General features: G+C 41.6%; 13 protein-coding genes across 20 annotated transcripts; 4 read left to right on the plus strand and 9 right to left on the minus strand.

The window, feature by feature from the left end:
• Nucleotides 1–583: 583 nt before the first annotated feature.
• On the plus strand, nucleotides 584–12,564 carry LOC146979681 (uncharacterized). Its single transcript, XM_085789664.1, has 4 exons — nucleotides 584–1,405; nucleotides 7,402–7,621; nucleotides 8,517–8,801; nucleotides 8,978–12,564. Exons 1-4 carry the CDS (start codon nucleotides 1,076–1,078, stop codon nucleotides 11,521–11,523), a joined length of 3,381 nt encoding a protein of 1,126 aa, XP_085645790.1. The 5' UTR covers nucleotides 584–1,075; the 3' UTR covers nucleotides 11,524–12,564.
• Nucleotides 12,565–12,630: 66 nt separating this feature from the next.
• ttc9c (tetratricopeptide repeat domain 9C) lies at nucleotides 12,631–16,690 on the minus strand. Its single transcript, XM_085789665.1, has 4 exons — nucleotides 16,568–16,690; nucleotides 14,251–14,611; nucleotides 13,610–13,792; nucleotides 12,631–13,219 (listed from the first exon to the last, which is right to left on the minus strand). Exons 2-4 carry the CDS (start codon nucleotides 14,588–14,590, stop codon nucleotides 13,050–13,052), a joined length of 693 nt encoding a protein of 230 aa, XP_085645791.1. The 5' UTR covers nucleotides 14,591–14,611; nucleotides 16,568–16,690; the 3' UTR covers nucleotides 12,631–13,049.
• Nucleotides 16,691–17,064: 374 nt separating this feature from the next.
• On the minus strand, nucleotides 17,065–25,195 carry LOC146979683 (high-affinity choline transporter 1-like). The gene is made up of 9 exons (XM_085789666.1): nucleotides 25,092–25,195; nucleotides 22,531–22,745; nucleotides 19,795–19,908; nucleotides 19,447–19,602; nucleotides 18,934–19,082; nucleotides 18,503–18,646; nucleotides 17,967–18,120; nucleotides 17,673–17,890; nucleotides 17,065–17,573 (listed from the first exon to the last, which is right to left on the minus strand). Exons 2-9 carry the CDS (start codon nucleotides 22,712–22,714, stop codon nucleotides 17,076–17,078), a joined length of 1,617 nt encoding a protein of 538 aa, XP_085645792.1. The 5' UTR covers nucleotides 22,715–22,745; nucleotides 25,092–25,195; the 3' UTR covers nucleotides 17,065–17,075.
• Nucleotides 25,196–26,601: 1,406 nt separating this feature from the next.
• dpf2l (D4, zinc and double PHD fingers family 2, like) lies at nucleotides 26,602–34,857 on the plus strand. 4 transcript variants are annotated; one of them, XM_085789667.1, is made up of 11 exons: nucleotides 26,602–26,716; nucleotides 28,373–28,533; nucleotides 28,692–28,799; nucleotides 29,122–29,318; nucleotides 29,797–29,889; nucleotides 30,372–30,456; nucleotides 30,937–31,071; nucleotides 31,744–31,875; nucleotides 32,008–32,120; nucleotides 32,355–32,436; nucleotides 33,066–34,857. In XM_085789667.1, the coding sequence occupies exons 1-11, from the start codon at nucleotides 26,685–26,687 to the stop codon at nucleotides 33,149–33,151; spliced, it is 1,224 nt and encodes a 407-aa protein (XP_085645793.1). In that variant the 5' UTR covers nucleotides 26,602–26,684; the 3' UTR covers nucleotides 33,152–34,857. The 4 variants fall into 4 exon arrangements, with proteins under 4 accessions (XP_085645793.1, XP_085645794.1, XP_085645795.1 ...); XM_085789668.1 differs by having other exon boundaries at nucleotides 29,125–29,318; XM_085789669.1 differs by lacking the exon at nucleotides 30,937–31,071.
• Nucleotides 34,858–36,166: 1,309 nt separating this feature from the next.
• On the minus strand, nucleotides 36,167–48,792 carry slc24a6a (solute carrier family 24 member 6a). 4 transcript variants are annotated; one of them, XM_085789675.1, is made up of 17 exons: nucleotides 48,263–48,792; nucleotides 47,901–47,999; nucleotides 45,721–45,797; nucleotides 45,567–45,641; nucleotides 44,659–44,743; nucleotides 43,721–43,824; nucleotides 43,438–43,512; nucleotides 43,239–43,264; nucleotides 43,058–43,111; nucleotides 42,816–42,952; nucleotides 42,394–42,482; nucleotides 40,849–41,113; nucleotides 39,506–39,672; nucleotides 39,270–39,384; nucleotides 37,760–37,872; nucleotides 37,262–37,327; nucleotides 36,167–37,090 (listed from the first exon to the last, which is right to left on the minus strand). In XM_085789675.1, the coding sequence occupies exons 1-17, from the start codon at nucleotides 48,369–48,371 to the stop codon at nucleotides 36,980–36,982; spliced, it is 1,767 nt and encodes a 588-aa protein (XP_085645801.1). In that variant the 5' UTR covers nucleotides 48,372–48,792; the 3' UTR covers nucleotides 36,167–36,979. The 4 variants fall into 4 exon arrangements, with proteins under 4 accessions (XP_085645801.1, XP_085645799.1, XP_085645798.1 ...); XM_085789673.1 differs by having other exon boundaries at nucleotides 42,313–42,482; XM_085789672.1 differs by having other exon boundaries at nucleotides 42,313–42,482; nucleotides 42,798–42,952.
• A 1,460-nt stretch (nucleotides 48,793–50,252) lies between these two features.
• LOC146979686 (uncharacterized) lies at nucleotides 50,253–53,829 on the minus strand. The gene is made up of 10 exons (XM_085788718.1): nucleotides 53,719–53,829; nucleotides 52,970–53,017; nucleotides 52,693–52,851; nucleotides 52,123–52,234; nucleotides 51,371–51,421; nucleotides 51,178–51,255; nucleotides 51,009–51,065; nucleotides 50,787–50,846; nucleotides 50,493–50,557; nucleotides 50,253–50,397 (listed from the first exon to the last, which is right to left on the minus strand). Exons 2-10 carry the CDS (start codon nucleotides 52,990–52,992, stop codon nucleotides 50,268–50,270), a joined length of 735 nt encoding a protein of 244 aa, XP_085644844.1. The 5' UTR covers nucleotides 52,993–53,017; nucleotides 53,719–53,829; the 3' UTR covers nucleotides 50,253–50,267.
• Nucleotides 53,830–53,982: 153 nt separating this feature from the next.
• On the minus strand, nucleotides 53,983–58,286 carry zdhhc24 (zDHHC palmitoyltransferase 24). Of its 2 annotated transcripts, XR_015036911.1 has the most exons (4): nucleotides 57,715–58,286; nucleotides 56,337–56,614; nucleotides 54,593–55,546; nucleotides 53,983–54,475 (listed from the first exon to the last, which is right to left on the minus strand). XR_015036911.1 is itself a non-coding variant. In XM_085789676.1 (3 exons), the coding sequence occupies exons 1-3, from the start codon at nucleotides 58,017–58,019 to the stop codon at nucleotides 55,254–55,256; spliced, it is 876 nt and encodes a 291-aa protein (XP_085645802.1). In that variant the 5' UTR covers nucleotides 58,020–58,286; the 3' UTR covers nucleotides 53,983–55,253. The 2 variants fall into 2 exon arrangements, 1 of the variants encoding a protein (XP_085645802.1); XM_085789676.1 differs by having other exon boundaries at nucleotides 53,983–55,546.
• A 989-nt stretch (nucleotides 58,287–59,275) lies between these two features.
• Nucleotides 59,276–64,309, plus strand: LOC146979688 (uncharacterized). Its single transcript, XM_085789678.1, has 11 exons — nucleotides 59,276–59,373; nucleotides 59,628–59,687; nucleotides 59,960–60,113; nucleotides 60,300–60,383; nucleotides 60,517–60,607; nucleotides 60,726–61,238; nucleotides 61,361–61,502; nucleotides 62,777–63,661; nucleotides 63,745–63,912; nucleotides 64,001–64,035; nucleotides 64,147–64,309. Exons 1-11 carry the CDS (start codon nucleotides 59,276–59,278, stop codon nucleotides 64,245–64,247), a joined length of 2,331 nt encoding a protein of 776 aa, XP_085645804.1. The 3' UTR covers nucleotides 64,248–64,309.
• pola2 (polymerase (DNA directed), alpha 2) lies at nucleotides 64,306–71,625 on the minus strand. The gene is made up of 18 exons (XM_085789677.1): nucleotides 71,261–71,625; nucleotides 70,641–70,765; nucleotides 70,429–70,511; nucleotides 70,282–70,339; nucleotides 70,050–70,159; nucleotides 69,507–69,706; nucleotides 69,226–69,314; nucleotides 68,926–69,078; nucleotides 68,509–68,571; nucleotides 67,422–67,473; nucleotides 67,215–67,333; nucleotides 67,036–67,074; nucleotides 66,742–66,815; nucleotides 66,506–66,608; nucleotides 66,308–66,414; nucleotides 65,491–65,547; nucleotides 65,275–65,401; nucleotides 64,306–65,158 (listed from the first exon to the last, which is right to left on the minus strand). Exons 1-18 carry the CDS (start codon nucleotides 71,343–71,345, stop codon nucleotides 65,006–65,008), a joined length of 1,797 nt encoding a protein of 598 aa, XP_085645803.1. The 5' UTR covers nucleotides 71,346–71,625; the 3' UTR covers nucleotides 64,306–65,005.
• Nucleotides 71,626–71,911: 286 nt separating this feature from the next.
• Nucleotides 71,912–79,719, minus strand: top6bl (TOP6B like initiator of meiotic double strand breaks). The gene is made up of 14 exons (XM_085788719.1): nucleotides 79,588–79,719; nucleotides 79,268–79,394; nucleotides 78,324–78,377; nucleotides 78,131–78,252; nucleotides 77,936–78,019; nucleotides 77,778–77,833; nucleotides 77,284–77,355; nucleotides 76,953–77,148; nucleotides 76,013–76,136; nucleotides 73,312–73,458; nucleotides 73,060–73,181; nucleotides 72,601–72,711; nucleotides 72,297–72,395; nucleotides 71,912–72,189 (listed from the first exon to the last, which is right to left on the minus strand). The coding sequence occupies exons 1-14, from the start codon at nucleotides 79,606–79,608 to the stop codon at nucleotides 72,142–72,144; spliced, it is 1,383 nt and encodes a 460-aa protein (XP_085644845.1). The 5' UTR covers nucleotides 79,609–79,719; the 3' UTR covers nucleotides 71,912–72,141.
• Nucleotides 79,720–81,272: 1,553 nt separating this feature from the next.
• tstd1 (thiosulfate sulfurtransferase like domain containing 1) lies at nucleotides 81,273–84,642 on the minus strand. The gene is made up of 4 exons (XM_085788720.1): nucleotides 84,571–84,642; nucleotides 82,655–82,783; nucleotides 81,776–81,938; nucleotides 81,273–81,659 (listed from the first exon to the last, which is right to left on the minus strand). Exons 1-4 carry the CDS (start codon nucleotides 84,632–84,634, stop codon nucleotides 81,605–81,607), a joined length of 411 nt encoding a protein of 136 aa, XP_085644846.1. The 5' UTR covers nucleotides 84,635–84,642; the 3' UTR covers nucleotides 81,273–81,604.
• A 626-nt stretch (nucleotides 84,643–85,268) lies between these two features.
• Nucleotides 85,269–87,641, minus strand: LOC146979692 (LRRN4 C-terminal-like protein). The gene is made up of 2 exons (XM_085789679.1): nucleotides 87,407–87,641; nucleotides 85,269–86,448 (listed from the first exon to the last, which is right to left on the minus strand). The coding sequence occupies exon 2, from the start codon at nucleotides 86,444–86,446 to the stop codon at nucleotides 85,679–85,681; it is 768 nt and encodes a 255-aa protein (XP_085645805.1). The 5' UTR covers nucleotides 86,447–86,448; nucleotides 87,407–87,641; the 3' UTR covers nucleotides 85,269–85,678.
• A 7,372-nt stretch (nucleotides 87,642–95,013) lies between these two features.
• Nucleotides 95,014–117,141, plus strand: slc16a2 (solute carrier family 16 member 2). The gene is made up of 7 exons (XM_085789680.1): nucleotides 95,014–95,741; nucleotides 105,970–106,114; nucleotides 106,732–107,230; nucleotides 109,871–110,014; nucleotides 111,412–111,640; nucleotides 114,353–114,619; nucleotides 114,743–117,141. The coding sequence occupies exons 1-6, from the start codon at nucleotides 95,267–95,269 to the stop codon at nucleotides 114,601–114,603; spliced, it is 1,743 nt and encodes a 580-aa protein (XP_085645806.1). The 5' UTR covers nucleotides 95,014–95,266; the 3' UTR covers nucleotides 114,604–114,619; nucleotides 114,743–117,141.
• Nucleotides 117,142–127,519: the final 10,378 nt, after the last annotated feature.

The raw sequence follows: 127,519 nt of genomic DNA on the forward strand, positions 1-127,519 counted from the left end.
ATCCATCAAATATAATGAGTTGATCACACTGATGATTTTTCAGTCGTCTGTGTTTTCACTATGAAACTAATTAGATCCCGTCCAGTTATTAAATGAAATAGTTTGATTGACACCTCTATAGCCTTTAGTTGATTCCTCTGCATCTTTTGCTAATCTAATTAAAACCAGGCCAGACAGATTGAAAACACCTGTGGGTGAGCAGAAGCAGCTTTTATTTTGTAAAGTGAATTTAAAACTAAATGAGCAGTGGAGTAAAGTTATAGTTTCCTGTGAGATCCATGCAGCCGCACAAGCATACAATGGGGTTTGGCCCCGTCTAATAAAGTGGAGCGGGGTCTGAGCTTTGTGTACTCGGTTACATTCCTCCACTATGGGAACGGTCTGAGAATGGGAGTGTTTGTCCTCTGCCATGATGTACAATCAACTTGGACAGTCGTGGGATTTTTTTTTTTTTTCCTTCTCCGTGCGTCCATTCGAAAAACTTCCCCGACCAATCTGGGTGCAGGTCTGCAGCAGTGGCTCCTCCTCTCTCTGCTGCCTGCTCTCGCCTGCTCCCACATGTAACGCTATCAGCCTCCTGTCTGTCTGTTGCATTGTCTCTTTAGGGGACTGCTGCTGCGTGGTGTGGAGCCCCGGCACCATGGTGACTCCACCGGACCGGGAAGCTTAGAAGTGACATAAAGAGATAGAGAGGACAATGTTGGTAGGGAATCGAGCCTGGATCGATATGAGGCATGGCTCGCTGATGTTCCTCCAGGAAAGCAGAGGATTCATTAATTCTAGTCTTGTGCCAGTCAGCGGGGCTGCTGCCTGAAACTGTGGAGCTGCATGAGCTGCATGAGCTGCATGGCACGGTAGCCTACAGATGGTGAGGATTATATTCTCCTTGACGTTGCGTTAATTCAAGCGGCTGCTATGACGCTCTCGCTCGTCCGGACCCGTGTTGCTCTACCTGGAGCTGCTGGCCCCTGAAAAACCATTTGTTCCTGTCGACCTGCTGCTGGTTGCGCGGCGGTAACTGAGCGGCGGTCAGCGGTGCGCCCTCGCTCCGCCTCGCCGGGGCGCCTCGAGGAGGATGGCCGGCACCGGCCGCCGCGGCTGCACGGTGAACTCGCTCTGGTCCGGCACCGAGCGCGTCCGCATCGGCGAGCGCCTCAAAGCGACGCTGGCCGGGGTGCTGGAGCTGGAGCTGCTCAGGTGCAAACACCTGGAGATGGTGGACGCCGCTCTGGAGGACCGAGCCTCCGCTGCTGCCGCCGCCAAAGCCGAGGAGGCTCCACGGGCGGAGGAGCAGGAGCAGCAGGAGCAGGAGGAGCAGGAGGAGGAGGAGGAGGTGGGGAGCGGAGCCCCGGAGAGCGCCGCCTCGGACGCCGAGCATGGCTCTGCGACATCCCGCAGGCAACAGGTCAGTCAGTGCGTCTGTCAGCTCATAGCCCGGATCTGTACATGACGAGATTATTAAATATGGATGCGGGGCTGATGATGATCTGCCAACAAGCGCCAGTCCCTCTGCGGCTCAGTAGACAGATTTCATCGCTGCCTGGCGGCGCATGGCTGAGCTCAGGGCTGAATACCCAATTGATTGAGATGGTGCCAGAGACCATCCAAGCATGCACGCCCGATCATTATACACAGCGGCAGTGTGTGGCCGTGCAAATGGAGCAAATGTCATTGAGGTCAGGGCACCGGGAGCAGCTCCTGTCTGGCTGGCCCTGCGCCCTGCCTCAAGGTTATGAGGCAGCAGCAGGATGTGGTGGTGGGATACATGCGCTAAAATCAGATCAGGTGTAGCCAAGGTATTAATACACAAGTCAGCAACCAGACACTGCTGCATTGTTTGGCCGTGGCCCGGTGAGCTCATCAGCTGGAAAGGTCACTTTGGCGCCCAGTTTGCATTCAAATCACTCTGACCACAATATGAAGGTATAGACTCCATCACCATGGTGTTATTTATTTTATCTCCATCCAAAAAGAAAAGTGTAGATTTTGATCTTACATGGTGAAATCCTGAATGCTCCAGTGGTGTGTGACCCATGCAGGAGCCATTAAGCTCTACTGGAGCACAACACAACTGACTTTGCTTATTCTTCAAGAATTTAAGTGTAGCTATAGCTATACTGGGGGCTCATTCCCCAGTGAAAGGGGTCTGGTGCCGCCCCTGGTGTGACCTGCTCAGGAAGGGTTAGGTTGTGTGATCTCAGGATCATCTTCAAACGCACAGAGAGAGAAAGACAGACAGACAGACAGAAAGAAAGAAAGAAAGAAAGAAAGAAAGAAAGAAAGAAAGAAAGAACCCCTTTTCCAAGCCGTATCCTGAAATGGATACTCGGGTCGTTTTGTGATGAGAATGTGGGGAATGTGGGTTGACATGTAATACAGGGGGGCAGGATGTGAACCAGGTCTCATCCTGAGGCCTGGATAAGGAGGCTGTCTTGGGTCTGGTCCATTATTACTGAGACTGAACTCACACTGAACCTGTGAGGTCAACAAGATGTAACTGTAACATGTAATGAATATATTAGACTTTTCACTGAACAGCAGGATCATATTGGGATAAATGGAAAAAGAGATTGAAGGTCTATTGGCATGAAAATTCTGACTCATGAACAGGGGATTGATTAATTAAATGAGTAATGAACAGCTATATAATCCAGTTATATTTCCATTTGCAGCCTTCTTTGTCTTATTTGGATTGTTTAACTTATTATGTAGCTAGAACTATGTCATCTTAAACTTTGACATGGGCACATTTTCATTTATTTTCTAACATGTTGTTATTTGAATCCCAAGGGAATACCACTAAATAATGGCATCTGTTCACAACACAACAACAAAAAACACCTTTTCATTGGTGATTGCTCAGAGAACTCAGTGTGTGTGTTGTTGTTGTTGTTTTTTCTTTCGCTCCATCATTCCCAGATATGACAACCCCGTTGAATGACAGGTCCATGTTGTGATAAGTGAGCATTTCACCAACTATCTTGATAATTGATTGATTCATTAGATCTTTTTTAAGCAAAATGAGCCTGAATACAACTTCTCAGTGAGGATTTTCTACTTTGCTTTGCCCTTTCCAAAGGTAAACTGACATACAATATGGTTTTACGCTAAAGGTTGGAGAAAACAAGCTATTTGAAGACATCACCTTGTATGAAACCTTTCTATTTTCAGCAGTAAAGTCACTCTGCAACCAAAAACATCATCAAAAAATAAAGATGCACTGACATTTTCTTTGGACTTAGCAGATTCTCTGCGACGTATGCATAGTAGAGTGCTGTGACGTGTGTGTTTTCTACTGAATCACTCTCTCGTGGATTATCTCTGGATCATTCCCAGATTTGACAAAACAGTGACACGTGTCCAGGATCTCCTGGTGTTGGGAGTGTTTCACCTCAGGTATTACAGTAAATGGGTCATTGTTGGCTGCATTAATAACACTCCATTGTCCACAGAAAGTAGCAGATACTTGATCACTTTGCACAGTGGGTTTATTACACTTTGGATACGTGCGCTTGGTAGCAATGAGTGGTGTGAGTCAGCACCCTGCAGCACATTAAAACATGTTGTGTTTGAACCAGGCCACTGTGGAAAGGTAAACTTATCTTAACAAAATTACATGAAATCGTGGGCTGCGCTAGAGAGAGGAAAACAAACTTGAAATATTAAAAATCTTGTTGTTATCAGTGCAGGGACTCAGATCGCAATCCCATCTGAGCGAGGGCTTCTGCATGAAGGTACGGCTCATAATGTGCTGCCTTCCCCACCCGCCCACCCACCAACATCTCCTCTGTAGTTCCCCCTGTGGTGTTGAGATATCCTGCGGAGAGGCCGGGCAGCATTGCTCATTCTCACCTCTGAAGGGAGCTGCCGGTGTAGCAGAGCGGGCTGGCACTCTGCCCTCTGCCCAGTGTCAGCCTCCGCCAACACACAGGCACATACTCCACTCCACATTTGCATAAATGGAGACAAATTGTTGTATTTGCTGTTGAAAAAGTGGCCACATCTAGTTTAAACACTGCAGCAGCTGGAGAGAGAACATGGGAGAGACGGCAGAGAGATACCTGCTGTTTTATTTACTACCATTAGGGTGGAAAGGTTAACTGGAAAATTAGAGGTTTCCTCCTCAAACACATTATATTTGTTTTATCTGAAATTCATTACTTGCTTGCTTCTAAAAACCACGGATTGTTCTGCTTTCAAAATATGACTCGTTTGTAAGCTGTGGATTAGGTGACTCATAATATAATGCGCTCTACTTTAAAACCAGCTTTTTTTTTTATTTTGAATTAAACTCTTGAATTATGATTCACCTTTCCTCTCCTTAATAGCAGAGAGAGAGAGATTACGGCTGTATGGTGTCATCTGTGAGGGGAAAATATGACTCTTTTTATCTTTTGTACCATGTGTTGACTCCCAGTATCTGTTAAACATGCAGGGTTTGGAAACAAGTAGCAACACCTGTTGGAAAGCGAAGCCTCTTGGAAAGAAAGAGCATTTCATTTGCATAGATATGTTTTCATATCATAACTAATTCAGTTTTGTGCAACGGAGCCTGTTTTTGTATAAATAGAACAAGCTTTGATTTCCATATGAAGTATTCTGCATATATTAAAACAGTCCAAGAAGAACTTCACCCTCAGAGGAGTTCACAACTTTCAGTAACTCTTCTTGCCTTCAGAGCAGATGTCAAGGCCAAGCTGGCGAAGTTGTCACTGTTGTGTTCAAAAGTAAAACTCTCTATCTAAGATAAAGCAGCTGCCAATAATTCACATATCCATCAGAGCTGCAACAATTGGTTGATTAATTGAGACGACAGAAATGTGCCTTTTCTTGTTTTAACAGTGTGGTATATTAAATGTTTTTACAGTTTGTGTCTCCGCTCCATCTGCAGCACTGTGTGCGCTCTCACTGAAAACAGTGTGTCTTGAAATTAGGTTTGAGTATTGGGAGGCATCATCTTACACGGAGAGCCATTACCCTGACCTGTGGAGCATGACTGCCTTTGTCTCTAGGTTTAGCCTCAGGATCCTTCTGAACTCACCCACACACAAAAAAAAAACTGTCTGCGTCGTTGATGCAACTTGAACGATTCACCTGAATATTTGAGGAAAGTCGGAGCACGTTGTCGCCCCACATGACGATCAAGCAAAAGATGCACAACTTGGCCTGTCTAAAAATTTCAATAGCACATTAATGATACATGGCACAGTAAATAGCGTGCTGTGTAGGATGAGGAAGTACTTCATCCTACACTGTTTAACCAGTTTATCCAGCCTCAACATAACTACGAGTGCAATTTGTCTCACTGTAACGATATTATGGCCTCAGTGAGAGGAGGTGTGTTGCTTGGGTGGCAGCGATCACTGTTGAGTTATTATCCAATCGACCCATGCATTTCCTACATTAAAGAGCCGCTGTGCTGCTCTCTCACATGAAGGCATATCATATAACAGTGCTCAGAGCAGACCCCCACCCACTTGTCTGTCATCTGCCTATGATTTGATCAAGCACTGGTCTCTGTGTAACATTATACCCTGAAATGCATTATACTGTTGAGGGGATAACACAGAGGAGCAGGGGTTTGTGTAAGAGAGGAGCAATAATGGATGTCTTTGCAGATACTTGCAAATTCAAGGGACTTTTTTTTTTAGAGGATTTATTTGTATCTTTTAATCAACATATTAAAGAGGAGAAGGAAAAATCCTGATTTGGGGCTTGTGCAAGTGCAGAATGATAGATATATGAGCTTTTATGGCAGTTGAGAGACGAGGCAAAAAGTAGGATTTAGCAGCGGAGAGAACATGGATTCAAGTGACAGTCGCAACGAGACTGGATTTGTGTGCGTTCAGGCTGAGGATGAGTTAAATATTTCTCTGGGCCTGTTGTGCTGTTGTGGTTCTGTGTGGGAGGAGAAGCGAGCGAGAGTTAGAGAGCGAGCAGCTGTAGCTATGGTGAGTAGGGGGCGGCTGGCTTGAAGGATATTACAGAAGCGGTGGGGGGGTGGAGGGGGGTATTTGTCATGGGGACTGTGGGGGTGGTGGGGGTCCTTCAAGATGCCCTTCTCTCTCACCCGGCAACCGCTCACCCCTCCCTCCCTCCCTCCCTGCCTGCACCGCCTTCACTCAATCAGTGACTCACACTCTTATTTCTCAGTCTCTGTCTTTTTTTGTCCCTCTCACTCGTTTTGGTCACCCACTCAGCCACGTCTCACTTTTTATTCACCAATAATAAAAAAAAATTTAAAAGAAAGAGAGGAAAAAGAAGAAGAAATAAGGGACAGGAGGGAGTCAAAGCTCCCTAATCTGTCAGAGCTGATATAAGCCTAAAACAGGTCAAAGTCTGAAAGTCTATCTATCTCCCACCTCTTTTCCTTCCTCCCCTCTTTCCTCCTTAGTCCTTAGCCCCCACCCTTTCCTTTCCCTTCTGTCGCTCTGCCTGCTCTTTGTTACGTCATCTGTCTTCCCCCATTATCTTCTGAATCCCCCTCCGCTCCCGTCTCCCCAGCAGTGAGTCACTACCTGTATTGTTCCCTCGGTAACAAGGGGGATTGATCAGTGCCACTCACAGTGTTTCTGTTGTCTGGGCTCGATCAGTCTAATGCAGGGGCTCTTGGCTGCTGTCCTGCAGGGGTGGGTTAGGGGATTTAGAAGATAATTGGAGGAGGGGGTTTTCTCCACCAAGCCTTTACTAATTTGGGAAATGGAGGCACTTTGCTGACATGACGGGGCGACTGCTATTCTTGTTATTGTGTGTGCGGGGGCCTCATTCTTGACTGTTCCGGTAAGAGTTGTATGACGTCATTGCGTGTCTGGGAAATTATATCATGGACACACAACGCTACAGGTCCAATCACACTGGTATGAATGCGTCTCTGCTGCTCCATGGGGTTGTGTGTTTAACTCTGTACAAGTTCTTCACTCCAGTTAATTCAGTTTTTACTGAATTGGTTTTTACTACCAATACCTTTATTTGACAGCTTTAGTTAATAGTTGCTTTTGAATATTACGATTCTTTACAATAAATAGTAATAGTGGTATATAATTCTGGACAAGAACTTAAACTTTTGAGATTACATGAACGTCTTCCACTGTTGTGAAATTTCAGTTTTAACAGCGAGGCTCTGTGATGTGTGTCACAGGCAGTAATTCCTACCATTAAGCCCTTGGGTGATAACGCCCATTGCAAATTAGACCAGATATCATCTAGGTAATTTTGTCACTACTATTTTTTAACAGCTTTTAAATATTGTCTTGTAACCACTTTATGATTGTAATTATTTTCTTAATTTGAGTTCAGTTATTCCCTTCAAATATTTGTCGCACATATTGTCATAATCACAGTATTTTGGTAAAAATTCATAGATTAGAAAAACTCATAGATTTTGTCACTTTTTTCCCCCAGGCCCCCTCTCCTTCAGATATAACGGTGTTGCCCTGTCAGAGCAGCCCCGAGGACTGCGTCAGTAACTCAGGTGATGGGATGGTCCACTCCTCATCCGCAAGGGGAAGTAATTCACGCTGGTCTACTCTGTCCTGGGACGCTCCCTCTGACCTGCTCTCTCCTCCAACCCCAGACCCCAGTGGTATGGTCCACCTGGACAGTGACTCCAGACCTAGTTCAGGTAAAAATGTTTGTTCAGTGGAAAAAGTGGTGGGTAGTGTGTGATAAGAGCACTGACCTGCATGATGACCAACAGTCTGTCACCTTCTGTGAAAACCAGAGCTCACCTTGTGTAAGAGAAGTCCCATTAAATATTAACCATACTCTTTTTTTACTTGTGTTTACTTGCACTCTTTGTGACTTGGCACTGACTCTTTTTGCTGTCAGCTTTTCAGCCTTTCTTGCCAGACTCTTATCCAGTCTCATTGTTACTCTGCTCTCTGTGTCTCTACACCCATCTCAGATATTTCTCTCTCAGCCATGCACTTAAGACACACCATCTATTCTTTACTTAAAACTGTAAGTGAATCAAGTCGAACCTAAAGCTCAAGTTTGTTTTGACAGATAAGTCTGCTATTATAAATCCAGACTTAACTCAGACTTTTTACATACAGGTACCTACATGTCCCTTGTGCTATGACGCCTTTCTCCTGGAATTTATGCTAATGAAGTTTAAGTTTCTGTTGGTGATGTCGTCTCATTGTCGAGCTAGTTTTTACTGACTCCACTTCATCCAAATCAAACACTGTTGGTACTGAAAACATTCCTCAAGAAAGACATACCACCAGATAACCAGTGCCTAGAACAGAAAATGCAAACCTATTAGTTGACTGCACAATAACACACAACACTACAATGTAGTAACATTGTTGACAGCCATAACTTTATTTTTTTTTAATTATATTCAAGATGCTAGTTTAAAACCAAGCAAAAAGTACAGCTCCTGGTAGTTGTATTAAATATGCGCAGTATATTACAGAACAACCACAGAGGTTAGGCCTTTACCATTAATGTCAATGAGTGTCACGTAGAAAAATCACAGGAATATTGCATTTTATCTCCTCTCATTTGTCAAGGTTTCTACTCGGTGAGCGGCAGCTCCCTGTCAGACTCTTGCTACTCTGTGTCCAGTGAAGCTGCTCAGGGAGGATTGGCGCCACCAGCCAGACCTCAGAAGCTGTGGGAGCAGGTTCCTCCATCTACTGACCACACTGACACCGTGTGGTCAGAAGGTGCGTTGCTGCAGCAGCAGCAGCAGCAGCAACAGGACCACAACCAGCAGCAGCAGCAGCAGCAGGACCAGCCTGTGCTGCAGAACAGTCAGGAAGAGGCCGAACCAACAGAAGGGACCCCAGTTTCAGGTAAGCAGGTGCAGGAGTACTGTCTTAATCTTCTTAATGTTCAGTCAGAAGGGGAACCCAATGGTCGTTCTGGTTGTAAATCTTAGTTGGGTGTGTTTAGTCTGGGAAAGGTTTGATATGTAAATATTTAGAAAATTATGATATTATGTCTGAAATTCTTCTCTTGTCTTTCACAGTACCAAGTGACCTTGAAGAAACGGGTCTGAGCTTTTTGTCCAACCTCTGTTCAGCGCTTGGTGATTCCCTGCTCGTCTCCCTCCTAAAACTTTTGGACCCAACCTCCTCTTCCTCAGCTTCCTCACTCCATCCGAAACCCCAGCTGGACCCCCACTACTGTACTGACCTGGTGTCCCGTCGGACCAAAGAAGTTTACCCCTACCCCAGCCCACTGCATGCCGTGGCTCTCCAGAGCCCCCTCTTCACCTCACAGAACCAGGACCAATCAGCCTCTCAGAGTCCTGAAGGAGCTCAAAATGATGAACTACCAGAGTCCAACACTGACCCTACGCTGCCTTTCCAGCCTCAGCCGCCCCCCACCCTAGCCTCTTTCACCCAACTGGAGCAGTACATCACCCGTCTGGCTCATCAGTACCGCAGTCGGGCGACCTCTTCCACCTCTGATCTCACCTCAGCTGTCGCTCCTGGTCCCGTTGCACACAGAGGCCTTTGCACCCCTGGCAAGAGTCATGGATCCACGCAGTCTCTTTCTGCCTTCGAGAGTCGCAGTACCCCCTCCACTGTGGCAGGGGGCAGCATCACTCCCTGTAAGTCGCTGTTGGGAAACTCAGCCAGAGTCAGCCTCAGCACGACTGGGAAAAAGGCTACGAGGAACTCAATCAACCTGGGTAATCTTCCTTCAGCAACCGGAGAGGACTTGAACATCAATCTTCATCTCAACCTTAACTTGAACCTGGCCCCTGGTTTAAACTCTAGCCGGGGACTTGTGGATAATCACAAAAATGGCAGTTGTGGAGCATTGAGAAGCGACTTCACCACAACCGCTACTGCCTCTGCTTCATCGCTCTCCTCCACGACGCCCACCCCAGCACTTCGGGCTCGCCCTCGCATTTCAACTTGTCCAAGCAGCCTGAGCCACCGCAGTTCCCTGGAAGTCACATCGGGGTCTGGACAGACTGCTGGTTTTGGGTCGTCATCAGCTTTCTGTCGCTCGTTAGACTGGAGCAGCGGCGCTCCACCCGAGGCTGCACCATCAGCGTTTGGTACAAATGCTGGATCGGCTCCGGGGTCTCAGCGTAGCAGCCTGATCCAAGAGTCAAGCTCTAGTCCCAAGTTGTGCGAAGACTCGCCCATGGTGGGAGAAATATCCCGCCTCTCGGGCTTGTCGAGGGCGGTTGTGGTCGGACTGATGGAACAAGGAGTGGAGCTGGATATCGACTGTTTTCAAACAGATTCTGCCGGCGAGGTGAGGAGTCACAGTAAAACTCACCTGACTCCCCAACCAGATCAGTCACATGACTATACTAGACTTACTGACCTGAACCCCCAAAGACCGATACAGCTTTCCCTTAGCGTCACCCACTCCCCTCAGTCTCAGTCCAGTCTCACCCCTCCTCTCTCACACTCGAGCAGCCCCATACACCCGTACCAGTCCATCCATATTCCCTCTCCTCACTACTCCTCACACTGCCACTACCAGCAAATCCCTTCCCCGTCCGACCTTCCCTCTTCCACTGCGTCCTCCCCCGCCTCCCGCGCCACTCCGAGGGGCCGCTCACCTCCACGGCCTCTCCAGCCCTCCCCAATGGGGGCCACCCCTCTCTCAGTTTTCCGGCGAGACATGCCCTTCCAGTGCTCGCTGCCCCGCACCGGCGCCAGGACCTCCCCTTCAGAGCCCAGCGGCATCCAACCAAGAGGAGGATCGCTTCGACAGAGCGGAGGTGGCGGCGGCGGGTGGAAGAGGACAGAGGGGGAGGGGCTTTACAAAGGAAAGCATACCTCTCATAAGTTGATCAGGGCAGCCACGGTAAGCAGTTACGCCAAGAGAGAGGACTACAGCTCCGTTTGGTGCGAGGAGGAGCAAAGGGAGCGAGCAACTTCTCAAACACCAAGAAAGACCTCCAACAAACTCTGGAGGGGCTTTGAGGGACGCTTGTGGGGCAAAGAGACAGAGAGTGAAAGGGAGGAGATGGACAGAGCCGAGTACGGCTACGGATGGAGGAGGAACAGTGTGGGCAGCTGGAGGAGGGAGCACCGCAGGGCGAAGGCTTCATCCAGCAGTCATGACAAGAGGCCAAAAGTAGATAACTCTCCTATCTTCTCAAAGAAGAGGGGGAAAGAAGACGGGGAGAGACGCAGCTCCAGCCTCAGGCTTTCGAGAAGGGCTTTGTTCAGGAGTGAGTCGCAGGGTCTGCTGGTACCTCGTAACCATAGCGAGGGCCCCACAAAGCGGGGACACTGGGTCTCCTCGTTAGACGTGGGGCAAGGAGGCATGGGCATCAGCAAAGACGAAGGAGTCAGACTGCTGAGAGCAAAGGAGGAGGACAAACGCCTGTCCTCCACCGCCAGCCTCTTTAACCTGTCTCGCTCTCAGAGCCTGGAGGGCAGCTGCCACTCGCTTTCCCCTCTCTCTTCCCCTTCGTTTTCTCCATCCCCTCCTCCACGGATGCCTCTCCAGCGCTCCCGATCGCTGAGGGACTTGGGGAGGAGAGTGTTTGGTTCCATGAGATCTCTGAGTCTCAAACGGAAACCATCCAAGAAGTGACATTTGTACAATAAGTGATCATGACTATAGATGATTCTTTCATGTGTTACACCAGTGACGGTTGGTATTATACAGTATTTCATGTGAAAGGACGTGCCATCGTTTCTTGATTATTACATGATTTGTGATCGTTTAGATGGAAAAACTTGCTATGATACTGGCCATAAGTTATATACCAGTCCTTTCATCACTCACCAACATGATGGAAGTTCCTCTCAGGCGTATAAGTCTGTAAAAACCTGCTGTTAATTTTGTTCTTGGTTTACCACATTCATCCCTGTGAGGATTTTGTAAATTTTTATTGACATAGCCACTTTTTATACCCTCCCATAAAACTCTCGAAATTCTCCAAACAGGTTTCTACGGCTTAATCAGAGTGCAAATAATTGCACTGCCTCTCCCAAAGTCTTTCTTTACTGAGAATGTAAATTAATTGCATAAGTGAGCGTGCTGTTGAACATAGCATGACCTATAGAGGAATATCAGTGAAGAAAATGTATGGGTGAGGAATTTATTTTGGGTGCTGCAAAGAACTACACACCTTTATAAGAACTGTGTGTGTAGGTTTCAGTGGAGTTTTTCAGTGTGATTACTGTTTTTAAAAAGACTTGACATCTTTACAGGATCAGTATTCTGGGTTCCTTTGGTGACTTAATAGTAGCCTAATTTAAAAAAAAATCCTATATGATCTTATTATTGGCTATGAACAGCATTGTTAGATTTTGGTTGAATCCCCCTTTTACCATGAGTATGAATGTGTATGTGTACACTCCCCCTCTGCATGCTGCTCTGTGACTTGTTCAGTGATTATAGCTATTGTGAGAGTGTGATATTCCTCTTTGTTTATGGGCAATATTGCCTCTGAAGTACAATCATATTGGCCAGACAATGACCAAAACCAAGCAAATACTCTTTAACTTGATATTGTGCTCAGGATTTTCAAATAAATATTGAATGATTAAAATATTGATGAGTTATTTGAGACAACATGTGGCTTCTCATGGCTAACGAATAATAAAAGAAGCTGATGACTAAAACTTGTGGTGTGCCTGGACTATCTACATTACATGTTTGTTAAAAAGACGCCTGCGCTTCGACATTATTTATAAAAAATACTTTACTTGAAAACTCACAAAATCAACATTCACAGCACTGACCAGACAACTGCAATCTTGGAGGCGTTATCAGAACTTAGTAGTAGTGCATGAAGAGTCACATTTTTGTTCAACACCCAAACTCTTGGACTTTTGAGCTGAAAAATACTGAAAAAATACAGCTCTGTTTCCATGTTGCTAGGAAACTAATGTTCCTCGCATTTCTATTTTCAGCAGCGACATCTTTACTTTCATACCAACTACATCCCAGTATTCTGGATATGGTACAATCCTTCCTCCTCTGCGCTCACCTGATAAGCGTCTACAAGAGACACAGTAACCTTAGTGTTTCAGGATGTGTGATCATTCTTCAGTTGCTTTGTCGTCAGTTGAATGCAGTCTCCTTCAGGGTTGAGGCTTTATTTGGTGGCGTTAATTTGCAGGCTGAACTCCTTCGCCAGCTCCGTTGGGTTGGTCGATCCCTTCCCTGGAGCTGCTCTTCAGGCCAGAGGAAAACATGCCTCGATACATGGCCTTCTCTTTTTGTAACTCGCGATTCAGTTTCTCTTCGGCTCTCTGCAGATGCTTCCTCACGTTTGCATCTGAAAGATGACAGAAGAATGAAGAAGATTTATTTGGGAGAGGCCTACGTCAAATATGTCAGAGAAAGCTCATACTGAGGTGTACAGATTTGATTTATCCAGCTATTATTTGACAGAATGGCCTTGAGTGAAAATACGCAAGAGACTGACTATATCAGTCATACAGCGGCTTGCACGTCTAACAAGTCTATTTTCCTCCAAGTGACTCATGTGACTACAGGTTTTGAGAGTCCTCTGAAACTGTGCACAGAGCTGAAGCTGTTTATATGCTGCTTTAGTTGCCTTACAAAAGATAGAAATTATCTACATGAATGACTGTTCACACGGATCATGACCCAAGCCTGATGTTGAGGTTACCGATGTGCTGGATTTTTTCTTTTCTTTTTTTACCATTAGGCTGCTCTCTGCTGGCCTGGATGAGGTACTGTTTGGCCGTCTGTGCATCTCCCATCTCCAGAGTGGCTACTCCCGCTCTGTACAGTGCCTTGACATCACCTGGCCGCCACCGCAGCACCCGCAGGCTGTAGTCCCGCACACGAGCATAGTCAACACTCTGTCTCTGCAGCAAACAGGCTGAAAGAGATAAATACGTACATTTTTACATATATATATACACTGTTACTCAAAACAGTTTTCTGAAGTGCCTCTACTGGAGCTGGATGTTCTAGTGCAGGAGTGTCAAACATGCAGCCCGCGGGCCAAAACCAGCGGGATGAATTTACCAGATGTAAAAATGACATAGAAGACAGAAGAGGCATTACGTTGTTGAAATTGCATGTTTTTTTCTCATGAAATTTCAGGTTGGTCATAATGTTTTGTAAAAGGATAGTTCATTAATGTAAACATCTTAATAATGCGCTTCTTTGCACTAAAACGAAGGGAAAAGTTTTGAGTTCTTATTATTCATAAGGATATTATGTTGTTATTTTCCAGTCCGGCCCACTTGAGATCAGACTGCACTTTATGTGGCCCCTGAACTAAAATTAGTTTGACACCTCTGTTTTAGTACTTATTTATGATATTCTATCTACCAGCCAAGTTGTTGTAGCAATCCACTTGTGTGTTCCTCAGTAAAGCGTCCTGTTCAGGTGTGAGAGTAGGTGTCTCGGTTCCAAACCCTTTCACGGACGCCAGCACTTCAGAGTCAAGGCCTCGGAGGACGAGCAGAGCGCGGTGATAGCGGCCGATGGCTGAGCGGATGTTCTTCTCCCTGTAGAAAGCGTTCCCCTCAGTTTTCATCTGGGCTGCTTCCTCGAGCAAAGACCAGACCGGCTTTGTGTAGGACTGTCGGTGTCCAGAAGTGCTCGGCTCTGCTGCTGTCGCCGCTGCCCCCTGCGTATCTGGACTCTCCTCCCCACCTGCAGCCTCCATTTCTGCAGTGGAGCTCCTTACCTGGAAAAATTTGAAACTTAAGGTATATAACAACATTATAAAGATGCTATAGAGTCCTATTGCCTAAGGGAGCTTTTAAAAAAGTATTTTATCCCTAATGCCACCTGCCTCTTCAACTCAACTAAGTAATGCACTTACAATGAACTGCTCTCAACTAACTTAAAGTTTTTTACTTTATATTTATTTTAATATTTTATTAATTGTTTAATTGTGTTTTTGAGTGTGTTATGCCTGATGAAATTTATATTTACATATTGAGCCGAAGGCAATATTCTGTTAGCAACCGTTGTTGTACATATAGTTCTCTATTCAATAACACACCGATTGACATCAGTAACAGTAGAACCGTTAAAAATAGGCATTCAAATGACTAATATGTCAAGTTTACTATTTTAGCAGTTTCAGCTTTTAAAATGTATACTGAAGACTATTCTATGGTCACGGTCATTAGAATGATATTATAAATCATCCAGGACAATAAAATTAACATTTGCAATATTTTACATAATATTTCTTAAATCCATGTCTTACACTACTCACAAAAAGTTATGGGATTTTCAACTTTCAGGTGAAATTTATTGGAAAATGTAAAAAGTTCATGCTACAGTGATATTATATCATGATAGTAGGGCAGTGTATGTAATGGTAATTCATTCAAACAATGTATTGAAACAAAAGCCAACACTGCTTTTATTTCAATACATTGTTGGGGTATACCACAACAAAAAATGTCAACGTGTCAATAACTTGTCATTTATCCAAAGGCAGAGACGTCCTATATTGCCTAGAAGGACTTTGTCCAAAAGACGTCCACTTCTCTGTCTTTCTGTTCAACCTGCTGATGACACTCTGTGACATACTGAGCTCAGTGGACACGTCCCTCTGACAACATCCCATTGTCTGAAGTCTCGACATGTCTGTTGACGGACTGTTTGGTGTCGTCTTGGTCTCATGACGTCAAAATATGAACATGATGATGAAGAGGACTGTTTCAATACAAACTGTCATTGGACCAGGACATTTTGTGGCTGATTCATGGATCAGACACTTGTTGTGATTTTTGTGGTTAATCACCTTGTTAGAGAACAGGATGTTATGTTATACGTACTGAAACAGTTCGACAAGTCCATTCAGAAGTTTAGAGAAGGTCAAATTAAGTTAACCTGTGCATTTTAGGTGCTTTCTGAAATTTCACCTAAAAGCCAAATATCCCTAACTTTTTGAGTAGTGTATCTGTTTGGTGGCATCTAGACTAGAATCTTTCTTTTTTTGTTAATGCACATGAACATGCAGTACATGCACCAAGGTGTGCTGTGCATGAGAACATTAGGCTACCACTGAAAACTGTCCTGAATGTAAACACACAGATCAGACAAAAAAGTTTAAAATCCATCCATCCAATTTGGCAAATATTTTACTCGTAATCCAAATATATATTTTTAGAATTAGCTGCACATTTCCAAAAAAGGTTCCATTCCATGTTCCTCTGACGTCACTGGAAAACTTAAACTTTCATCCGTGTTGAACACATACAAACTCATGACACTAAGCTACGCATTAAAAATATATACAGTAAATTCGGTTTTGTACATCAGTTGCCACTTCCACCTCACAGTGAGAAAACTTGACATGAAATACTGTAATGTTTTATTTCTTTGCATGACTGTCACTTTGCGAATGTAACGCGTGTGTACTGATTGTACGTGTTTCTATGGCTACAATGAAGTACGTTCTAACATAACGACCAAACGTCATCCCTTAGCAACATTGATAACGGTTAACGAACTCGGACGGGTGACGGTTGGTGGCTACAGCCAGCGAGCTAAAATTGCTACCAAGCGATCTCCATCTGCTTCCTCAGACTAGCTTACTTTCGTTCATCAAGGCGTGTCTGCGCGGTTTTAACGGTGTTGTAAAATAAAATGTGATGGATAAAGTGTAAACACATCAACTCACCTTCCAAACTATGGGGCGATATTTAACGGAGAGCTAACTATTAAAACACTTCAACCATTCTCCTCCTCCTCCTGCTGCTGTGCTGCTGCTGCTGCTGCTGCTTGTAGTCACTTCCTTGTTTTCATTAAGTCGTTTAAACTTCGGCCACACGCAGCGCTACTGCCGCCACCAGGCCGAAAGAGGAATTACAGGTGTTAGGCTACATACAGTAACTTTACAACATATCTGTAAAGGACATTGTTACAAATTTAAAGCAGTCGTTCATCCAGTGTACAATATATAGGCTATACAGTTTTACATACATTTTCATATGGCCTACCTATGGTATTTGGACCTTTAGTTATTCTTAAAATCAAAATTAGCCTAGTCTACATCACAAGTAGGCTAGCCTACCAAAGCAGCCACAGTTGATCCCCTCAAATCCCCCCAAATTAAGGGTTAAAGTCACTGTAATTACTGCAAATGCACTTTATGCAGGTGATGAATAGGCTGCGGTCTCATTTTGAATTTAAAGTTTCTCTTCCTCCTCTTGTCCGGTGGTCTCATTATTCTCCAATCTGAATTTGTATGTTTTCACTTTGAACACATCCCACTCCTCGGAGATCAGTCCTTTGTTGAAGAGCAGTGAAGCCAGGAAGGAGAATAACAAATTGGCAAAAATGTTGGACAACATGCAGATAGTCATGACGGGGGAACGCTGGACATACACACCGTCCTCAACAGCGCAGCCTGGAAATGGGAGAACAATTGGCAGTCCTATGGCAGGATCTCCACTCAGCACTCTCAACAGCACCCCAACAATAAAGCCCATGATAGAGCCGTAGCCATTGGAGATGTTACAGAAGAGGACGCAGACGAGTTGAGGGAACATGATGGTGTAGGTGATGCTTGAACCCAGGATCCAGAAAACCATAATGCTGTTGTGTAAGAAGGTCAATGATGTGCCAGCCAAGCCAACCAACACCACGGTGACACGGATTACCCACTGGAGCTCCCGATCTGATGCCTGCGGAGGGGAAGATTTTAAAAAATAATTAAAAAAAAAAAGCCTATAAAATGCGGCATAAATTAAATTGTCTCATCTTGCTTTGAAGTGTCCTCTTACTTTGGTCCTCAGGATGTTCTTATAGATGTTGGATGTGAAGATGGAGGCGGCCGACAATAAAGCCGAGTCTGTTGACGACATCACAGCAGCAGCTATAGCTCCGATACCGATAATGGAGATGTAGCTTGGAGTGAGGTGCTGCAGAGCAATGGGCAGAATCTGACCAGCCTCGCCTCGCTCGTATGGGGACGGGAGGCCATAGGAGGTCATGTTCCAGTCTGGTACCAAAATATAAGATATGTAATAAACCATATTTTCACATTACTATTCGACTAAACTCTCTGTGGCTGTAACCTGTTGATGCTGCAACTGCTCCAATCAACACAGAGGGGATTCCAAGTATGAAGATGAGGGGAGCTGCAATGAAGCAGGTGAGCCTTGCTGTGGCCGAAGAGGAAGCTGACAGCGTCCTCTGGTGGAAGTCCTGATATCCCAGGTTACCTAACGACTTCCAAAAACAATCACAATGTAAATATTTCCCTGCCATCACATTGTCACTGTGGGCATAATGTGTAGCTACTCCACTCCTAAGTTTATAAGCCTGTGAGCCGGTATATGAACACAAACACAACTGGAATTATCTGAAATTCAGCCACCATTGACTTTTGTTTTCTGTGGCCGTACCTTTCCTGTTAACACCTCAAAATGTTTATAGGCTTAGCAGATAAACTATTGACTATTTCTTTTGTGTTTCATGAACAAGTAAAGCATCTCAAGTACAAAGTGACAACATAACCAATTAATAATTATAATAATACTGTAATAATTCTATTTATAACACGCTTTTACAAGTGCTTAAAAAAGACACACTGCAGGAATGCAGTCCTTACCAGTACTAAGAAATTATCAATCCACCTCCATGCTCTTTCTTTCTCCACCGTACCAATCCAGGGGGCCTGGAAGGTAAAGTTGAAAGCGGTCTTGGTGATGTCAACCGAATGGGGGTTCGTCATGATGAAGGGCACACAGAGCCACTGCAGAAAAGACAAACAAATTAATTAAACATTACAATGCGGATTTTTGGTATGCAGGCATAAACAGAGAGAGAAGCTTGGAAGGGTACGTGAAAGGAGCCATAAACTTTTTCAGTATAGGGAACATTGTGTTTTCTTTCTCAAGGTGAACTGAACGCTCAGTGCAGTTATTGTCAGGCCAGAAAAAGTTTTTAACAGAGATGTTGTAGTTGAATCATCTCAAACTTTTGTTGGAGTGGCATCTCCAAATGTCTTATTTATTACCAGACCCTACACAAGGAACTCACCAAACTGAAGAATATGAGAGTTAGCTGTATGATGTCTGTGTAGGCCACAGAGTAGAGGCCGCCCAGCAGCGTGTACACGATGGCCACAGCTGCAGAGATCCATATGCAAAGATCGTAGGACAAATCCAGGATCACACTCATAGTTGCACCTACAAAAGTAACATGATTACATATATATTTTTTCATACTTTTATATTTAAATGTGTGTGTATCATATATTTCCATATATTTTTTATATTGTGCGTATTTATTTTGTTACATTTAATCTGCACTGTGAACAGAGAGAAACACAATTTCAGTTGCTATATATCATGTAAATCATATAGGATTGACAAATAAAGTTGACTTTGATTCAGATTTATATTCATGCACAGAAAGATCTTCTTTTTTTTTTTAAATTAGGTTAGCTGCTCACTGGGTTTGGCATAATACCCAAGATGCATAGGTATCAGTATGATGTTGATGGATCGCTTAATAGGTGGTGTTATTATTACAGTAGTGACTGTCACTTACCTAAACCAATAAGAGTTCCTGTCACCCAGATTATGTCTGTGATCACCAGTATCACAGACAGAACTCCTCCTATAATGTTACCGTACTTGATCTGGAACGGGTCCATCATTGTCACATATTTTCTGTGTCTCATCACCTTGGCGAAGAAAAGTCCACCTTAACATTTGAATTACACAGAAGAAGACAGGTTTGTGTCTCTGTATATGACATCCCTGCATGCATTGCATTTATTTCTGTTCAAAAAAAGCTGTCTTATAATACATATTGGTCCACCCAGTGTTAGATCTGCTATGTTTCCCTGGTTGGATAAATAAATATTTCACAAAATGAAATTAAAACCTGTCTTACCCAGAATGAAAGAGAGGGCTGCTGTGACTGGCATAACAGCCCAGTTTAGGCCCATGGTTGGAGTGTACACAGCCTCTGTCAGACCAATGATGAAGCCTCCTCCGACAAACGTGGCTATAGAAAACACAGCACACACACAGATTCATGTAGTTGATTCTCATGAATCAAAAAGGCTGATGAGAAACTCAACACACTGCAACCTAAGAAAGCGACAAGACACAGACAAATTCAGAAAACATCTCCATCAATTTGACAACACATGTGCTACAAATACAACACATCCTAACACACAGCTTGTGTTGTTAGATACTTTAATAATCCTTTGAAGGAAATTATATGGTTATAACATGTAATGGAACATTTTGGTGTAACCCATTGAATGTTTCATGAAGTGTTATTCAGTTAATTCCTTGGGTGATAACAGTGTGAGGTACACCAGACACAGAAATAGATTGAAGGACAGAAGCCAGAGGAGCTCTGACCTCCAGGGCTCTGTGTGCTTTGTAAGGTGCCATCAACAGATGATCGGCGCCGAGCATGAGGTGGCGCAAAGTTATGGCGTATGGCCTCCAGACAACTCCTACAGCCCAGGGAGGATGCCATTCACATGACAGGGGATGAGCAGTTACACACACAGATGGAATGTATGAATTTGGTTGGTAAACAGCAAAGACAGTAAGTCTCTGCACCTAGTGCCTGAGAACATCTTCAGGCCACTCACTCACTGACTGTACTCCTGTTCGGTTGTGTTTGTGTGACTCCATTCATGAATGCTTTTATTAAAACTTAAGAAAGACAGCTGACGTGTTAAGTTATCCTTTTTTAAATACCTAAGTTGACGGAACAACATTTTTTTTGCCACCACAATCAGCAGCAACAGCATACATTCATCACACAGGCAACAGCAGGAAATGAAGGCAGAAAAACAGATCTATCTAATACAAGTTTCTAAAAAAAATGATAAATTAAGCTAAAATATTATGTGGTCTAAACAATTACAAAAAAATTATAAATTTAAGCTAAAATATTACTGCTAAGAAACAACATAAAATAACAACAAATAAAACAATAAGATAGCCTACTGGTGAGATAAAATAAATAAGATAAATACTAAACACACAAGTGCTGGAGACGGAGTTACTGCACTTAATGGGGTTGAGAGTAAATTGTAGACTTATTGCACTTGAAAGAGGTTGGCGGTGGCTAGCAGGAAAGACTTGTTTCGTTCAGTCTTACATCTTGATGGGATCAACTGCCACTGAAGGTGCTCTGCCAAAAAAACACCCAGGGCGTGAAGTGGGTGCACATCATTCCTTATTTTGGCATTCATTCTCCTTAGCATCGCATAGCAGTCATCTGTTCAACCAGTCCTGAATGCCAATGGTGGTGCTCACCTTTTTGATCCGTTTATTGAGTCTGCTCCTCTCTGATGTCTACAAAGCATCTGAGTCAAATTATGTATCTACAGCACAGGGAGATGATCTGTCATACTTTGTTTCCTGCAATAAATGCAAACTTGTCAGCCAAGTTACCTATGGAGGCTGATAAAAACGAACATGCAGATACTGTATATGCAAATAGGCATATACATAGATAGATCATATAGTCATAAAAAGGGTATAAGTTAAACTTTGCAAAAAAATTTAAACAATCTAATAAATACTATCCTTATTATAAAGTTTAAAAAGGGATAGTAAAGATTGTGGCCAAGAGCCCGAGGACTGCTTGCACAGAATAATGTCATTAAATAGCTGAGAGGAGCTGTTCATGCCTGTTTTATTGTCACTGTGTATTTTTACTGCCTGATTGTTGATTAATGTTGTTTTTAATTGTTTGATTTGTTTAAAGCACCTTGAGATGCATTTCATGTATGAAAGGTGCTATATAAATAAAATTATTATTATTATTATTATTATTATTATTATTCATGATGCACGTGAGAGAAAAGCACATATTTACACTTCTTCAAAATGACTGGAGTCTATTGGCAGTGGTTAAGGGGGGCTTGCTTTCCTAGTCTCCACCAGGGAGAAATTTGGCTCGAAGATAGGGAGCAAGTTGCAACACATAAGAAAAAACATACGGTAAAAGCAACATACTGTACATATTAAATACCTTTAGAACCAAAACATTTCTTATTCTTCCCAGCAACAACTATTTTTTAGAAAGAGGCCTGTTGTTGTCATCGCATTATGGACTTGAGCATTAACAACTCCTCTGCCCTTAGAAAAGATCAGCACATAGCCTTTTACAACATCTTTAGGGGGTTTCTAGCAAATCTCATATAGCCTAAAGCACCTGACCTGATGATCTATAAGCAGCCCCATGAGTATGTGTAAGGTAGTTAGTTCTTAGCCTATATGTATACAAATACACTTTTTTTTCTTCTTTTTTTGTTTTGTTACTTTTTTCCTTATTGTGTATGTAGGCCGATTTAAGTTTTTTTTTCTTTTTTATTATTTTGTCTAATTCATTCATCTTTCGTGCTTGTTTAATCTTTATTTTTCATGTATGGCTGGGTGGGGGAGATGTTGAATGCTGAATAAAATAAATAAAAAATATTGATGGGGGAAAAGTGAGATCTAGTAATTATCAGACACTATTCGCATGCAATGGGAATATTAAACATGAAAAAAAAACTTTTCTGGAAAATGTAGTCGGAAAAAGTAAGGTTAGTCACCTATAGCCTTTATGATCTCCAGTGTGTTGAGTGTGTTTGCGCTGCGCTGCGCTCACCTGTCATCGTGAACACTCCCACCGCCAGGCTGATGCCCCTGTTCCCCAGCAGAGTGACCGCTGTCCGGTCCGCCTGGCTGTCCGACTGCATCCGCTTGGACCTGACGGAGGCCCAGATGCCGGTGCCCAGCACCATCAGGTAGAAGACGACCATCACCAGCAGCCCTGCCACGTTGAGCGCCATCGTGCAACAACGAGACTGTCACTCCTGCGCCCTGATAACAGCAGCACACTGGCTGTCACAACGTGAAGGACTGGATTTAACCACAACAATCCACCACAATCTGGGCTGATAAACTCGCATAACAACAATTTTCAAGAGCATGATACAGGAAATAGCTTTAGGCTATTCATTTGAATTGTTTTTATATTTTAGCTACTTTGTGTTAAGAAATGTGAAGGTTCTCCTGCTTAGTTCTTGCACACGCAGGTCAAGACTAGAGATTTCGGTTTCAGTAGGGGTTGTTGCTGGAAGCGTAGTTTGCCCCACCCGCCCCGCACCTCTTATCTCATTTTGCGACTGCTCTGAATTCATTCACAGCCAAGTCATGCTTTAGGGCAGATACTGCGCTTCATGGGGCCACTGCTCTGAGGGCAGTTTCGGAAATGAGAAGGAATAAGCGCCACAAACTTTTTAAAATAAAAAAAAACAAAAACCAGCTCTCTCTCTCGCCCGGTTTGGGAAGGAGGGCAATTAAGGTCAATAAATATTTCCCTTCTCCTGTTTCGGACACAGCAGATCTCTTACTCACCACAAATACAATGTCCTTCAGTGTGAGACCCGCCATGATGGTAGCAGTCATAGCAAAGGAGCCAGCGTGACTATTAAAGGGAAAACAACGCTCCTTTGGTTTATTGCGCCTTTTGGTGTGTGCTTCGGATCATGCACTTTGGACTGATCCGATTGAAACCTCAGGCTATGTGCATGATTTTGAACTCTAATGAAATTTAAACCACCTGATTTATTAAAATGCAGTTGCCACAAAGCAGATGAATAGCCACTGAGACAATTGGTTAGATCAGCTAGGACTTTTTTTTGCTCCCTCATGGTTGTTGAAACATTTCATTTGGTGCCAAAGTAAGGTGACAGCTAAATGTAAAGACACAACTGTGTTACAAGTATGCATGATATTTTTGTGTCCCTGCAAACACTTTTGGTTGTGTTGTGTGAGTTTTTGCACCACATTTGTAAATTTGCAGCTGCTGCAAGTTTTTTGCAGCACATAGGCTATGCAGATAGTTGAATTTAAGTTGTTGAAGTTTGTTTTCTTAATTAGTAGCACATTTATTACAAATATTACATTGCTTTGTATTTGTATATTTGTGCACTCTTTGTGCTGATTGACTGCTGCTGCAAGACTGTAGCCTATATTTTCCCATCGAGAGACAAATAAAGGAACATATTATCTTGTTGTTATATCTTATCAGGGCAGCTGAGTGACAGTGTTGTTGTGTAGGCTATTTGTGTTTCACCTGTTTGTTTTGTTTAACTTGAATGACAAGCACGCAGTTCCTAATAGCCTACCTAAGACAGGTGTTGTTGACTGATTCAGCCCTGCCTTAATTCCTGCTGCTTCAGTCAACATCTGGTTTCTGGTTGGACCAGCAACCCCCCTTTCCTACACCTGCCAACTTCACAAGAAAACTTTATTCGTTTGGCAATCAGTGAGCATTTTGACACTTATCTTATCCTATGTTTTCTTAAACTGCAGTGGTTTGAGCCCTCAAGGCCACCGTACTAAGGGGGTGGATAACCTCTACGCCCGTAGAGCCACAACACAAGCAACAGCTAATGTTCTGACAACAAATATGAAATGGGACATGGCTTGCATGGAGGCTCAAAAGCAGCTGTTTGGAAGCAGGAGAATTGTCCCATAACCATCATCTCAGGCCAGAAAAACTGAGTTCAGTTGTCATCAAGTATTTCTGAATTCTACAAAATTAATGGTTACATGGCTATCTAAATTTGAAACCGTCTTCCTGTGCTTTTCGCTAAATCCTTTCTAAACTACATTTCCCGTGTTTTCTTTGCTGGATCTGAGTTACAAGTTACATATATTTTTGGAGTATTTTTGAGGTCAGTAATGGTCCAGAAAAAAAGAAAAAGAAAAAAGAAATTGGCCGGTTACAGGTCTCACCATGAATTCTCTGTGGGGTCATGATTTCATGTACAAACATTGCACGTGAAAGGTTTAACTAAAGGTAACCCTCAAATCTCAAAAGTATTGGCTGTGAAATTAATGTGCTGGGATAAAAAAGAATGATTTGCCTGTGGAATGCGATGTCAGCATAAACAACAATGAAATGTAAATACTAAAGGTTGTACTCTAAAGTACTTAATTTGAGTGAATGTACTTTGCTCATATTATACCACTGTTTACTGGGTTGTGTTGTGTAGCCAAAGCCCTGACACAAAATGTTTGCAAACATCTGGCAGGCAGTAAATCTAATCCACAGTCAACTACATCTGCAATTACATATATACTGTATATAGTAGGCTAATATATCATATATTACATGGTTAACTGGCTGCTAACTGTGACAGGTTTAGATTTTCTTACCGGTGTGCTGTGCTTCTGGTCATCCGTCTGTGTGGATGAATGTAGAGTCATCCAGGACCAACTTCCTCCTCACTCCTCCTCCTCTGTCTGACTGTCAGTCATTAGTCCACTTATGTTCCTTGTAAAATCATGCCATGCACTGTTGCTTAGCTAGTAGAAGAAGAAGATTACAAATATTTTGGTTTGGCTTTATCTATTTGGCTCAAGACTCCTTGCCAGGGGACAATGTGCACCAGCAGCACCACCACTGCATATCAGAGATTTTTGTATAGCCTAGTGAAAGCAAACAGAAAGTTCTTTGTTTACTGACTGGATATTGGCTAGTAAAAGAACAGAGATTTTACTGGAATGAACTGGTGTTTTGCAAAAGAGTCAGCTAGTTAAAGTGGTATCACTTCCTGAAAAGTTTGTAAAAGTTGCAGGCTAAAGTTTTTTTTTTTTCAATGAACAAGTTGTAAAGTTATTAAAACTTTCACTAATGATTTACTCATCAGTTAAAAACCATAGACAAACCCTCGGGCCATGTGTGAATGCAACGTCAGAGAGTTTTTATTACCAAGTTGTTATTAGGAATTTGACTTTGTATTTTAAAAACACAAAAAACACGCATCAGAAACATTTTTGATAATTATAAGCAGAAAAATACAATAACACCTCGGTAAAAAAAAGACAAGAAATAAAATACAGTAAAAACAACAACAAAAGAACAATGTATAGCATATTAGTGGTTAGAGTAGTTATATGAGTGGTTAGTAGGCTAGATTTCATTAAAGCAGAAGTAAGCGATCCAGTCGTTTTAGCTAATGCTGCGTTCCAGGCAGGCTTTTGAAACCGTAAATTACAGCTTCAAGTCACAATTTACGACTTTGTAGCGCTCCAGGCAACCCACTCGTGTTTTTCCGACCTGTTTTACCGGTGAAAGTCACTATAACGGCCACTCGTAACTTCCGACGCGTGAACTCGTACCAGATCGAACTGGTACCACTTCACAGGTTGGAAAAAACACGAGTTACGAGTTGCCTTGAACGCACCATAACAGTCCTCGTCCCTACGTCACCACATTCACGGCGTCCCTTGGCTGCACACACAGCCCTTTATGCCGTTCTCTCTCCTCACTGGATAAAAACTGTAGGATACGATAAATGTTTTCTCCTCGGCTCAGAGCAGAGCAGAGGGACTGACAGACCCGTGTTTCAGTCCAAACACTCTAAGTGATTGCTGTCGGAAGATATAACTATTTAAGACTTATATTAACACAAATATATCACTTACTTCTGCTTTAAATAAAAGTAAATAAACTTCATGCACACATACACAATCAATGTAGGCTATTGATTGTAGCTCTATCAAATGAATACACTACGGGCTAGAAATGTGTTAATATGCTATTGCTATGTTAAATTTATGTCATACTGTGTGTCATCCATGATAATATAATACATCCATGGTGTCATCATCGTGTGAAAAAGGCCGCAGTGTGTGCGTGTGTGTGTGTGTGTTGGCTGTGGTGCAGAAACGCTGCACTGCACCTTTTCACCGTCGCGGGGCAGTAGCGGTCACTGACGTCACTTCACACAACCGCAGTAAGCAAACATGGCGGCGGCCGTCGACAGTGTTGTGAAAGTGTAAGTTTACCTTTATTTTTGCTACAGTAAAACGAGCGGCCACGCAGAGGAGGCGACGCGCGGTAGATTAAACACCACATCGCGGCTAAATTTAAGAAGAAACCCGTCGTATCCTCAGCGCCGAAGAACAGGAAAAAAACTGTCCCAAGAGGATAACGTTCACCACTGAGCTAATGCTAGCCTGTTAGCCGTGGGACAATATAAACGAGACGAACCCACTGTGGAAACGTGTTTTAAACCACCGCTCGCCGATAACGCAGACTCTCCTGGGTGTATATTTAAGGCGGTGCTACACACACGACCACCTAACTGTTGCTGGTCAGGTGGAGGAGAGCTGGTTTTCGACCAGGGAGCTGTCAGCTTGGCGGGCGCTTTGTTGTGGCGAGGAGCTTGCTGCTGCTAACAATCAACCTTTTGTTCTGGCATCCCTCCGTCGGTGCTGCTGGTGTTAGGGTGATGATGAAGTTATGAAGTGAAATAATGATAATCAGAAGAGGTAAAACGGTCTGTACGAAGAGCATAAACTGGGTCGAAACACGGATATAGTGTATTATACATGTAAGGGAAGACACTCTCAAGTCGTGTTACCGTGGAGTCATTACTCATTTTAATTAACGTTGCCTCGAAGATGGCTGCCATTCAGGGATATTGTTAAAGAAACTCTTATTTTTTATTTATTCATTTTTGCAACTGAGAATTGTGAAATTCAGTGTGTGCGAAGTGTACAGCATTAGTGTGTTTTTCAATGGAGAACAAAGTCGTTGATACATTGCTCCTTTGTGATGGACTGCTACACCAGTTGTTGTCAGTGAGTCCTTTTGTTTGTGTCTCTGCTGTGCACTAAAACCATGTTCATGGACTTCATCTGGTCATTTGATCAGGGTGAAATTATCGTATTAGATATAAGTTTGCATATAATGAAGAAGAAATTGGTGGGTACTATTTTACAGGCAACGGACACCCATATGGTTTTGTCAAATGTGTCACGTAGTTCATGCCTGGGTTACATAAAAAAAAAAACTGAATGGATACTTAGGATAATTTCTCTTTAAGAGGATTGTCTTAAAGGCTGAAATGTGGCAAGTAGCTGTTAATGTGTCAAACTACTCTCCTCAATTAAGATTGGCAATCAAAATTATGGTTTTCTTAGGAAATGCCATATTTAGAGCTGCAGTGGCTAGTGGATTGATTTTTAAAATATATTTTATAAGTAGTTTAAAAAAAAATCATTTTTTAAAGAAAGCAAGTCAAAATTTGAAGATTTCAACTTTGCAAATGCAGATTAAATTGTTTACTCTGTCTATGTAAGTAAAGTTGGCATGTGGTCTGGTAATCAGGCAAGATATGACATTTGAAAAAGTCACATGAGCTTTTAAATGTTTGGCATGGAGGTTCAGGCTCATCAAAAAAAACAAAAAAACTAACTAGATTAATCAAGAAAATTATATAAATAATTACCGTAGTGATATTTTCATGTTTAAAAACAATGTTTAGAGCAAAAAGTGTGGCCAGACATAAGTGCATGGATTCACATTTACATACTATGTGTATTAGTGACATTGATATCATTGTACCTCTGTAATCCAGCAGTGAGGATTAATAGTCTGTCCCGATCTGTGTTATATGACGTGTCCGTGTCCAACTTGCACATTTCAGGCTGGGAGAGCAGTATTACAGAGATGCCATGGAGCAATGTCACAGTTACAACGCTCGCCTGTGTGCTGAGCGCAGCATCCTCATGCCCTTCCTGGACTCTCAGACCGGGGTGGCTCAGTCCAACTGTTACATCTGGATGGAGAAGAGACACCGGAGCGCAGGTAGAGAATCACACCAACACTTTAAATACTGTAATATAGATCAATGCTGGAGAAAAATGTAATTACGCCACTGTAATTTATAGTGTGTCACCTAAACACACCTTTTTTTCTTTCTTTTTTTTTTTTTTTACATTTTGTGCCATTCTGTGTCACATCAGGCGTCGCTCCAGGGCAGCTGTACACTTACCCCGCCCGCCGCTGGAGGAAGAAGCGGCGTTCTCATCCTCCTGAGGACCCTCGGCTGGCTTTCCCTCCTCTCAAAGCAGGTGGGGTATCTGGTTGTATATAACGTCAATCAGAGGTCTGGGAGTCATTCATGCTGCACATTTTAACCCATTAAACTTAGAAAATACGCAGCATGTAGTAAATATCTAGTTGCGGAGCGAGTGGGCTCTTTGCACAGCTCCACTACTTCCTGAACTTAAGGCATAATAATAAAGGAGCTGCCTTAAGTTCAGGAAGTAGTGGAGCTGTGCATAGAGCCCATAGGAGCCTGTATTGTGTTCATTAATTAGTTACGTTTGCGTGTCTTTTTTCGTGTTCATGTCATGTTTGTGCATGCATTACTGTTGTGCTCGGTGTGTGCAGCAGATATCGAGCTGGGCCTGAAGCGGGATGCTTTGGGGGCGGTGGACGGCAGCAGTCTGGAGGCGCTGCTGAAAGGCGAGCCCCTCGACAGGAGAACCGGCGTGTCGGACGCCCGCGGCCCCGAGGACGACACAGCTGCTGTGGAACCTCCCGCCACGTCGACGGCCACTCACACGTCCTCCGGGCGCATCCGCAAGGTCAGGCTCAAACACTTTTTTTTTGCTGTCATCAGTCATTCTAAAAATATTGACTTTAATTCGATGACGCAGGTTCATTTTGTGTGTGTGATTATTACTGGAGCTCTGGATGCTGCACGTTGACACGTTAAATGATTATTTTCTGTCATGATGCAGCTTCAGGTTGAGATTTTCTGCGTAAAATGACTGTTTGTTGAGTCTGACTGTGTTTTAATGTCAGCTTATTCCGCTGCAACATAATCATAGACTTCATCTTAAACCTCCCTGATTTCTTTTTTCTTTTTTCTATTTTTTAACTTTAGCTCCAACTGTAAATAAGGAGCCACACTACTCAACAGTTAGACCAGTCAGTTCTTCCAGTGCCTCCCATCCTAAACATTCACACTCTTGAAAATCAGTTTATTCAAAGAATAGATGTAGTCAGGACGAATCTAACAGACATCATGAGGGCACTTTCTTATAATCCGTCTCACTGCAGAGAGTCCTGGACCATGACGACTACCTGGATGACTTGGATGATGAAGACTTTGAGGACGAGACACCCAAGAGGCGAGGCAAAAGCAAGTCCAAGGTGTGTGTGTTTGTATTTATGTCTCTTTTTGTTTTGGTGTTTGGTGAATGCTCTTGAACTATGTGAATGGTAAGTAGCCTTCCTTTTCTTGTTTCCCCTGCATCACCTCCTTTCTCCTGCTGTTAAACCAGTCTGCCATCCAGTCCTCCCATTAATCTGGCCTGCTCTCCCTGCCTTTCCTCCCACCAGAAGCTGCTTTCATCAGCTCTTGTTAACCACTTGAGGGATCCCTCCTCTGTTGCTCACCCTGAGGTTTCTCTAGCTTTTTCCCCTGTGAAGAAGGTTTTCTTTCTCTGTCAGTGTTAGAGTCTAAGGGCAGAGGACGTTGTCATGATGCCATGTAAAGCCCTTTGAGACAAACTGTTTGTAAAAATGGGCTATACAAATAAAATTGCCTTGCCTTGCCTTTCACGCGCTAATGCTCTTGGTTGTGTTAAAAGTGTTACAAACACTAAAAGGTCACTGTTTAATGGGTTCTGCAGGGTCGCAGCGACAAGAATGGCAAGAAGAAAACCGAGGCTGCAGCTGCAGCGCTGGAGGAGAGGGACAAACCGTACGCCTGCGACAGTGAGTAGAAGCTTTTTTTTGAGAGTGTGTGTGTGTGTGTGTTGTGCATGTCAGCAAGAGAGGCTTTTGCTTTTTCCCCTGAAAGACAAAAACGAGGCTTCTGCCATGCATGGAATGATCTGAAAGACCCCATCGGAAACTGAAGTTTCACAATGTATAATTTGGAAAAGTTGACTGATTAAAGGCGCTCCTTTTTTCTTTTCTTTTTTTTTTTTCCTGAGATGCGCTGCTCCGTGTGTGCTCTGTAACTCCCTGCTGGCCGTAGCTCACTGTGCAAATGCTCGCCTCCGCTGTATGAGTCTGAAATACGTGTCAACATATGTGAAAATGATTTTTTTTTTTTCTTCAAATGATTAAAAAATGCGCTTTTGGGGCGATCGGCACAATTTTGTGGTTCCATCTTGGGCCAATTTTGGACGGTATTGAGAATCAGCCGTCTTTCCTATAACACTTTTTTATGACCGTGTGTGTGTGTGTCAGTCTGTGGGAAGCGCTACAAGAACCGTCCAGGCCTGAGCTACCACTATACACACTCTCACCTGGCCGAGGAGGAGGGCGAGGACCGCGAAGAGATCGAGGCACCACCCACTCCTCGCCAGCCTGAGGAACAGAAGAGTGAGTCACTCTCTAGTGCTGAGAGAGAGGCGGAGAGAGAGGGGAGGGAAGTTTGGTTGCATGCCATGTAGCATGTGTGTCTTTGCTCAAGGGAAGTCTCTCTCTCATTATTATTATTTTTCAATACCCCCGCTATTTTCATTTTTTGATTTTCATACTGATTTTGAATCCCAGCTTCGGGCACAGAGCCCATGCTACTGACTGAAACATGCTTGCACAGTCGGGATTCCTGGCATTTTTTCTTTTTTTTTTCAACATATCATCCATCTTTTTTTTTTCTTGTGTATTTTTTTCATTTTTCTTTTTTTTTACCAAAACATATCCATCGCATTGCTGTTTTTTTCTTTTGTGCACGCGACACCGTGTTAGCAAATACATTCAAGAAGTGTGCTGTTTGTCAGTCATTCATTAGTTTTTGGATCATGATTCAATGCATCATCAGCCTCTTACTCATAAATAAAGGTTTGTTTTTTGTTGGCAGACTTGACATAAACAGGTTTGTACTTAACCTTTTTTAAATATTTGATTGATACAGCTTCCTATAATTTGAGACAGTGACTCTCCAGTTTGACATATTCATCTGCGAAGAGACAGCTGGGATGTTAAACTGGTCTTTGTTGACAGTTTGAAATGATAATACTGAACGGTTTCTTCACTCACTCTCCTGCACAGCTACTAAGAAGGGTCCTAACGGGCTGGCGCTGCCCAACGATTACTGTGACTTCTGTCTGGGAGACTCCACCTTAAACCAGAAGACCGGCCAATCAGAGGAGCTGGTATCCTGCTCAGACTGCGGACGCTCAGGTATGAACTGCTCACGTCTTCTTTCGTTAGTAACGGCCTTTTTTTCCTTTTGTAATTCCAGCTTTGGAAAGGCTTGACAGATGTTTTGTGCTTGTTACAGATGTTTTATCCGTGTCCTCTCCTTCCCCACAGGCCACCCCACATGTCTGCAGTTCACACCGGTGATGATGGCCGCAGTGAAGACCTACCGCTGGCAGTGCATCGAGTGCAAGTGTTGCAATGTCTGCGGCACTTCAGAGAATGATGTGAGCCCCCTTTTGTTTTTATAAAGACTCTCTATATAAATATGCAAAGAAACAAATAATAAAAAACATGGTTTTAGTCTAAAACACTTGAAATGAACTGATGAGCTGTTATTGTAAATGTTATTTGCACGGCAGCTTTCAGCCAGAGTTGTTAAATGATAATTGTAAATTTGTGGTTGGGTTTCTTTCCCTTGTGTAATTAGTAGACTCTACTTGTTGACTTTGTTCTTACAGGACCAGCTGCTGTTCTGTGATGACTGTGATCGAGGCTACCACATGTACTGTTTATCTCCTCCCATGACTGAACCCCCTGAGGGTAAGCCGACAAATCAACACTTAAACTACACAAGTTGGCAGCTATGAGGACGTTTATGTTGTTACAGCTCATTACTGCTCGGGGTGAAGGCTGGTGCCACGTCTGTCACCTTTACCCGTTATATCCAAGGTCGACCTCATCATCACCCACTCTGCCTAATGCGGGTGTACTACAAATGTACAACACGTAATGTTTACAGCTCTCAGGAAGAGAACATTACACGTCTGGTAAAAGTTAACTAGCAATTGCATTTTTATAGATCGAGGTAAAAACATTATCGTAAAATGGTGATCGTGATCGAATTTGTGATCGTGCAGAATGAAATGTTACAGTGTCGTTCATTTTCTTGCACAGAGACACGTGCAGTATGTGACATCGCCAGCTGTGCTAATGATGCTAACATGCTAATGATGTGTGAAGCTCTGAAGTTAACAAGCCTGCTACTTGATGTTAACACAAATATAATCTAATTTGTATAATGTCACTCTGGGTATATTTCCTAAATTAGACGCTAACAGACAACAAACTATAGCAGCACATACTCTCGTAGTGTAACCATAGTAACACTTGATGAATTTCTGCACCTGCGTTTCTTGATGTCCGTCTCCCTGTGTTCGTGTGTTTCCCAGGGAGCTGGAGCTGCCACCTTTGCCTGGCTCTGCTGAAGGACAAAGCCTCCATATACCAGCAGAACCAGAGCTCTGCCCCCGAGTGACATCCCATCAGCCCGTCGCACCCCCTCAGCTCCGGGACCCCGACCCCCCGATCGGAAAAAAAACGTCAGACCTCCTCTGCAGTTCGGAGCGCCAAGGCTCTGTCCGGATGTAGCTGAGCCAGATCGCAGATCAGCTTCAGAAGTCTTTCATATCTACAGCGACAACGGGGGGACACGAACCAAAACAGACCTCACATCAGTCAACATAGGGATCAAAGTATCACTACCAACCTGCCTGCAAAGTCCCTGAGGCTTGCTGTCAAACACATTCATATTACACTGTTACACACACACACACACACACACACACACACACTATATACAGAGAGCATGCAGTAACCATAGTAACTGCTGTCTCCATGGCAGCTCCCAGGAGCAAACGGATTAGCATCACACGCTAATTATCTGCACCCTGTCACACTCAAAGACACAGTGTGGACTGTCGAGACAACACAGTCTTTTTTTTCTGCCAAATTATCTATTTTTACTCCCTGAATGTGGGGAAAAAGAAAACTTCACCATGTATATGGTCTAAGAATATTATTATTATTATTATGATCATTATTATTATTATTGTTATTGTTCTAGTGGACTTTTGTAGTGGCATTTGTCTGTGTACTTTTGTCTGATCCATTGCATCGATTATCTTTTGAAGAGGTTTCCCTGAGGGGAAGCCGGTCAGTGCCAAGGTTCATCATCGTTTCAAATACACAACAGTGACCCACCGAGCTCATTATACTCACTCAAAGCATCATGTTTCATTTGAAATCAGTGGGACAAAGACTATGGCTTCGACTCGTTAAGCTGTTAGCACAAAAATCTTTGGCCTTGCTACTTTGGGGTTGCACCAAAACTTAACTTTTCATCACTGATTCTGTTACCGGATAGATTAGTTACTTTAATCAAACACTATACAGCTGAGCATGTACTGTAGGTTGGGGCTCATGAGATAAACACTTTAAGTACAATGTCGTTTTATTTTAGTAGTATTTATCCATCACTGCTAACACTCACTTTATTTTGAAAAACCTGTCAGATAATACTGTCAGGGAAAACTGACAGCAGCTCCATATTTTTGCCTGCTCTTAAGTCCAAACTAGTAACTATAAAGGTGCATCCGTTCTCAAAGGCGTTTTTTGTGGTAGCTTTGTAGAAACCGTTTGGCAGTGGCATCGTCCTTCTCCAGTGATTGTAAACAGCCGCTGTCAAGACGATGACGCAGTCACTGACGGACCGTAGCTGCTTTTTATCATTTGTCACACTGAGGCAGATTTGCATGCAGACTGCACCTGTATGAATGCACACACACTCACATCACAAGTGGTTTTTTTTTTTGGTTTTTTTTATTTGATGTTTTTGTTTTTATTTTTTGTCGTATTCTTTGTATTTTTTTTTTTTTTTTTTTACATTTTATATTACCTGATAATCCATTGGTATTGGGAGTTTTTTCTAGTAGAATTTTGTAAAGTCTATCGTATAGCAAACACTTAAAGTATATAGCTCCTAATGCATTCTATGTACTGTATTGACTTTTTCTATTTTTGTTATGACTGTGACATGTTTGAATTTATTTGATTATTCTGATATGTCAGACCTCCATTATGAGTATTTGTAAAATGATGTACTTTGTTGTACTATTTTTATTTTTACATTTATTTGGTATTGAAGCCAATTTAGCCTGACTGAAATAAAAATCACTTTCAATTTCATGTCCGATGTTATTTCTTTAAAAACTAGATAATTGTCAGCATATTTATAGAGACACACTGAGAGAACATGTATGATGATATATATTGATATGTTTTGTTCTGTGTATGGTCGTGGTGCCTCGATTTGACTGTGTTTCTGTAGTGGGGACATTCACCTTCTTCATTTTTGGTGCATGTGACAAAACACAACATCCATACTTTCTTCTCATTCAATGCAAACCTTGAATATATGATGACTGGGACATGAGAGGGAAGAGACTGAGGGGGGATTAGGAAAACAAACCAGAAGCATTAAATCTATTTAAAAAAAACAATTTGATTTTTGAGGTTTTTTTAACAGGTTTCAATCCAAAATGATTCAGATTGATGTAATATACTGTACGTAGAGCAATTCCCAACGCAAAAGGATAAAAGTAAGTTGTATGGGACTGAGACATTAGTTAAAGGCAACTAGATGCTGCAGGGAGCTACAAGAGCTTTGCTGTGAGCTCCCACAGGCCTGCTGTTTCTGCTGTGCTCTCGTTGCAGCCGATCATCCTCTAAATCGGTGAGCTGGCTGCTTTAACTGGCAGTGATCTGCGTCCTGCTTTCAGAACTTGGACAGCTCCCTTCGAACAGCCAGTCGAGCTCTTGAGGAGCTGTCTGGTGCTGAAGTGATGCAGGTTGGCAGCATCTCAGCATCAATGCCTCGTCTCCAAATTTATTCTGGAGCTCTCAGACTCGGCTCTAACTTCCTTGTTACTGCATTGTTCTCCTACTTTCCAATCCTATAGTATTAAACATAACTGCAGGGCTTGATGCCCAGAGTTGCCATGGAAACATGATGTATATTGTATTATATAATATGCATAGTGGCAAGTTTCATGCCAGCTTGTATAATAATAAGGTTGTATCTACTTCAGCTAAACTGCCAAACCTTTATGTGAACAACACAACCCAATGAGTTTATTACTTGTCTGAGTTGTTTTATTGTTGAATGGACTTTTAACTAGACTAGCTGCCTGAGGAGCTGCAAGTAATAAAAAAAATGCTGTGTAAGCTGGTGTGTTATTCAGTGAGGGACGTGGTGTACCATGCACCAGACCTGCCATGCATTGCACAGATAAACCAGCCAGGCTGAATCATTGACTTGTTGATCTGAGAAAAACTCATGGTCATGCTCATCTTGTTGTTATGTCTTCGCTCCAGCTGGCACATTTGTTAACCTCAAGTGTAAGTAAAGAACATTCCAAAAAAGGATCAAAATAAGGTTTGTTAAATTTTTGAAGGTTGTTTTTTGTGGCAAGTTAAAAACCAGAAGCGAAACCTCACAGAACTAAGTGTTTTATTGCACTCAACAAACATACACTCAAGGACTGTCTCCAAACACAGACATTCAAAAACACTTCGTAGCATACAGTCACTTTTGTTCCAGCACAGACACACAACGTCTGTGCTGAGAAGCTGATAGGAAAGAGGGGTTGAGGAAGAGAGAGTGGGAGTGCTGTGTGGGGTGAGGAGGAGGCCGCGTTATGAACAAGGTCATGACGACAGTGGCTTAGTGCAATTGTCCAGAGCGTGATGATCAGCCATGCGATGCCATTTACAGCTACAGACACAAAAGCGTGATGAAAACCTGACGGTAAACTCTACATAAACGTAACTGCACAGACTGAGAAGCGACTGTATAAACATACGTGTATAATCATCTGGTCGTTGAGGTTACTTGTGGCAGTCATAAAGTGATAACAGGTAAACTAACACACTTTGGGATTCCTTGGTTTCAGAATAAAAACTCAATACTTTATAAATTTGTTGTGAGACAGTGCATCATCAGTTTGGGTTTATTTCATAAAATCTGGGCTGGAAGTGCGTGGTACAAAACTATGTAAAATACTCAGTTATCAAAGGTAAACAATGTTGCTTTCAGGCAGCAGGTGTGGCGGTAACACTGCTCAAACATGTAACAGCCACCGTGACACAAAATGAAAATTCATCTGCCCATACGTATATGGTTTACAATGGCAGCAGTGAAGGGGGAAAACGAGTCCAACCACTTCTTTGAGTCTGAGTGTTTGACCATACAGGTGTGTGTCTGTAAATGTGTGTATGTGTGTGTGTGTGTGTGTGTGTGTGTCCTTTAGAGTCTCTCAAAGCCGACGGAGCAGAGGAGGAAGATGGCGTAGAGCAGCAGGAGGCTGAATCCCAGCCTGCGGTCCAGCCTCCAGCGGTTCAGATGGACACACAGGACCTGAGGAGGGACAGACCGGAAGAAACACAGGCTCTGTTCAAGTTGAACTTCATCCAGTTGCTCTGAATATATAATCTTTGTGTACAATGAAGAAACAAAAAAAAAGGCAGCTGATGTTGGCTTGGACTTGGACTTTGTGTAATCATGATTAGACAGATCCATTCAACTCACAGTTAGTATGACTGAAGCCAACAGCAGAATCACTGAGTACACCAGACCTTTGCTGTTGATTGTCACCTAAAAACACAGAACAAAACATCATCGTCAGCTCCATCGCAACATGTTTACTGAGCTTATTCCAGGTGTTGTTTTACACTAATATGAATGCAGTTATTTAAATTATTCTAGCCACATATGCTTCTCTAATACATAAAGATTCAGCCTCAGTTCTTCTGAGCAGTATTAAGATTTAGCATTTCTAAAAAGTTGAACAGAAAAACTAAAACTGCAATACTTTTTAAAATTACACAGCAAAGCTATTAGTCATTTGGAGTAGTCTGTGTCCAATATTCACTCTGCTGTAGTTACTTTGGTCTCTATCAACTCCAGGAAACAGCAGATGAATAAACGGTCTCAGCACTAGTACACAGTTCATCGGGTGTCTAAACAAAACATCAGCTTATGTTATTATAGTGTAAGACATTAGGTAAAGAGAACGGCTGGCATTACCACTGATCCATAGCTGACTATGAGAGTCCTCAGCGCCCAGGGGAAGCCCAGGCCCAGCAGCACATCAAAGATATTACTGCCAATGGAGTTGGACACAGCCATGTCACCCATCCCTGCAACATTTGACAGACACACAAACACAAAGTGGATATACGTAGTATGTTTATTAGATATCCAGTCAAACAGTGTTAGGTTTTGAAAATGTTCACATCCAAATAAGCTCATGAACCCAGACGGATCAAATTACATGCCCTGCCTATCTAACTGTGCGTTCACACCAAAAGCGTCCAAAGCTTCAAAAATGCCAGAAGTCATTCATTTTCAATGAGAGCCCGCCCCGGCGACCTGAGCGTCAACTGCCGTCAGCCGTGCTTCCAAAAGCATCACCAGACGAGAAGTTGAGTCTCGGTTAACTTGATGGTAATTAGCTATGCCACGGTTCGACGGCAACCAGTCAGAATAGAGGTGTCCTCCGGCTCCTTTAAATGACCAGCATGATCGAACTTTGATGTTAAGTCACGTGAAGAGCAACAGAAGCGGCTAAAGATATTTAGCCTCTTTGGAAGCTTTTGGTGTGAACGTACAGTAAGGCAAAAGTTGGGTGATATTGGCCACCTCAGTTGAAGTGTGTAAGCGTGCATGGGGGGTGTTCAGATGCAGTGTCTTTTGCACACATAAATCCATTATATTACTTGCATCATCAGAACAGACATGTCTTGTGATTTTCAGCCTGCTGATGACTGGAGATTGTTTTGTTAAACAAGTGTCGTGGAAATGTTGGTTCTGCCGGTGGAGAGTCAAAGAACAAGACTGGAGAGGTAGCATGTTTATTCTCCATTCTCCATAGAGAAGGGGAGAAGGGGACAGAACACAGAACTACATGGCAGGTAGCAGTTCAGGGTAGTGCCCCAAGAACAGAGATTGCAGTCCCTTCTTATACCCCACTTTATGACTCTGGTTACTTCATTACTACAAGCACTTCTAGATTTCCCAGACAATGAACCAAGTCAACAGATGTGTTACTCAACGAACGGCTACCGCAATTGTTGTTGTACCTATAGGAATTTACAACGTAGATCAGTTAGTAAACAAGATTGTACGTGGGTCATCCTAGTGTCCTTCCTCTGCCCCCAGGTTTATTGTAGTCAGTACACAAATGTCCCCTCTAATGGAGTTAATAGGATTGCTACAAGATTTTACTACAACTACTTCAAAGACTATGTTACCACTTATTACAAGGAGAATACCAATCACAGTAAATTTCCCACCACACAAGTATACCCAGGATCATCAGTGACTATGTGGTCAATAATATTCTGATTTGGATTAGTAGCAAACCAAAATGAGCAAACAACCAAAGCCAGTAAGTGATTTTAATCAGGACTGTAAATGCATGTCGAGGCAGGAGACACACACACACACACACACACACACACACACACACACACACACACACACACACACACACACACACACACACACACACACACACACACACACACACACACACCTTGTCGGGCGACGATGAGACTAGCCATACAGTCAGGGACACTGGTGCCAGCTGCCAGAAACGTGATGCCCATGATAACATCTGGGATTCCAAGTGTGTAGCTGATGATGGTCACCTGGACAGAAGGAAAGAGGTGGGTTATACATATATACGTATGTGTGTGTGTGTGTGTGTGTGTGTGTGTGTGTGTGTGTGTGTGTGTGTGTGTGTTGCCCCTGTGACCATGCGTTTCGTACCATCCAGACCATGAGGTAGGAGAAGAGGGCTATCCAGAGCGTGGAGGACAGGAAGGTGAGCAGGTACCACTGCTCCCACCGCGGCAGGCTGCAGTCGGGGATGGAGCAGTGAAGCAGGAAGCTCAGGGGCCAGGAGAGCAGCCACTTCAGACGCATACACCAGCCCTCTGATGAAAAGACACACACGAACACACACAGACACACACACACACATGCAAGTTTCCCCACGGGGATCATTACAGATTCATCTAAACTAATAAATTATTCACATAGCGCAGCCTGGATATGACTGAGACAAACTCTCATCCGTTTCTAATTAGCTCCATTAACTATGAATCTATTATTCTGAAAAACATTAACAGTGGATGAAGCAGGAGTCGATCTGTCATGGTTCCTTCCCGAGTTTGATTTATCTGTCGAACGTTAGTGTGAGTTACAGACCAACTACTTGTTGCTACATGTTCAAAGAGGAGTGAGTTACAGTGTAGATGCAGCAGGTATTTGACAGTTGAAAGCACATGTAGGTAGTAGTTTGTTTTGTTAAAGCAGCCATAACAAAATGTATTTTTACTGTCTACATTATAAATATAATCACTATAGTGTTTTGTAGTACTTATTAATATTTTTGCACTTTGGTGTTGCTGCAATGCTGAGGGTTTCCCCACTGCGGGATCAAAACAAAACAAAAATTCTTGTATCAATTTGTTTGTCTAGTGTACTTTTCTATCCAATGGCACTTTTCAACCTCAGGGATTTTTCCCAGTAGCCTAGTAGGAGACTCAAGATCTTGATCTGCATTTTGACTAATTCGACTAATTTAGCTCCTGGTACCTAAAATGTCCCCATCACAGCAGAGTCATTCATAGCATCACTTCAGCACCTCTCTGTGGCCTAATTTGTCTTTCCTCCATGGTTCCTCAGATGCAGCGGTAACAGGAATGTGCAAAAATAGCTTTACATTTGTAGTTTTGTTGCCTTTGTTCCAGGTTTAGTGGAACTACTGAATCAAAAGATGTGCTGGGGTAACACTCTCCCCCAGCCAGGGGTGTGATAGTGCTAAAAATACAGGGACAATGGTGCTTTTTAAAAAAAATTTTTTTTAGATGTTATCTCTTGGGAGACACTCAGAGTGTTGCACTTCGTGGTGATAGAAACCTCAGCTCATTTCTCACTGAAGCACCGACAGCCAACCGGAGCCTGAAGTGTTTGTGAATGTCAGATAGCTGTTTTTGAAAAGTTACAGATAATGATCAGAGACCACCTCAGAGACTGACTGAGCTCATGAAATGAAGACGGGTGAGTGTCTGCTCTCGTTATCCGTTATATTCACTTGTTATATTCACCTGGCAGGGTGAAGGGTTTGAACGGAGAGTTGTCCTCTCCTTCGTCCTGCTCCTCCTCCTCTTCCTCTTCTTCTTTAGGTTGTGCTCCCCCACCCGTCTCCCCCACTATCTCTTTACCCCTCTCCCTCTCTCCCTCCAGCATCTGCCTGTCTCCGTCAGCCACCGTCCCGTTCTCCCTCCCCCACGCCCCGCCAGCACCTGGACCCTCCTCCCCTGCGGCTCCCCCGTCCTCCGGGCCGACCCGAGCCCGGATCAGCCTCTGCCTCTGTGGGTCGGAGCAAAAAAAGGTAAAGGAGAAAAAACGTAAACAGAGGAAAACAAAGTGACGTGAGAAACGCTGCTGCAAGCTTATTATGGAGGAGACTTCATCTGACTGTGGGCTAACAATGTGGGAACTGGCAGGAGGAGTGATTATGCAGCCAGGCATGTCCTTGCATTCACTGGAGGGGATTTGGAAGCGTTGATCAAGGGGGAATGACACAGAGCGGGGGCAGCATTGGCAGTCACACTTTAATTTGGCACTGGAAATGGCAAGCACACATGCAGGAGAGCCGAGGGAGTGAGGAAGCAGATTTGGAGATTGAGTTCTTCTCTGCTTTTGTGTCTGAAATAATGTTATGCATTAGGCAGCAGTGCGTATGTGTCTTTGTTGTTTCTTTGTAGGTTTTATTATCCAGTGTCCGTCCGACAGCAGATAACAGGATGCATCTTGATATGCTACATTATCTGCCCAGCTTTCAGTCTATTTACTTTTTCTCTCTTTCAGGATTTCAGTGTCTGATATCTGCCGATGCTGAATACCGACCCTAAACCAAATTTAAAATCTGTAAACATCCCTGTGTGAAACTCATTGGAGGGCTTTTTTTATGCAGAGAGACACAAGGACAGGGATTGCTGTGGCACTGAATCGTAAGCTAGGCAGCCTATTGTGACTGAATGAATATAAATGATAACACATTGAATTTTATGACATTAGCAAATAAACTGTCTGATCTGCTTAGTGTTGTTCAGAATCAGATAAGGACTCTGATGGGTCAACCAGCGTGGGAGGGTGACACTTTTAGAGCTAAAGCTACAGGTTTTCTCATCTGTCACATATGATGGGAGGACTAAAATAAAATTTTGTTTTTGCTAAGAATACCCCTGATGTGACACACCAGCCACCTCCAGTCACTGATTCTAAATTAGTGTAAACTGGTTCACATTAAAATAAATATAAAAGAGGGAGGGTTGATTTGAGTGCAGTGATATTTTTTTCTGTTTACCAAATTACAACATTTTAAAAATAATTACTAAATCTAACTCCAGGTGTAATGGTGCTGCTTTGATGCACCAAGTAAACAAAGTGTGTGACATGTTAAGGATTAAATCACTGCACATGCACGTTTAAATACCCACCAGTTCTAGCCGAACAAACCGGGCAGACTCTGCGTTATGTGAAGGGTGCGAGCGCTTGCAGTGTACCTCATTGATGATCATGCGTCCTGCCATGCGCAGGCGGGTGTAGGGGGGGAAATGCGGGGTGATGAGAAGGCGGAGGCTTGCCTCTGAGAAGGAGAGCTGGTGGGGGTGTAGGTGCAGCAGTTCATCCACCATCACCACCCCTGAGTCCTGACCGGCCACCACGCTCGAGTCTGGGGAGATGGGTGAATATTACCAGGACATACAAGGAGAAAAGAGAGGATAGTTTGATAAAATACAGGTGGTAGAAGACAAAGTTTGAGATAGAAGGAGGAAGACAGAAAGGACAGGGTGATATAGAGACATAAGATGGAGATGAAAACTCGTCCATCAAAGTGATCTAGTTCTGTGTCAGCCTGTTGGGGATCCACAGAGGAACAGAAATGGGTTTGACTGGCAGCTTAAACCGTGTCACTAGGTCCTTTGAACGCAGCTTAGAGAACTGAAAGTACTTTCTGATGAATGATGATGCACACACGCGCACGTACACACACGAGCTCCTGCACCTGGCTTCAGCGGCACCATGTCGTTGTCACAGTCTGCAGCGTTTCCAACGGCGGTCGTCCGTCGCAGACTGCCCAGACACGGCTGACCCGCCCTACTGCAGTGTCTCTCTACCAGGCTGCACAGAGATCTGTTGAACCTACACAAACACACACACACACACACAAAGATAATGTAGCTTTAGTGGGTTTGGTAGGTTGATACTTATATGAGGCAACTGTGAAGGGAAGAGAAACACACTCACTTCATGATGATTATGTAAATTCCATACATAGAGATCAGGATGATGGTCTCCCACCTGAGACATGATCACAGACACCAATTCGTAAACACCACATTCACCTTAATGACAGTCAGCTATCTGATCTAATCTGATATTCAGACTGCAGAAGCCACCAAGTCATAACATTTTATTACAGTCTTACCACAGGACTTTTTCATCATAGATGACCTGCAAATAAAATCAAAATATAATTAAATTTTTATGTCTAATCATACCTGTATATCTTTACTGGTTTAGAGATAGACTGATTAAGAACCTAGACACCACAGCACAAGAATGAAAATAAGTTTGCTCGTCTCACTAGATGTATAGTTTTATAGTTTGACTGGAGGATTTCTCACCAGGATAAGAACCAGTATGGATAAGATGTAGAAAACAGCGTCACGAAAGAGGGGCCACCAGCTCAGGGTGATGGGCTGGAGACAATGAACACACAGGGTGCATTTATATTAGTTTGATGAACCACCTTATGGGCCAAAAAAATGTGACTGCTTTTGTTTTGTAGAAAAATAATCCCTCACAAATCTATTTCTACATTGGTAACTGGTTAGTTTCTATTGAGTGATATGGAAAAGGTGAGGTCAGTTCTCCTTTTAGTTCCTGGTTTGAACACAGTGTATGTACCTGTCCGGAGAAGATGCCACAGATGCCGATGATGACCAGGATGTTAAAGACAGCTGATCCCACAATAGTTCCCACACCCACATCTCCCTTAGTGATAAACACCCCTAAAAGAGCAATAAATCATAAAAAATATGTCAGTGTACAATAGCTGATGGACTGAATCTCGCTCCGACACAAGCTAGGTGAACAAAGTGAAGACATAATAGAAGAGAAATTGCATTTTTGGTTTATAATCACATTGTCTGGACAGATGGGTTTTATCCCATCCCAGTCACCCCAATACTAATATATTATTTTAGTGACAATATATGAGGAAATACTCTTTTTTCATATTATAAATCACAGAAAGACATTTGTTTGTGTGTTATGTTATGTTGTCACATAACCATTTTAATAAAATGCATCTTACATTCTGGATCAAAGGGAACTGGAAATGTGTCACTTGGTGAGGTTTTGATTGTATCTGGGATAAATCTCTAAGATTCAGTTTCTCAGATTTACCAAACGTGTGCAAGGATTTCATTTCTAGGACAGTTTTGAAATACTTTGAACAACACTGTCAACAACAAGGGCGTCTTTCAAAAAACAACATCTTTTATCTCGCTGACTTGACTTGACTGTTCTTTTCTACTGAGACTACTCACTCCACATTTACTGAAAACCGCTTTGTACAAGCAAAAACGAATGCTTGCTGGAGTATCTGGGCCATTAAGTCATTTATCTGTGCCCTGACAAACCATCAAGAAATCAATAAACCATCCTTGTTGTCTATGTTCAGGTCTAATCAGTGCCTCTGCCTACAGTATGTACACTTGACTTCTGTTAGTCCTCATCAGGGGACAACGTATATGATTGCAGGTAATTGTGGGAGTTGTGATGGAACAATCACTGGGCTAACACATTAAGAGTGAGTAATTGACTAGACAAGCATTACTGACCAATCAAAGAGGTGAAGAGCTCGGGGGCGGAGCTCCCAGCTGCCATAAAGGTTGCCCCAGCAACATCCTGACTGAGCTGAAGATTCTGGGGGACAGAGACAGATTAAAGAGCAGAGCTGGAAACACATGGTTTTTGATATTGAAAATAAACACACTGTACAGTTAAAAGGGATAGTTCAACATTTTGGCAAATTGGCCCATTGCCATAATCCCTATAGTTTTAGGAGTAGGTTCGTTACCTTTAATTGTCGCTGCAAGCTATTTTTAGAATGGCGGAGCAGAGCCGCGAGCTGCTCAGAGCTACACTACAAAGGCTAATGGGATTTCTTGGTTTTCCAACAACATCCAACAACTCCAAAACGCTCTCATGGACAAGTTGTGACTTGCACATTCACCACGCTATGAGATAATAATGGAACGTTACGAGACGGAGTTGTTTCAGAGGCAAATGCAGCGACTGCTTGCTGAAAAACTGCCCCCAACGGAAATGCGCATCAGCGGTTTTGCATGAATTTGCCTAGAAAACAACTCTGTCTTGTAACGTATCGTTAGTTTTTAGATTGTGTATTTGATGAGTTGAAAAACCAAGAAATCCCATGAGCCTCTATAGCGTATCTCTGAGCAGCTTGTGGCTCTGCTTTAAAGGTAAAAAAATAAAGGTAACAAAACCTACTCCTAAAACTATAGGGAATATGGCAATGGGCCAATTTGCCAAAATGTTGAACTATTCCTTTAATATGAGTCAATATCATACAATGCTAAATGTGACTTAATCCACAACTGAAATGAATACCTAACAAATGCGCAGTTCACTATATGGCATAAACAGTGTCAAGCTGCTGGATGGAAATCCAGATCAGAAATGCGTGGCATCTTGGCGGGGTGTGTACTGTATCTTTCACTCATACCTCTGATACTTTTTCCAGTGATGGCACAAAGTAAACATCACACACGATGGCCAGTGCATGAAACATGTAGATAGCCTGTAAAACACAGTAGACACTCCATTGACCAACTGATTAATCTTTGAGCTTTAATGCAACAAAATGTACTGATACTCACACAGAGAACATGAAGGAGCACAGCTCCGTGTCTCCTTTGCTCCAGAGTAAAGATATCTTCAGGGAACTCATTGATAGCTGGAGAAGAGATGGACAGAGGACGACTTGGTGATAAATGAAAAGAGGGAATTCTAAATAATTCAGAATTAATAATTCAACAGCAGGATTAGTCCGTTTCTTGGTTAACAGATAATTGATTAATCATAAACAAACCTCTCAACTGAGCAAGAGACACTTGAGTGCAGGAGGAGGTGACCCTTACACAGCTGCATGAATATGAATGGCTGTTAATGAGTCACACCACTGCTATTATGAAGCATGAATGAAACAAATGAAACATTGGTGCTCTGCCTAAACTCACACTGTGCTTTATTTGTGAGATTTCCTCCTGTCTCCCAAAACTGGATCCATGTTACTCTTAGGATTTATTTTGACAAAATCTTGAAATTATAAACCAATTAATCAGTTTGTTTAAGTTTAATCTAATTCATAATGAAACTAAAACAAGGAAACACTTCATGGATTTCTGCATTTGTGTCAACTACACCACTGCATATCTTAAAAAATCATCTAAAAGCACATGGCATTGCTTTATTAATTCTCTTTTGTCTCCCTTCCTCATGTTTTATGCCCTTTGTAACTTCTGCTTTGAAAAGTGCAGAATGTATAAGTAAGCTTGCCATTTGTCAGAAGATATGATGAGACTTTAAACTGAAGGCTTTGGGGTGTTGGTCAAACAAAACAATATATTACTATTTTTATTGTCTTTTCTATTTTATCAATAGAGAAAAATAATCAACAAATATGTTATTTACAGCCGAACCATAAACCATCATTCACTTGTGTTCGTGTGTGTCATAGTTGTGTGACTAAGCCGGTGCTGTTGCACTGTAATCGAGTTTTTCGCCAATTTTCTTGTAAAGTGCTCCTCTTGTGACCGAACATCATCCCCCATGCCATCTACACTCTGGTAATACTATTGACATTTTTTCCCACATCTTTTACATCGCATGCACTGTCCTCTCTCTCCCACTGTACATTAGCTAAGATAAATGGCACAACTCACTGCACCATAAAAAACAAAAACAAAAACAAAAACAACCCCCTTCACACACACACCTTTATTGTCTCCACACTGATTTTTCTGATTTGGTTGTGAGCCAGACTGCAATGAAGATTAAGGTCACAAACAACAGAGTGAAGCCAATGTGACGAGACTAGATAAGATCCTGCACACAGGCAACATTGTGCAGTAAACAGTTGCAACGTTAGCTGTGCAGCTAACACACATCACATGTAGTGATGTAGAGTGTGATATAATGTGATATCGTGACAACCACCAGTCACTGATCAAACAGCATATTTTCATCATCAACAGCAATGTTGGAAGCCTTGTGTTTCCCCTGGGGCAGAAAGCCTTTTTCAGCTCGATATATGGAGCTCGACATATTCGCTGTAATTGGCTAGAGATTCTCTTCATCTCAGTATCAGACTTCAAGATGCAGCCACTGTTTTGCTCTTTCAAACGGCCCAACAGATCCAAGCCCACACATGCGATGACAGAGCTGCTGATGAGAGGCTACTAATCAGCAGGTCACTACGACAGGACACTTTGAACAGATGCACACAGCATCCAACCACGGATTCAGCATTCAGTTTCCTAGCAACTGGGTCCCTCAAAGACCCAACTGTGTTTAAGGATCTAGATATGCAGTTGGAACAAATGAGGGATGAGGTGGAAGGGAGAGGCTGATCGATGTACTGGGGAGATAGACTTGGATTAAACACTTTAATGGAGATGGGACCGCACACTAACACTGCCAACACACGCGCACACAAATTAGGGTGTTACCAACTTCATCACAGTAATGGTTTACATTTATATAGCGCTTTTCTAACGTTACCCGATACCCAAAGCGTGTACAGAAACCATTATTCATTCATACTACATTCACTCCATTCACAATGACCATTATGGACTACAGAATTATTATGCTATAAACAAACAAACCCAAACTTTAGTCCATGTTGGCGCTATGGCTGTATATGGTTACAGGGATCCTCAGCCAAACCCAAAAGGCTGAATAAGTGATTATTTATATATTTTATGTGGATAAAACAGAATAAACAATCTCTCCCCTGTTTCATACACACATAATAAAATCACATGGTATGTCTCACCAGATGTAGAAACAGTGTCATTCTGGTTGTTGTATTCTTTTTGCTGGATGAACTCTCTCTTGGACAAGATGTCATGATCCACAGTGGGTCCATGGGAGCCTTAAAAAAGGAAATGAAATATTAATAGATTTGCTGATGATAAAATTGTTATTCTATTGTATATCAGTAGGTTTATGAAATTTACATAACAATATATGCTTATAGCAAAAGTGTTCATTTGGGGTTACAATCCTCCACTATCGCAATAGCCTGCATAATTTAGGTATTGTTTTGATGATGTGCATAGTTATAAACAACATGTAAGTAATGGGTTTAATAGCAATAAAATAGTGAGTTTATGTATTTTTTCTTCAGAGACGCACCTGTAACATCATTGAGGTGAAAGATCCAGGCGGCTGCGAGCAGACCGACTCCACATACGCAGAAACGCGGGAGGAGCCGCGTCTGCCTCGGTCTCCTCGGCGCCTTCATGCCGCCAGCCGCAGCCACTCGCCGGCTCTCCACTCAGAACATGTCGCCGCTGTCGCTCTGCCTTCTTCGCTTCGCCGGTTCTCTCCCTTTATTTACAGACTGGAGCAACCCAGCCTGTTGCTCTAGTTTCCTGATTTAATGCCTTTCAGCTGTCCGGGCTCTGGTCTCCATCCACCACACAGCAGGACCGTACGTAAAAAAAGCTCGGCCTGTCATCAGCATCTCAGTACCAGTGTGTCAGTTAGTCACTCATTCACTCAGCGCCAACCAACGCAGCATCCACGTCCACAAGCCTCAGCACCCACAGATGAAAAATAACGAACATCAGTCAGCACCTAGACAACACTAGCCCTCGGCTCAGACCGTCCACACATCCCTCCTGCCCCCCAATCTGATCCCCAGTTGATGAATCTCTCCGTCTGGGAGGGGGGTGTTTTCCTGGAGTCACAGACAAGACCACCAGGGCGCGCCGCCTTCAGCTGGGTGGGGCGACTGGAGACGAGGCTGGCAGCATGGGCAGCCATGGAAGAGGTGGGCTACAGTATGGACACAGACTGATACATACATGATGTATGTAACACAGCGGAGAAATGTAGATGAATCTAAGGGGTTAACCGCGTGTACCCGAAAATAAAATCTGTTCAGTGTTTCAAAGTCATTAATACTGGACCTTTTCACAGCTTTGGACTTGAGCTTCTCCTAAGATTTGTCATGGTTTATGTTGCTTTTACGGAAATTAGTTTGTCGATCTATTTGCATAGGCTATATCATCATCGTTTTCCGATTCAGAATTTTTATACAAAACCCTTCATCTGCATTTGATAGGCAAGCAAGTCAGATTTTTACTTGTGGTATAAAGTTTGAAGTAAAACATTTCCTAATTTTGCTAAGTTTGAGTTTCACCAATATCAATTTGAATATTTCATTGAAAAAGTGTCGATGCTTAGAAAGAAAAACCAGACATGTTGACTATTGTAGGAAAAGCACAGGCATTACTAATAATGGTAGATGACTGTTACAGTGTCACAGTAAGCCATGACCATGTGGTAGTGTAAACAACAACACAACTCTGAAACCAAAGCAGCTAAACTGTATTCAGCATTACATTTTATTTATGCTGTTTCTCCAATCATCCATCAGAATGTATTCTGTCAAAAGCTACTTTGGATGTTTTATTAAGAAACCGAATCTAGTTTTTTTTTTCTTTTTTTTAGAGGTTTAAGCAGAAACAGAAGAATAGACTTTAGTTCATAAGGGGTCAAATAGGGGGTAGGGCACCGTAGTGCACTCTGCAGTACGGCTGTAACAATTGATGTACATGGGTCCACAAGTTGCTGATGGAAAGGGAAGAGCAGAACCCTGCAATGTTTCCCGCCATAAAGAGAAAAATAAGGACAATGAAGATGCACATCACATATAATCCTGCTCTCTGGACGGCTGTCTCCAAGACGCCTTCACACCTTAGACAAGAGAGACGCCAGAGGGACAGTGACAAGTGAAGAAAGAAGAAAAGTGCGTAAATATGATACAGGAATACTGCCCCTTTTTAACAGAGAAAAGTCCCCACATATCCCCCCTTTCATTCATCATAAACTAAAATACCTTGTGTGTTTGTTCTGATGCTCTACTGTGAGACTTCGTGGTTTAAGCAGCAGCTCCTCCTCCTCCTCCTCCTCCTCCTCCTCTTCCTCCTCCTCCTCCTCCTCCTCCTCTTCAGTGTCCTCCTGTAGACACAGTGCCAGACATCATTCATCCTTATTTCTATATCAGTAATAAAGCTTCCCTGTGTGGTCCTCGTGGTAGCACACTCTAGTGGTCACTTGTGGAATTAAAATAACAATCAAAAGGTCATAAATGTCTTGGTTTTACATTTTCTAAGAGAATAAGAGAGAAAATTCATACATTGCTTTGATGTTTCCAGTCAGACACGCTGGTTTTCTCTTCATCTGAAGGAGCCAGCAGCTTAATTTCATCTGCAAGTGACAGGGGGGGACTGAGCGTTCCTCCCTTTTTTTCCATCAAAGAGCTGGAAACCAAAAGCAGACACAGTCCAGTGTGAGATGACTCACTGTGCATCATTATATTCATTTAAAGCAAGAGGATTTTGTGTGTCAGGGTTACAGTAGGTCTTCATCTTGTCTGTTCTCCAACTGTTCCCTCAGCTCCTGATTTGTCAGCCTGAGATCCTGGAGCAGAGAAAACAAAACATCTGACAGCGATCAATAACTAGTGATGGAGGTGTTCTCCTGCACTGCACATAAATCTGACAACATTTCAAAGCTTTTAAGAGACAACGCCATGTTTCAAATAACAGCTTGCAAGATGGAATTATATGATAAACTATAAACAAAAACATGTTGTTTGACTTGTCTTTAAATTTCTTAAATGAATAGCATTGGATGAGAACAACTTTACCTTGATGATCACAGAACACTCTTCAACTGTTTCCTCTGAGTGCTTGAGCTGCAGGTTTTTCTATCATAAAACACATTTGCATTTTAAAAAGTAATGATAAAATAATGACACATTAAAAAAAAACTTTTCATAAACTCATGGTGACTTCAAAAGAAAAGGATCTAGATGTGTTGGAAAGTCTTTTGCTCAGTCTCTGTCTTATGCTAATGTCTCTGTTCCTACCTGATGAATGACTTCATCCCTATGCAGCAGTCCTAACTGAGCCTCCTCCATGCCAGACTAAAGCAACACGAGACATTAGGAGCCGGTTGACTATGTAAAATGACTAACAGAGGAATACATGGAGAGAGAAATGCAACCGAATGTCTCCAAGTTGAATCAATGGTGTTACCTCCAGGACATGAAGAGTAACCTTGAACTTGCTCAAGCTGAATTTGTCCTGTTCTCTCTCTTGCTGGATGTCCTTGAGCTGAAAAATAAATTAAATGTGGAAAGTGTTTTAAAATTTCTATACTACTTTTAAATGTAGTATACTGACTGATAATGGGTTAAAAATACTGTGTGAAAAGTAACATAGACTATACCTCTGCAGTTAGTTTCTTATTTTGCTCCTTCATTATGGTGGATTCCTCCTCCTGCACAAAAACAAAATAATATGAAGACTCATCTGTCCAGGGGCCATTTGTTGCACAAACCATCAGCCTATGTTTACTTGTTTGTCTACCAGAGAGATGTGTGTATGTGATGTTTCATTTAGATCTTGTACTCTCTGTGAGCACTGTGGTGGCAGAGCTGAGCTGTGATTCAGATGAAATCCATTATATAACGTCCCCTTCTGACAAACCAGGGCAGTTAGATAAATGCAAATGTTAATCAGTCTCACAACTAGTCTTAAATTGCATATAAAATATCAAGCTGTGGAGGAAACAATAACATAAATTCCCTACTTTGCCAAACCTCCACAAGATAGTTGTAATGTAGCCTGCATAGCGTTACTGTATCAACAAATTTGCAATCTGCGAGAGTTCTCAACTACAAAATCTTCTGGAGAAATTGCCTTTTTTCCATCAAATCTTTCACCAAGGACAAGGTGATGGTTACTGAAAAATGATAAAAATCATTTAAGTGTTTGCTCAAGGTACTGGCAGCTTTGAGTCTGGTGAGGCACGGATGAACAACTAGGAACAGAGCTGGGTATTGTGCCAATGTACTGTATATAATAACATGCCACATGTTTGACAGGTTAGTTTATGTTATGTAATTTCTTGAACTTAACTAACTTTAACAGCTGAGTAACATCACCAACTGCAGAACAGTTACAATCCTGTTTACCCACCAACTTCCGAATCTTTTCATCACGGCATTTCTTCATATCAAGGTCATAGATTAGGAGTGTCCTGCTGGGTTCTGCTTCAACCTGCTTTGTGTCACTGATGGTCTTTTCCAAGCTGCACACAAAAATACAAGACAGCAGGAATAATCAAGGGGTTACAATTAGGCAAAGATAAAAAGCTATAAACCTAATGATTTAGTGGAGAGTGGGGTAAGATGAGCCACTTTTCATATTTAGGATCACTACATCGATTACATCATTACACTGAATTCACTTTCTAGAGTGAAAAATGTTGTTTTTGACAAAAACGTCTCACTTCACCCATGTGGTTCTTACCTTCACAGACGAAATGATGAATGAAATGATGAAATGATGCCTTCCTCCTAAATATTTGGTCACATGTCCAATTTTCCTTATGGTTTTCAAACCAAAATATTTGGAAAACCCTCCCTAAAGTCCAATTCATGAATGTTTAAAATAGCCTTTGTTAAGGCTTGAAAGTTTGAAAGTTTGAAAGTTGGACCATACAGGAACCTTTCTACTAATGAATAAAGACCACAATGTGTGACTTACGTTTTGACTTGTTTTCTGAGGGCTGTGTTCTCTGAGCGCAGCGTCGCCATATCATCATCTGCAACATCCAGCCAGCGCCTCATCTCAGCGTTCAGCTCCTTCAGCTGGTTTTGACTGTAATCCAGCTCAGCTATTTTCTCAAGCATCTCCTTTGGTGTTCTACATCCATGGACAGATATGCACAACAAACACAGACAAATCTTTATACGCTGCCACTACAAAACTTAACCAACCAGCTTTTTTCTGTGTGTGGCTTTGTTCAGTGAACATCACTCACATATTTTCCTCTGTGACATCCATCCTGCTTGTTTACTTCTTATTCCTGCTTGTGTGCAACATATAACATATATAAGGAAAATTCCCATTAGGCATTATGAGACACAGCTTTTAGGACACATTCTTCATGTCTAATCTTGATCCATTTAAAAAAGAAAAAGTGTTGATGCTCTGCATGAAAACTCGTAGAGAAAAAAGAGTTGATGTACCTGGTACAACATAATGTGTTAATTATGAAAACGCTTTGCATAGATAATACAATGCAATGATATGTGCAAAATTATTTGATTTCATCACAGTAGACCAAACACAGTACACAGTGCTACCAAGAAAAGAAAAGAGAGAAAAAAAGTATTTCAAACAAGGTAACTATCCTCCAACTCGGTTTGATTTTTTTTTCCTTTTTATAAATTGAAAAAACAAAACAAAACAACAACAAAAAAACATGATATAATATAGTATTTAACGTGTCTTTGACACATTTACTCGGTTATATAGGAAACAAAGTCGGTGTTATGTATTTCAAGACTAGTTATCGACACCATTCAAACATCTTTTCAATCAACTTCGCCACATGATAATGCTATATTGACAGCTAACGTTTCCAGTTAGCTAACTTCACGCAACGCAACTGAACCTTTGACAGATTAGTTCTCAACTTTATATATATATTTTTTAAGTTACACACACCATAATGGCAATACTCTGATAATGTTTTCCCCACGTTAAACAGACAAGAAAATGCCTTACCAGTAAGAAAATGTAAACTAATCAGGAGGAGCAGCTAAACTAGATGCAGCTGCGCCAAACGCAGGAGACCTTGGTGACCGGTTGCTAGGGAACTGGTAGTTGTGATGAACAGTTGAACAGTGCATAATACCGTAATGTCCCTGTTCATGAGATGGGTCCAAAATCTGGTTAATCACATTTATAATATTTTATTTACAATAAAAATTAATATGGATGAATAAACTTAATTGTTTTTTGAATGAAATAATTTCAGCTGCAGGAAACTATTTTCAAACTCATATTTAATTATCACAACACATTACACCACACAAATGTTCAGCGTACAAAATACAAAATCATTGAACTTTTTTTTTTAAAAGAGTGAACATTGAACTTAACCTCATCACTCTGAAATGGCAAAAAGAGAATCAAATGGTGCGAACCATATGGAATAGCAGGAAAAAAGAAAGTAGGCAGACATGCATATATTTAACAAAAACAACTAACAATATTTTCTGTAAGAGCACCTGTGGTAAACGGGACTGGGTAAGTGGCTGGAGTGTTAAAATGAGGCAACAAAAGTTAAGTGAGCATCAAGTGCTGTAGGACATAACCGTGTTCTTGATACAATTAGTAAATCAAAGAAGGTTTCCTAGTTGTGAGTCCAAAAAAGTGACAAAATAACATATACCGGTAGTTAAAAAAGAAAGAAAGAAAGAAACCCAGCAGAAAGAGATACAGGAACACAAAAGAAATTATTTTTCGTAGATTTCAAATACTGCATTCACTGTATGGCCCGACATTAGTCTGTAAACTGAAACCAAACAATTTTACACCACGTACAATTTCTTTTGATTGTTCCCAAACACATACGTTGTCCTGCAGATCTTAAGACATGCTTGTGATTCCCCTGTAATTGCTCTCATTGTCCCATGTGGTGAAATAATACCCAGTAAAATGTTGTGTAATAAACTCAGTTGTGATGGAAGGTATACGCACAGATAGGAAGCTAATAGTGGTGTATTTAATAAACCTACGTTTTTTTTTTTCCAGGAACAGTGCAAGCCAAGTTTATTCAACCTTCAAATTTAGGCATCTCGTTCATTTCAGGGGATAACTACCCAGAAATCATCATCAGCTGTCATGAGTTTCCCTTAAGCACATTTAAAATGGTACATTTCCACTATCATTAAAATACATTCTCATTTCAGTGTTCTTTACATATATATTTTAGTGCTGAGTACTCCAAAGTACCACTGCTCATATCTCTGGTAATGACCTGAGGCCAGCCTCAGTGAGTGGACAGATTACCTTTAGATCAAGGTTAATGTATCTTCCGAAGTAGGCCCACGATTTCTTCCTCAGCCCAAGTGAAGGATGAGAAGAAGACACAAGGTCGACAGTTATACCTATTAAAACCTTTACCATCCACACACCATTCAAGCTTCTTCCCATCCTAAGCTACTTCCTCTCCAACTGAGGTGATCTGCTGCTCCCTGATAACATTAACCATCACCACTACAGCAAAGACACAGCCCATAATGAGACGCAGCCCATTACCGAGTCGGCTCCAGTGATCCTGTGACCTGGAAAGTTATACCATCCCCAGGCAGCGGTGATGGGATGAGTGGGCAGAGCCAGCCAATATACCAGTAAAGTCCTAGGGTGTGGCGCATGTTACCCAGGAGTCCCAGGCTGTACGGCCGGCGGGTCGAGTACCACTCCCTCGTGGTCTGTCCCCGAAAGAGCAGGAAGAGATGGAAGAAGAAGAAGGCGGACACCAGCAGAAAGCCGACCACGCATGTGTCAGCAATGAAGGCGAAGGCGAAGGCACGAGCTGAGACCTGGCCTGGGAAACGGAGGAGGGACACAGTCGGTCAAAACACTCCGGCTTCAGAAAAAGTAACCTTCAATGTTTATTAAATTAAATTAAATTAAATACAAGAGTACAATATCCCTGACAGTAAGAGGTGCCATCTTTTTGTGTCAAGAGTCATTGAGTTCAACTGCTGATCCCTGTGGAACAATGTGGTGGATTAATGGGACATTAGGACCAGAGCTCTCTCTCAAGTGATTTCTAGCAGATTAAAATAGAGCAAATAGAGCAGAAGTCAGCAGCATGAGGCAAAGGGCATGTCTGTAATACGTCAGCAAATGTGTGTATCTGATAGCATGTTTAAAATACAGAGTTTTAGAAGTGCTCAAATTATTCTATCTCTATTTTTTATTTTATTTAACAAAAACAGTCTGTCCAAAGAAACCTGGGACAGAGAGGAGACACATTGTCTGATTTTAAGAGAAATGTAAAACTAGGGCTGAAGACTTAATTTGATGAGCCCCAGATAATTAATTAGCAACTGTTTTGACAACTAATTGATTGAATCTTTTGGAGACATTTCAGAATCACAATACTTTATTAATCCCCAGTAGGGTTTGCCTGAACCGACTGCTCTGATTTAGAGCTTTTCTTGATTTTATATAATTGTAAATATAATATTTTTGGACCATACTCTGCTTTAAAAGCACTGTGAATTCATAAAGGTTTGTAGGTCTGTGTATAGTGTGCTACTGAGGCTATAAAAATATATAGATATATGCAGGAAATGGGGGCAACCAACGTGTGAGACAGCAGATTGTACCTGAAACCAGCATGATCCATGGTATGAGCAGCAGCAGGACGCTATGCACAGTCACCCCCTCCTTCAGGATGACGATGAAGACCTCGGCGTTCATCAGCGTGGCGTACAGCAGCCCGGACCACATGAACAACAAGCAGCTCAGGAAGTAGCGGTAGTTACGGAAGCCCACGCACTGGCCGAAGAAGACGCAGTGGTGATCCCGCCGCAGCACACACACCTTGCAGTCGTAGCAGTGGGAGCAGCGAGGAGGAGTGTGTGTCTCGCATGTATAACAGTACCTGTGTAAGGAAAAGGACAATACCAACATCTACTGTCACATAAACAAAACGGTTACAGGTTGCATTTGTGGAACGGCAGAGACGTTTATTTGCTCTGGTTACATTAATAATTTAAAGTATGTCATATTTTAAAGAGACTTTATAAATCTTACAATAAACACCACTCAGTGGGAGTTGTTGAGAAAGGCAGGGCTCCAGACCAACTTGTTTTACTCAGAGCACAGTGGCCCCTAACTTAAAATTTTAGGAGAGCACACTGTAAATCGACTTGCAGCAAATATTTACATTTCCTTTTCATTCATGATCCTCACACACATTGGCCTGACAACCTGTACAACAAAATTTTTAAAAGCAGCTGCTCTAAGGTGCACTCAAAGGGAATTAAATAATAATAAAAACAGCAGAATACACATAAACACAATACATACGGAATTCCTATTTAAATATTAAGAGTAGGAATAGATTAAAAGAAAACAAACCACCATAATATGAAATTGCACATCATGAGGTAGTACCAGTGTTACAAAAAAAACCTGCAAATTTATTCGCACTTGACTGTCTCAAATATTAGGGGTGAAATGCCCTCATTTAGGTGCAGTCTGGAGCCTTGAAAGGCTATTTCACCTTTAAACATTCATGACTTGGACTTTCGGGAGGGTTTATCCAAATATTTTGGAGCCTGGCTGCAGATCCAGGAAAACATTTGTGAAATCTGGCAATGATGTGGAGTTCACAAGAGTGAGTAAAAAAAGTGTGTGTCCACCATCACTTTTTGGTCATGTAGGGTAGGAGAGACTGGGGTAAGCTGAGCATAGGGGCAAGTTGAGTCACCCTTTGTTGCTTGAAAACCATGAGGAAAACTGAACATGTGACCAGATATTTAGGAGGAAGGCATCATTTCATGGATTCTGTGAAGGTAAGACCCACTTGGGTAAAGTGGTTTAGATATTTGTGTCGCAAAAAACTTGTTTCCACCCTCGAAAGTGAATTTGTTGTAATGATGTAATCGATGTAGTGATCCTAAATATAAAAAAAGTGGCTCATCTTACCCCACTCTCACCTAACAAACACGGCTGTGGAGGTTGTTTGCTCCTTCTTACCTCCAGCCCTGGCCCACCACCTCTCCCCCCAGGAACACGCCCTTGATGCTGGGGCTGGTCCTGACGAAGAGCAGCGCGTTCCAGCAGATGTTGCCCAGCATGAAGTACTGGGCCAGCAGGTGCACCACCTTCCACCAGGCCGACCACTGCGTCTTCTGCTGCTGCGCCTCCAGCGGAGCCTCCACCAGCACCAGGTAGCTCACCTCCCCGGTGATGGAGAACACCAGGAAGGTGTTGAGGGCCACGGGGAGATGGCGGCACAGCTTCTCCACCCTACAAAACGCTTTGCTGGCAAAGCTCGTCATGTTTCCAGCTCGTCTCCCTCTCGGGGATGTTTGAACCACAGCTGGAAACGGTGTGGTTAGTGGGGGGGACGGATTTCACAGACGCACCGTTAAAAATAACCGTAGGTTGGCTTAGTTTGCTGAATAACCACACCTTTAGTATTTTAACTAAGGCGACAACAACTATATCATCTTAATTAAGACAATATAGTGCAATATGGGGGTTGAAATGTGACGCAGTTTCTCCATAAAAAACCTCTTTTTACCACGACGGCATCGAGCTTCTGCTTCCAGGAGTCACACAAAAATACTTCCGTGCTGCTACAAGACACTGTGGTTCCGCTGGAAACGTCACTAATGCTGCGACCAAAGATACAGAGTAGGCTACATTGAGGCTACGTGTGCATCTCAATAAATTGGAGTATCATGGAAAAGATTATGTCATTAATTTAATTCAAAAAGTGAAACTAATACATTATAGATCCATTACACACAGGATGAAACATTTCATGTCCTTATTTATTTAATTTCTTTTTTGTAATGAGTATGGCTTACATTTAATGAAGACCTAAAACTCAGTATCTCTCTCAAAAAAAGACCAATTAAAAAAGCATTTTTTAATATGGAAATGTTGGCCCTCTGAAAATGATGTCCCTCTATATGCACACTCAATACATGGTTGGGGTTATTTGACTTGAACTACTGGAAATTGACACTTCCATGATATTCTTATTTATTGAGATGCACCTGTATATTAAGTGCCATACTTAAGCAAAAGATATTTGAATTATAAATATAAATACCCAAGTCTTTTATATCTAGATACAAAATAAAAGGGCACCAGAAGGGCACAAGTCATCATAACCCATTGCTGCCTGGGTGGGACCACTCAGCATTTGCCCACAGCCTCTTCTCCTTTTTACCATCCAGCAGGAAGTATCAACACCTCCTCTAACAGGCAGTACAAGACAAACAGTCCACAAGAAATTATATAATCAATATACTTAGTAATAATCACAAGTTTCAGTCCAAGCATCACAAATTCCATATTGATGATTGTCAATCTTTCAAGTACAGAACTATACTGAATGTAAGTGGATGATTTAATAATTTGATTACATGTGCAGCACTAAAAAAAACAAAGAAAAAGCTGTCACTACTCTTTAACCCCATCACTGTACCCATGTGGGGATTGGCAGCATGTTTCTGGTCCCTCCCCCCCAAGAGGGTAGACCTTAATCCCCGATAATCTCTGCACTCACTGAAAGCCTGCAGTCATGGCTGCACCGAAGGAGAATTTACTGTCTCTTGGACATATGACCAGCACAGACAGAAATACTTTCACAAAACAAAAGCCGCATAATCTAAAGAACAGGTAAGATTCTTGGATGCTGCCCTGGAGTCAGGGAGTGGTGGTCATGTTGGACTTTTTCTCTTCAAAATGCTAAATCCAGCAAACACACGGATCATCATCTCCAACAAAAATGACAGTAATACATGGGTTTTTGTTTGGAAACTTGAAAGTTTAGTACTGTGAACTCTTTGTTGCGTGTGTTTGTGAGTGTGTGTTTGGTATGGCTTACTATGATGTTGTACTGTAGCGTGGTGTGACGTCTCCATCTTTTACAGTGTCCACAAACCATCGCTGATGCAAACTGACTTTTCAACTCAGCAGAGTCACCAACATCTGTAAGTACACAGCCAAAAACACAACACAAGATTGTTGCATTGCACTTGTTTTTGACTGAGGATGTGGTGGAGAACACAAAACACCATGTCCACTATGAAAATGCATGTTAGGTTTTATCAACTCCTCTATCAAAATACAGGAAATATGTGCAATTTCCTACTTCCTACTTAAATAAGGTGCACATGGTTCTTAACTTAAAAATATTTTCATTAAACATTAATGTGTTAATTCAGTGTAAATGTATCTGTGTGTGTGTGTGTGTTTCCTGCAGCAGAGTGATGCACCTGCAGCAGCGCTGGCAGGAGCTGAAGGAGAGAGAGCTCACTGCGCAGCAACACAACAGGCAGCTCCTGCAGCAGTTTGAGAAAGCCCAGGACACACTGAGAGAGATGGTGGCCCGCAACGCTGCCATGAAGACGATCAGGGTGCACATATACACACAAATACACACAAATACGCACAAAGCACACACACACACAGGACAAGAAGAATTTAGGAAGATGCTGTGGAAAGAGACCCTGAAGTCTATGTTGGTTTTTAACAGTCACTACTGTTTTCCTTTTGGGAAGATCCTTGTGCTCAACCTTTGTCTTAACCTTTGGCCCCTGCAGATGGAATATGAGAGGTATCTGGAGGAGAGCGCCCCCCGCTGGCGGCAGCAACTCAGGGAGAAAACGCAGGCTGCTCAGAGGAAGGTATGCAGCAGCAGCAGCAGCAGCAGCAGCAGCAGCAGCTTTTCTTTAAATTCTACACTCTATCTAAAGGTGAACCATCTTGAAATGTTTATGAAGCTGAATCAGTGTGAAACAGGCTTCGTTTCTTCAACAGAGGATGGAGGAGTACGTGAGATCATGTTTAAACAATACAGAACAAGAACAAATGACTAAGTCCTCTGCAGATCAACCTTCACTCTCACAAGGTTTGTTCACCTCCTCACCCAGTTTAAGAAATGCTACTGTCACTTTTACTCATAGCATCGCACAGCAGACTTCCTTTACCTTCATGTTCACTCACATTCAGATTGTGTATATTTGTAGGTCTTGCCAAAAAGCCTCAGAAAGTGTCTGCACCTCAAGAGAACTACCAAAACAGCCACTACAGCCAAGGTGTCTCCTCTCAGCCCCCCTACGTGCAGTCGTCCTGGCTCACCCACCCTGCATCTAGGTTTCCTATCAGAGTGCCCTCTCAACCTCAAGGCTCCTCTCATGCCCCCCCATCTTATCTCCCACCACCCTCCATCTTCCCACATCCTCATCAGTTCCAGCTCCAACAACAACTTGCCTCCTCATCCAGTCATCGTTACCCCTGGCCCGGACACGATCCAGCAGGCTGGGCTTCTCCTCAGCCCAACTACCCCTGGATCTGGCCTACAGGTGCTGCTGCGATACCCTCGGCCTCCGGGGCTCTGTGGGGTCAGCTCTACACCGAGGAGCCTCCTCATCACGGGAGGGGGGCGGACGGAGAGACAAGCAGAGTATCGAGCTCAAAGAGAGAGAGAGGTGGTGGGAGCAGGAGCAGCCGTTTATCACAAGAGCTGGACATCAAACCAGGTGGGGAGAAGAGATTTAACAGAAAGCAAGCGCCTGTTTCATGTCAGTGTATCTATGTATACAGCATGTGTGGACTATAGTGTTTTTTTTAAAGAGTAGATGTATCTGTAATGTGCGTGCAGTTCGTCTGTCCAACGGCCACACAGAGAGCAGCGAGAGCGGCAGGGACTCCAGCCTGGCGAGCAGAGAGAAGACGAAGAAGAAGGAGAAGAGAGGAAAAACACAGCGGACCTCCTCAGACAGAGACAGGAGCAGCTCTCAGGAGTAAGGACATTTATTATCTTATCTTTTATCTGCCTGTCAGCTCTTACCTGTTTACTTTCCTCGGGTTTCCACACGCATCTTGTCACATTTCAATGGTTTTAAGAAGATTTGTGTGTGTGTCTTATATATACAGTATATAGACTAGAGAAAAGAAAACATTTACACATATTGTGGCAGATACTACATTAAGCTTTTTTTTTTCTTAATGCCTTCTGGGTTAATCTTGTGACCTTAGGTCCAATCACCAAGGTAGGGAACCACTGATCTATGTTCATCTCTAATCAGTGATGGAGACTAAGTACACCCATTAAGATGTTTGTACACTTATATTTAATGCTATTTATACTAAACTACATTTATTACAGGAAATATTGTAACATGACACACTATGGTGGATTCATAAGTGGTCAGGCTTTTCCTCATCTCCCACTGTTAAAGTGCCAATTTGATGTTAATACATAAACAATAATTAATGTTAATGTTAATTAACCCTGGAAGTGATGTTTAAAAATCTGGTTCAAAGTGTTCTTAATTATAGGAGGTGATGTGAAAAAAATGTAAATGTATGTAATTGGATCCCTACACTGAAGAGCAGCAGAGGTTGAAGTGATTTTCCACACCCACGCAGCACTCAACGCACGTGTTTTATGACGTGCAAAGCTCAGATGGAGAGTGACAGATGTGAATTGACCTATAAGAGCAAAGTTGCATAGAATATGTTCACCTAGTATTTATATAGCTTTAATCGTTATTTGATAATTCTCTGTCTTTTATTGGACTTAACTGTTCAATATTTTACACAACACTGACAGGCCTATTCTACAGTACCGGGCTCCAGACTGCCCCTAAATGGGGCATTTTGTCCCCAAAATTTGAGACAAGTAAAAATTGCATCTACTTGCGCACGTGCAACCAGTAAATTGCCGTTGTTTTGGTTTTTAACACTGGTGATACGTGGAAGGGCCAATGTGTGTGAGGATCATGAATGAAAAGGAAATGTGAATATTTACTTTGCATGTTGATTTACAGTGTGAGACCCTAAATCTTTCTGGTTAGGCTCGGCCACTGAAAGTTAGTCTGGAGTCCTGCAGTATCATCTTTGGTACATTTTTTTTATTTCCTTTACCTTTGTATTTCTACTTTAATGTGAAGTACAGCACAACTTTTCCACATTATTATTATTTCAAAGTCTCATACTGATGCTACTGTACTGTAATTTCTACCATCATTTTACCTTTCTCTGTACTGAGTGTTTTGTTGACTCCTCTTTCAAGGTCATCATCAGTTTGCTCCAGTGCAATTGTTATTGCTGGAGTTGCTGTGGCCCAAAACTCAGACAGCGACACCTCAACAGAGCAGCGCAGCACGAGCGGCAGCAGGAGAACAAGGACGAGGAGTGGAGGATTTGCTGCTGGATTACCAAGGATGGAGGAGGTGGCGAATGGAAGGAGCCGGAAAAAGGGTGGTGGCTCTGGGAGTCACAACGAAGAGAGCGAGTCCACTAGTGAAGAGTCGGCGAATCGAATCAATGGATCTAGGAGTGAAAATGTAATGAAAGGAAATCCTGATGACAAATCGGACAGCCGCGGAGAGGAAGAGGAGTCAAAAAGTGTCAGTGCAGAGGTTGAAAATGGAGATACAGATATAGAAAATCAAGAGAGGAGCATAAGTGCCGAAGAAAGCAATGACGAAGAAAAGAACGAGGAAGAGGAGCTTGAAGATATTGGAGAAGGAGACGATGGTAATGATGATGAGGAAAAAGAAAACAGTCAGAGAAATGAAGAGCAAGAGGAGAGAAATGTGGAGGAAGACGATGGTGATGTTTCTGCCAGAAAGAACACAGCAGATGAAGAGGAGGAGGAGGAGGAGACAGGAGCAGAGGAAGAGCTGGAGGATGAAGGAGATGAAGAAGATGGGGATTTGAAGGATGAAGATGGCGGGAACAGAACACAGAGTTCTGCCACTTCTGAGGATGAAGAGGAAGAGAGTGAAGAAGATGAGAACAAGAAGGGGGAGGATAAGGGGGGGTCTGCTGAAGAGGAGGATGGAGAGGGTGAGGAGGAAGAGGAGGAAGAAGAGGAAGAAGAGCAGAGGAGCAATGAAGTAGAAGAGGAGGAGAGAGATTCAGAGGACAGTATCATCTCACCGCAAGAAACCAGGTGAGATGATCGGGAAATAAGATGAGCTTCTGTACAAATGTCTGATTCTTAACTGAATATGAAATATTCTTTTTTTTTATCAGATTGAAAAAGATTCACATTATTCCTGAGGAGGCAGCTGAAGACGAGGAGGAAGAGCGGAGAGGGAGTAAAACTGGATCCTCAGACAACGACGAGGAGTCCATCAGGTTTAGCGAGGAGGATGATATCGAGGAACTCCTCGCACCTCAAGAACAAACCAAGAAGAAAGAGTGAGTACAGTTTTCATTTCCCGCATGGCGACAAAACACAGCTGCATCTTTTCTCCTCTCACGTATTTTTAACCACGTGTGTTTTCAGAGAAAAGGAGCTGAAAGCCGACGACAAACCTGAAGGTACAGCAGCAAACAGCCATCACGAGCACAAGATATGTAAATAAATGTGAAAAACTTGGATATAATACCGCAACATAAAACTTTCTGATTCTGTTTCAATTTGTTTTCCAGCAACTTGTGACAAGGTCGAGGCTTTCCAGGTGGAGCTGGACAACTCGACAAAGACAGATCACCAGAGCGACTCAGATGAGTTTGACGACTTTTATGACTGATGTGTTGTTTTTACGGATGAACCCTGGCGATAAGGGACAATAACCTACCTCAGTCAGAGAATATTAGACCAGCTTTATTTTTCATTTACATAAAAAAAAAAATCTTATTTCTGAGGTTTATTGTGTAATACAAAATCAGCTTCTATTTTGCCTTTTTTTAATGGTTTATTTAGGTTGACAAGCCTGATTGATTTGGTGATGCTGTGTGTTTGTGCTTGTTATTTGGTTTGTGTTCAATTCGATCTTTGTTTATTACTGTTCTTTGTCCTTTTTGTTCAATTTAAAAGAAAAAAAGGCAAAACAGCCAGAGAGATGAATCTAAATGCTTTCATTAAAAATCATGAGCAATATCAGTACATTTAATTACATCTCTTACATATCATTTACTCCTTTTTTTTGGTGACAATTTATAGGTTTTTTTTCTCCATACAATGGAGACCACAGGTTAATAGTATTTGAAGAAGTAGAAAATACAAAATAAAGTACAAAGTGTGACAATAATTTATTGAAAAGAGATCCGAGTATCTGAGTGACTGATATTCCTCCAGAGAGGACAGTACAACCCCAATATGTTTTGTCGTATGAAAATAAACCAGTGGGTGAAAAGGTTTCAACAGCACATGAGTCAAATTCTGTCTTTTACATATTTTACATCCGAGTGTCTGGAGGCTGCAGCGTGGAAAGCTGCTGGCAAACTGGTCCCGGTTAAACCAAGTCATTTGTGGGTGATGCTGAGAATTTAAAGTCTTTGTTACTGTTCAGATTTTCACCACCTGAGCAGCCGAGCAGGGGCTCACTCTCTTCCCGTCCTCTGTCACAGCGCTGCGCTGAATGAGCAGTCTGCCGTACGTCCCGCCCACCTGGCCTTTGGTCAGTCGTCCGGGATTGACACAGACGCAGCCAACCACATCCTGAGGACAGGTGGAGATGAGGATTTAAGGAATAATCAATAAAACATACAGGTTGATATTCGGTGCAACACATATTGAAAGAGACAAAACATTTTTTGATATTAAGGCATCCGCACCTTTACGAAGTAGCGCAGCTCAGAGGGAATGATGAGAACATCTGGGGTGAGCGGCAGCTGACCGAAGCTCTGAAACTTCTCATAGTCCATGTTGACCTCCTCCACAGGCGGGTACAGTGGGTAGTAACTTCACGATAACACAGAAAACACAGGTCGCGTTAATGTTGGTCAGCCTCGGAAATACAAAGAACAGAGAAGCTCTTCCGGGACTCCTACCTCCTCTGGGTCAGGATGTGTTTCAGTATCCGTGAAAATCTGTCTGATCCAGTTCCACTGCAACACAAACCAACAACACGTTTTTACACAAAACTCTACAGCGACTGCATCTAGAAGATCTCTATGTGCTCAGTTGAGGTCTGGGATTCTCCGTCTGGCAATAGAAGTAGGTCGGTTTAACTCTGTACCTGAGGAGGGAAGACTGTGTACTGTCTGCAATCTAAATGTGATTGAGGGTGAACTTCATTTCTTGTTTCATTTTCCATTATATGGCAAAGCCAGGCAGTTGTTATTTCAGAAAATGCAGAGTGTGAAGCCTGAGTTGTTTTGGACTGATGATGATGAGGTTAAGTTGGAATGGTTTTTCAGAGAAGAGGTCTTTACTGTAGCTACTTTCATAAAAAAGTGCTTGGAAATTACAAAAGAGTGAATTATTTGTGTGAATTCTACTTGAAATGTAAAATCTATGTGGTTTGGTTTACTCTGCTGATTGTGTTTGCTGGCTATGAGTAGGAAATCTGTGTCTTGTAAGCCCTTATAGGCTGGTGGGCACCTTAATTGGTTTATGACACAAATAAAATTCATTCATTCTTTAAACATATTCATCAGTGCAATGCAACTACAGCTTCAAATATAGAAAGTAGTTGTGGCTTGAAATCATGTTCAGTGTTGATCTGAATGTCACAAGTGGGTGTCAGCACTTCATTTGCCAGGTTTTCCAAGACACATGTGAAACTGTTTGTTCCCTTCTTGTGCTCCACTGCTGGATGAGGGTGTGTGGAGATTACAAATTGCAGCACCAAGTCTTCTTCCTCACCAGCTGATCTCCTCCGCGCCCATGTGGAACAAAATGTCAGTGGAGGTCAAACCAAAGGTCACACCGTCGATCAGCAGGGTGCAGGGGTCGGGGACCAGGGTGACGCGCTGTGAAAAGATGAGTAGAAATTGTAGTGAGATGCTGAACTACTTGTAGTTTGCATGTAAAATTCTAAAGTCGGCTTGTTTAGTGTCTGACCTGGTCCTTGCTGAGGTTTGGCAGGTTGAAGGGAGGCTGTGGGTAGATGAAATGGTGGTGGATGTCTCTCTGCGAGGGCACAAACACTAGACGACAGCCGACACTGCACAGAAGAAAACATTATGGATTTTAAAACAGAAAGGTTAAGGTGCACGTGAGGGGAAATGGTGCTTTTTAAGGTCTTAAGGAAATGAAATACTGGAATCAGTGACTGGGTAGTTGTGAGACATGCAAACCTTCTGGTGCCATCCACGATGCTTTCAATACATCTTGCGAAAATGGCTTCAAAGGTCTCAGTCACCTGAGCTTTCTGTCAGAGGAAACAGAAAATAAAAGGATCACATGTCTTCATTTAAAACAAAGTCAAATATATAAATGAATCACAGCTCAAAGGAATGATTAGAAAATAAATCATCATGTTGATAAAGAGGGATTAATAATTCTATATTTTGGATGTGAATTTCAAATAAATTCTAAAAAACAAAATATGAGAATATAGATAAACTGGTCATGTGCACTGGTAAACCCACCTCAATCTGTTCATGTTTGGAATCCACAAATGGGCCGAGCTGGTGAAAAAGAGGAAGAATTTGAAAACTCACAACACTGAATAAAATAAGGATTGTGTAATTATAAAATGTGCATCCAGACACAGGCACATCTGGATCTGGATTATAGTTTATATTTATAACAACAAAAGTTACTGCACCAGTATGCAGACATCAGGACGGTCCCTGACGATGACACTGATCAGGTCCAGCAGAGGGTCAAAGTTCAGACTGTCCGATGGGGTGAACGGTCCACAGGCCACCAGCACGTTCAACGGCTCTGCAAATGCATTAGATGAGCAGTGTGTTTTGATTACAGTTTACAGTGATTCCTGTATGATGCTGTTTAATCCCACATTGTTCCTGACCTTCATCTGCCTCCATTTTCACCTCTGAAGTGTAGAAAGGAAGAGGGACACTCTAAAAAATATAATAAAATACAAGAAACAAGATTATTAACAGAAGATTAAAACAGGCTTTAAAGGACAATTCCAGGCGAATTCAACTCGGGGGTGTATTTTCATATCATTTTAGGTCTAAAAGAATGAATCTGAAGATTTTCAGTTTAATCGCTCCTGTTTTGCGGTAGCTGCGTCTGTCCCCGCATCGCCACGGCAGCAATGAATGGGAGTGGATGTAAGTTCTGCTGTTTAGGCTGTTTCCAGCCCTCAAATCTGCAATTTTTTTCCACAGACAGCGTCAGATGGCTACTCAAACATGCACCGAGAAGTTTATTTACTTCAAGCAAGCCGACATGTTTGTAAAAGTCGATCTAATTCAAAGTCTCCCGGAGTCTCGCGCGAGCCCGAAGTTGCAGTGCTGGTGTATTCAGGCGCAGTACGAGCTACCGCTTGTGTCATAAACACAGGAATATCAACTCTTTACTTGCTTTAAGTGTACATTTTTTTCCACAGACAGCGTCAGATGGCTACTTAAACATGCGCTGATAAGTTTTTTTTACTTGAAGCAAGTCAAGCGTTGATATTCCTGTGTTTATGACACAAACGGTAGCTTTTCCCACTGCACCTGAACACACCAGCACGGCAACTGGGTCTCGCGCGAGACTCCGGGAGACTTTGAATTAGATCGACTTTTACAAACATGTCGGCTTGCTTGAAGTAAATAAACTTCTCGGTGCAGTCGCCATCTGACGCTGTCTGTGGAAAAAAATTGCGGCTTTGAGGGCTGGAAACAGCCTAAACAGGGAACTTACATCCACTCCCATTCAGTGCTGCCGTGGCGATGCGGGGACAGACGCAACTACCGCAAAACAGGAGCGATTAAACTGAAAATCTTCAGATTCATTCTTTTAGACCTAAAATGATAGGAAAATACACCCCCGAGTTGAATTCGCCTGGAATTGTCCTTTAAGTCACTTTGAATTTTTGCCATTTGAAGTAAGTGTGACTCATTGTTGACTCTCTTATGTGTCCAGTTTTATTAACTTAAACTGACCTCACAGAGTTTGGAAGCCATCAGCTTCCTTCCTGTTGTGTTCATTCCCTCCATCACCACCACCTGTAAAACAGAGGACAGTGTCTCTGTGTCTTATCCATCGCAGGAAGGCAGTTGTTAATTCCTAAGCGTTGTCGTTTGTGTCAGAGTTCTCGGTCAGACACTGGGCGAGTCTCCGGCCCAGGTCCTTGGCATGCTCTGTTACTCTTGGTGGACGTATAACCTGCTGCACACAGACTTCAGTGCACAGGCAAAGGAGAAACCACCGCTTAGTGTGTGCATTACAATCTAGTGACTAGTGACTGATGATGTGTGTAATAATAGCAGCATAGAGCTACAGAGGTGGATGCATTTCTTAGTGGGGGAAAAAAAAAAAAAGACAATCCCAGCAGAGCCAACATGTGTCCCGGTGCTCACCTGACCAGGAAACAGTGAGTACTCTTTGAGCTCTGATAGGTCAACAGGTACTTGCTGACCGCCCTGCTCTGGTCCCGCCTCCAGCAGAACCGACTGTGCGTTCAGTTTGCCGTTACTGTCGCAGCACACCTGTCCCAGCACCGTTACACTGTCCTACAGGTGGACAAACAGACACACAACAACCTGAGTGGTCAGGTAACAGTTATACAAAGACATCCAGATATCTATTCAAAACCTTTGGAAACCACAGTTTTAAACTGTTCTGAGTTTGCAGAAGTCCACAACAAAAAACATCTGTACCTGTGCAGGCAGAGAAACGGGAGAAAACTCTTCGATGCTGAAGTGAGACTTGAGGCTTTCTCCCAGCTCCTCGATCTTATCTGTCAACACTGCGGAGGGAAGATGCAAAAATCTGTGTTAAGGGCTCCAGGCATTTCTACTGTCTCCGTTTGACTGATGAGAGTTACTTATGTGCATGTTTTTACAACTATACATATGGTGAGCATTTGATGTGGACGAACAGCGAGCGTCAATATGTCTGACGACCTGATAACCTTGAGGAAATCTGCACAGCTTCGTACCGTTTCGAATGTCTCGCAGCCTCTGGAACATGTACTTGTAGCTGGAGCGGAGGGAGTCTTCAGGAGCTTCCAGCAGGTCCAGCTGGACGCCGACACCTGCAGCCCTCCGGCCCACCCAGCGGGTGCCCTGCACCGCCCCAAACGTAACCACCACCTCCCCTTTCCCTCCTCGCTGGCTGTACTTCTGGGAAGGAGTTGCACTGCAGAGAGACAGAGGGCAGAAGGAGCAGAGTGAGGTCATGTGCAACAAATTCTCTATTTTATCAAGCAATTCACATTTTCTATTTTGGTTTCATGGAGCCAAGATTGGGTTAAGTTAAAGACTTTTTGGCTTCTTATATTTATTAGCTAACTTGTGGTCATTTAATTTGCAGATGTGTTTTGGAAGGTGATACAAAAAGTTTACTCTTCCTGGGAAATAGAGAACAAAATCAAGCCCAGTTGAATAACTCTTTTCCACGTTGTTTCAGCGTAACAGTGGACCACATTTTAGAGCTAGAAACACAATATGTTTGTGGGAATTTGGTTGCTGATGCTGAATACCTTGGGGAGAAGCTGGCAGGAGAGAGAAACAGGCCCGGGCTGGTCAGCAGAGCCGCACTCCTCTTTGAGCGAGGGTGTTCGGGGGTGGTCAGTGCTCGTTTCTGAGAGCCCTGTGCAGGCGGAAACAAATATGGTGAGAACAGAAAATACAGAGAAATATCTAATGGAATATTTCTAAATACAGAAAACATGAGCATGAAGATCAGACATAAGTGGATAGGATGAGTTTTACCTTTGCAGGTGTGGAGTAGGAATCTAATAGATCGTCCTCCTCTTCCTCAGCTTTGATTCTGAAGAGATGATGTTAGGGTCTGTAACACGCTGATAGTGTTACATAGTGAAGAGTGTTTTTGTTATGAGAGTTTACTGTGAAGGATACAAGTCCCGCAGATCGTTGATGTCTCTGTTTCTGTTATGAGTATCTTCTCTTTTGGAGCTCGGCTTATTCTTCTTGTTCAACGCCTGCAAGGAAGACACAGACTGTAAATTGTTTTCCTTTTAAGTTCTAACCACTTCAGGCACACACAAAAGGTACAATCGGAAATAAATGGTTACTTTAAAGACTGGAAAAATATAACATGAACCTGTCACCTCGTGTTCAAATTGCTCCAAGTTGTCCAAGGTGAGTTTCAATCCATTTTTCGTGCTGCTGTAGGCCATCCACTCCAACACAATCCTGTCTGCTGGTATCCTGTTGCAAATACACTGCTCCACCACTGATGGACGGAGGAGGCGGAGGAGGGAAAGAAAAGAAGAGAGAGCAGGTGAAGGTAAAGCAAGCATCAAATACACAAGAGGGAATATAATTATGACACTGCAACAGTGACTTCTGAGGATTGCAGGTTGCATAGTTGCTGTGCGAAGTCTGCTAGTCTCTGTATTTCTTGTTAATATCTTTACATATTAAATTTAATCAGATGTTGTTCATTTAGAAAATGCTGATTTAAGATGTTTTTACACTGTCTTTATGACGCTCACTTACACTTCTTTACTTTCTATCCTGTTTTCACTTTTCTTGGAAATAATTTGAGTGAAGTGCAACATACAGAAAATGTTTTAGTTATTGTTATGTTATGGGATGAAGCACAGATGACAGGAAGTCCAACAAAATCCGGGGTAACCTTACACGCCACCGCAGATGAAACTCAACATCTTAACTATTAAACGCACCACAACACTCACATAAAAGTTAGCCCATGTTAGCTACTTACTCTTGTCGATGACGGAGTCCTCCTTGAAGGCTATACCGAACATGTCCAGCTCTTCTTTCACGCTTTCTGTCGTTACTGCTGCCATGGCTGTAACGTTGTGTTGTATACCGTACTCACCGCACTGTGCTGTAAATAATGGAGATTAAAACGCCTGAAGGTCCAGTGCTAACTACGTTAGCTTTGCTCTCGCTTCATAACAAGGACGACGATTGAATTCTCTCAACGATGCGGTTTCTAAACACCACACACAGCAGTTGGTGCCGACTTACTTGGTCAAAGATGTGAAAACTAAGAATAAACCAGACCAGTTCGTTTCATTTTACCGCGAAAAAGCGCTGTCGCTCTTGGCGGCCGGAACTTCCGTCACATAGCAACAATAACAACCGGAAGTTAGCTACAAAATAAAAGCCTCTATTGCCACCTAGTGGTCACTGTGAGAGAAATTTACCGCCCAATCTCCCTCTCGGTTTCACTAATCTGGTTTTCCCTGTTCAACAAGCATGATGAAGATTTGGTATTGTATTTAACGCAGCATTACATGCCAGTCAGAGTGTACACACCCACGCCCATGTTATTGTACCATTCTGTTTATTTAAGGGTGCATTGAAGATTAAGCACTAACAAAAGATTATTTCAGATCAGAAATTTACATTATAGTGAACAAACAAGCTCTTCTGAAACATTTTCTGTCTTACAACTGTTAAAAAAAACACAGAATCTATAAAAACGACAGTGCGTGTGCTTTAAATTAAAGGTTAAGTAAATAACTGTCTTAGCCATTAGCAGCACATTTACAACATGCACCCCTGCCACACACTCCCAGTGTTAACTTCATTAACAGGTTTCAACTGGTGCAAAACTCATGGTAGAAAAACGCAGACTCAGATTTCGGTTCTGGTGGCCTCATCATGCTCAGGATGTCCTTTCGTCTGTGGATGCAATGACGTGATGTTAAATTACGGTTCAAAATCAGTTATGAAGTGTTGCTATAGTAACTGGTTGGTGATGGTGGAACCGACATCAACCGTCAACTCACCTGAACTGAGTGGCACTTGCCCCTGGGAGTGAATTTCCATGATGTCACCCTCCTCAGGGATTCACAGAGCGAGGCTGACAGTTCACGAGTGTCATGCACCTGATAAACACATGCATTATGTAACAATACCTGATATTTGTCACAAGAGCAACAGGGAAACTTGTTAACCTTTGTATGTAACGAGTGTATTTGCAGTGTAGCTGCTAATAACTTTGCTTTGTGTCTTCTTCCTGAACAAGATTTGAAAGTGTAAATTATATAATGCAATATCTGCATGACATTTTTCTTTTTCTTTTTTTCAAACCTTCATGCTGTTCAGACAGGCCTGTCTGAAGGCCATGTTGCTGCTGCAGCTCACGATACTGATGGATGAACTGAGAATCACATCAGCGGCTGAACTCATCTTCTCCTGGTCCTTTCATGTCACACAGAAAACCCAAACACTCACTCACACTTTCTTCAGTAAATCATTGATTTCATTATTCATTTGATTAATAAAATGTGAAAATAACCAAAACAATCTCACAGAACCCACAGTGACATCATATTATTGTTTGTTTAGACTAACCACCAGTACAAAACCAAATATATTTAATTTATAATAAATAACAAGGGGATGTTGTCAGTAAATGCTAAGCATTTTCTTTTGATTAACAACTTCATCAATGAATTGACCATTTTGTATTATACTATTATTATTATTATGTACTATTATATGAAGATTTAGAGGCCAGTCAGTTTTTCATTTGTTTTTCAGACTTGCCTTTTTTCTGCTATTTTGGTCTTTTAGTGTTTTCTTCAGCTCAGTCTGTAGGGCTGCTGAGACTGCCTGTCTGTTGTTGCTCAGAATATCCTCCAGGTGGAGCTCTATCAGCGCCTCTGTGGCTGTAGGACGGTCACAGATACTCCTTTTACCACTCCAGCCTAAACAGAACCTTATTCTTGTGCTCAGATGTAGTAGGAAAAAATGAGGACAGGCTATCTGCAACCAATTATTCTACATGATGTCTCTTACCCATGAGATCAGAGACCTGGGAGACGAAGGGGTCACTGTGCTGCAGGAAGAGGAAAAGCAGGAGAGTCTGCTTCATTGTGGGAAGACTTGACTCTTCCTCTGAGTTTTCCTCCACTTTATACACAGTGCCACCGCTGAGGGCAAGATCTGCAGGAGGAAATGGAAAAACAACACAGTTATTAGTGATGAGGCAGTATAAAATATTGCAAGTCAACACTGGTTGGTAAAATTAGAGCAAATGGAAGACACACCTTTGGTTTGGGGTTTTGTGAGGCAGGTTATGTCGTAACATTTTACACTTCTAGTTTTGATTTCCATACTGAATTAAACAAAACTTCACCAACATACATGTTCATGGTAGAATATCCTCTTTCACAGCCTCAGATTTTGGCTGACTAAACTACTCCTTCCTTCATTTTATCATGTGTTGTGAATGAATACGCTTGATTACTGTAGATGTGTGGTTTTGCTTGTGGTTCTGATTCACTGTGTAATCTGTGAGAGAAGAAATAACATTATGCAACAGCAGTTTCTGAGAAAAGAGACACTTTTTAGGTTTACCATATGACCAACACGTAATAATGCACTACATCTCATCCTATTGTTTGTGTCATGCATCATTTGGCGATGAGTAAACACTGATTCCAGATTCAAGTGCCTCTGTACAGTAAATCAGTTTAAGAGTCAGTGACAAATAAGGATTGGAAAGATGAGCAATTCAGAAATATCTTTAAAAATTGTTTTACTGGCATGCATCAGATTTGTTTGAATGTGCATTTCGTAATTATGTTGGTTTTATGTCATTTGAATTTTGAACCTTTTTTTAACAAAACTAAGATGAATGCCCCTGAAAATGTCAAATGGTATAACCACAAAATAATTATAAATATTAGATATTTATCTACCTACAGTGGATTTAAGCGTGCTTATAAAAATATACTTTCTTCTGAAAGTGTTAGCCTAAATTTTATTTCTTTTTTTGCTGTATTACTATATTTAAATGTTAATGCATTTCGGCAATACTGAGCAGGACCTATTCTAAAAACACTGTCTTTTCTCTAAATATTGTGACAAATTATGTAAAATTTGTCAAGAAACATAGTGTTGCATTGCAAAAATGAATTGTATTACATTTGAGTCCAGATTTATTTTCCTGTATGTAGTCTGATTTTTATGGAAAAAATACTGGTTACACCACTTGACACTGGGTTGCATCATGTCATTGTAACCTCTCATGACTTAGAGTAGCCTGACTCTCAGATTTACCCCAGTCTTGAATTACCTGGACTGACGGCCTGAAGAAAATCTTGTGTTTCTCTAGGGCTAAAATGAAACCTGTGATAAGGCTTCAGATCTGACTGTTATCTGGAAACACACTATTGATTACAACTCACATTTAATATATGCAAACAATTTGTATCAGCAAATAACATTTTACATTTTTAGCCTTCGTGGTGGCCTTGGCTACTGTGGATGGAAATACCTCCACTACTATTCTATAGATTCCCCGGACATTTTCTACATTCATACTCTCCCCAGAGGATGACTTGCTCCATACCCATGTTTGTCCTAGTGACCCTATCATCCCTATCAAAGTTCACATTTGTGATTCCCCAGAGGATGAGTCCTAATTCCTTTGGTCATCCTTTTCTCCTCTTGTGCCATGTTTTTTTTGTTTTTGATGACATGCCTGAACAACTATTGGATGGATTGTGACAATATTTGCATTTGGTTAACTGATTAACTAAAGCAACTATTACCACTGAGTCAATATTTCATTTTTTGCAGTACTTTGTACAATTAGCTTTTAGCTCAATATTTTATAACAACAAAGGCATCATTCTACTACCTCACTCTCACTTGAAACCAAACCCATTTAGTTTAGGCCTGGGATAGATTAGGTTCAACACTAAATAGGACAGATTTAACCACTCATGTCTTGTATAAAACTAGATGGGAACCAGAGCCTCCTTTGTAAAAGCCAAACATATGGTAAACTTCTCCACCCCAAATTCCCCTCTAAAACATTCGAAGACATTTTTGCAACATGCATGCATGCTACTGTACGGTGCTTCTTGCATCCAAATCAAGACCACTAATGTGAATTATCCACATATGTACATAATTCACAGGAAACAGGTTTATAAAGCACAAGGACAATCACACAGCTGGGAAACCTTGCAGTCCGTTCTCTTCAAGCGCTGTCACTTTAAGAGTTTTGTTATTGTGGTTCAGCCTGTGTTCTTTTTTCCTACTTCCATTGTTTGGTCTTGTTTTATTCCTCTGATTCAAATTATTGGCTTTTTGTGATTCATTAAAGGTTTTACAGGCAGCCCCAGGCTGTGGTTGTGTGCATAGTCTCTCACAAATAAACACAGGTGGTTTCAATTACTCTCAGGCCTCATCTCAAATCTCACAGTCAAGAATTAACTCATCCAAATATCAAGTGCTAAATTAGCCTGTGAATATTCTCATTTGTCCTGGTCATAGTTATCTCAAGGAATTTTAAATCAAATGCAACTGGACAAATAACCAAGTCCAGTTGCATTCGATTTAAATTTCCTTGAGATAAGTGCTAAATTACCCTTTAAAAAGCAGGATTAACTGTCCCGGACTTTGGACCTACACAAGGTTAAATTTATTCCCTGTCCAATAAAACTGGCCTTTATTGGTGTGTGTTTTATCTGTGGCCGTCGTCTACCTTTGAAGGAGGAGCAGCGGAGGCCACGCAGGGTCAACTCCTGACAGTCCAGATGAGCGGGGATGTTCTGGAGGAAGGTGGAGGGGCCTGGAACAGGAACATTACTGGGGCTGTAAACCAACACCTGGAGGCATGAGAAGTCAAGGAAGACTAATCTAGATCAGATGCCTGGACCACCTCCACGCAGTCAACACAAAGCAACAGTGGCCGCTAACCAAACCTCATGACCAAACTGATGGCTCCAATACTTTTGGCGAGTAAATCAAGATTTTTTTGCCTTGACAACGCCTCATCACCACCACAGCCCAGAAAGATGTTCACATTACTGCTATGTGCCAATCTGCCTGTTGATACACATATAAAGCTGCCAGTACACTTTACTTCTTTCATGGGTTCTGTGGCACTTTCTGTGTTGAAAACCAGGTGAAACCATGATTATTTGAAAATGTGCACAGTTGTGCCCTCACTTTAACAGTACTGTATCTCCACAATCTCTGTCTGGCTTCTAATTATGTCATTGTTTTTCAAAGTCCAAAACAGCTACAAAACACTTGACATCTGACTAACCACTATTGTATGCATAACTCGGCCCTCCTTACCCTCAACCACTAAAGAGACAAGACTCCAAAATACTTGAACTTCTTCACATAGTGAAATGATTCAGTCCAAATCCGAAGGGAGCAAGCCTCTTTTCTATCCGGCAGTGTAGTAAGGCCCTGGATTTGGAGGTGCTGGCCCTCATCTCTGTTTGCACACTCAGCTGCAAACCGTCCCAGTGCGGACTGGAGGTCAAGCTCCTGAGGGACAATCTGAGCCACGCCATCTGCTACAAGCAGAGACGCAGCCCAGAGGCCACCGTACTGAGCAATGTTTACAAGTCTGACTAGAGATGCTGTTCAGGACCGTCACCACTAGAACGAAGACGATCAGAAAAGGATACTTGTATGTGGGTGAGCTGGGTTGCCAGATTGGGGTACTGCAGCACACAGGGCCGAAGAAGTGTGACAGGCTGAATGCTGAGCTCACCGAACAGGCCTCGAGTCATGGTGTGTGGTGGGATACTTAGTGGCAATCTGTCTCCAAGGACAGGATGTCCTCCTAGACACCAGCATCCTGTCTTTACACACTCTGGAGGCCTGCGAGAGAGAGAATCAATTTTTGCAGATTAAAAGCATGCACACAGTGTTGATAGCATTGATATACAAGGGTAAAACATCTGTAATTTCTCTCCTAAAAGGAAGGCAACACAAACAACAGTTTTAATTACTGACTGTGTATTACAAGTGACATCCAAGATCAATGATGGGTGGTCTGGTTGTGCAACTGTACTTTTGATTTTCACTCTGCAAGAACAGGAAAACAATGTTAGTACTTAATGAAAACAGAGACTGACATTCTCACTAATCATTTGAATTTATTAACTTTCTCTTTGATCTTTGTGGCTTTTATGATGTTAGTTAGTTAGTTTTATTTGTCCACGATGTGGAGATTTGTTTTTGGTCTCATAAAAAACAACATACTGTAACTCTTAAAACTAGACATGTTGCCTAGTGCTATTAAAATCTAACTCCACTCCAAGTCTGTGTATGACACAAATCTTGTCTTTGATATTCTTATATTACTTTATAAAACTGAGTAATGCACAGTGATAGCGCAGGTCACATTATAATATACATTTCATACAAACAGTTTTAATGTAAGATGCTTTATTATGGGATCTTTTAATATTAATAATTAAAATTCAATAAAATTGTTGCAGTCACACCTGAATTCTTGTTGAAGGGTCTTCTGGTTGTATTTGAATTTGAGGTGGGTTTTAATCTGTTAAAAAACAAATTTTAAAAAGTCATATTTCTGCAATACAATGAATAAAAGTCATATTTTTGCACACAGATGTGGATAGATAAACAGATCCTTTGATACCTTTGCATTAGCCAAACTGAATAGACGTAGGAATGCTTCTATATGAGCTTGCCACTCTGGATTAAGGAGTCTTGCATCTTTCATCTGTACAGTGTGAAAAAATAACATGTCACTCAAGGCCTCACTTGGATCATTAACAACATTTGAAAGGAAATTAAATATGTAATGTTTGTCAAGCATGACCTTTGTTTGTACCTGAAAGGACAGGAGTAATCTGAGGGGACCGTAGACATCGGTGAAGGCACACAGCTCCTCAGGGTCAGGCTCCGGACACGGCCACACACAGGGAAAAAAGCTCTCATTCAAATCTGTGAGGACTAATGTGGCAAAAGAAAAGTGGTTATGTTTTGATACAGAAGCTGATGTGAGCATATGTGTCCATACGTACCAGGTTGGAGTGCATCTATTTCAATTCCTGCACACCAGGGACCAGCACCTGCAACTGCACAACAAAGGTGGAGTGTTTGGTAACAACTATTCTTGTCTTTGTGTTGTACCTGGTCCTATAACAGCTTTACAATGGGGACATGTCTGTCTAAATTCTCATTCGTCAAGGACAAAGGCATCTCTAGGCAATTGAATCAAGTCGACTGGGCCTAGTATTTTGTTTTTAGTTCTCAGTTCAAGTTTTTAGCTAATCTTCGACTCTTTTTCTGTAGTGCAGTCTCAAACCAATGCAAATTAATTTAGACTAGATAAAATGCACAATAAAATAATCAAGAATCAAGAATTAAACATATGTGTATGTGCACAACTGCTTTCAGCTCATCTGGTAGAATTTTTTATGAAAACTCATATTCATTTACAGCTAGTTCCTACATAATTACCTGTGCATGCCATTGATTTAACCATAGCTTACTTCCAGCTCCATACGGCCAACGGAGACCCCTCATTAAAATTCAGCCCAGACAAATGTCTGGCCCCTTACAAAGGCTGAAACTTCCCCCTTTAAGGTTGAATTATTCTTTACTACTATTTTTGTATATCCAAGACTAACGTAGTTGTAAATGTAAATGAATATGACTTTATAATATCTTTTAATAATCTGTGATGTGTGTATGAATCCAGGCCTGCACACGTGACAGTCGGCCGTGCTAATGTAACGTCAAGACAAAAACTACAACAATACTTTTATAAAAACAATAAACGTTTCAGTGTTTGAGGTTTCCCCCCCTATATATTTATAATAATACTAATCAAACCCTTTAGTAACATTTCTACGTTAGCTCCGGGTCGACCTCCACCTGCCCCTCTGACCCCGTGGAGCCGCCCTCACTGTGGGGTTACCCGCCCTCCTGGTGGGGTTACCCGGGGTGGGGGGCTGAGTCTCACCGGTGCAGTACACACTCCGGACCGAGGCTGTGGTGTCGGTCCACAGGAGGACCAGCAGCCCTCCTGTCCTCTGAAACCCACGCTGCTGCTGTCTCTGCTTCCCCATCAGCATGACCAGCCTCAAAACCTGCGGAGGTAGTAAAATGACAGCACTACGTTAACAGACACGGACATGTTAGCTCAGGAGGCTAACGCTGCGAGTTGCTGTGCTAGTTAGCTTCTTCAAACCGGACATGGCCGCTTGCTCAACACTTCACAAACATTTACAAACTGTGCTGGGCTTGTAAACAACATCGTTGGTGGCTAATTTAAAACATTACCTGCTGAATGTCTCTGAGCATTTTTGTGTCCTGACTCAACAACACTGGATGATGATGATGATGATGAGTTACAGATTGTGTTGTTTCCCTCCACTAGAGTTACCGACACCTGAAATCCCTCTGCATCGATTATCACAGTGAGTAAAGTCACTCACTACACCAGTCCTGTGAAGCACTTTAAAATACTGTAAATGTAAATAAAAACCTAAATGAAATTCCAATAGCACATTATATATAGCCTAAATACTCAATTACAAATAATCTGTATGTAGAGTGTGAGTATGTCGCTGTAATCTGCATTTAGGCCTAATTAAATGTGTAAAACAACTGTAGATGTATAAAATGGGGTTTGTGAATATCAATACAGTGAAAAGCAATGATTCATAATCAAAGTAAAAAAGTTGTATTTTACTGTTATAATTGAGTTTGAGCTAGTGTTTTTTCCCCCATTGATTAAGTAGGCCTATTGTTTTATTTTAGGCTAGTTCCAAAGTGAGTGACTGAAGAGTGCTCTTCGTGTTACCTTTAGTCCTTTCTTTCTATATATATATATATATATATATTTTTTTTTTTTTAATTATTAAAATTTTTTGTTTATATTCACAAATGACCAATATACAATAATCGCCAATTAATTTACTCTTTATCATTTCAGCTCTTTTTTCCTTCAGTTTATTGCATTTTATGAGCTCTAAATGTTTGTAGCCAAAAGCTGCCAGGTGAATAACAATAATATAGGCAGTGTGACAAGAATTTGCAGCACACTTTATGAAATAGCTAATCTATTAATTAGGAGGAAATTACCCTGACTTGATTATTGTAATAAGGTAGGATTTTGTAATTATTTAAGATACAAGTCCACAGTAAAAACATTCAGTAAATGTTTCTGAGCTTAAAAAAGGCTTTATTTATTAATTCAGCTGGTTAGTTGTAGCGAATTTTATCGTAATGTTTATTTGTTTATTTTATTCGACTCTTCCTGGGGTCCACACCCCAGTAATAACAACAAAAGTAATTAGAGATATAATAACTACAGGGTAAAATCTTATGGTCTAATATTATTGTTTTGGGACACACTGCTGGATATTAAGCTTGGCGGAGAAAACCCCAGTGTTTGACCACACGTTACCTTTTTGTCCATTAAAATAAATAGTAAGATGATATGCTAAATTCTTGCGCACTATTAAGTCTTATCAAGTCTGTTGGGACAAAAATCCTGGACTATGAAAGAATAAAAAAACAAACTATTCCCTGTTCCATATTGGTTATAACTGAAGCACCATTTTTCTGAAGCTTTGATGTTAGTCCTTTATTTGATGCTATTGCTGTGTACGTCTTTTTGCCAAGGAAGAAGTGTTTTTTCTAGTTTTGCACTAATAAATGGATCCACTCAAATAGATTTAAATAACGTATTGTTTTATTTGAATTCATTTGTACATTGTGCGCTCTGTTAAAACAAAACAGTATCAAAAGATAACAAATACAAGAGCAAAATGTTTCTCAAGTTTGTCTATCAAGCTTTCACAATCAATACTTAGATGTACAGATTGGTGAGAAAATAAAGGAAAAACATGGAGAAATGAATGAGTGCAATCATGATGAACACCAATGCCTCCATATGGGGAACAAGGACTCATTGGGTTTGAAAATGTGTTGTGGTATTTTTATGTGTCCCAAGTCGACACAGTTGGTTTGAAAGCCTTAATGCTTCAATGAGGCCAAGTCAACCCATCGCTAATGGCCCTCATAGTCAGTCTCCATGTTACAACTCAACAAATAATCTATGGGAAACCACCATCAAAAAATCACATTGGAGAATAATATTCTCCCAAGACATTATCTTTTGGTCAAATGTTGCGTGAACTTTAGAGACTTGGAAAACACATGACAGGGAAGCAATGAAGCATTTAAAGGAGGTTCAAGGTGGAGCAACACCTCACCACGACACTGCATGTGGATTATTCCATTAACTTGTCACCCATCTGTACATTTACATGAGACTTTCCTTCAGCACTAATCACTTCCCCTCTTTCTCGGACCACTCCTTGTATCCACCAACATAATTGCGTGCACTGAAACACAAGAGAGACATAACATAGTTACTTATTACATCAGAGTTAGGGCTATAAATGTGATAGATAAAAGCAAGATGGTCTGTGAATCTGTGTGTATTATAAATAGTATTTACTTCATGAATCCCAGCTCATGGGCCTTGCTTGTGGCCACTCCCCCTCGCCTGCCCATCTGGCAGTGAAACACCAGCTCTGGAGCATCCAGCGCTGGCTTGGTTACTCCATACGTGGCCTTGAATTCTTCTGGCTCCTTTGCAAACGCAGCTTCTACTGTGTCAACTGAATGATACAAAGGGAGGAAGCAAAGAAGCATTTTTGAGATTGAGCAGATGATGGACATACAACAGACAGCAACTGAGAAATGGGATTAGAAGAACCAGACAGTGCTTTCACTCAAGTAAATGCTTTTTCAAGGCTACACAACAACACCTTCAAAAGAACTTTGGTCTGAGTGTATCCTAATAGTACGGAAGTGTATTGCATTCACTTGAGTAATTTATTTTTTGGTTTGTTTTTCAGGGTAATTATTTCTGTTTTTCTGACTATTTTTTTCTGACTTAACGAGATTTCAAAATCCCGTGAGAAGCTCCCACCTGCAAGTAACGTTTAACCGCTGCAGTCAAGCCTCCACTTCATCACAGATCTATTAAGTCAGAAAAAAATTACCCCGAACAACAGAAAATAATTAGTCAGAAAAACAGGGGAAAAAATTAGTCGGAAAAAAATATTCAAAAAAACAAACCAAGGAATAAATTACTCAGAAACACAGAAATAATTACCTCGAAAAACAGACCAAAAAAATAAATTACTCAGAAAAAACTGTTTTGTTTTTTTTTTAATTCAAGTGAATGCAATATGCTTCCGTACCTAATAGGAAAAAAATGAGGGGAAAAGGGAAAATCAGTGCTCAGAATGAGACAGTGGTTAACACAGTGTGAATTTCAGCCGTTCTATTTCACTTAATGGAGATTTTGTGAAATTAAAAAGACGCTCACCTGGGATGTGAATGGATCCAGGAATCTGTCCTTTATCCACTTCCTCTTTACTGCGAACATCAACCAGGAGGAGATTCTGGCTTTTTCCCAGAAGTGCTTTCAGTTCCCCAAGGGAGATTTCCTTCGTAGCTGGTGATGACAGAGGACACAGCACATTGAAGGCTAGGGAAGTCTGAGGTGTCATGTTGAAAACTTCCATGAGATTGCTTGGTGAGATAGTTACAAAATGACACACTGTTGACACGAACTCAACACACAGTATAAATCGTAGTAATGCCACTTGACTTTAGCAATGATTGTTGTTTATTCATTTACTAAACAAGCGTTAATAACCACTTAGTGGGAACTCGACACAAGTTTTTTTCTCCAAAATGATACAAAGTTGTGCAGTCTTACACAGTTGGAAACACACACCATGTTCAATTGAATTCTTATTTGGCCACAAAGGACTACTATGTTAATATTGTAAGGAAAAGTCAGATTTTTTATTATCATTATTATTACTACTGAGTCTGTTTTTAGTGGCAAAGCAATAATAAAGAACATAATGGGTTATACAGATGGTGATAAAGTGTACAGCTGTACAATAAATAACTAATTCATTCAACTCCTGCAGTGACGGATATAAAAACATTTACTCGTCTCTGACTGTTAATGGGGTGTCACTTTTTTTCCCATGTAAATTTGTTTAATTGTGGCATGTGTAAAGGTTTGGCCACCTGATGTAGTAGTTCCCTATTTGACAGATAACAGCTTACTTTTGTAGCAGCTGAAATTCTTAATATTCTTGATATTTCTTGAATTTTCACTGACTCTTCAGCTGATCACTTCACACTCTCAGATGTTTTTACACTGTTTTTCACACACAGCATGTTTGCAATCTACCCACGGATTTTCAGTGAGGTTCAGGTCAGAAGACTGTGAGGGCAAGTAGTTCACACTGGACTTTTCACATCTGCTTTGGATCATTGTCCTGTTGTTGAAATCAGCCTCTTTGCAATTTCAGTTTCTTGACGGACTGCAGGACATTTGCAAGCCGAATTTAGTGGAATGATCCAGTCCTCCCTCAGTCTGTGCAATGTTTTCTGAGGCACCAGCCGTCACACAACTCTAGGGAATAGTTTTTCCAACCCAGTTCACAGTTGTCAAGGGGACGGATACCAAGCACTACCTTGGGGATTTGATCAAACATTTGATGCAAATAGAGATCTGGGACCAGGACAAGAGGGTGATGATGATGATAATAATAATACATATAATAAAAACCATGACATCCTCTCCATCTTCGGGGCTGCATTCCTTTCCTGAAGATTGCTCCCTCATGTTGGCACTTGTACTGTTTCTTATCAGTGTACCAGTGCCTGTGTGTGTGTGTGGGTAAAAGAATTAGGAGTAAGGTACATTGAGCCCATTGCCTTTGATAAAGCAGGTTACGGTATGCACACTTATCAGGTTTATCACTTTAGTGTAGGAGTCAGCTACTGGAAGTGGTTGTCTGTTGCTTAGGAAACCTGGCTGCATTTTCTGAGGGCACTTGTGCTTCCCGGATTGACCTTATCGAAAACTTTTTTAGTGTCTGCTGAGTCATTCCGAGTCTGTCATATTTATAACTGGCGAGGAAAACCTCAATATCTTACCAGAATTAATGGTTTTCTTGCTTTCTTTCTCAATATGTATCAAATTGGTGAGATAGTTACAGAAGCAATCACAATCGTTGACACAAATAGTAGCAATGCCACTTTAGCAAGGATTGTTGTTTATTCATTAACTCAACTGAAGTGCTGAATCACCACTTAACGCAACACAGGTTTCTTTTCCAAAATGAAGGATTTATAAAGTTGTTCAGGAGATTCAAATAGAGTACAGTTGGTTAAATCATTTTTATCTAAGCCAGACAGGTTGGAAAAGGGACTCACCTGTGCTCGCCATCCTACTGTACGTTTGAAGAGACGAGAGCATGAACAGAACCGTCTTCCTCATATTGTACGGAGGCACGTTATTGGCTTAGATGTGGGGGGAAGGCGGGGCTTAGCTTGACTGACTTTAGACACTAGCCAATTAGATAACCTTCTTGCGGTGTCGTTTCAAGACTTTCAAAATAAAAGTCTTTAAAAGTAGTTGTGGGTAGTCTCGCTCGCCAGACCCCCCTCCAGAGAAGGTATTGTAGAGGTGGATGCTTCACTTAAATAACAATAACTATATTGCAATGAAAAAAAATGCATATAAAAGTGTACACGAGTAAAAAGTAGAACTTTCATTGGCACATTACTGTAATAACTGGCACTAAAAGTTAAGTGAGGATGCCTCCAAAGATGCCATTAGCCTAATTGTTTTGAAAATAGGCTATACTATAATCACTTGAATTAAACAGAGGTGAAGTAAACAATTAGGGTTACCTTTTTGTGTTTACCTTTACTTGAGCAGTTTTTCAAAGTATTTTGCAGCTTGTCTGTTTCAGAGATTCACAGCCCAGACTTCTCATTAAACTGATCTGCCGGTTTGCCATCATCCTTTTTCTTTAATTTGTCTCCCATTTCTATGTTAAAAACAATCTAGGCCTATGCAAAACCTTTTGAGCGAAAGCGAAAATGAAAAATAAATAAATAAAAATCACCCATGGGACATTTTTTTATTAAAATAATTGTTAGTTTATTACAAAAGTTTAAATCAGTAACTACATCCTAAAAACAATATTTACAATTGAATTCACTACAATTAAACCTACAGAGGACAATTTGCCAGCAAATAAACCTGTAGTATTAATCAAAAAAAAAAAAAAAAGAGAGAAAACAACACAATGAACTAGCCTATTGTTTGTATTTTTCCCAAAACATTACACCCTCTCCCAATCTGGTCACATATCCACTCCTGAAACAGGAATGTAAACAACTTTGTCATTCTATAATGAATCACAAGACCACCCCAGAACTGTTTGGCTTTTGTTCGTGATCACCCCACTGTGCCAACCCCTCTATCTCAGGGGGCCTGTAACAGGGTTGGTTTGTCCATGCTGCACTGTCTGGATTACAGAGTTCCCTCCGTGCTGTAAGAAGGGTTCCCGAGTCCATCAGCAGAGTCTTCCTTTCCTTTTCGACATACTTTATATTTCCACAGTAACACAGCTGCTATGATGATAAGTAGCAGGAGGGCAACTCCTCCACCTATGACCCAGGCAAGCAGATTTTCAGGAGATTTAGGTGCGTCGTACCGCTTACAGGCGGGGGTGCTGCGTCCTGCTTTGTTTACCGCTTCCACACACACCCTGGTCCCAACTTCCAAAGATCCCACCAAACCTCGCCGCTGAGCATCTCCAAAGTCAAAGAATATATCTTCATCCTCCAACATTACTCTGTATCCAGAAACAACAGAGGATGGTGCACACCACTGCACCTCTACCTTCCCTTTGTTATCCCCCTCAGTGATTGGCAGCAGTGCTTGGATGTCTGGTGGACGAGGAGGCAGATCAGCCCCACTGATCCCTGGACAGAGGCACTTGGTCCGTGCTGAAATCTGCTCACAGGGCTCCTGATTCTCCAGGCAGGGGTTGATTTTGCAGATCTCACTGGGAACAATCACACGAGACAGCACTTCGGGAGTAGGGGAGATGCGGCCACCAAAGCTGTCATCTTCGCCATCATCATCATTTGAGCCCACGCCTTTAATGAATATGATTCGTGGAAGAGTGATGGTAGGAGAAGTAGAAGCAGCTTGAATGAAGTGGTGGTTGTTGAGAAGTGGTGAGGCAATTAGAAAAAGAAGAAGTGCAACCAGGTTCTTGCACAGTGAGGCCATCCCTACAGACAGAAAGAACAGATGAAAAAGACTTACTGCTACTGTACTACTACCTAAAAATAGTGGTGACAAATATGTCTATGTCTCAGTCATCCAGGTCATCTTATCCTTGAGGAGTTGTAGGAAAAAAGAAGAAGTCCAGTTGCTTTTTTACTACAACTCCACAAGAATTGGTGACGAAATGAGTGAAGGAATAACACAGAAATAAACAAATCACTAACACTGTTAACACAAAGTTCATCCATTCACTGAGAAGAAATAATGATAACAACAAAATGATTGTGTCTCACATGGAGCTGTAGCTGTTAAAAATCAGTCACAAAGGTTGAAACAAAAACCGAAATGAACTGCTGATAGCTGACATGATTAAGGACTTAGTCACTGCAGCAAAAGAGCAGTAATCCATGGCACATGAGGTAAATATTTCCTCCCTTTTATTCGGATATGTCAAAGAAGAGAAAAACAAAAAGGTTGTTGAAAGTGGAAATAGATGCAAGGTATTTTGCCAGATTTAAGTCACTAGGATGCTATTTCACCATACTTCATGGCTCAGAAACATCTCCATGTATAATCAAACATTTATAGTGTTTTGGTTTCCATCCTATAAACAGCTTTAGATAAATAAATGCTGAGTGGAAGAAAAGATACAACTATTGGGGTGACCCCATCAGCACTTTCATCATTTTCTCCTGGCAACGAGCCAGATGAGTTCTGTGGGAACCCAGAGCTCAATCAGAAATAAGATGGTTTCAGTTTACCCTCTGGTTGATTTTAAAATAACTCCAATCAGTTTTTTCCCCCTCATGCCCTAAAATGCTGATACGGATGACTGAATCTCTAAGGATAAACATGTCAGCGTTCCAGTGGTTTGTGTCTGGTCAACACACAAATCACAGCATGGATAAAGTGAATGAAAACTAAAGCAAAACAAAGAAAAGTGTTCGCAAAGTTTTACTGTACCTGACTGATGATGATGATGAATGGATATTTCAAGTCTTAAAGTGTTTGAAGTCTCTGTTGTTTCCAGTCAGTCTGCTCTGGCCGTGTGCTCACTCACTCTTCAGATTTCACCGTCTTAAGTTGCTCCCCTCAGACTCTCCTCCTCCTCCTCAACACCCCCTCCTTTTCTCCGCTCAGTGCCTCTCCCTCCCCTCTTCACTCTTTCATACTCTGTCTTTTTTCACTTCTCGCCTCCTTCTCGTCTCTCTCAACAGGGCTTCCAACCAGCCATCTTTACGCATATTAGTCTTTGTTAAGGAATTCTTGCGATAAAAATGTGTTGAAATGTGTGTGTGGTCATGCCTGCTTCTCTGCATATTAATTTTGGAGGCAGGCTTGTGCTTGTTGCAGTATGTGTTTGTGTAACTTGTAGGTGTAACTGTCTGTTTTTGATGACTTTTTAAGAGCTAAACGCGCCCACATGCTCTGCAGGTGTTCTTGTGGAATGAACAGGACATGAGGTCGCTTTTGTGTGTTTATGTGTCCCCTTTGAGAGCGGGGGGTGAAGAATGCATGCAGTTGTGTTTATCATAGGGCCCCTCCACCGCCTTGCAGCCACCATTGTGACAAGCTGGAGTACAACGATAAAAGCGTTCTCTTTTCTCGTCCTTTTATGGGGTGAAGCTGGCAAAGTGGGCGCGTTCTTTCTTATTCCAAGTGCCCGCATTGAAGAGATGAGAGGAAAAATACTGACTGGGGCCTCTTTTTCTCTTGAGTTACAAAACCCAAAGGATTACACAAACAAAATCTCAACCAAGTCCCAACAACTTCTGCTTTTTTTTTTCTCATAATAAATTCCTTTGGATCTGTTTATTGTTAAGCACATATGCAGGGACTTTGCTTCTTACCAAGTAAGAGGGTGCAACCCTAAAGCAAAATTAGGTTTTGAGAAGTTGCACTTCAACCTCATATAAATATAAATCAACCTCATACAAAGGCAAATGATGTACTGTGTTCACAGGGTAAGGGTTTAGTGGGAAGACACAATAAATTATTGAGATAAGAATAAACACTGAAGAGAGGAGTACAGATTTATCTGCTGTTTTATGTACTGTAGTTTTATGTAGGAAACTTACATCAACCAGGAGAAAATATAGAGTGCAGATTTAGGAAATTGTCCATTACATGCATAATTGTGGGAGATGTACAGACTAAGACAGAATATGACCAAAACCAAAATGACAGAAAGGGTCACACAAACACTGGTCTCACTCAACTTTAGTGGATAGCCGGGGGGAAGGCTCTGTAGTTTTTGATAACACATGCAAAATGTGTCTTGTCTGATGTGCAAACATGCAAAACACATTGAAAGAGAATAACAAACTATTTCGAGCAGCTCTTCAACTGAATTTTGCTCTTCGGTAAACACGTTTCACATCTGGATTCCATCTCATGAACTGTACTAAATGTACTAAATCTGTAACGTGTGTTTGCTTAAAGGGAGCATCTGGGATATAATTGTGAAGAAGAAACAAACCCTTTGCTTCATTGTTAAATTTGCAGTTCACTGCCTCAGAGGAAGAATCCGAAGTTCTCTGACATTTACCATGTGGAAATGCTCTGAAAAAGGTGGTGCCTGAGGTGAGAAACATCAGGTACAACCTTGGAGTTCTTTGCATGTGCTGGCATACGTATGATGTTATATTCAAATGATATTTTCTCTGGGCTATGACACATAGAGCTGGGTGGTTGCTTTGAGCAAGACATTGAGAAGATGTACCAATATGGAAAAGTACAATCATCCCTCCTGTGGCAGATTATGGTCTCTCACTGATCACATGAAGCTAAGGGGTGGGTGTGGTAGACCCTGTTGGCTGACATTCACTTGGTCGATGGTTTGATACCAAACTTTCCCCAAACCAATTTGTGTCAAGAAGGGCACCCAGTGTACAATCTCTGCCAAATCAAATATATGGCAACTACTCATGGGAGCACCCAAAAGATAACAACATAGGCTACTTGTACTTGCCCATTTCGGTCATCAGGGACCATAACATTTCTCAGGATGTTTTAAAAATTGTTCATTTTGGGATTATGTGTAGCTTTTGGTTGGTCCATCCACCACCTGGGACCTCTTTATTAAATTAAGTATCTCCACAACTATTTAATGGATAACCACAGAGTTTGGCACACACATTGATATTCCAGAGCATAACACATAGCTCCTGACTTTTCCTCTAGTTCCACAATGAAGTGACCATTACCTTGCAATTAACATTTTAAACTGGACAGTTGTTTTCGTAAACCAGTGCAGGAATAAGTGACCTAATTACATATTTTGATCTTGTGTTGTGTCTTGCCAATAGATCAGTAAGTGTTGAAGAGAGAACGTGAAACATATTGGCTATGTTATTTGATTAATGGTGAGTCAAAGTGGGAAGAGTGCCATGGATCTTCTGAACTCTGTTAATCTTGCTCTTGGTTCAATGGTTGTCTTTGTGGTGGAGAACCAGGCTGAAAGAGAACAGCATAATGTTGAAAGAATGACTGCATGATTATCTTTCCTTAGAGAAATGATTCCCGCGCCGCAGGAGGAATTACTTAACTACTGGATGAATTGATAAAAGATCTGACACAGACATTGATTCATGCAGTCGGGTCAAAACTTAAGTTTATTTAAAACATCTGTGGCAAAATACATGTAAAATGAATGACATCCCCCCCAGCCTGAGTTGTCCTGTGCATTAAGTTCTACTTAGATAGTGTCACCATGCTAACACAATGGGTACGTTTGAGAACATAGTGAACACATTATTAACATCAGCGGGTTAAGACTGTCACTGTGGGATGTTAGCATTCATCTAAATGCACTGTGTTTATACTCTATCAGAGCTGCTGGTATGACTAGACTTTATGTTTGGTTGGTAGTCAATACAAAGCCTGCCAATAGGCGACTGCAAGTCTGCGTGTATGGTTGTTAACAGTTAAACTGTATAGGAACCAAGGATATGTATTTAAACTAGTTATAATGCAATGCTCAGTAGAAAATTCAAAAAAGTGTAGTCAAGTATGTAAGTGGGTGACAGAGAGAAAGGGGCTTCTACTGAAGTCTACCCTCATCTCTTTAGTTTCAGATTGTTTTGACTGAATGAGACAACCATCTCCTCCACCTTGTCTGTCCCCCTGTCCAGGTCAGGACTGGATACGTTTCAACACCCTGTCTGGGACTATAGGTGGTACTGTACAGGTTCGTGACTTATCGCAGATTTAATGATTCATTCCTGAATAAGACAATCTGTCTCCTGTAACTCTGAGTACAACCTCATTCACAGTATCGTTCACGTTCACACATTCCAGTACAGTAGCAGTTCTTTGGTATTTCATTACACAGTCCCATGAGGCACTGTAACCTCAAACTGTCCAGTCGTATCACACTTTTGGATTTATGAAAGTAAGAAATGCCTCAATTCTGAACAATCTCACCTTGCTTTTGTGAATGAACAGAATTTAATATAAGTAGTCATACTGTATGGTTGTCTGCTGACGTGCTGTGTAGGCGGGATTACATCAGAGTACAAAAGAGCTCCTTTTTTGTTCAAATAAGGAAAGAGGACAAGGCAAACAGACAACTGTGTGAAATACTCAGCTTATCTCTAGCCTCCTTTTCAAATAAACTGTATTGTTCCTCCTCTCTGGTCCTTTGGCTCTAAGAATTCATGAATCCACGTCCAGACTTTTTGTGTAGTATGTGACAGGCTGTAAGATACTTCATACGACTTACATTCCCATTCTGTTATGTCATACATACTGTATATATATAGGTATGTATGCAGTCTTATAGGAACTCACTGACTAATGGGCAGCTGTACACTCTGGGTCATTCTAGGACAAATAGACTCATTGCTCACATGAAACTAAGCATGGTAAAGGGGGCAGGCACATATGGTAACTATGCAGATTATACCACTGATATAATTCACTGTTTTGTCCTCAGTTTCAAACATGCCCTGATATATTACATCATAGTGCTTGCATTGCCCTTTCCAATAGTTTACTTAAAAGTGGGCGACATTGCAAAGGAGGCTCGTCATATGGTATTATTTTCTGCTGCCATTGAAAGTCCCCCCGTATGCTGACGTTTTAAAAATATTGTACTCCTAAGGCCCCAGAGGAATAAAGGAAGCTGTGTGACTCATACTATACTCGAGATAATGACTATGCCGCCAGAGCAGATTCCCGCTCCCATCATCACAGCATGTTTGAGCATGTGGCTGGACAGGAATTAGACAACCTGACTGAATAACGCCACCACCATCTTTTGATTGTAGACCGTGGCACAGTTTCGCAACAGCAGTGTAAACTCTTACTGAAACTAAATAGCTACTTTTGTCTCTTAGCTCAATGAAATAAGAGTCATATAAGGCAGGAATTCCCCCTCCTCTGTTTTAACATTTAACTGCCATACTCACCCACGAATTCAGCCTCCATTTCTCAGACTCAGACATGTGTGGGCCCCTCTCAGATGCTTATTCCCTCTGCTACCCACACTTCTCTGAGGATTTAAAGTATTCCAATTTAAACAGGAAGCACAACCATTAGCTATATCCTACTTTGACCCCCCATTTCATTCAAAAGGAATCCTGGGGTAGTCTTGTAACCAGACTCTTAGAAGTTGTGTGAACAGCTATTTTTACCCCTAGCTAGAATGGGCCATACAGTCTTTTGCAGTCTGTGCCTCAAGGGGCTAATTGGAAACAGGCGTGTGATGGTGAAGAACTGAAATCCATAGATGGTAAAATTGTCAGGAAGCAGATGCTTAATTGGTGTGTCCTCCTAAAACATTGAAGAGAGTATTTCTTTTGACTGGGTCAAGTGGTGCTTCTATACAATAAACACAGACATCACATGGTGACATACCTCAGATGTTTTCTGATGAACAACAAAATGCGTCTCACGTCTCAAATAGATTACACAACACGTACAAGGAGTGAATGGAAAATCTGAATGCTGGGCACACCACGTAGCACTTAACGGTTGCTTGCCTTCTGGTCAGCATTTACAGTGTATACTCCATGATTCTGGTTGTTATTGTCAGTGAGCCACAACAAATTTAAATTACTTTATATGGAGCTGTGCATTAATGAGTTTGAATTGTTCTTCTTAGCTCAGTCACTTGCTGGCACAGCAACAACTGGTTTACCACCTGGGGCACCATTATAGGAGAATAAGGGCACTGTCTGGAGTTGTACACAAAGCAACAGAAATCGGATAGATTAAGGCCTGTTAAGCTAAATTAAATGCAGCAGAAGGGTAAGGCTTCCTGTCCAGATGTTTGGTCTTCCATGCTATGGTTTGAAGTGATTTTTAATCAATAGTTAAAAACTAGAATATGTATAATATAATCCTACTGTGAAATAAAGTGTTTAAAAAAAAAAAATCTATTCTTTGTTTTTTAGGTTGTCAGTAGTCAGTTGAATTTAATGTGAGTGCTGTGATCTCTGTGATGTTGTTCATAAACAAATTAAACCTTGAACATATTAGGGAGTGCATCTGTAGGATTAAATGTAACTATTGGGTAATCTCCAGCCTTGCTCATGTGCCTGCTATACTGAACAATGCCTTAAATAGGGTTGTAGCTCCTCTTAGTGGTAAATACTTGTCATTGTAGCCTTTTTTCAAGCACCTGATTTTGGAAAAACTCTTTATTATTAAAACAGTGGGCCTTGCCTCCTTCGGTTTATCTATTTGAATATAATGGACTTGGGTTAGGGTTAATTGGATGACTTGATTTGATTTCACCTTTGGATGACTCATGTCAGTGTTAGATTGAAATGTTGTGGTTAAAACATTTTTGTCTTGTTGTTTTAACCTTAACATGGCACACTTAGGTCGTACTTAGGGGAATGTCATGTAGTCTTTGCTCAAGCAGGTCGTTTTGTTGCTCACTCACTTGAAAACACTGCTCAAGTGTGAAATTCTTTCCTTTTAATTATCTCTGCCCTGACTCCTCTCCAACTCATATAAGGATGAATCAGTTGAGGCAGAGCAGCTTCGTTTAGAAAAACATGTGCACTTGCCCTACATGTTCAGAAACAAAATAGTCATTCTAGCCTGAATTCGGACCATTTTTGTCTGTGCTGGAGTAGGAATAAAAACTGATAAAACAGATGAGGATACATTTAATCAAAGAGTATATTTGAGTACAGTCGGGTACTACTTCTTTATACTTTCATTTCAGAGGGTAATATGTTACTCAACTAGGCCTACCTTGCATCTAACACCTGGAGTGCTTTTTTAACATTCTTTCTTTACATTTTACTCCCACCGGCAATCAATTACAAGTTAACATTTTAATTTAAAACTATAATTAAAAAATATAATAATAAATATAATATAATTTTAAACTATAGGCCTATCTGTTATTGCCCATTGTCAGTTTATTTATCATCTTTACAATACATCACATAAAAGTGGTCCCATGCTTCCTGCATCATGCTTTAGTGAGTTCTACTTTTACTTTCATTTACGAATATTCACACCACTGTTTTGCTTTTAGTAGTCAAGTAGTTGCAGTGGAGAAAGCAACACATTGTCCTTTATGCAGATAAGTACAGTAAAGTCACACAAACTGGAAATACCCCAGACACATATAGAGTATTTAAGTTACTTACTTTCCATTTGTTTACCTTCTTTTAAAAAAAACTAAAGTCAGATCAGAAATCGGCAGGAACCTGGAAGTAGGCTGTACAGGAAATATTAGTCGCCTGGTAGCTGTACATGGGGAAGGAAACCATTAAAACACGCTACAACAATTCATTTGCTCCATAATTTGCACTGTTAATGTCTAATTAATAATTCGTTATTACACCCCTAGTCCAACGGCAGTGTCTAAACCTCAGTAGGCTACTGATAGAAGACAAGAGGTTTCAATGCAAAGTGTGGAGATGTCTTCAACGACAGAACCATGTCGCTCCATGACAACAGTGAGTGGAGTGAAGCTAACGACATGCTAGCATATTAGCTCATTAGACCCCTCGTTTGGTGACCGAACAATACATACACGAGTAACGGCCGACGGTTACGGTTTATATGTCTATGGTTACGGTGCCACGACCAGACCAGTGGTCCGAGAGTCACTCGGGTCTTTACGGTGAGTAACGATTAGACCCGAGCGCTAGACTCGTCCCACCGCTGTACTCTCACTGCTCTGAAGCTCCGCTATTGGCTCCGACCGACCATCTGCCGGGGAGAGGAGGCGGGGGAGTGCGCTTGAATGACGGCCGTAGTTGTGTTGACACTTGGGATCCGAGACAGCCTCCCGGCACCCGCACGGGCCTACCTTTTTTCCCCACATTCACGCCGTGGAAAGACATCAGATGAGAGAGGAGAAGCGCATGATTAGTTCATTAGCGACCGCGGGATGTTGCGGGCGGTATGCGGACGGCGTGACTGGAGGATACGGTGTCGAGGCTCAACGGACGTTTTCACAGGTTGGTGATCCGCATTTGGCACCGAGCAGGGAAGCCAACAAAAGTAAATACATGGTGTTAGTCCCTATAGGCTGTTCCTAAAAACACGGGCTCACATTAAAAGGAGAAATAGGCGGTGCCTGCTAATTCCTGGAAAAAGACATACCTCCGAGCAGAATGACACATTTAACGTCCGCAGGTTGGAGGAGTTCATTCGCTGACGTTGACGCTGAGACCCGGGCTACGAGCAGCGTGTGAGGCTCGGCTGTCAGCAAAGAACCGCGGGTCCTTACACATTTTAACAGGTAGCCAATCGAAATTGTCTCTCAAATCGGCGCTCTTATGTCAGTGACCTATATCTCATGCATGTGCGCCAAGAGCTCACACTAACCTCGCCACCGGACCAGACAGCATGGGGATCAACGGGGTAGACAATCAAGCACAGCCGCCCAGCCGGACGGAGCTGGAGCAGCCGGCTGCAGATCCCCAGATGGAGCAGCAGCAGCAGCAGCAGCAGCAGCAGCAGCAGCAGCAGCAGCAGCAGCAGAGAGATGCTCCACAAGAAGCCGACAGGAGCAAGGATGATCAGGCGGCGGGCAGCGAGAGCAAAATCGTGCAGGAGGACAGCACCGTGCAGCTGATCGAGGCCGGTACTTGCAACAAGCCGTCCTCTGATTCCGAGGCGGGGGTGCAGGTGAAGCAGCCCGCCGGCCACGGTGCCGGATTCGTCCCACCCGAAGGAGGGTTTGGCTGGCTGGTGGTTCTCGCTGCGACCTGGTGCAATGGGTCGATTTTCGGGATCCAAAACTCTTTCGGCATCCTGCACTCGATGCTGGCAGAGGAGCATGCAGACCAAGGGGGGGACAAGACGACTCAGTTCAAAGTGGGTGAGTACCATAACTGCCTTTAAACTGTCTGCCGAGGTGAACTGGACGCAAAACATCAACTCACAGGGTACATGTTGTCCTGGGTGCACACTTTGTTTACAATTAATGATGAATTAAAATATGGTGAGTGGGTGACAAGACCACCAGCATGACAAAACAGATGGCATCTTTAAGTCAGTAGCAACAGTGTAATAGCAGCATGATGTATAGGCTGCTATACTGTGTCATTATACACCTATACATGATTCTAAAAAAGATGTGGGTCAGCTCAGGGTTCATGTGAGTTTCCCCTGCACTTAAAGTGGCACTCCAACCATAGTATCAAATTACATGTGAGCCTTTGCAATGCATGTAGCTGCATTATTATTTTTTCTTGAGCGTTCATGCTCTCTGTGAATGCCCCCTTATTTCTTGTTTGAGCTGCATGTGAGGAGAAAACCATCATGTTCAATGATTAACTAGCTTTCAACTGACCAACAGTGTACCCATTATTCACTATAACACCATTGTAACCAGCTGCTGCAAATCCTTTTTAATTTGTTACAAATGCCCCTTTGATTTGCCCCTCTCCCTGACAGGCTGAACGCTGGCCACATAGAAACAGATAGAACATGCACTGTAGATATTTGTACAGCCTGTAAACCTGTAAGCATACTGTCCTGATTAAGTGTGACAAGGATAACCTCATCAAACTGGGGAATGAAAAAAGAACCTGTCGATTCAAACCAGAGTCATTTCTGCCGCATATGGAATAAAAAAAAAAAAAAAAGTTAAAAGACTTAGTGATAATTTAATTCCAGTAGGCTAACTGATATTCACAATAAAGATGCTGTTTACCACTGACTCTGACGTACATGACCAGAATAAGGCCAGTGTTCACTCCTCTGTTTCCCTACATTGTTCACTTTAAATCATTTTCCTGAGGATTATGTCATGGGCTTTTTTTGCTGGTGTATGTTCAAGTCATTTCTCTTTATTTCCTGGATGCTTCAGACTTGAGTGTGATTTAAGAGTAACAGGGGAGGCGAGATGGAAAGCAGACAAAGAAATGTATCATGTAGAAATCACTGATGTCATTATAAAGGAATTGGGCAGTTCAGTCATGATTTATTTAGATGAATTGGTCTCCTGATAAAGGAAATTTTCTTGCTGTCATTTTCTTGCTCTTGTCACTGGGTCACTTTATAGGCCTGGGTCTCCAGAGGTCTGGTATCTTCATAGTGTTGTTTTAGCCTGGAGTAATCACTAAATGAATAATTATTTGGGGAATGAGACGGACCCTCTCCTCGGGCAAACTGCTACTCCTGATCAAACGGGAGCTCAAAGCCATATATTTGTCTCTCCACATCTGAGTGGAAAGAAATGTTTTTTGAGGGTGGCAAGTAGCATGTAACAGGAGTGGGTATTTTTTCTGAACTTCCTGTGAAGTCCCAAGATTTACCAGGTTAAGATCAGGGTGTGGGAAGTGATTATGGTTCTAAGACTGTTCCCTGGAAACAAAGTTAAACCTTTATTATTATCAGGGTGAAGACAGTTACATGGGGAGGTTAATCAGGCTCATTTATGTAAGTTGAACATGTTTAATGGTATCTTGCACCTTGTCCTCTTTAATTTAAGTTGAGGACATTGCTGTATCTGCGGGCAATGTGACAAGGCATCACATTACGTTCATGTTTGGTTGGTAGAAAGCTTGGGAACCATGAACATTTTGTGCCTGCGAGGATGCACTACTGTACATACACTATGATAGATGTTTTTCAAGAGTCATGTGAAACCAGAGGTAATCTATACGTTGCAAACAACAGAGGACAGTTGCTATCTAGGTACTTTTTTTTTTTTTTTGGCTTGTTGATGAGGATTTCATCCCCAGCCGTTCCTTGGCTGTAATTCTTGGTTTGTTCTCATATGTGAAAGGATTAAGCGAGTCGGTTGAGTCCTGACCTTTCCCTCTCAGCAACAGAGGAAAGAGGGGAACAGCTTAGCTCCAATAGTCACAGTTGTAAAGGCTCCTTTTGAACTATTCAGCCTAAGAGGCTGCAGTCAACAAAAGTTAAACTGACATGCAAAGAACATCCTAAACGTCACGAGTGCTTCACTACAAGCAAAACAGAGCAAAAAAACCCAAACAACAACAACAACAACAACAACAACTACAAAACAAAAAGAACACAGGGCCATAAGGCGAGAAGATGACAAGGAACGACTGGGGTGTGATTAAATCTTGATTAGAGATTACCATTAGATCTTTGTACATAGCTTGATTATACTCAGTATTTATGAAGCCTTACGGGGTAAACAAGAGGTTTTCAAAATAGCTAAGGAGTAACAAGGTGGGGAGAAAGAAAACAATGGAGGAGAGGTGAGAGGATCATGAGTTGCAGATGGTGTTGTTTTGCTTGATTGATGATTGCCCATTGGTCACGTGTAAAAATTCTGATATGTCAAGGTGTGTGTGCTGAGTTCAAGTATCCAACACAGCAGCAGTCTTTTACAGTCTCAAACCGGAAAGAAATCCTGGTGCTTTTACAGTCAGTGGGGAGTGAGCCCCTTGTGAGGTGATGTGTGACTGAACATGGGCGGGGTGAGCGTGGGAGTGAGGCTCTCACTGCAGCGCTGTCTCTGCAGTTTGCAAAACTGGGAATGCATGTGAAGGGGCAGAAGAAAGGGACTAAGTGAGGGAGTGATTAATTTTTCATTGATCCCTATCTATATGCCACTAGTGTGAAACAGTAGAGACACTGTAATGAGACAAAGGCTCATCCAAACGCTTTGTGTATAAATGTAGAGCTTTGTTGTTGAAATTACTCAGCAAGGTCAACTTTACTCTCTTCTTGCATAGAGAAATTTGGTGCCCTGTTCAAACACATTAAGGAAAAAAGTGTTGAAACTCCGGCTCCATTAGAGACACTGCTCCATCAGTTAAGGAGTCATTTTCCACTCTAACTTCAGTCTTGAGTGTAAAGACAGTAAATCATTCTGACAGCAGCATTTTGGCATTAAGAGAGTTCCCTACAGTATTAAATTTGAAATTGGAAAGACACTGATGATGCATAAATGATATGAACGTACCTCAAACAGCCTCACACACTTTGCACATTGGAAACCAGCTTTTTAACACCAAATGTTTGACACATCCACACACACTCATTTTAGAATAGCTCATAGTGACTGTTAACAAACAAGTGAAACTAGGCAGAGACTGCTGATGTGTTCATGAACGTTTCCAAAATTGCAAAAGTCTGTCTTTGGATATCGTGTTGTGTGTTTGCTTTTGTGTAACATTGTCTCTTTGTTATTTGACTTGGCAATCGTTACTAATACTACTTTTAAACTTTTATGTTTTAAAGTTGTCAGTAAGCAATATTTTACAGATACCCATGAACTCAAGGGGAGTAGTGTCAGGAATTTGAAAAACAGGTTCAACTGGAACACAAGTGACTAATATTCATATAAAATTAGCTGTTATTGCGTATCCCTGCAGCCTTTAAATGAACAGTTTAACAAAGTATAATTGCAGTTTTCAATGCTGAAAAAAAGACAAAATATCATATCTCAACAGCAACATTTCTCAAAAGCCAAATATCATCTCAGTGTCCATGCTGTCTCAGGCAAACTTCTTAAGTCGTTAACATAATTCTGTTTTCTGCAGAGTCCCTACACTGTAGCTCTGCTGCCCCAGTTTTCTCCAGGGTAGCTGGAAATCCCAGGTTGGCATTTTTGGCATTCCAGAGGGCAGGGGGAATGGGTTCGGGTCAGTCTCTAAAGGCACCACACACAAGCAGCAGGTACTTACAGAAGCACAACATAGGGGTGAACTGTTTTTTGTTGAAAGTGGATCAATTAAGTTTAATCATTCATGCATAGGCAGTTTTCCAGCAGGTGAAAATGCAAATAGAAATCGTATCAGAAGTGAACGTCACACATACTCGCCCACTGCTAAAACTAGCTGAAATAAACAGAAAAGTGAGGATTCACTGGAAATATATACTGGCTTCTTCACTGGTAAACAAGTCTTACATGGCTGTACTTGGTTATGTTGGTGATGGTGTGAAGACACACACTGTGCTGCCTGCTTACTTGTTAATGATTTTAAAGCTAACTTTTGTTGGCTAGTGTACACTGTTGACCATAAGAAAGTGTGTTTTCCAGTTGCTGTTATCATTATGTGATAAAACAGGACATTGTCCACTCCAAGGACCTGCTAAGGACATTTCATGTAGCCTTGAGGGAATGGGCTTCCGTACCAGGTTTTGCGAATGGTATTGTACCTTCGTGTTTCCGCCAGTGTTGCCAAAGTACGTAAGGCTATTGTTATTGTAACTCTGAGTACCCTGGACAGTTTTACACACAATATTATGTTGCATTGTTTAGCAGATAGAATATTTCCTCTGTGTGTCTGTGGGAAATGGTTTCATGGCCAGAAACCATTTGGACCTTCATTTGTTTTTGATTGTTTTGCCACATTGGATTTCAAATGACACAATGATTATACGGATTTCTTTCAGCTTTAAAAGGTTGAATAAATAGGTTGAAAAAACATGTTGTTTTCTTTTAACTGTTAGAGCAGTGGTGTCCATCATTGCAGATTTTATTTACCCAAATGTGCAGATAGTATGTGTATCTGCTGCCACCCAATACACTGGAGGTGAAAAACGTTTTGTTAGTACTGCTCAAAGCGTTGAAATCATGTGAAAAGGTCGGCAGTGACACGTCTTGGCAGGAACAATGTCTTTGTTACTCAGGATAATCCACAGAGCAAACTGTAAACAGTTTTCTTTGAAAGTGCTTCCTGCTTCACTTGCTGTCTGAGGGGCTAAATAGCCACAGTATACGGATGATCAGATGTGAACATTAACACACTCAAATAAAAGCTCAAAATTGGAACCATAGCTTCACTGCTTCATTTGAAATCAATGTCCCGCAGTATTGTGCCAACACATTCTCCAAATTAGTGCGCTGTACGAGCAACTAGTAAAAAATGAAGCGGTCTTTGTGATCTCAGTGTCTAATGTGCAATGTTGAGGTAATTGTTCCGTCACAGATGTCAGTTTTAAATGCCGTGAGAAGACCTGAGTGACATGGATGACTCAGCGTTGGTGTACTCACACAGCGATAGCCAAGCCCACGCAGAGACCTTTGGAGGGGCAAGTGCTCTCGGTTTTCCACACAGCAGTTGATTTGTGTCGGGCGTCGCACTCGCAACTCTTCCATTGACGACGCTCTGGCCAATCAGTGGAAGGCAGCCGGCTGATGTCACGTTTTAGTATCGCCTCGGCTCGCTTGGAACCCGGACAGAGACGTTACCAAAAAAGTACCAGGTACTAGGGGCTAGTGGAAAAGCAAAAAAACCAAGTCGAGCCGTGCTGAGCCACGCTCATGAAAAAGGACCATTAGAGACACAGAAACAAGAAGCCTGATACTTTTTCCCCTTAGTTGGCAGCTATAGCTTATAGGGTACAGGTGTGTCGCAGTCACAAAAGCACACACACACACACACACACAGATGTTCACTCCACTTCGTCAGTCATCTTATAATACAGATGACTGATGCCCCTCCCTCGCGCACGTGCCTGGCGATAACAAAGCTGGTTTGGCATGCGAGGTAACTGTGAGAATATATGACCCATGTTGATCTAGTCAACTAGTCAAAATATCCACAGGATCAAACATGTATCAAAAGACATAATTTGCATATTATACAAATTTGTATGGTCTACACAAAACAAAGATAACCACAATATAGCCTGTACTTCCTATAGAAGCCACACAAACTGACCTCAGTTAACCTCTCGGTGCATTTAATGCAGCTACCTCTTTAAAAATACAACAGCGCTTCTCTGCCGCAAGACATGATTTGTTCCAGCAATGTACGGATAGGACATATAAAGTCTCTGTCTGTCTCTTGCTGTCAGATTGCATCCATCACTTAATGGAGAGGGATTGTTTTTAACCCCCCCCACTACACACACACACACACACACACAAACACACACACTCTCTCTCTCTCGCTGTGTTCTTTTTCTTTTGTTTGAAAGTGTTCAGACTTAATTGTATCTAATGAGTACACTCCTCTCAGTCTTTTCACAGACCTTTCCTTGTGCCAGGCCAGGGGGGCAAATAGGGGTTCGGTAATCGGATTGGCCAGAAAAGAGAGTGGAGGAAAAATACATGGGTGTGCAGTTTTGTTAGCCTTTGATTGTACATTAGAACTTGTTTGTTGTAGACAACATGCTTTGATTTTTTTTTTTTTTTCTAAACAAAAGGCGGCACGTTGCACAGTTTACCCCAGGAGCTGTAATTTTCTCCACAGCAGTCCAGCCAAGAACCTGTGGATGCAGGCTTCGCTTGGGACAAAGAAATTACATAATATAACAGCCGTCACTTAGGATTGCTGCCCCCATTAGGTCTCATTGAAGCTGGGCAAAGGGGTTATAAGAAAAGCTTCTTGAAATTAATCCTTGTGCTTATTGAAGTGTTCCAAGTCCTTAATAATATGCTGCCTGCCCTTTGCTACTTCCTTCCAGTACTGTACAATATCTCCCAGTGGTCCACAGTCGTCCTGTAACAATACATTACGCCAGGGTGAGACCACAAAGGTGAACTAACAGCCTTGGTTTAATGTTATTATTTTTCTCCATCTTTGGTGATAAGCGTTAGTGCTGCCAGTTATTTACTCCCTCACACGGACATATGTATTTTCCACTAAGAAGGAATATGAGAAGCTGGGGAAATACAAGTGATCCCAGAAGCTCGCTGTGGCCATCAATTTTCTGAGATTCCAGGCACCAGAGGACTGCAAAAACCTAACTAAAGTCAACCCAATTCTGTCAGAGCTTTTTGAGCTGAGCAGGTTTTATGGTGATTAACTTTTTAGAGCAATGCACACATGGTATGTCATGAAGTTTTATGGCTGTACGTTTCATTTTTGACGGTGTACCATATATTCATGCACACACTGCCAAAGCTGGAGGCTATTCTTGTGGATCCCACCACTGCATGTGGACACCACCACTAATCATGGAGGTCGTTTATGGCCTTTTCCCTTGATACCACCATCAACCAAACCTTCCTGTAGGGTCAGGGATATGCATTCAGAGCAGAGTTATGTTTTCCATTGAGGTTTCACCTTGGTATTTCCACACTGCAAAGACATATGTTGAGCCTCAGGGCAAATATGAAGTAAGAGCTAAACCGATTAAATGTGTTGCACTGCAGAACATGTTTTTGTCCCCTTGTTGCTCAGCGGTCAGTTGTTGAACTGTTAAAGATTCGATCATTATACTGTACAGCTGCTATTATCCACTTTTTTATATTGACAATGAATCAGGCGTGTGATATGAAAAATCATTTGTAAAAGTGAACCAACAGAGAAAGGATTTAACTCTGCAGTTCCTCTTACTAGCACCACTTTGCAGTTTAGAAACACTCATAGGTTCTCATAAGGATCATTTTCAGCCACAGCAGGTAGCTGTTTTGAGTAAGAAATAAAAACTCTGCACACTACCTGCCCAGCACCAAATAGCAGACGGTCAAAGTTAGCGATCATCTGGCGAACAAAGTGAGGTATTTAGCAGCTGAAGAGTCTAATTCCTCCCAGGGTTTGTTAGATAAAAAAACAGATTGCTAGTTTAAAGGATACTGAGTCCCTTAAGAAAGTGGTTCTTAGCTCTCTAGATCAGTGGTGCAATGTGGTGCAATTGTAATGGTAAGGTGCTTATTGGAAGCCAAACCCCGAGTCTCTGGCTTACAAAGCAAAGTAGGTTAATCTGATCTCATGCAGCATTGCTACTGATTTTACCCTCAGTTGTATGTGTGTTTTTTGTTGTATGATGTTTAGGCCAACATGTGCAGGGAGGCTATATGCTTTTATCAATGAAGTGTTTTCTGTTGCCTCAAGATAAAATATTTTCTAGAGAAAGTCACTGGGAGTTCATGAAGTACACGTTCAGTAGCAGAACTTGTTCTCTTGTTTAGTTTGGATAATAGGAGCACGGAGTTGCAGCCCCACCCGACGTAGAATAAGACTTTGCAGTAGGGTTGTTCGGTATACCGGTACTAAAGTGGTACCGGGGTACTGAGGCGTTTAAAAAGGTACTATACTGCGCTTAGATGGGACCGTGTTATGCCAAGAAGTGCCTGCTTGCCGAGATCTGCACGCCGCACAACAAATGTGGAACTGGATCATTCATTACGGGGACGGGGATGCAGTATTCGGCACAGCTGTTTTTGGACCTGCCAAGATTTGCATCCCCTGGCTGTTTTAGCCAAATACACTGCTACGCAATTCATGTTCATATGCATAAACACCCCTAAATACAATGTGCATAACCCCATCTGACCACCAGGTATCTGCAGTGAAACACATGGGGGATGCAGTATTCGGCACAGCTGTTTTTGGACCTACCGAGATTTGCATCCCCTGGCATTCCACGAGCGACATGCAGATCTCGGCCAGCAGGCACTTTTCAACACATGCCGAGAAGTGCCTGCTCAGCTGGGGTTACGCATATTGTACGGTTTAGGTGTTTATACATATGAACATGCATTTCATACATGTAGCAAGTAGTGTAATTGGCTAAAACAGCCAGGGGATGCAAATCTCGGCAGGTCCAAAAACTGCTGTGCCGAATACTGCATCCCCGTCCCCGTAATGAATGATCCAGTTCCACATTTGTTGTGCGGCGTGCAGATCTCGGCAAGCAGGCACTTCTCGGCATAACAACGGCCGCCACATACTCGTTAATTAATGCAAACACTGCTGGTTGATAAGTTTCGTTTTTAACCGCGGATCAGACATGTATTCTCTCTCTCTGTGTGAGCGTGAACAGCCAAAGAGCGTTACGCAGAGATTAATTAACGGAACGATATCGCGTTGATGGGGGAAAAAAAATCAATTCAATTTGTGGCTTGGTCTTGATTCTGTGACGCTGCACCACGCATTGGTCTACAACAGGTCTACATATGGGAAACAATAGGTGTGTGTTTGAGTGTTTTCAGACCTCAAATAATGCAGTTGATATTCATTTTTAAACAGACCACTAATGATTTAATTTAGTTCAGATTAATACAGATGAAATTTCTATTTTAATCCTGCAGCAGATTGTTTATTGATTTACTGATTATTTAGCTACTGATATGTTATAGTTATAGTTCTAAGATTTTCTATTAAAATAAAGTCAATAATGACATTTTTTGTGTTCTCTTTTTATTTGGAAAAGTACCGAAAAGTATGACAACACTACTTTGTAGTGTACATTATATACTGTATGTACACAACATATACTACAGCATAGTACAGAATGTTTTGGACAAGCCACACAACAAAGACTGTTGTATGTGTGTGAAAATAGGTAAATCAGTCCATCCGTCTGTTTATGGTTCTCTCTGGTCTCATTCTCACTGAGCTGTTAGATCAGTGTGACCCACAGCCCAGACATCACGGTAGACATTAAAGCTACCTTTGCTCCCCAGGAGACTGGACCCAGACATTTGTTTGTTTGCACTTCAGGGTACGCAGTGTCTCTGCCGGATCATTCTGGCTCGTTATGTTTTAACACTGGATGGATATTACACCACAGGCCAGAACTTTCCAGTTTGATCCACTTGTTGATCTGCATATACAGCATGAGAACATCTTATACAACGTGTCTGATGTAGATGATGCAGGCAAAGACACAGTATGGAGCACAGTTTTATATTTATAACAAATCACATCAGATGGTGCAGGGTCACAGAGAGATATCAAGGCTTTTATGCCTGAGTAATGAAGCGTCTATGAGGAAGAGTGAAGACGAAGAGGAATGTAGCCACTTTTGCATAAGTGCAGAATATAAATGTATTGCCTTTTTTTCTTCTAATCTTCATTCCACAACAGTTTTTATTACAGTTTCAAGTGGTGTTGTATACACTACATCAGTAATAAAGTCAAATCCTACAGCTGCATACGATCTGGAAAGGGAAACTCTTGAAAGATTGCACAAGGCAGTGTAATGTTCCTATGCAGGAAAGAGATTATTTCTCCTCATTGTCCTCATGTAAGTTTTATGGTGCAGAATTGTATCCTGTATATGTTTCATATGTTGATTAACAGCCCACGCTGCAGTTCATGTTGCATGGACTTTGAGCAGGACATTTTCTTGTATTTGTTCCAGATCTATGTGCTACAACACGCAACATTTCTATGTATTACTGATGATGAATTTTCCTCCCTTCTCCTCTTCCTCTCCAGCCTGGGTCGGGGCCTTGGCCATGGGCATGATCTTCCTTTGTTCACCTGTGGTCAGCATGTTCACCGACCGCTTTGGCTGTAGGAAGACGGCCGTCGGTGGAGCGCTGCTGGCTTTTTTAGGGTTGCTCAGTACATCCTTTGCAAAGTAAGTTATTGTACATTCAATGAAGATTTCACTTGTTTCCAACCCACTCTGAACCACTGGTGTTATGTTACATTTCAGTCACAGACCTACTGTTGGCATTCAATATAAAATGAGAAGATTTAGGTTTTTTTTTTACTGCCAGTACTAATGGAATTTCCAGAATTTTCACAGTAAAAGACTCAAACCACCTGGATGAAAAAAACAATCCATCTGCTGCAGATCAGTAGAGATTTTCAAACTGTCTCACAAATCACTGCTGTATTTCCAAATCCATGTGCGGGAAATGAAACCCATTTTATCTTGGACTTTTTGTCCAACACAAATCACCCCAATATTTTGTATGAAAATATGAAAATTACCAAGTAAGAAGGTAGAGAAATACTGTACAACTTTTTAAACTAGAAAAACTACTACACGCCATTTAGAATTAGAATATAATATACATAAACTCTTTTCACACTTTGTGCAGTTGCATGTCTTCCTCTGATCAATGATCTAATCTAATCGTCTCTTTATTGATCGTTTGCTTCTTACAATAATTGAGTTATTTCATCATTTCTGCTATTATTCAGCATCTTATCACCACTATCTTTTCATCCTTTCTCACTCCGTTTCAGCTCCCTAGGCCTTCGTTATTTCACATATGGCGTACTGTTTGGCTGCGGCTCCTCCTTCGCCTTCCAGCCTTCGTTGGTCATCCTCGGCCACTACTTCCGCAGACGCCTGGGCCTGGCCAATGGCATGGTGACAGCCGGTGCCAGCCTCTTCTCTATGGGCCTGCCGGTTTTACTCGACAAGGTGGTAGAACCTCTGGGCCTCAGCAGGACCTTTCAGATCCTTAGCCTCTTCATGCTGGTCCAGGCCCTGCTGGCGTTGACGTTCAAACCTTTGCTGCCTGCCGGAGGAGGCATGGGACCACCGGGGATGGGTCCAGACACTACAGGACCCCAGACCCAGCCGGGAGCCACCGCTCAGGATGGCAGCAGGTGGAGCAGGGCTCTGGCTGGGTTCAGGAAATACTTCAACCTGCGTGTGTTTCACAACGTGACGTACCGAGTGTGGGCATTTGGAGTAGCTACAGCTGTACTGGGTTACTTTGTGCCATATATCCATCTGGTAAGACCACTGCGTAATTACTCTTATACATGTTGCGTGTTTCTGTCTTAAAGGAGCTTAACTTGTCTTATACCCTCTGTCTTAGTTTCAGAGGAAATTCAGCTTGTTATATTGTGTTTATATTTGATGGATGTTAATGGAAGATTGTATGTAGATACTAAGCTTTGTGTACATTACAGTCTTCCATTCATGTCGGCTGTGCTAAACCATTACCTAATATGGAAAACATACCATAACATTCCCAGGTTTTTTTTTGTTAAATGACTGGGACCATTCCATGAATATGACCACGTTTATACTTTTGATTAGTCCGAGTTGTATGATTATGTGATATAAAAACCTCGGTGAAAGGAGCGAGGTGAAGAGGGAGGTAGACTGATGTCAGAGCTGTGCTGTTGTCCCTTGGGTGGTCCGAAGCCATTCTTTTTCCGTGGGGCTCGGTTGCAGGGCAGTTGAATGCATGTCAGCGTGGTGAGCTTAGCTAGCAGTGTAAGCTGAGGATCTGACTCCTTCCTATCAGTGTGATAATGGGGTTTTGTCAGAATAATGGCTGTGGGTGACTATCAGCTGCCAGGTTTCTGATGACAGAGCTAAGTGTCCTCTAATGGTTAATTTCACGGTTGTGTTTGCTACAGCGTTCACATCTGCTCTGTAAATCACTCGTCCTGTGTTCTCTTCGAAGTAAATATCTGAACCCAAAAGGGAGAAAGTCATCCATCACATTTTATTTATTTTTTTTTTTGCATTAACATGTTATATGTTATATCTGTAAAAAAAAAAGGAGCTTCATATTCAAGACATGCATAAATTGTTAAAGGGATAGTTCAACATTTTGGCAAATTCACCTATTGCCATAATCCCCATACCCATAGTCAGTCATATAGGTTCATTGCTTTAGTTGTTGATACGTGTATATTTTTTGCCTTTATTTGACAGCACATACTATAGTGAGACAGACAGGAAAGGGGGAGGCAGAGAGAGGGGGAATGACATGCAGGAAAGGTCCGCCCGACGCGGGACTCGAACCGGGGACACCTGCATTGAGGACTGTAGCCTCTACATGGGGCGGCCGCCTTAACCACTGCGCCACGCACCGCCCCATATGTGTTGTTTTGAGGTCCGCGGAGCAGAGTACAATCACCTGTCCCTTAAAACTCATCCAATACACAATCTAACAACTCCAAAACGCTCTCGTGGACAAGTTGTGACCTGCAAATTCCCCATGCTATGATATAATCATATATAATTATGCAACATTACGACACACAAAGCAAATACTCGGAAGTACTTTTGAAATCACTCAATGATAATGAACCTACCCCTATGACTATAGGGATTATAGCAATAAGTGAATTTGCCAAAATTTTGAACTATCCCTTTAACGTCATCATCCTGTCAGCCTGTTACACAATGTGCACCGCAGACTTTAAAACAACAACCTCACATTAGCCTTAATGACACGAACACACGCTATGTCCTGCGACATGTCGGACAGGCCACCAAACAAGCGTGTGTCAACTCAAGAGGAAGTGCATCGCTAGCATCAGCTCGCAGGCTAAATACTTAATCAGCCGCTCAGCTGCAACAACATGCAAATATCACTTCAGTTTGTTTAGATGCTCATATGATGCAACACACTGTCCTTGGCTTGGCTTGGCAAAGTTTGTTACTTTGGCTCTTACACTCCTGCAGGGCCTCATCCTTCCAGTTGCTGTTGATCAAACAGAGACAAAACCCTCCAGGGGCTGTGAAGAGAGACACGGTTTTCCATTCTGTTAAAAGAAAAGAAAAAAGAAGCTTGGCAATACATATAAAATAACAAGACCTTATTTATCTTGCTGTGAATGGGCATAATAGTTTTGCCGTCTGTAATGGTTAGAGCACAAAAGCCAGTGAGAGCGTATTTGCAAAATCAGTACATGAGCCATGACCAACTCTGGTGTGAAATAGTGAGATAGTAAAAGGATGAGGGTGAAGTGTAAAGCTGCAGCGTGGAAGCTGTGAAGTTGATCTCCCTCTATCCAGATGTCGGATGTTCCAGCTCCGGCCTCCCTCTGTCAGGCCTGTTGTTTCAGGCCCGGGCCCAGATGTAAACACAGCCCCGGCCTTTGTATTGGCTCAACCACCTCAGGAAACCTCTCCTGTATGGCCTCTCTGTATCCCTAAACATGCCTATCCTATGGCCATTGATGAATGTAGAGCCCTTCAAAGCAGAGCAAATATTTCACAAGGACCAGCATGCTCAGGAAAAGACTTCAGAAGGCAGTTTCATGTTTTGGATCTGAAATGGGGGGTCAGGGCTGAGGGGAGTGGGAGGGTCTGAACTATATGCGTTGGGTCTTCCTGTCCTGCTGTTCCAAAGGTTTGTGGATGAAGACATTTTGTTATTGTTAGACTGTGGGCTTTAGGAGGTTTATGGATGGACAATGCCACCTCTCCACCAAACAAACGCACACCCATTTTCTGAGTTCATTGACTTTGTAGGCACACGGCATAAGAAGCTGGTGCGGTATCTTTGCTCGCTCATCCATTATTGGCAGCTTCTAGACTGTTCTTCATGCAGCACAATCACATTATCCACTGTTACAAGCAGCCAAATCTCACACAGCACTGTGGCCATCTTTCTTTTTTATTCCTCAGATCAACTTTGCGAAGACGAGGTTCAAGGACACCCAGAGGGAATGGGTGCTCCTCGTGTGCATAGGAGCTTCATCCGGGGTGGGACGCCTTGCTTTCGGCAAGATAGGTGACCTCATTCCAGGTCTTAAAAAGATCTACATGCAGGTGAGGAAATTAAACATCTGCACATAAACTTTAACCTGAATTCGAAAACTTGAAGTTAACTATTAACATTTGTGTCTTTTTTTTCAAACCCTGTGTCCTCTGGTGCATATATTATCGCACTGAACCAATATTTGTTTAATGTTATTTGATTAAAAGGGTAATTTAGTGTTTACTCGTGGATGAACATTAGAATGTTATTTTCTACCAGAGCGATTCAGTGTCATTAATGTCTTATCATCAGGCTGAAGATAAACATGACTCAGATACTAATTTGCTCAAACTGCTGGTTTTGCTTGTTGCTAGAAAAATGACCGGTTTAGATAATGCTCAGGGAAGATTCACTCTCTGTGCAAGTGGAAAGGGGGGAGCTGTATTCAGAGCAATTTCAGAGGAGCATACAAACAGACTTTTTCATTTCCTGCTTGTGTACATGAGTTGGTCAGAGCCACCACACTCACTTTGCATCTTGTTAATAAACATGCACATTGATTGATCAAAGATGCAGTTAGTCTTAGGTTAACTGAAAACCTTGAATATACATAACATACATATGTAAATGTGCAAGTCTGTGTGATATGAACGCACAAATATACTTGTCTTCAATGCCCTTTTGGCCCTGACACCCGTTTAGAGCCTTTTTTCTGTTGAAAAGGATAATGTGTTTTCTATGTGCTGCTCAATAGGTGCTCTCCCACTGTCTTAAATAAAGAAACACAGTGGCTGTGGTGAAGTCTTTTGCAAATGGAGAGGCTTGTTTCTTTCTTTCTTTCATCCACTCACAGTATTTTTAAGAGTTGATTTCTTGTGCAAGATGGTAATCATGGAAGATTCTGAGGTAACATTTTGTCTCATTGTGAAGGAACAGAGCCCTCCTTCACTGCTCACAGCATTAATCATGAAGTCAAAGCTCGGTATTATGTGACTGTTGAGATTTGTATGAACAGGCAGGCAGACGTCTGCAGAAGTAAACAAAACTTCAAAGGTACAGATATAAATATCCTTCTCAGCCGATAGAGCGGATGACGTGACAGAGATGTGTAGAAATTCCTGGGTTGTATATTCCTTCCTGCATTACTCATACTACATGGTTGTATTTAATAGTACTACAAATTAATGGTAGTACCAGCCCCCCCTGCCGACACACGTTTTACAAATGTAAAGGAAAACAGCAACAATTGTAATCTGAAAAATAAAATATCAACATTGTTGATAATTTACAATATTACAGTCAGGGGCTCCAGCACATAGGTCAACATCAGATCCCACTTTTTATAGTATTTTTCTACCACCTATTCTATCACCTTTTTCCAGTTTTTATATGCAGGTGTTTATATACAGTGTGTTCTCCATATCAACGGTTGCTAATTAGCTGACTAAGCTGTTCTGGTGTGTTTTAGGTGGTGTCCTTCATGGCTCTGGGCCTGATGTCCATCATGATTCCTCAGTGCCATGTGTTTGAGGGGCTGGTGGTCGTGTGTGTGTTCCTGGGGCTGTGCGACGGCTGCTTCCTCACCATAATGGCCCCCATAGCGTTTGAGCTAGTGGGGCCCATGCAGGCCTCCCAGGCTATAGGCTACCTCCTCGGCCTCATGGCTCTCCCCATGACAGCAGGTCCACCCATCGCTGGTGAGGAGCACGCTCCTTTCTTTTCTATCCTGTTTTTCCACAACACTGCACTTATTTATACATTATATTCCAGAGGGAACACAGTGATCTGATTTATTTTACTGATGTTAAGATGTTGGTAGCAACAGAGCAAAACAAGTTGAGTAAGGAGAGAAAAGATGTAAGGATCAGGTAAGCCAAATACCTGGCAGCGGAGATTGCACGGTGAATTGTATTTAGAGAGGTTTGGGCTTTTAGCCAAATGCAGGCGGCCTCCAGGGGTTTGTCTTGAGAAATAAAATACGTACAGGGTAAGATCTCAGAAATCAACTTCCCCTGTCTCTTCTACCTCCGCCTGCTGTATAGAAGGCCATCAATTTGTTGACTCAAGGAGGCTTCATTGTGCTTTCAGTTGCCAACCACTTTCAGCTCTCACACAGACTGGGACCATTATCTTAACACGAATGTATGACGAAAAAAGAAAACGCTGCCATCCATTTGTGGCTTCATCGTATACAAGAAACGGTACAGCTGTATCTCAGTTCACCTTCTAGTAGAACAACCAACACTGATTTCAGTTTTAAAGTGCATTTATTATACATACTCACTTATTTGACTGACAGAAAACTTATTTGTTTTTACACAGAAGCCCTACAGTACTGTATATGATACATTGTCTATAGTATAAACTGTTATTTTCTCACTTTTCTATCTAATATTGACTATATTCACAAAATAGCTGTGTATGTGTTTTGCAGTTAGGCAGTAAAAGCTATAAGAAGAGAGCAGACTGGGCTTTAAGGAGCATAGTTAGAAGAACAAATTGCATTAGCTTTTTCCACATGTCCCTGCTCATGTTGTCTGAAAGGTGTCTTATCTTTTTCAGTAACTACTGTGTAATCAGTTCACAGTATCTACAGGATCCGCTACATATGGGAAGTCATTATATAGGGCAAACCATCCAAATGAATGAAGTATTTATGTCCATATACAAAGAACTGTATTCAGACATAAAGTACAGGATAGCGGTTTCAATAGGCATATGGTTTTCCTTAGGACTAAATATAGTGCCAGACGACCATCTGTAAATTAAACATGTGTTCTTGACATGATGCAGACCATTAGGATGCGGAGGAAACTTCCAATAGACTGCCCAATTACCACTGTGGTCAACATATACATTGTTCTCTGCAGTACGTACAGTGCGTACTGTGTGTAACAGGAAACAATGAACTGTAAGTGCACATCCCTCTCGCTACTGTATGGTGTAGGTATCGCATGTTTTCTTTGGCTCATGTACAGTATAGATAAATAAAGGCCGCACATATACACAGGACAGAAAGGGTGAGGTTTCATTGCTGCTGCTGCTGCTGCTGCTGCTGCTATTGTATCACGACGCCTCAGGGTGCAGGGGGTGTGGGGGCGAGAATGGACCCAAATGATTTCAGATACTTAAAGCAGATAACAGCGGCACGGCCGTTTCGGCTAATGCTGTGTTCAAGGCAGGCTTTTGAAACCGTAAGTTACAGCTTCAAGTCACAACTACGACTTGGTAGCGTTCCAGGTAACCCGTAGCTCGTGTTTTTACCGTCCTGTTGTCTGTGAAAGTTCCCTATAACGGCCACTCGTAACTTCCGACCCGTGAACTCGTACCAGATCGAACTGGTATGACTTCACAGGAAGGAAAAACACAAAGTACGAGTTTCCTTGAACGCACCATGAGTTAGCAGCCCCCGCCCTTGTCAGGCATCAATTGGTCCTCGTGCTACGTCACCACATTCAGGCGCATCCCTTGGCTGCACACACAGCCCTTCATGCCGTTCTCTCCCCTCATTGGATAACACTTGTATCCCACAAGGAAAATTTTCTCCTCGGGTTACAGCAGAGCAGAGTGACGGAGAGACTCGTGTTTAGGCTGAAATACTTCATGTAAGTGATTGCTGACGGAAAATAGGACTATTTAGGACTTATATTAACAAAAACATTCCACTGATATCTGCTTTAAAGATGATGAATGAAGAGTTTGAATTACTGTGACCATATCTTGCATCGCCACTTATGTTAGTAGATTATGATAGAAAGACCGTAAAGTACTTTCTCTTTTAAAGTAACCAACAAACTAAAGCAATTTATTGCACAGACACACACTTGGAAACACTGCTACATAACACCAACAAAGTAAGACATTAAACCACAACACGGCACCCAAAAAACATGATTTTCAGCTGCTCTTTTGGGACAGTGTATTCACGTTTTTGTGAAATACTTTGACTTTTACTCTTGGAAAGAAAGATGAGACATGAAGAGATGAGAAAACTTATGCATCTCTGTCTGTATGTTACAGATATAGAGCCAAGAAGTGGTTTACCTCACATATTCAAATATAGACATTGTAGATATAACCAATCTATTGTTTCTACATGGTTTGCTGCATGTACTAGATACTAGAACTTGTGCTGACTGACTGTAGCTACAGTGTTTACAGACATGAAGACAGAAAATACACAGTACAATTATATATTAAAATAGTTCAAATGCAAGATCAAACAAATACACTGTGGTGTAGCTATAGGTGCATTCAGAGCCAGGCCAGCTGTTTCCCTCCGTTTACAGTCTGTATGGAGTAGTTTCTAATTTTCTTACCACCAGGGACTCCTTGTTATATTGTTTTTCAGTGCGGTTCCTATATAGACAGAATAACTGAATATGTATCCCCCTGCCTCCTCATCCCAGGTCTCCTACATGATTACTATGGGGACTACACAGTGGCCTTCTCTCTGGCTGGGGTGCCTCCTATGGTGGGGGCCGTGGTGCTCTTCTTTGTGCCCCTGATACACTCCCGGCTCCAGCGAGGCCAGGCGTCACTGGAGGAGACGTCCACGACCGCCCACATGTTGCCCTCTTCGCCACCAGCAGAAGAGCCCAAGAGCTGCTCCAACGGAGACATCCTGCCTGGCTACACCGACGTAGAGACACACATCTGAGTCACACCGTACAAAGGTTCGCGTACATTTACACATGCCAAGCACATGTTATTTATCAGCATCTGGAAATCTGTAAACACATGTGCTTCTCCTTATGTTTACGTTCCTTTTTCTGTGTTCTTTCTTTTTTGTTTTTCAGGGATTCAGCCCACCAGCACCTTTTCTCATCCCTAGATTGCCCTCCTCCCAAGCTGAGCTCTGTAGTTGGCTGACCTTTAGGACCTCCCAGCCCTCACTGGGCTGATCGTTATTTTCATGTGGAGAGAAGTTGAATAGGGCACTCTGGCTACAGGCCGCAGAGAGGACAAAAAAGCAGGCACATTGAGTTAGGATGATGGAAATGTTTGAGGAGGATAAGCACAACACAGTCTCAACTAGGGTTGTTTCATCAGTGGAGACTCTGTAGTAATGCAATCCAAGAGGAAAGAAATTAAGAGATTTTAATGGGATTTTCTGATTTCACGGCATTTATGATTATAAATATATATAGTTTTATACTTATAGTCATAAACACATTGCATAGTCATATTCGTGACTAAAATGACTGCTTTGTTTTTTTAGACTCCATAGAAACACATTGTTAGATAAAGAGGCATATAAAAAAAAACGAACTAGTGAAGGGATACATTTATAGATTTCTTTATGTAGTACCTTTTTTTCAACATTTGTGTAGCAGAAACACAAGCTCATCTTGAGTGATTTGCAGGTTTGCTTTAGTCTGTTCTACCGTTTTCTGCTGTGACAGCTACGAAGAGAAAGACACGGATCTGTTCTAAATGTCACCGGAGAGAGATCAGCCACCAGACACAATCACCTCAACTCAACCGCACACTGTACCACACACTGCATGCACAGCCGGGCTCTCAAACCTGAGCAAAACGACTGCAGCTCCTCTACCAGCCTCCCTCTATAGGAGACAGATGTGTGACTGTGGCAGCTGCTGATTCCACTGATTAACACGCAGTGAACCCAAGTGTTTGATTTGTTTTCCCCACAGTTTTAATATAGGTCAGTGACTTTGCATCACATGGCATGTAAAGTGTCCGCCTTAACTTTCAGCCCCCGCACCCCCAAGAATTAAACTCTACAGTTATGATTGGCCTTTTGAATTTTTAGCAGGGTGCGAAACAAATCTGCATAAACTGATCGTTATGACTCCTGACAAATAATTCACAAATAGTTTTGTGGTGCGTGTGCACACTGTATACTCGCTTTAGAGGAAAGAGTTGGAAACAAGCAGTCCCAATGGGAGATTCACGGCTGTTGGTAGCATAGACTTTTGTCATATTAACAAAAGTTACGTTTTGTGTGAATGTGTGTGTGTGTGTGTGTGTGTGTGTGTGTGTGTGTGTGCGCATTTTGATAGTAAAGGCAGTTATATAATATGAAACTACTATGTTACAATCGGTTGAGAATAGGGGACTACTGAGATTAAAAACTGCCAAAATGTCTTGAGCCCTGGTCAGGCCAGATCACAGATGAATCAGTTTGCTGCTTTAGTTCAGTCTCGTCATGAGGGGCTTTGCTCACTGTGTTAGCATTAATGAAGCATGACATAATCACAGCCTCCTTGAGATAGATAGAGAGAGAGAAGAGGACAGTTTGCAGTTACTGTTATATTTCACAAACATTTGGACCACTTACCTCTGCACTCGTAGATTACAAGTTCTCCTGAACAATGGACTTTAATGAGCAGATGTGAAGCGCTGCAATAACAGAGTTTGAGTTACAGTCGATGGCTATATAGAGTACAGAACTGAATAGCATAAAGGGGATTGGGGGAAGGAAATACCCTGGTGTGTAAGGTGGTATGCCTTTCTGACAGTTCCCCTCGTTGCTTTCACTGCCTGTACCCAGTTTCTGTGTTACAACACTTTAGAGCCTAAAAGCTACACAAACCTCACTGCTGAGTGTAGTTATTTTTAGGGGGGGAGGGGTTATGTTAGTAGGAATAGGAACAGGTCTGAATAGGAAACATACACCTACAGTATACCTCAGTAATCAATCAATCCTCAGCGGTTTAGTGGAACATGTTGACATCCTGTATTAACTTTACCATTTCACAATGCTGTGTCGTGTTTTGTTGTTGCAGTCTGAGTCTCATACCACAAAGTTGCCAAACAGCAGTTTTCAATGAACCCTATTTCCTCTCAAATCTCATTAGTGTCTGTTTGTCACGCTTCCATCCCCCACGACAAGTTGGTGCATAATCAGTTTTGAGATTTATTCTTTCTCCCTTTGTTATGCCTTCATATCCATTTGCCCTGTTGCTTTTGATCCTCATCATTCCTGTGCTCTGTTACCTCCGCCTACTAAAGTGCTCGTGGTCAATACTGTAGCCTTTCCCCATCACAGCCTGTTTTCCACGTCTGTGAGTGAAAAATGCAGACATGGAAGTGTCTAATACTGTTACTTATAGGACTTTGGCAGTGGAGACATATAGGAGTTAAAAAGCATGTTTGAAAGCGAAAACGTGGGCCTCTATTTTGACTGAGGCAGTGTTAAATTCAGTTGGCATGGTTGTTGCAGCTGCTAAGAAACAAAAGAAAGGATGGGGGCGCAATCATAAACTGTGGGCAGTGTGACTTGTACCAGCTATATAAGCTAACCAATATCATAATTTGTCATCACACAACATTGCAGACCACACGAACCTGGACGTAAAGCTCCTGCGCAGTCATATGATTAAAAATAGTGCAAGTCTCCAAAAGCTCCATCGCTTATAAATAACTCATTTACATTTTACATTTTCCCTTGAGTTAACAGAATCAATGTCTTCTTGCCTAGTGAATAATGGATGGCTATGAAATTTGTTGTAGATTTTATTTTTGTATTAATAAGGGTGCAGGAATGCTTTCTAAAACTTGCAGAACTGCCTGCGATATCAGTAACACGTCACCCTGAAGGCTGATGACTACTTTAATTCTCAATGGAAAGATGATGATATAGCTAACACTTGACATGTGAGTTGATATTCTGGTGGTTTGCACAGCGCTAACTTCAAATTCTGTTACTGCCCCAGTGAGAAGTGTAGTTTTTGGTGCCGCTGGCAAGTTGCACTAGTTTGCTGCTGCTAAACTAGAGGTCTGTGTCATTATTAAAGTCTCAGAAAATTTGCAAATGAATGAGTGAATGAGAAGTCGACAGAGGATTTTCCCTCTGGCAGCCATATTTGAGGACTTCAGCCTTTTGGTTAACAGCAGCTCCAAAAGGCTGATTGTGTTTCTATGCACAGAACGTTGTCAGTCTAAAGATGAAATTCACTAGAATTGTTTTGAGTTTTTCTTTTTTAAACTGTGAACTGATCATTTTGTTTCCATGTTTTTGTGTTGAATATGTTGCCAGCTTGTCGGCTGGCAACTTACGGTCACTGTTGATTTCTGAAAACACATCTTTGAAGAAGGACTAAAAACAAAGGCATTTGAGTGACAGCATTAACCTCAATGTAGAAACAAAACAAATCTGCCTTACATTCACTGAACAGATACACCACAACCAGACCTTATTGATTTGAGACAAATTCAACGTCTTTACAGTGAATTTTTCAGATCTTAATGCGACTTTTATTCTGTATTTTTCTTTCTTTGTTTTTTTTGCTTTCAGTGTAGTTATTATCGGTCCTGGATGTTTCTAAACAGCATCCTCAGTCAGTCTTACTCAGATTCTGGTCAGAACCAGCTGAGTGCTCCTTTGTATTATCCTTCTGTAGATTTGAATAGAGTAAAGTGACATGTATCGACATATGTACTTCATATACTTTGTAATGGTTTTTGATTAACCATGAACTGTTTTATTGTTTTTTAATAATTGCTTTCTATTTGTTGATGTTATAATGATAACCATTCGATGACTACTGGAAAAAAAAACTGTTGAGTTAGTTCAGATTTTAAAATAATACGTAGAAGTGAAGGAGTTGAATGTGTGAAGAATGATACAATACATCTGAACGGTGTGCATGGTGTCTGCTCCGCCAGCGTTTGGCTCGCCAAAGTCTTCTCATCTATGCAGCATTCCCCGGGCTCACAGTCCACTTCCTGCGACCACTTCACTCTCTAAGGTCTGAACATGTCAAACTCGAAACGATGGATGTTTACCAGGTCTCTGAGTTCGCATTTGGCTCCTGTAGCACTCAAGAGTCATAGTTTGAGGAACAGTTAAACCTACAGTAGAGCCCCTTGTATGCTACCTATATACTACTAACACTACATTTGTTTTTACGTATTGTTTTTAAGACTTTGTTTTTTGTATACTACTAATTTATTCAGCTTGTTCTCCCTGGCAGTCACAATCATGAAATGTCTTTCTTTTCTTATGTTCGCTTTTCTTCATCTCCCGGTGCTTGTCTGTGGCAAACATAATGCATGTCAGAGCTACAGCACATTCGGCACAGTAGGCAGCACACGGATAAGAAAGGGCTCACGTCAAAGTAGAAAGATAAATGTGTTTTGTTGTAACTTGTCATTTTGAAGCAAATGCTTGCTTGCTTCCCTGATGTGACGGCCAGAACGCTGACACCATCTCTGTATAGGTGTAGGTTTTTGCATAAGCCTTGCTTTCATTTTGCAATTCTGTCAGCCACTAGGTAAAAAAATCGCTTGAAAGGGAAGTACACCTGACAGGAAAACAACCCCCCAGATTTTACCTGGTAAAAGCCAAGAAAAGAACCCTGTTGTGAGAGGAGGAAAAAAAAAAGAAAAGAAAAGAGTAACAGTGACAGAAACTGAGGTAAAACAAGGTTGAACCTCGAACGGGCATTCAGTCAGTAGAGACAGCTCCAGGACTTGTGATAGTTTTGGTTGTTACATTCTTCCAAAACAAGTGTAAACCAGGTCAAATTAATCTTAATTATCTCCTATGTACTATTGTAATAGTTTACTCTATTTCAGCTTGTTTTCTCTTATGTCACATGTTACATTTTTTCAGCTGCCAGAAATCTCAACCTGGTCTGAAAAAACCCCCCCAACTATCTAACTTTCAAATAAGTTCAAACTACTGCAGCGTTGAGCCTCATTCCTCTGCTCTCCTATGTGACATTGTGCCGCAGCTCTGACCTCAATCTTTACTTAACTGTTAAATCGCTTTGCTTTCCCTCAGCCTGGAACCAGACAAACAATGTGTGAAGGTCTATATATTATGAAGCTGTGCTGTTGCCAGTACCATTCATCACATTGATTTTTTTTGTAGTAACTTTTTTTTCCCTTTACATTCTGACACACGTGAATAATGTATAGACCACATGCTCCAGAAACCTTGTCTGTACATGCAAATGTCTCATTATCCGGACTGTCTGCATCGTTGTTTTCACAGCCATAAATATTCAAACCTTTGCAGCTGATATATTCTCATTTTTGTTTGTGTATGGACCCGGGGCACCGCTCAGCCCAGGCCTTCCCACAGCCTTACATGTTGAAATATGAGTATTATTTCAGTGCAGGGCTCGGCTAAACTTTCCTTCTCTAACCTCCAGCAAAGGTTGCTGCAGTTAAACCTCTAATGCCTCTCTTCACTTCTTAAAGCTATGAGCTTCTGTCCTCCCACCACAGGCTATACCTTTTTTTAATATAAATATGTATTTCTGTTCTGTTAGTCATTTTACAAAAAACAAAACAAAAAAGTTCTAACAAGGCCAGTGACGTAACAAGATCTGAAATTAATTCATGCTGCTAGAAGAATCTATGTAATATTTGTGGGGTTTTTTTTGTCAACGTAATTTTGAATCTGTATTAAAAGAGGCACATTTTTTTCTATTAAACCAACAATAAAGATGTAATAAAAACAATGCTTGCTGTCATTGCCAGTACTTCTTTTGTTAGCTTTGTGCTTTGAGTCCTCGACTGCTCCACATGACACCCTGAAGGCGTTCAGGTTTTTTTTTTCTTCTTTTTTTTTTTACACACACAGTGTTGGGAGATTAACACATAATGACATGGCCAAATTCAAAAGAAAGACATAATGCACTGCTGCTGTTAAGAAACGCACTGAATGTGTCTTCAAACTGGTGACCGGCTCATTATCACCACAGCAACATGGCCGTGTTTATTCAGGCGTTAAGCCCTCTCTTGACTCTCCATTACCCTGTTTAACCCCAGTATCTCACAGCCAGGCAGCCAGTCATGCCAGAATCGTAAAGATCATGCTTCTCTGAACCACTTCCATGCAGCTGAGCTCTTTACATACATAAAGGGAACCATTGTGTACATGTCACAAGGCAAAGAATAAATCACTTGTTGAGCCTGGCTCCAGAGTCTTTAGGCCATATTCTCTCTTTTTGATAAATGAGCATTAGTACAAGAATGAATAATGAGCCACTGGGACAAATACATAATAAAAAAAATGTTATTAATAAGGCGGCTGTTGTAAATTAAAAAAAGTTTTAGGAGACTGGTTATGCTCATTTACAACAAAGGTTTATTAATATGATCAGAATTCAGAAAATGCCTCAAAACAAATGTCAAGTGTGCATTGAAGTCAGACCATGTGTAAAAAAAAAAAGAAAAAAAAAGAGAGAGAGAACTTTGGTCAGCATAACGCTGTTTATTTTTCTTTTTAAACTATATCCTCAAAGATTAGCTCAATTAACAAAATGCTGAATAATCAGCACTTGACAATAAAGGCTAATTTAAAAAGGTGAGTTCCTATACATCAAATTCAACCTGAGTTGTATGTGCAATGCACTGCAGTAAAGTAACAAGAGAAGTGAAGTGAGTGAAGCTAAGTGTATAATATACTTCCTACAGCTGCCTGTAAATTAATTACATTAGAATAAATGGACTGAATTGGGTGAGTACAGATTGTACAAACACAGGTTGAGCCATATGTATCTGTGTGTGTACATGCTTGCCAATAGGTGTCTCCATGCCACTGCTTAGTGCAATGTAACACTGTGGATTGTCCAGTAGAGGTCCCCCCCTCACTAACATCTTAAACTGAACCATTTTACCTAACATGAAGGATCGGGACTAAGGTGCCCCCAACAGAGAAGGCGTCTACCAAGGTTTGAGATTGAATCCACTAACAAGGCTAACCTGAAAACTCAGAAAGAAATTAATAAATAGAGGAAGTCAGTGGTTTCACATTCAGTAATTAATGGAGATGTGGTCAGACCCCTCACATCCTCACGCAATCAGACATTGAAAGCTGTGGACAGATATCCTGCCTATTAAAGTGCATTTACTTAGTTTTGACAACTTTATTCATCTTTTTGTTCTGAAATTAGTTCATAAATGGTTCAATAGTTTGGCCAAAGCTCCAAGTATTTTATTTTGCTTGTTATGCCCAACAAGTAAAAAGAGCTGAAAATTAGTCATTGTTAAATGATACATTTTCAGGTCGTCACTGCAGCTGAGAAGCATCAACCGTAGCCTATTCATGGTTGAGAAATTGTACATTCATTAACTGGCGTCATCACAGTGGAAACAGTGATGAGTATCACAGTTGTACATCTACTAATTATTAAACAATTCTTAAATATTTACAGTGAAGTTTAAAAGCCCCCCCCCCAGGATTCATTCCATAGAAAAGATTGTTTATGTGACTCAGGGTGGATGTTGAAATATTTTTGACGTAAGAACTGTTTTATAGTTAAACTCTTCCATCTTGTGTCTGGTTTATTGTGAGTGTGCATGAATACATTTCATGCTACTTGTCTGTGCTAATGTTTAGCCTACTTTACTCGTTAACTGTAACTTTGAGAAGAACAACAAGATACTTGGTTTGTTATAATAACAACACATATTCACAGACAAACACACAAATGTTCAAAATGTTAATTGACATTGATTTGAAGTTTCTGTCATAATCCTTTACCCCAGGCATGTTAGGCCTACAAGTTAACCAACCCAGGTGAGACTATGTGGTTTTGTAACGTTTCACTTGCTGCGTTTGAAACTGAACAACAGGTTACATGTTCTGTTTTTGTTGCAGAGATAAAGCCTACACCATTTGAGACCAAACACTTATAAATAGTTTATATCGATTAATAAACTCAGTGCAGTGGTATAAAAGTGCTCTATGATTAAGACCAAAATATTAATAAAACGATTCAGGATTTAATCTGGAGGGGTTGCACTAAAAAAAAAAACAACTTACCCCACAGCTACCTTATTGACTTTATTACACCCCACAGCTAAAATTGTGCACTTTCATGCTAAGTTGACTACCTCATAATATATAGCTCATAGATACTTATGTATAAAACAAATTTATAATTATCTCTTTTGGTCTAAACACAATTCTCATGAAACTTGTGATTTACGAAATTTACTTTCAAGAGTGAAAAATGTTTTTTTTTAGACATAAATGTTAAACCACTTTACCATGTGGTTCTTACCTTCACAGACTCCATGTGCCTTCATTCTAAGTATTTGGTCACATGCTAAATTTTTCTTATGGTTTCCTAGAAACAAGTGATGTATCAACTAACCCTGTGTCTCATCTTACAGCGTTCTCCCCTACATTTTAGTGTCAGTTTTGGAAAGGAATGTCTTTTTTCTTAGTTTTTTTCTTTTTTAGAAAAACAAAACAAAACAAAGAATGCTTGTTGTCTTACCGTAGTGTAAATGATCTGGTATATACAGCATATATTTCTGTATTTTTGCTACTTATAGATAAGCATGTACACATTCTGATGTTGTAATTTTTCAAAGATGTTGTAAATTCTTCAAAGGAAAAAACAAAAAACAAGTCAGTAAGTTCCTCTTCTGTCTCTGTGTTTTTATCTTCTATCGAGGGGCCTCTGGGTACCATCGAACCATTAGAGGAAGTGATGTAAAGAGTGCGATAAAGCTGTGGCCAATTTTTCCTGCCACACTGTTTTCTTTCTTTCTTGCCACTTCATGGGAACCATCTCTCACTGTTCTGCCAACATGAGATAGAGTCATTGGAAATGTGAAGCAGACGCTCACCTGGTAAAACACACACAGCACGGTCATTGTGAAGTCTATAGTGAATCTGAAACCCTAGATCAACATTTGTCATTTTGAGGGGAAATTTCTGATCTGATGTAAGGAATGGCTGGATTTATTTAACAGCATGAAAATACTTTATAATAGGCTACTTTTAATGCTATTCCTTTTATATACAAAATATGTATTACTTCGAAAAATGTTTGGAGGAAAATGAAGAATGGGAATGAGAAGAATGAGAATGAAGTGATAATAAGTGATAATCGTGTATTTTTCAGAAATAACCCAATTTTGTAATCCCGTAACTTTGGCGTGGGCCTCTTGACTGTTGCAAACTGAAAGGAGAAGAAAAAAGAGGAAGCTGGGGTGCATCATCCTTTCAAGGACCTTTGTGGTTGATTGCATGTCTTGCATGCCCAGTAACACAAATATGTCCATATCTCCATCTGTAGTTCACATACCAATCATCTGTGAATATGTTTCCTTTCTGTTTCTGCAGAAAAAAAATTCACAGTGGGTTTTGTAGAAATGTTATGTAGATTTACCAGCTTCCACCTTCTAAAATATAACACTTTTCTGCCATTGTTTGTTTAAGTAATGGACTGCCAGTGGTGGACAGTAACAGAGTAAATTTACTTGAGTACCTACTGTACTTAAGTACATATCCAGAGGATTTGTACTTTACTTGAGTATTAGAGTTCTTTGGTACGTATTACTCTTACTTGAATACATTTCCAAGACAAATATTTTTACTTTTAATTTCTAGGAAGGCTGAAAAGTACTTGTTACTTTCAGGTACTTTTTTTTTTCTAAAATACTATTGGACACAAGCTGTGTTTGTCAAAGAAGGAAACCCTGACCCCTAAAAGCAAGCACATCAGTGCAGGTGGTTTCAAAGAGTTAATTCTCAGAAACAAGAGTTAAAAGGTCCTTAAATTCATTTAGAAAAAAAATATAGTAATTAATTTATGTGAAAAATAAGAAATTTACTCTTACTCTTACTTTTACTTAAAGTAAATTTAAAAGCATGTACTTTTTTACTCTTACTGGAGTAACATGTCGACTGAGCTACTTTTACTTGTAACGGAGTAAATTTTGACCAGTAGTATTTGTACTCTTAGTAGGCTACTCGGGTCGAGTACTCTGTCCATCTCTGTGGACTGCTTTGGGGTTTGGACAGTTGGTAGGACAAGAAAGCAACTTGTAGACACAAACCTGGACTGAGGAAAATTCTAAAGGATGTGTGACTCTTTTCAGAGCTCGAAGCTGCTGAAAAAGATTAGTCAAATCTCAACTGATGAATCAATCATGAAGGTGATGTTCGCTGTGTTGGATTAACTGTCTTAAATCGGCTTTGCATCCTTGATTTTCAGGAACAGACTGAAACTAAAGGCTGTCTTGATGGTGGGAAATTAATTATTATATGTGTGTGTAAAAGTTCCACAACCCCACCTTGAAAATTTCATTGCTGAACAAGCACAAGAGGATAACTTGCACAAAGGAGGCCAGTCAGAAGTCAGGCCTTTGGCTTTAAGTTCCCCACAGATGGATTTACTAATGGATGCATCTTTTATAAACAAACTAACAATGGAATAAAATACAATTAAAGCAGAAGTAAGCGATCCGATCGTTTTGGCTAACTTCCTGTCAGCCGATGGAGTTAGCAGTCCCCGCCCTCGTCCCTACGTCACCACATGCTCGCGCATCCCTTGGCTGCACACACAGAGAGGACCGCCCCTTTATGCCGTTCTCTCTCCTCATTGGATAAAGGTTGTAGGATACAAGGAAAGTTTTCTCCTTGGCTTACAGCAGAGCAGAATGACTGACAGACCCGTGTTTCAGACCAAACACTCTATGTAAGTGATTGCTGTTGGAAGATATAACTATTTAAGACTTATATTAACACAAATGTTCCGCTTACTTCTGCTTTAATGAAGTGGGACAAGTAATCGATCTATTTATGATTTGTGGACAAGGGGTGGGATTCAATAAGCACAGCTTCTTCTCACTCCTTTTCGAATATGTATGATTATGCTTTTGTGTTTTTTGTTGTTTTGGGTACTTCAACTTGTTTATGTTATTTACATATGAAGGAACAAACTGAAATTGTTACTTATTTTGTTTTACATATTCAAAATAAAGAAAAAAGAGGGAAAAAAAGGAAAGAAATAGGCCTAAAGAGTTGGCTGACAGCTTCTCCAGCAAACTGAGGGCCGACCTCTATAGATATCTGTGTACAGTAAAGGATGGCTGACCCTGAACAATAAGTTGGGCTGTATTTGGCACATAGAATAACCTAAACCCAAAAAAATCCAGCATTAACTGTACAGGGGAAAAAAATTGAAATGTTATTTGTTTGTTTCTGGGCAAAGAACTGAGCATCACACAACAGCCAGGCAGCACACATAACCTCGATGGGACTGAACCAGGTGTCAGCCGTCACATGGCCCACTCCTGTCCAGTCTCTGCTACATTTGATTGGCTTGTATTTGTTGTTGTTGGGCCTTTCACACGCTGCAAACAAAACCCCACAATTATTCATTTGGAGCTGATCACAGGTGCTGAGATAACAGACCATGTGTTGTTGTTTTCAGAGAGATAAAGCGTGACGGCCGGGCATAATGTGCTACTGCTGTGTCTCTGCCAACACGCGTCCTGTCTGGTGCTACTCTGTCCTCCAAACGAAACACACACCCCAGCACGGAAACTTCCTCAGCTGATAATGAAGTGATAAAGCTTGGTTGGACTTACAAACACGCTGATCATGTTTTAAAGTTTCACACAGTCAGGCCCAAAATATACAGCTTGAACATACACACACACACGCACACCTTGTTGATCTTACTCTTCCAGTCACCTCTTGGTTTTCATCCTATTCTGTAAACATACTTGTTTTTCCTCGCTGCATATTTTAACTTGCAACAGAACAATGGTGGAGCTGAAGTTGTTCATTGTTTCTCCCGGGAGGAGCTAGTGGAGGTGGATAAGTCAAAATAACAGTTCAGGAACGTTTTGGACGTTCGTCAAATGGACAGATGAAAGAACAGAGATAATGCACTGGCAAAGAAGGAGCAAAACAGGAAGAGGTCTATCGAGAAACATTTTGGATTTACTTTTGTGCTATTGTTTGAAGCTGACCATGTTCCAACCATATTACCTGGTTTCTTAGAGAGATTTGAAAAACACATAATAGTTAAAATTATGCCATCAGCTGGCAGAGAAAATATTTCTCTGCCAGCTGATGGCATAATTTTAACTATTACGTCTCATAATAGTGGATACATGTACATATACACATGTACAGTTGTGTTCAAAATAATAGCAGTCCGACATCACTTGCAAGATAAATCACTGATTTTGTTAGAATTTCAACTTTTTTTTTTTCAACTTTTTCTAGAAGGTTTAGTAAAGGTATAGAAAACCAACAGACCCAACAGGCATGACGTGCATGCTGCTGATTCTGTGAAACTGAATCATTTACTGAAAGGGGCGTGTTCAAAAAAATAGCAGTGCCAGGTTCAATTATTGAGGTCATTGATTATGTGAAAAAAAAATAGGTGTTAAACAGGTGGCCCTTATTCAAGGATCAAGGCAACTGATGCTGCATATGCTGGCCGTGCATTTGTCCTTGAAAAACAGAGTAAAATGGGTTGTTCAAGACACTGTTAAGAAGAAGAGCATTCTTTGATTAAGAAATTAATAAAAGAGGGGAAAACCTATAAAGAAGTGCAGAAAATGATAGGCTGTTCTGCTAAAATGATATCAAACGCTTTAAAATGGCAGCCAAAACCAGAAAGGCCAGAAAGAAAAAGAAAAACGACTATTCGAATGGATCGGAGAATAACCAAAATGGCAAAGGCTCAGCCAATGATCAGCTCCAGGAGGATCAAAGAAGATCTAAGATTGCCTGTGAGTACTGTAACAATCAGACAACGTCTATGTGAAGCCAAGCTACCACCAAGAAGCCCCCGCAAAGTCCCATTGTTAAAAAAAAATACATGTAATGAAGCGGT

This window comes from Trachurus japonicus, chromosome 10 (assembly GCF_045865225.1).
Source record: "Trachurus japonicus isolate A0001 chromosome 10, Traja_1.0".
In the NCBI taxonomy this organism is placed as follows: Eukaryota; Metazoa; Chordata; class Actinopteri; order Carangiformes; family Carangidae; genus Trachurus; species Trachurus japonicus.

Excerpts from the sequence above, each read along its gene's own strand:
- LOC146979688 (XM_085789678.1), top strand. The coding sequence starts at position 59,276 with ATGGCTGCACCGAAGGAGAATTTACTGTCTCTTGGACATATGACCAGC. Across the intron at positions 60,114-60,299 it reads CTGCCATGAAGACGATCAGG|ATGGAATATGAGAGGTATCT; the intron begins GTGCACATATAC and ends TGGCCCCTGCAG. Across the intron at positions 60,384-60,516 it reads CGCAGGCTGCTCAGAGGAAG|AGGATGGAGGAGTACGTGAG; the intron begins GTATGCAGCAGC and ends TTTCTTCAACAG.
- zdhhc24 (XM_085789676.1), bottom strand. The coding sequence starts at position 58,019 with ATGACGAGCTTTGCCAGCAAAGCGTTTTGTAGGGTGGAGAAGCTGTGC. Across the intron at positions 56,615-57,714 it reads GTGGTGGGCCAGGGCTGGAG|GTACTGTTATACATGCGAGA; the intron begins GTAAGAAGGAGC and ends TTCCTTACACAG. Across the intron at positions 55,547-56,336 it reads ATGGATCATGCTGGTTTCAG|GCCAGGTCTCAGCTCGTGCC; the intron begins GTACAATCTGCT and ends TCCGTTTCCCAG.
- pola2 (XM_085789677.1), bottom strand. The coding sequence starts at position 71,345 with ATGGCAGCAGTAACGACAGAAAGCGTGAAAGAAGAGCTGGACATGTTC. Across the intron at positions 69,079-69,225 it reads CCGTTTCTCTGCCTGCACAG|GACAGTGTAACGGTGCTGGG; the intron begins GTACAGATGTTT and ends GTCCACCTGTAG. Across the intron at positions 67,075-67,214 it reads GTCCTGATGTCTGCATACTG|CTCGGCCCATTTGTGGATTC; the intron begins GTGCAGTAACTT and ends CTTTTTCACCAG.
- slc16a2 (XM_085789680.1), top strand. The coding sequence starts at position 95,267 with ATGGGGATCAACGGGGTAGACAATCAAGCACAGCCGCCCAGCCGGACG. Across the intron at positions 106,115-106,731 it reads CTCAGTACATCCTTTGCAAA|CTCCCTAGGCCTTCGTTATT; the intron begins GTAAGTTATTGT and ends ACTCCGTTTCAG. Across the intron at positions 111,641-114,352 it reads AGCAGGTCCACCCATCGCTG|GTCTCCTACATGATTACTAT; the intron begins GTGAGGAGCACG and ends TCCTCATCCCAG.
- LOC146979681 (XM_085789664.1), top strand. The coding sequence starts at position 1,076 with ATGGCCGGCACCGGCCGCCGCGGCTGCACGGTGAACTCGCTCTGGTCC. Across the intron at positions 7,622-8,516 it reads TGACTCCAGACCTAGTTCAG|GTTTCTACTCGGTGAGCGGC; the intron begins GTAAAAATGTTT and ends TCATTTGTCAAG. Across the intron at positions 8,802-8,977 it reads AGAAGGGACCCCAGTTTCAG|TACCAAGTGACCTTGAAGAA; the intron begins GTAAGCAGGTGC and ends TGTCTTTCACAG.
- ttc9c (XM_085789665.1), bottom strand. The coding sequence starts at position 14,590 with ATGGAGGCTGCAGGTGGGGAGGAGAGTCCAGATACGCAGGGGGCAGCG. Across the intron at positions 13,793-14,250 it reads TTGCTACAACAACTTGGCTG|CCTGTTTGCTGCAGAGACAG; the intron begins GTAGATAGAATA and ends TATCTCTTTCAG. Across the intron at positions 13,220-13,609 it reads CAGCAGAGAGCAGCCTAATG|ATGCAAACGTGAGGAAGCAT; the intron begins GTAAAAAAAGAA and ends GTCATCTTTCAG.
- slc24a6a (XM_085789672.1), bottom strand. The coding sequence starts at position 48,371 with ATGAAGGCGCCGAGGAGACCGAGGCAGACGCGGCTCCTCCCGCGTTTC. Across the intron at positions 42,483-42,797 it reads AGGTGCAGGAGCTCGTGTGT|ACTCGAGCGTGGTGGCCGGT; the intron begins GTACGTGCGCGT and ends CCATCTCCCCAG. Across the intron at positions 37,091-37,261 it reads TGGCTTCAGTCATACTAACT|GTCCTGTGTGTCCATCTGAA; the intron begins GTGAGTTGAATG and ends GTCCCTCCTCAG.
- LOC146979692 (XM_085789679.1), bottom strand. The coding sequence starts at position 86,446 with ATGGCCTCACTGTGCAAGAACCTGGTTGCACTTCTTCTTTTTCTAATT.
- LOC146979683 (XM_085789666.1), bottom strand. The coding sequence starts at position 22,714 with ATGGCGCTCAACGTGGCAGGGCTGCTGGTGATGGTCGTCTTCTACCTG. Across the intron at positions 19,603-19,794 it reads AGCCCTCTCTTTCATTCTGG|GTGGACTTTTCTTCGCCAAG; the intron begins GTAAGACAGGTT and ends TCAAATGTTAAG. Across the intron at positions 18,647-18,933 it reads CTCTCATATTCTTCAGTTTG|TGGCTCTGTGTGCCCTTCAT; the intron begins GTGAGTTCCTTG and ends TCTTTTCTGCAG.
- tstd1 (XM_085788720.1), bottom strand. The coding sequence starts at position 84,634 with ATGAGGAAGACGGTTCTGTTCATGCTCTCGTCTCTTCAAACGTACAGT. Across the intron at positions 82,784-84,570 it reads CAGTAGGATGGCGAGCACAG|CTACGAAGGAAATCTCCCTT; the intron begins GTGAGTCCCTTT and ends TGTCATCACCAG. Across the intron at positions 81,660-81,775 it reads CATGAGCTGGGATTCATGAA|TGCACGCAATTATGTTGGTG; the intron begins GTAAATACTATT and ends CTTGTGTTTCAG.
- dpf2l (XM_085789667.1), top strand. The coding sequence starts at position 26,685 with ATGGCGGCGGCCGTCGACAGTGTTGTGAAAGT. Across the intron at positions 28,534-28,691 it reads GAAGAGACACCGGAGCGCAG|GCGTCGCTCCAGGGCAGCTG; the intron begins GTAGAGAATCAC and ends GTGTCACATCAG. Across the intron at positions 32,121-32,354 it reads GCGGCACTTCAGAGAATGAT|GACCAGCTGCTGTTCTGTGA; the intron begins GTGAGCCCCCTT and ends TTGTTCTTACAG.
- LOC146979686 (XM_085788718.1), bottom strand. The coding sequence starts at position 52,992 with ATGGATGTCACAGAGGAAAATAT. Across the intron at positions 51,422-52,122 it reads ATGAAAAGATTCGGAAGTTG|GAGGAGGAATCCACCATAAT; the intron begins GTGGGTAAACAG and ends GTTTTTGTGCAG. Across the intron at positions 50,558-50,786 it reads AGTGTTCTGTGATCATCAAG|GATCTCAGGCTGACAAATCA; the intron begins GTAAAGTTGTTC and ends TCTCTGCTCCAG.
- top6bl (XM_085788719.1), bottom strand. The coding sequence starts at position 79,608 with ATGCTCAGAGACATTCAGCAG. Across the intron at positions 73,459-76,012 it reads CCGCTGCTCCTCCTTCAAAG|ATCTTGCCCTCAGCGGTGGC; the intron begins GTAGACGACGGC and ends TTCCTCCTGCAG. Across the intron at positions 72,396-72,600 it reads CCTGTCTGAACAGCATGAAG|GTGCATGACACTCGTGAACT; the intron begins GTTTGAAAAAAA and ends TGTGTTTATCAG.